This window comes from Lepisma saccharinum, chromosome 27, assembly GCF_977018435.1.
Source record: "Lepisma saccharinum chromosome 27, izLepSacc3.1, whole genome shotgun sequence".
Classification (NCBI taxonomy): Eukaryota; Metazoa; Arthropoda; class Insecta; order Zygentoma; family Lepismatidae; genus Lepisma; species Lepisma saccharinum.
The window spans coordinates 29,467,090-29,611,268 of NC_139255.1; the positions used below are offsets into that span (position 1 = coordinate 29,467,090).

The 144,179-nt window shown below is 39.1% G+C and overlaps 2 protein-coding genes across 2 annotated transcripts; one reads left to right on the forward strand and one right to left on the reverse strand.

Moving 5' to 3' along the window:
* The first annotated feature begins 23,809 nt into the window (after positions 1-23,809).
* On the forward strand, positions 23,810-64,970 carry LOC145980213 (uncharacterized). The gene is made up of 2 exons (XM_083113237.1): positions 23,810-25,165; positions 64,761-64,970. Exons 1-2 carry the CDS (start codon positions 23,810-23,812, stop codon positions 64,968-64,970), a joined length of 1,566 nt encoding a protein of 521 aa, XP_082969363.1.
* A 5,890-nt stretch (positions 64,971-70,860) lies between these two features.
* Positions 70,861-75,047, reverse strand: LOC145980059 (lucifensin-like). The gene is made up of 2 exons (XM_083113047.1): positions 74,933-75,047; positions 70,861-71,061 (listed from the first exon to the last, which is right to left on the reverse strand). Exons 1-2 carry the CDS (start codon positions 75,003-75,005, stop codon positions 70,913-70,915), a joined length of 222 nt encoding a protein of 73 aa, XP_082969173.1. The 5' UTR covers positions 75,006-75,047; the 3' UTR covers positions 70,861-70,912.
* Positions 75,048-144,179: the final 69,132 nt, after the last annotated feature.

The window sequence follows — 144,179 nt, forward strand, 5'->3', positions numbered from 1 at the left end:
AGCACACATGGTAACATCTACACTATAATCCAATACAATCTTCATAAGTAATGATATTAATTATCCATTTGTTTGTGATAAAGTCTGAAAGAAACTCCAGGAACAAGTATAGAAGCTATTGCAGCATAAAGCCTTGTAAATGCCAACGAAACAGATTTTATTTTCCTTATGACGCCTGTTAAGTGTCAGAAGTTTATGCATGATAAAACCCTTTGCAGAAATACTTTTTCTTTACCTAGGTGTTAACCCAGAAGCACCAGAGAAAATGAAACATCGGGAGATATTTCAATCTCAGGTGGAGGGTATTGTCACATCTAGAATTTCAGTCGCCCACCAGAATCGAACTCAGTAACTTTATTGCGACTACCATATTCCTTTAACCATACCTTTCCTTTATGTTATTCATTGCCCAGCAATGGTAAGTTTTTAAGAGGCTTAGAAGAGCTACTTCGACAAGGAAAATACTTGTTATTCAACTTGGCAAGAAGCCACAACAGGATACAGTTTATCTCATATGTCAGAGGTCTGCCCGCATTTGGTTGATAATCTGCATTGTTTGTCTTCCGGAGGGAAAACACGCTTTGTCAAGGGTTATCCCAGCCAAGCCGCAGAAAAGAATAATGAGCTTCCTGTTTGTTTGAAGAGTTGATAAGATCACGCTATTCACGCTCATGTGAATGATTAAATTACCATGATTTCCTTATCCAACTTTCCAAAGCCCAAAGCGCCAACAATACCAATCTTTCCATATATGGTAATTCTTTAGACACTTGTTATTTCTTGGTTTTAACATAGATCAAGAGTTCAAAGAATAAGACGTCAGTCAGAGGGCACCAGTAGGTGACCCCACCTAGTGACAAGCCTTTTTCAGTAGTATAAAAGCTTAGGTTTTGTCTCAAACAGTCAGTTCAGAGAGATTCCAGAGAAGAGAGTTCAGTCTAGTTCAGTTCTTCTCTTCAGTCCTTAGTTCGATTTCAGACGTAAAGTCTGAGCCATGAAGCCAACTTCACTAGAAGCATAGCTGGACTCACAAAGATATTTTTACAACTTTTTAACTCATTATTTTACAATTTTATACCTATTTTTAACCTAAATAACACTATTTATACTATTAAGGAAAGATTTTTAGTTATATTTTCGACACACAAACTGTGTGTTCTCAACATTTATCTGTTTATTTCACAAGTTTAGGCTTATTTTTACCAAAATAACACTATTTGTACTATTCAGGAAAGACTTTTAGTTACATTTTCGACACACTAAGTGTGTGTTCTCAACTTCTATCTGTTTATTAGGCTTATTATTACTCAAATAACACAATTTCAGCTGTTCAGGCAACATTTTTTATTAAATTTTGGACTCACAAAAAGACATTTTCTAAACTTTTAACTTATTATTTTACAACTTTATGTTAATTTTTACCAAAATAACACTATTTATACTATTCAGACAACATTTTTTATTAAATTTTGGACTCGCAAAGATATTTTTACAACTTTTTAACTTATTATTTTACAATTGTATCCCTATTTTTAACCTAAATAACACTATTTATACTATTAAGGAAAGATTTTTAGTTATATTTTCGACACACAAAGTGTGTGTTCTCAACTTTTATCTGTTTATTTCACAAGTTTAGGCTTATTTTTACCAAAATAACACAATTCAATCTGTTCAGGAAAGACTTTTAGTTACATTTTCGACACACTAAGTGTGTGTTCTCAACTTCTATCTGTTTATTAGGCTTATTATTACTCAAATAACACAATTTCAGCTGTTCAGGCAACATTTTTTATTAAATTTTGGACTCACAAAAAGACATTTTCTAAACTTTTAACTTATTATTTTACAACTTTATGTTAATTTTTTACCAAAATAACACTATTTATACTATTCAGGCAACATTTTTTATTAAATTTTGTACTCACAAAGTGTGTGTTCTCAACTTTTATCTGTTTATTTCACAAGTTTATTCTAATATTTACTCAAATAACACGATTTGAACGTGTTTTTTATTACATTTTGGACACACACACACACACACACACAGAGAGAGAGAGAGAGAGAGATTTTTTTTCCAAGTTTACAGGATTATTCTCCACGTTTACTCAAATAACACAATTTAGATGTGTTTTGAATTAAATTTTGTACACATGAAGTGTGTTTTGTCAAGTTTTACCCTTTTATTTGACAAGTTTAGGCTTAATATTACTCAAATAACACAATTTAATCCAGTCAGGAAGGATTTGTTATTATATTTTGGATGCACAAAGAGATGTTTTCAACTTTTTTACTGATTTTTTTGCAGGGTATGTATTAATTTTTATTTATTTTGTTTTGTATTATATATACATTTACAAATTTTTAACTTAGAGTTTAGTATTTATTTAAATATTTTCAAAAACACTAAAGAAAAAGTACTTTTAGCTAAAATGTAAGCCACAGAATATATATTATTATTATTATTATTATTATTATTATTATTATTATTAGGGTTTATGGATTTCCACTATGCTATTTTTGGTTCTGTATTTCTATATGTATTTCTTTAGGTCAGGTTACGCCTGCTACGTAACAAAGTTTGTTTATTTTAGAGTTTGCTGAGTATTTTGTTATTTTTATACTAGGTAAAGTTTACTAAATATATCAGGTAGGGCTCCATCCATATACTTTTGTTTTGCTGTTTGGAGATGATGCGATCAGCGTCACTCTCCATCTGCTTTTTATTTTATGTACCCAATATTATTTTGAGGCTTAGTGAATTCTAGAGCCTATTTATGCAGGAGAGAGGGCTTGAAATTTTTGATCTCAGATAACCCACAACTATTTGTCAGAGTATTTTAAAGGATATTTTATATTTATTATGTGCCACTAGAATATCAAAGCTTGCTTAATTTTTTATGTCTGTAACGCTGTTATTGTATTTCTAGCTAAGGCTTACTGGATAAAGTGCACGAAATGTTTATAATTTCGACTATTTACTTTTATACGAGGCCAAATTTTTAGTGTAACGAAAATTATTGTGTGTCTATAAAGACTGAAATTTTTTTACCGATGGGTCCATAACTGGACGCTTACCAACATTGTTCCATTTTTTTTTAAAAAAAATATAACCATTTATCAATATATTGACAATTCACAGGACAAGACGAAGTTCACAGACGACTGACTATATGGACCATAGGTCCACTTGCTAAACTTTTTTCTATGCTAGAAGAATAATTTAGCCTTATAGCCTTTTTCAAGGTATTTTTGAAGTATTACTGGTTTTTTGGGTGCATCAACACTTGGGTTATTTCCATTTGGTTTATTATACGAGGCTACAATCACTATCTGAACACTGAAATTCTCTGATTGAAACTAAAAGCTTAGGCTGTAACTAGGGACTTAGTATGTATATCGACAATTTATAGGACAACACGAATTTTACAAAGGATTGTAGGTGATGTAGGCCCACACGCCAGAGCCTTATTCGCCTGCAAGAAGCACTTGCAACTAATGCTACGAGGAAATGAGGTTGATTTTTTACTGTTTCACAAGAATGCTACTTTTTTATAAACCCAATATTTGCTTTTTCAAGTAACTACATGTACCAGAAGTACTTACAGGCCAACTCTAACTAGACTTCGATTTATGTAAATGTAGCAAGAACTATATTTCTGAGGAAATACGCAAAAGCAGATTACCCGATTAAAGTACCTGAAAAACAGATTTTTCTATGTAAGTATATTTTTATTGACTCGATTATTTAACAGATCAAACAGGAAGACTGCAAAATTCATTAAACGTAGTTCTATAGTATAGGTGGTTTCAGAGACATAAAAAGAACAAATATAAGATTTCGCTTTTTTGCTTCTGAGGCTAATTGCGACGCTAAGGGTAAATGGCGAGGAAATGTAACGGAGGAGAAATAGTCACAAAAGTTATGGGCTGCATGTAAGTTAATACCACAGAGATATTACAGTAGGTGTAGGTTCTACCACCAGAACATTTCTATTATAATAATACTGGTTATGCTGTACTGTTAGCTAAAGATGCTGATATTTGAGAAATTTAAACGCTTATTTGCAAAATTTTAGATAAATAATAATCATGTTAGACTGTAAACATATTTTATATCCATTCTGCAAAAGATCCGATGACAAAATTTAAAAATTGTTATCGCCCAGACAGGGACTCGAACCCTGGACAGATAGGTTAAAAGCCTAACGCTATACCAACTAAGCCATCTGGGCACAATTTTGAAAAGTTAGTTATGTTAAGAAATATATTGAAACACTTGAACACTTTTGGTCTGGTTCGACAGAGAAGGAGACAACATTTCCAAATTTTTACAAACTGGGTGTATTTTTCCACTATAGAGGCCTTCACTATATGTAATTCGAAACGCTAAAGTTCAGCTAGCTTCCAAAATTGAGGTAAAGATTGTGTTTGGCGAGATTAACAAGTTACATTTATATCCAGTTACGGACAAATAAAGCTAAAACTCTCAGATTTACTGTACTAGCCAAGTTTTAGTAACATTTTCTTCACTATAGTACAAATACCAAAGAAACAGGTATATTTTATTTATAATTTGACAAAATGTACTAGTATTTAATTCACAAAGTTAGGTAAAAAACAGTATTTTTAAAAAATATTGTTGCTGCCTTCAAATTTTATGTTATTTAGCCACTAACAACTGGTTTACACTGTTTAACATCGTTTAAATAGGAAAAGAAGGAATTATTTGTTTAGTATTTTTACTAGTTTATATTTATTTAAGAAAACAATTCTACAGTTTAACTTAATTTTTAACAAATTGTTACTAATTTATATATCAAAGTTATGTTATTTAGAGTGTATGAAGGCGTATAAAGTTAATATTTGTACTTATCAGTTCAACTAACAATTATATTTTACACACAAAAGATAATGTTTACAGTTAAATTACTTGAATCAGAGAATAATATTTTACAGTAATTGATTCATTCAGCACTAGTCAGTACTTTTATGCATCAGAAATTATTTTTTTTAATTTTCTATTACGCATGCTATTTTGGGCTATTCTTAAAATGTATTTCTAGGGCAAACTGGTTTAATTTTCTGCTTATAATGCAAAGTTGGCAGTTTTCGCACAATGCATTGTACATTTGTTATATTCTCTACTTACAATCCAAATATTATGCTTATTTAATGTATAACTAACTAACTCTCTAGCCTTCTTAAACCCGAAGGTTCATGGCTGCAGCAACACATGCCTTTCATCTGTTCCTGTCCTGAGCAAGATCTATATACTCCTTTCCATCCCTATCAATTTCCTTTAGATCCATCTCTACATTATCCCTCCATCTTTGTTTTGGTCTTCCTATTGGTCTTTTACCATCAGGTTTCCCAACAAGAATCCTGTATACTTTTTTTCCTCTCCCATTTGTACCACATGATCTACACATCTAAGTCTTCTTGATTTAATTATTCTAATAATATCTGGACATGAATACAAATTATGTACTTCTAAATTATGTAATCTTCTCCACTCATCTGCCTTGTAATCTGTTTTAGTCCCAAATATTTTCCTAAGGATTTTATTTTCAAATACTCTCAATTTATGTTTCTAGCTTATACTGTAGTTATTATATCTTTTTCTATCAGCTTATTTTGAAATTAATATTATTAGGTATAGTCTTTGATTTATAACTATATTGCTTTTTTATCAATTTATCTAAGAGTACATGCAGACAAACACATGTGTACACACTTTTATGTAAATAGATATGCTGTTTTTCAATATTTTAGTATGAAGATAGCACTTTAGCTATTTAAGCAAGGGTAGGAAAGGTGGGATTTCTGAGAATTTGTTGCAGGATTTTGTTGTCCAAGTATAGATGAGAACTGAGCTGGGAGACTGCTTTGAACCTTTTCATGAGAGTTTGCATGTGAACTGTATGCAAATTCAGCACTATTGACTGTGCATGCTTCTAAGTTTTGCTGTTATTTTACATCAAGTCTGTGAGACTGTAGACAGTTTTCCCTTTTCAAGTAGTTTTTATTGATTGTATTTGTATATGTTTTGGGGACTTAGCAGTTTTATGTTATGAGGCAGTTTGTTGTAGAATATTTTTACCGGATTGTTTTGAGATATTGAGTGTCTGCTGTTTTACTTGTAATTATTTTCCTTCTTGTGTTGTGTATTTGACTATATTTTGTCCAACTTCGTAGTATTTAGAATAATTGTTATTGACTTGTAGATGTAGGGAGTAATAAACCTTTGCAAGATGCCCTATACTTTAGTCTGAACATTATTCTTAGTGTTCACTTTTAAAGCCTTAGTATTCTGGTAAAAAAAAAAAAAAAAAAAGGTAAAGTATTCCCCTGTGCATAGCACCACGCCATGAAGGCGTATAGGGGGTGTGGGGGTAACGCCCCACACTTTCTTGATCCGGTCGTGAGTGGGGGTGATGTGATCAGCATCACGCCCCTGACCGCCTTTACCCCCCAGGGTTTCCCCCAGGTACCCATGTTATTCGACGCTGGGTAGGCGCCGGGGCCGCTTCCACCGTTAGAAAAGTTCCCGGATTTGAACCGTATTCTGGTAGTATTATTAATGTAGAGGTAAATTAGGCTAAAATGTAGGCATTTTTCTGATAAATTATACTCACTTAGTTGTTTCAGCAGGTAGAAGTTGCATGATGGTTTACTGCTGATGATGTTAATTTGCTCTTCTTATGTACTACGTATGATGTAGCTTACTTGAGTAATTGGAATTTTCTACTGAAAAAAGGATTGCTTGTCTATTTTATTCCTATGTTGTTGAGTTTGTCCATAAGCAAGCCATGTTTTTTACTCTATCCTATGTCTTGGAAGAATCTAGATATATTGTGTTTGCAGTTTTATGTTTCTCTAAGGTTTCAGCTATGTAGTTTTTTAAACTGTGCTATGGGTGTGACTATTGATTTCTCTTTCTGTATCCCATGTTGGTTTCTGTGTATTCCTCTTGTTGCTTGAATTTCACTTAGGTTGTTTGCTATTTTTCTTAGATCTTTATTTGTTTATTTGTTCAGTATTTTTTATTTTTTAATATTCTTTAACAACAAAAGAATTTACTCTAGTATAAAAACTTCTAACAAAAATGTACTATTATAACTTTTAATTTTAGAAAATTGTATTTTTAAAACTTTAACTTTGAAAACTTGATTTTTAATTACTTTAATTTTACATTAACTAACACATTTTTCTTTAACAACAACAGAATTTACTCTAGTTTAAGAACTTCTACTAACAAAAATGTACTATTATAACTTTTAATTTTAGAACATTGTATTTTTAAAACTTTAACTTTGAAAAATTGATTTTTAATTACTTTAATTTTACATTAACTAACAAATTTTACATTAACAAAGGAATTTACTCTAGTATAAAAACTTCTACTAACAAAAATATACTATTATAACTTTTAATTTTAGAAAATTGTATTTTTAACACTTTAACTTTCAAAAATTGATTTTTAACACATTTTGACTCTAACAATGTACTTTGAATTTTTTTATGTAAAAGAATATTAAAAAAAAAAATACTGAACAAATAAACAAATAAAGATCTAAGAAAAATAGCAAACAACCTAAGTGAAATTCAAGCAACAAGAGGAATACACAGAAACCAACATGGGATACAGAAAGAGAAATCAATAGTCACACCCATAGCACAGTTTAAAAAACTACATAGCTGAAACCTTAGAGAAACATAAAACTGCAAACACAATATATCTAGATTCTTCCAAGACATAGGATAGAGTAAAAAACATGGCTTGCTTATGGACAAACTCAACAACATAGGAATAAAATAGACAAGCAATCCTTTTTTCAGTAGAAAATTCCAATTACTCAAGTAAGCTACATCATACGTAGTACATAAGAAGAGCAAATTAACATCATCAGCAGTAAACCATCATGCAACTTCTACCTGCTGAAACAACTAAGTGAGTATAATTTATCAGAAAAATGCCTACATTTTAGCCTAATTTACCTCTACATTAATAATACTACCAGAATACTAAGGCTTTAAAAGTGAACACTAAGAATAATGTTCAGACTAAAGTATAGGGCATCTTGCAAAGGTTTATTACTCCCTACATCTACAAGTCAATAACAATTATTCTAAATACTACGAAGTTGGACAAAATATAGTCAAATACACAACACAAGAAGGAAAATAATTACAAGTAAAACAGCAGACACTCAATATCTCAAAACAATCCGGTAAAAATATTCTACAACAAACTGCCTCATAACATAAAACTGCTAAGTCCCCAAAACATATACAAATACAATCAATAAAAACTACTTGAAAAGGGAAAACTGTCTACAGTCTCACAGACTTGATGTAAAATAACAGCAAAACTTAGAAGCATGCACAGTCAATAGTGCTGAATTTGCATACAGTTCACATGCAAACTCTCATGAAAAGGTTCAAAGCAGTCTCCCAGCTCAGTTCTCATCTATACTTGGACAACAAAATCCTGCAACAAATTCTCAGAAATCCTACCTTTCCTACCCTTGCTTAAATAGCTAAAGTGCAATCTTCATACTAAAATATTGAAAAACAGCATATCTATTTACATAAAAGTGTGTACACATGTGTTTGTCTGCATGTACTCTTAGATAAATTGATAAAAAAAGCAATATAGTTATAAATCAAAGACTATACCTAATAATATTAATTTCAAAATAAGCTGATAGAAAAAGATATAATAACTACAGTATAAGCTAGAAACATAAATTGAGAGTATTTGAAAATAAAATCCTTAGGAAAATATTTGGGACTAAAACAGATTACAAGGCAGATGAGTGGAGAAGATTACATAATTTAGAAGTACATAATTTGTATTCATGTCCAGATATTATTAGAATAATTAAATCAAGAAGACTTAGATGTGTAGATCATGTGGTACAAATGGGAGAGGAAAAAAAGTATACAGGATTCTTGTTGGGAAACCTGATGGTAAAAGACCAATAGGAAGACCAAAACAAAGATGGAGGGATAATGTAGAGATGGATCTAAAGGAAATTGATAGGGATGGAAAGGAGTATATAGATCTTGCTCAGGACAGGAACAGATGAAAGGCATGTGTTGCTGCAGCCACGAACCTTCGGGTTTAAGAAGGCTAGAGAGTTAGTTAGTTATACATTAAATAAGCATAATATTTGGATTGTAAGTAGAGAATATAACAAATGTACAATGCATTGTGCGAAAACTGCCAACTTTGCATTATAAGCAGAAAATTAAACCAGTTTGCCCTAGAAATACATTTTAAGAATAGCCCAAAATAGCATGCGTAATAGAAAATTAAAAAAAATAATTTCTGATGCATAAAAGTACTGACTAGTGCTGAATGAATCAATTACTGTAAAATATTATTCTCTGATTCAAGTAATTTAACTGTAAACATTATCTTTTGTGTGTAAAATATAATTGTTAGTTGAACTGATAAGTACAAATATTAACTTTATACGCCTTCATACACTCTAAATAACATAACTTTGATATATAAATTAGTAACAATTTGTTAAAAATTAAGTTAAACTGTAGAATTGTTTTCTTAAATAAATATAAACTAGTAAAAATACTAAACAAATAATTCCTTCTTTTCCTATTTAAACGATGTTAAACAGTGTAAACCAGTTGTTAGTGGCTAAATAACATAAAATTTGAAGGCAGCAACAATATTTTTTAAAAATACTGTTTTTTACCTAACTTTGTGAATTAAATACTAGTACATTTTGTCAAATTATAAATAAAATATACCTGTTTCTTTGGTATTTGTACTATAGTGAAGAAAATGTTACTAAAACTTGGCTAGTACAGTAAATCTGAGAGTTTTAGCTTTATTTGTCCGTAACTGGATATAAATGTAACTTGTTAATCTCGCCAAACACAATCTTTACCTCAATTTTGGAAGCTAGCTGAACTTTAGCGTTTCGAATTACATATAGTGAAGGCCTCTATAGTGGAAAAATACACCCAGTCTGTAAAAATTTGGAAATGTTGTCTCCTTCTCTGTCGAACCAGACCAAAAGTGTTCAAGTGTTTCAATATATTTCTTAACATAACTAACTTTTCAAAATTGTGCCCAGATGGCTTAGTTGGTATAGCGTTAGGCTTTTAACCTATCTGTCCAGGGTTCGAGTCCCTGTCTGGGCGATAACAATTTTTAAATTTTGTCATCGGATCTTTTGCAGAATGGATATAAAATATGTTTACAGTCTAACATGATTATTATTTATCTAAAATTTTGCAAATAAGCGTTTAAATTTCTCAAATATCAGCATCTTTAGCTAACAGTACAGCATAACCAGTATTATTATAATAGAAATGTTCTGGTGGTAGAACCTACACCTACTGTAATATCTCTGTGGTATTAACTTACATGCAGCCCATAACTTTTGTGACTATTTCTCCTCCGTTACATTTCCTCGCCATTTACCCTTAGCGTCGCAATTAGCCTCAGAAGCAAAAAAGCGAAATCTTATATTTGTTCTTTTTATGTCTCTGAAACCACCTATACTATAGAACTACGTTTAATGAATTTTGCAGTCTTCCTGTTTGATCTGTTAAATAATCGAGTCAATAAAAATATACTTACATAGAAAAATCTGTTTTTCAGATACTTTAATCGGGTAATCTGCTTTTGCGTATTTCCTCAGAAATATAGTTCTTGCTACATTTACATAAATCGAAGTCTAGTTAGAGTTGGCCTGTAAGTACTTCTGGTACATGTAGTTACTTGAAAAAGCAAATATTGGGTTTATAAAAAAGTAGCATTCTTGAGAAACAGTAAAAAATCAACCTCATTTCCTCGTAGCATTAGTTGCAAGTGCTTCTTGCAGGCGAATAAGGCTCTGGCGTGTGGGCCTACATCACCTACAATCCTTTGTAAAATTCGTGTTGTCCTATAAATTGTCGATATACATACTAAGTCCCTAGTTACAGCCTAAGCTTTTAGTTTCAATCAGAGAATTTCAGTGTTCAGATAGTGATTGTAGCCTCGTATAATAAACCAAATGGAAATAACCCAAGTGTTGATGCACCCAAAAAACCAGTAATACTTCAAAAATACCTTGAAAAAGGCTATAAGGCTAAATTATTCTTCTAGCATAGAAAAAAGTTTAGCAAGTGGACCTATGGTCCATATAGTCAGTCGTCTGTGAACTTCGTCTTGTCCTGTGAATTGTCAATATATTGATAAATGGTTATATTTTTTTTAAAAAAAATGGAACAATGTTGGTAAGCGTCCAGTTATGGACCCATCGGTAAAAAAATTTCAGTCTTTATAGACACACAATAATTTTCGTTACACTAAAAATTTGGCCTCGTATAAAAGTAAATAGTCGAAATTATAAACATTTCGTGCACTTTATCCAGTAAGCCTTAGCTAGAAATACAATAACAGCGTTACAGACATAAAAAATTAAGCAAGCTTTGATATTCTAGTGGCACATAATAAATATAAAATATCCTTTAAAATACTCTGACAAATAGTTGTGGGTTATCTGAGATCAAAAATTTCAAGCCCTCTCTCCTGCATAAATAGGCTCTAGAATTCACTAAGCCTCAAAATAATATTGGGTACATAAAATAAAAAGCAGATGGAGAGTGACGCTGATCGCATCATCTCCAAACAGCAAAACAAAAGTATATGGATGGAGCCCTACCTGATATATTTAGTAAACTTTACCTAGTATAAAAATAACAAAATACTCAGCAAACTCTAAAATAAACAAACTTTGTTACGTAGCAGGCGTAACCTGACCTAAAGAAATACATATAGAAATACAGAACCAAAAATAGCATAGTGGAAATCCATAAACCCTAATAATAATAATAATAATAATAATAATAATAATAATAATATATTCTGTGGCTTACATTTTAGCTAAAAGTACTTTTTCTTTAGTGTTTTTGAAAATATTTAAATAAATACTAAACTCTAAGTTAAAAATTTGTAAATGTATATATAATACAAAACAAAATAAATAAAAATTAATACATACCCTGCAAAAAAATCAGTAAAAAAGTTGAAAACATCTCTTTGTGCATCCAAAATATAATAACAAATCCTTCCTGACTGGATTAAATTGTGTTATTTGAGTAATATTAAGCCTAAACTTGTCAAATAAAAGGGTAAAACTTGACAAAACACACTTCATGTGTACAAAATTTAATTCAAAACACATCTAAATTGTGTTATTTGAGTAAACGTGGAGAATAATCCTGTAAACTTGGAAAAAAAATCTCTCTCTCTCTCTCTCTGTGTGTGTGTGTGTGTGTGTGTGTCCAAAATGTAATAAAAAACACGTTCAAATCGTGTTATTTGAGTAAATATTAGAATAAACTTGTGAAATAAACAGATAAAAGTTGAGAACACACACTTTGTGAGTACAAAATTTAATAAAAAATGTTGCCTGAATAGTATAAATAGTGTTATTTTGGTAAAAAATTAACATAAAGTTGTAAAATAATAAGTTAAAAGTTTAGAAAATGTCTTTTTGTGAGTCCAAAATTTAATAAAAAATGTTGCCTGAACAGCTGAAATTGTGTTATTTGAGTAATAATAAGCCTAATAAACAGATAGAAGTTGAGAACACACACTTAGTGTGTCGAAAATGTAACTAAAAGTCTTTCCTGAACAGATTGAATTGTGTTATTTTGGTAAAAATAAGCCTAAACTTGTGAAATAAACAGATAAAAGTTGAGAACACACACTTTGTGTGTCGAAAATATAACTAAAAATCTTTCCTTAATAGTATAAATAGTGTTATTTAGGTTAAAAATAGGGATACAATTGTAAAATAATAAGTTAAAAAGTTGTAAAAATATCTTTGCGAGTCCAAAATTTAATAAAAAATGTTGTCTGAATAGTATAAATAGTGTTATTTTGGTAAAAATTAACATAAAGTTGTAAAATAATAAGTTAAAAGTTTAGAAAATGTCTTTTTGTGAGTCCAAAATTTAATAAAAAATGTTGCCTGAACAGCTGAAATTGTGTTATTTGAGTAATAATAAGCCTAATAAACAGATAGAAGTTGAGAACACACACTTAGTGTGTCGAAAATGTAACTAAAAGTCTTTCCTGAATAGTACAAATAGTGTTATTTTGGTAAAAATAAGCCTAAACTTGTGAAATAAACAGATAAATGTTGAGAACACACAGTTTGTGTGTCGAAAATATAACTAAAAATCTTTCCTTAATAGTATAAATAGTGTTATTTAGGTTAAAAATAGGTATAAAATTGTAAAATAATAAGTTAAAAAGTTGTAAAAATATCTTTGTGAGTCCAAAATTTAATAAAAAATGTTGCCTGAATAGTATAAATAGTGTTATTTTGGTAAAAAATAAGGATAAGCTGTGAAAATGTTTGACATAAAGTCAAAGTTTGGTAAAAAACAAACTCAAAATTAAGTTAAATAGCACACAGTAACATACATTTACTACCTAAATCAATAATCAAAGGGTCCTAGGTTCGATACCCCGTGATAAAAGCAAATAGTGAAAACTGTAGGCCCAGTCCCTGAAAGCTCTTCTTTCTTCATAGTACAGATAATAAACCCCTACGCTTCGTTCTCCTTGTTCAAATTAAAGTTCTCGCTCCAATATAATTGGGTATCCAAAAATCCTTTTTTCTTGTGTTCTCGATAACCTTGGCTTACTTAGACAGAAATCTGTTCTACCATGCAAGCTAGCTAGCCCAAAACCCGCGCTAAAGCGTCCTGTGCCTTAGGGCAACCCTGAGCGGAATATTAATTGGCGGCGGAAACCGGTTCTACAAGCGACGCATAGCTTCAGAGATTTGACCATTTGCTGCGCATTCTCAGACATCCTTTGTTGTCTGGTTGAATCCCTCCCCTGCCCTACGGCATTGCATACCTTTCTCCTGTTCTTGCGTACTGGTTAACCTTGGAAAAACCGGTTCTGATTGGTCAATCGGGTTCTGACGTTGTGACGTCATTTGACCTTGAACGCACACTCCCCAAATTCCTTTCTCTACCTGCGCAGAGTTCACCCTTGTCTGTCTAGCATCTCGTACCATCGTCTTTCATACCATAATAACATACATTATTACATAGTACTAATTAATAACATTACATATCGCGGGTTCGAGTACCGGGACCGTCCCCAATCGTAATTGGACCTGTACCTACACCCATTACCACCGTTCATAGCGGTTCATAAACCGTAAACTCGTATTTTCAATACTATAAACATTAATTATTATCGATTTATACATTACATACTTTGCAGTAATGAATATAAAAACATATGCATAGCGTTTAGTACCTATAATTACCTTCTATATACATATTTTTCATAAAATAAATAATTATATATTCATATAAAGTTATAAACATGCAAATACATAAATGTAAAATATTCTAAGTACATGCAAATGAATTCTAAGTACGTGCAAATTAATTAAAACCCGTGCAAATTAGTTATAAATACGTGCAAATAAACTGCGAATATTAAATAGCAACATCCACTATCGCGTTCCCCTTCTACTCTCTGCGACTAGAATGAGAAATAAGCATGGCGCCAATTACCACGTCATAGGCCTATAATGCAGCATATATATATATATATATATATATATATATATATATATATATATATATATATATATATATATATATATATATATATATATATATATATATATATATATATATACGCCGATACTAGTGCTATCTGTATCGGAAAGTATCGGTTGGAATTCATCTACCGATACCAGCCGATACTATTCCGGTATTTTGATCTTTCACGAGGTCCGCAAAAAAAATTTGAACATACTTTTTATTTTGCACCAATTTTGAACGAAAAACTATATTTTGTGATTACATAATATCTATTTTAATACTTTGTTGTAATTCTTAAATATTCTAAAGCAAATTTGTTGGTAAATTGGTGCATGTAAATGGAGAGGAAAATGTACACATCAATATTGATCAATATTTTCAACAAATTTTAATTATTATAATCAACTTCCGAATCTAAATTCGAATATGTAATCATCCATAGAGATAAAAAATAATTATAACTGACCAGGGCTTCCCAAACCTTTTCGTTTCACGGTGCCCTTAGATTTTCAACATTTTTCCGCGGTTCCCAAGTCAGGCTGTGGGCCTATCTAACAGTTGCGGCACTCAGTTACTGTGATTAGATTGCTTACCTTCACTTAGAAAATTACACATATTTCAAATTCAGGAACATTTTATGTAAAAAATACTAAATAAGCACATATTTCCAACAATCATATCATGGATTGAATTTATCTCGTGTACACTAACAAGGAAGTGTCATTTAAGTAAAAAAATTGTAACATTCCATGGAACCACAGCATGGATGGTTTTTGTAAGGGTAGGAATGATCGTTCAGGATTTTTCAAAACGTCTGTAACTAACTAAACACCAGTGGCGTCTCGTCCCTTGGGGCTTCCGGGGCTGAGCCCCTAAAGAAAAACGGACGTATTCACGTAATTATCAATCACCATAACGCATAACTATCACACAGTCTTTTAAAAGGCGATTTTTACCCACGTAAATTCATCGTCTGTCGCAATGGATACGACAGCGCTCCTAGCGGAATTGACGTGAATTATCGTTTTCCGGGGCACGTCGCAAAGGAAGGCGTGGCCTAAACCCACCTACGCTACAGTGAAGGTCACGTGCTAGCAGAGAGAGGAGGGGAGAGTGCAATGGATTTGAGTGCTGATTCGGGGCTACTTCCTTCGCGTCGCGTTCGATATCGCGTGTTGTTCTGTAGTGTTTTGGTGGCTTTCATTCTCAATGTTTGAGTGAGTTTGGCAGGGTTGATGTTCGAACACAAATTGATGAAGGTCATAGGCTGTCAATTACAAGACACAATGAATTTGTCCGTAAAAATAGGCATATATTAAATAGAATTATCGATTGCTTAAAATTCTGTGGTCGACATGAACTTGCTCTACGAGGACATAATGAAAGAGAACAATCTTTAAACAGAGGCATCTTCCCAGATTTATTATCCCTTCATAGAAGAGGTGACTTCGTGTTCTTTATTGTAGTGAAGAGTTGAAAAACATAAACTCTATCAGTAGATTGCATTCATTTTTTATTGAAAATTATTTAGAGGATACCTTTTCAGAAACAGTAAAAATGACAAACATAGTTTTAATAACTCCAGTGGCAACAGCTGAATCTAAACGATGTTTCAGCACATGGAAGCGTATTAAAACCTGCTTAAGAAATGCAATGGGACAAGACAGACCAAATGCCTTGGCACTTGCTTACAATAGAGATAGAATGCATTTCAAACATAGAGGGCTTCAACGAAAAAGTAATAACAAAATTTGCTGAGCAGAAGAACAGGAGTCAACGTTCGTAGAAAGGTATGTTTCACAACAATACCTGTTTCTTTTGTAATCATGTGAATTGTCATTATATTTTAAATTCTTTAAAAAAATAAGTCCAGTTTTGTAGTTTAGAAGAAGATAAATACCCTTTTTTTTGTAATTCATGTAATTTGTCATTACATGTTAAATTCTTTCAAAAAAGTAAGTCCAGTTTTGTAGTCTAGAAGAAAAAAGTACCTATTTTTTGTAATTCATGTGAATTGTCATTATATTTTAAATTCTTTAAAAAATAAGCCCCGGCCAAATTTGAGGCCACGAGAGCCACTGCTAAACACACCTCAGAAACTACACAAAGTTCAGTGTTCCAAGTGGACAGGTCATTCAATAATAAACAATATTACATTGCGAAAAAATGAGAGAGAAATGGCCCGTGTTGTGCAAAATTGAACTGATATTGGACCATGACAATGGATCGGCCCAGAAGGCATTGTTTATGTTTATGTTTATGTTACAGGATAAAACGATCCCCGTGTCTTAACGCCAACCTTACTGCAGAAGTCAGTCTGTGTTGCAGGCCTATGATAGACATCACTTTATCTTCTGGACAATGTCCTTGATGAACCCCCAAAGAACAGGGAATAGTATTCTTGTGCAAATTGTTAATTCACGAAATAGATGCTGAACATCTACTCTGCCAGATTAATTTTCGAATCCCGTCGTCGAAAACTAGACTAAAGAATGAAGTTTTTCTTATAAAGAAGGCTAGATCCGAAATTAAAAAGAAATCTCCATTGTGGAGAATGTGCACCAGTTACAATAATTTGCTAATCAAGAATAACACCATTGACATCTTTTCTATGAACCTAAGGGACTTCAGAAAAACCACTATTAACACAATGGCCTAAGCTTAAACACATAAGTTCGTATTGAAATTGTGTGATAAAGTGTATATATATCTGTATATATATATATAATAAATATTTTAATATATATATATATATAATTTCTATCTCTATATTACAGAAATATATGTAATTGTAATGACTATGTATCCTTCATATGGGCTCTGTAATTAGGTATGTACCTGTTGAGTTCAATAAATAAATAAATAAATAATATCAGGATACATTTTGATTATCTAAACCTGAAACAAGGCTTCACCATGGCTGTGGAAAAAAAAATCGGTTGAAGTGGTAAGAAAGGAGTTGTCAACCATAGTTAGCCATGGGATTTGTGACTATGGTGTTGGTAAGTTGAAAGCGTGTATTTAGTAACATATCTATGTAAGAATAAGTCTTTCTAATTAGCATAATACATGCATGAACGAACATCACTTACTTCCGACACTTTAATTTCACGATTACCTCACATTCGATGTTTCACAACCAAAGTCTATTCTACTCTTCCCCTGTGGTGTTGTTTCGACATTGTCTCACACTTATACAGCAATATATGTAATTAGGGTATTACTTTATGCACTTCCATTACATTATATTCTAAACGCATTACAATATACAATGGTGTTCTAGTTAACTAGATCTGCACAATCGTCTTTCATACTTGAGTGACTATATTTTTATTTTCCAACAGCGAGAGTGACGTAAAATATTGGATAATTCATTGCCCTTAAAAATGTTTCCCAGGTGTTAGTATGTTTATTTTTTTGTTCATGTTACTCAAAATCTTCGTTCATCTAGCATGCATTGAATGTCGTGGATCTAATATTTGTTTGCAAGTTGGCGCCAAAGATCTGTCCCGCACCGTGGCCGTACAGTCTAAGGCGTCAGGTTTTTGTACTGTAATGTTCCTATACTTATAATTATAAATATATTATTTTGAATAGTTAGGATTTTGTCTAATAAATTCCAATATGTAATTCCTTACACTAAGGATGTTAAGTCTTCAGTGATGGGCGAACGAGTGGCGAACGAGTTACCCAATAATTTGTCGTGTTATTATTATTATTAATATTTTATATTTTTGTTATTGTTACTTACTGTAACAATAACAAATATATAAATATTAATAATAATAGTAACACGAATCCTAAGGGACCGAAAAATCAAGAAAATTCGTGCTAAGCGGGGACTCAAATTTTATTGTTGCAATACAGTTTTTTCTACATATTAACCATTTGCAACACATATTATGTATGTCATCATAGAAAACACTACTACAGTAATTAACTTTTAAAGAAAGTACTCACATATCATTTTCTGGTGAAAAAAATCGTGTATATTGCGCTGTCGCAGACGGGAACGCAAATGCCTGGTAACTTCACGGCCAACTGTACTCATAGCTTCCGTAAAACTAGCGGTCAATTTGGATGTTGCAGCAAAACGTTCTAAAGTGTCCAAGGCGGTTAACACTTCCTGGCGGGTGGGCGGAATGATATTATCCTCCTCACTTTCTTCTGATGACATGATGGAGATCCACTATGACGCCAATGCATGGACTGCTGCTTGCTTTCTGGGGTGCTGTATGTAACCCACGTTTCATCCCCTGTGATGATCCGGTTGAGAAAATCGTCATCATCATGATAACGCTGCAGAAATGTCAGCGCAGTGCCCATGCGTTTTTATTTGTGTTCGGGCGCAAGTTGTTTCGGCACCCACCGGGCACACGGTTTCTGAAACAACAGACGTTTGGTAACAATGTCGTGCAACAACGACCGAGAAATCTGTGGGAAATGGCTGCTGAGTTCCGTGATCGTGACGCGACGATCCTCCAATATGCACTGCTGCACCTGCTCCACAAGCTCGTCCATAACGGCCGATGGCCGCCCACTGCGCTCGTCGTCATGTACATTTTGCCGGCCTTCAGTAAATGTCCTGCACCAACGACTCACCATCTGCTTGCTCATGACGTCTGGCCAGGTGCATGCAGTCTCGTATCACTCCTTGCTTTCGTTTTGAAGTCAGTGGGCGGAGCTTAAGTTTGTCTGCGTAAGATGGCCGCATCTATTTCAACCAATGACTTCACAGACAGAAGAACATCGCATCGGTTGCTGCAAGCGCACGCGGGCTGAAAGGAGCATGGAAGTAGGCTCCAACTACAAACGAAAACTCGAGGTCTACTTTACACTTAAATACCACAAAACAAACTATAATTAGCTTTATTTGCTTATGGAATATTATTCCTTCAGGTTTCCTGTCGCTTCTGTTAGTACAGCCGTGTGTTGAGCAGGCACCATTACTTCGTAAATGTTATTCAGAAGTACACAAAATTACATGCTTTCGTACGGCGTCTTCATACTCCATGGTCTGGTCCATACACCTGGCACAGCTGACGATGAATTTCGATCGGCTGTATGTTTTGTGCGTTCAAGAACTTGATCACCGAACGAACCTCGCACTCGGCGGGAGATTCAATAAGAGCCGCCAGGTTTCATCGCTGCCGCGACGCTACTAATTACTTTCGGGAGGCGTCTTCTAGGACATTCACTAGCCAGGTCATGTGCCTCTCACGCATGCGCAAAACCGGTTTCAACACGCATGTTCTACCACCTGTGAGCGAGTGGACACCTTACTTTCTGGATGCGCCTAATAATACATCCCTCCCGGGATCAACATTTTGTTCATGCTAACCGAGTGTTCGTCTTAAGCGAGTTTGTGTTAACGAAGGTTTACTGTATTTACTTATTGAATTAAGTACAGGGACGTCGTTGGGGAGGGGCACGGGGAGGCACTGGCCTTCCGAAACGTTCACGTGGCCCCGGCAAACTGTTCTACATTTGCTGAAAATTTTACATTCATGACAAGTATTGCGACTTTTTGTGATTTTTCTTCATTTAGCCTCCACCAGGGTTGTCAAAGGTTCAGGAACCCATAAATTGTAATGGGTTCTATTGGGTTCCGTTGCAGGACCGGAAGCTTTTTTCTCGCACAATTTAAATTCGGTCCAAGTAGTGCATTGTTCCATTAAAAAAGGTTCCTGGACTGTATTAAAATTCAACCGGAAAAAGGGTTCCTGCACCGTATTTAAATTCAGCCGCAAACAATCTTCCTGCACAGTATTTAAAATCAAACGGGAAAAGAATTCCTGCACAGGATTTAAATTCATACGGAAAAAAAAGTTCCTGGACCGAATTGAGGCCTAGAACCCATTTACACTAGTTGATTCTCTCTCCCTGATGGGAAATGAATTTATTTACAATTCCTGGACCATTAACAACCCTGGGATTGTTAAAGATCAGGGAACGCATATATTCTATAGGGTTGGTTGGTTGATTTGGGGTTTGAAGTCCACTATATGCACAGTAAGGCTAATCGGGACTGGACCTACAGTTTAAAGTGAAATCCGAATCACTATGTCCCTCCACCGGGTATCGAACCCGGGACCCCTTGATTACAAGACAACGACGCTACCACTGCGCCATCGGGGAGGCCCTGTTCTATAGGGTTCCGTAACAGGACCGGAACCTTTTTTCTCGCACAATTTAAATTCGTACCAAGTTGCGAATTGCTTCATTTCAATACGGAACTTCGACCCTATTTAAACTGATCCGGAAATAAATGTTCGTTGACTGTATTTAAATTCATCAGGAAATAAGGGTCCTGGACCGAATTTAAATTCATCTGGAAAAATATTCCTGAACCGAATTGAAAACTTTACAGATGAAAAGGTTCCTTACGGTCCAGAACCAATTTACGCTTGCTGATTTTCTCTCCTGGACCGGAATTGAATTTATTTAAAATTCCTGGATCTTTAACAACCCTGGCCCTGGCTGCTGCTTAGGTGGGAAAGTTGACTACACATACAAAGAGAATTAATCCGAAGTTACTAAGGTCGTTCAAGGTTGACCAAGACTTTTATTTATAGAGAGGAAATATACATACAAATGCATAGAAGCACCAAACTATGTCAGTTCTTCAACGTATTCCCCCTGAACATCCAGACGCCGTTGCCGTCGTTATGGAAGTTCCTTGATGCCTTGGCGTAGAAAGAAGTAGTAGGTTGGTGTCGTAACCACTGCAGGACAGCGTTCTTGAGTTCCTCATCTGTCTGGAAGCGCGTCCCGCCCAAATGCTCTTTAAGAGCCCCAAACAAGTTGAAATCACTGGGGGCTACATCTGGGCTGTAAGGACTGTGGGTTAAAACCTCCCAGTGCAACTTGGCCAGTGTTGTTTGAGTCAAATGGGCAGTGTGTGCCCTGGCATTGTCATGGAGAAGAATGACATGTTTCGACAACATTCCAGGTCTTTTCTTCCGAACAGCCCCACGTACAGCACCGTTAAGCAGTGTTGAGTAATACTGGGCATTAATTTTGGCACCCTTCTCCAAAACTTGCTCAACACCGATATTCACCGGAGTGACTGCAGTTGGGCGAACGTGTCTGTGCGGCTCATTTGGTACCAACTCCCGCCCTTCACTGAACTGTTGACACCATCCGTACACTCTTGCCCGTGACAGTGTTTGTTCAGCATATTGTGCTTGCAGTCTACGCCAAATTTCAGCAGGTTTCATCTTCTACTTCACGAGAAATTTCATTATACACCGCCGTTCCATAGCAACAGATACACTACATGCCGCCATCTTTGTTTACACTACTGCACATGCGTCAAATGCGTCCCAAGGGATTATGGTTACTCGTAAGGAATCATGGTCTGTCCTGCCGAGGTAATGCAGCGCTACATTTATTAATTAATATTTTACGTACGAAAGTCTTGGCCAACCTTGAACGACCCTTGTATATAACGAATAATAGTTACTTACATAATAATATCATGAAATATGGAGTGCCAAATTACTTAGCAAGCATTTTCTGTTATTTGCCTTTCCTAGTGGGAGCGAAAATCTATTGCCCTTGGAGGTGAACTCTGTACCTGCAAATTCAAGAGAGCATTTTTAAATTTTCATTTCAATTTGGGCTGACAACTCCGTGGTGGAGTGGTTAGCAGGTTACGCTACGAAGCAGAGTGTCGGTTCGAATCCCGGCCTGGGCATGTGTCTTCTTTGTAATGGTCCTTTCATCACTTTAATCTTAACTCATTCTCATTTTCACGATTAGCCAAAAAGTTTCAGAAAAGATGTAAAATGAACCAAGTCAATCAATCCTTTCTATTTCGTTATTTTACGCCGCTTTTCTACGTCTTGGGTTAAATGCGACGATGAGATTGAATGATGATCCGAAGGAATAGCGATGCGAGAGACATGATACAACCACACCTGTTAGAGGTAAGAAAATGGGACCTCTGGTTTCGTAGCGCGTTATGCTCATGCTTCGGGAGTGGAATCCTTTGAATGTATAACTATACAAGTAGGGTGAAACAAAGCAACATTGTACTGTGCAAAAAAGCAATGTTTAGTTCCTCTAAAGAAAACTACAATTATTCAGCAAAATTAATTTTGAAGGACAAAGCCTGCGAAGTGTTTTTCCATTCGGTGACGTGTGGTCATCACATCGAGTCCCATCTAGTTTTGAGAGTGGCATTCGCTTACATATTGATTTCAAGTAGCTTCCCAATTGTCCTCACGATGTTGGGCCATCACAGAAATTTTGGAGTTCCTTCCAGGGATCAAACCTTGAACATGTCGTACCAAAGACGAGAGCGCAATAGTTTTAGCGCGTGGGAATTTTGTTATTTCTATTGCCATCATATAATCAGTTTCGCACGCACAAAGAAGATTACTTTTAAGAAATTAGATGTGTGCATAAAATTTCATATATATCGTCATCATTCTCCAATGTGTACAGTACGACGCCACAAAAGACTCGGGCATGTCCCATGGGATAGTGATTAACGGTGTCGCCTTGCACTAAAGGGCGCCGGATTCGATTCTGGTATAAACAATATACATGGGATGCCTATCTTGAACTCATTACACAAACATTTAATTTTTGCACCGTTGTCATACTTGTACCCTGGGCTGGGTTATCTTCCCAGAGGCAGAGCTGCATGCCACCAGGCGCGTCCCCAGGTTGCGGATAGGGGAACGGCCAGCAGATATGTTGGCTAGCTGGAAACAGTCGCGGACAAGCAGCAGCAGGATTGGAGGAGGCAGCGAGATGTGGAGTGGCAACTGCATCTCGGTAAATACTGCAAGGCTCCGATGAAAATCCTGCGATGTGGCGAGGAGAGCCGCCACTAACTAAGCTCAGCCCCTGCTGCCTTGCAGGGAGGGGAGGGATCCCCAAAGGCTAAGGGAAGGATACCCTGACAGAAAACCAAGGGTGGGGCAGACTCGTAAGGCATAGTGGAGCCAGCTGCCCTACGGGAGTAAACCCTAAACAAATCCTGGTCCTCCAAGAATGGGGGTTGGGCGTGGGGCCGACAACCCCATCCCACAAAAGGAACCACGTTACGAGACCTCAAAGAAATGTAGCCGGACAGATCTACCGACGACGGACTGGCGTGAACAATGGACAAGCGAATTATGGAAAGGGAAGGGATCTATATGTAGGGAGCTGGAATGTGCTATCTTTGTATAGGGCAGGTGCATTGAGGATGGTGCTGGATCAACTAAATAATTATAAGCCTGCGATAGTGGCATTGCAAGAAGTACGTTGGATCGGAAAAGGAGTTTTGGAAAAGAGAGAAGCAACTGTATTCTATAGCTGTGATGAAAGGCTGCATATGCTAGGAACTGGGTTTATAATACATAAACAACTAAAACATCTAGTGATAGGATTTAAAGCTATAAGTTCAAGATTATCGACATTAAGAGTTAAAGGAGAGTTCTTTAATTACAGTATAATCAATGCACATGCACCCACGGAAGTATCCACAGATGATGTAAAAGAAGATTTCTATGATGCGTTAGAGAAAGCATTTGATGATTGCCCAAAAAATGACATAAAAATAGTAATTGGAGACTTCAATGCCCAGATAGGCATTGAAGACGTGTATCAACCAACAATTGGTAAACAAAGTATGCATAAAGTAACAAATAACAATGGTATGAGGCTAATAATGTTTGCAGCATCTCGGAATCAAGTAATAACAACAACTCTGTTCCAGCACAAGGATATTCATAAAATGACATGGAGAGCCCCGGATGGAAAAACTTACAATCAAATTGACCACATGCTAATAGATTGTAGACATAGATCAGATATCATTGATGTTAGATCTTTTAGAGGGGCTAATATTGATTCCGACCATTATTTGATTATGGGAAGGATTAGAGCAAGAATATCTAATAGCCGAAAAATGAAGGCGACTAGCCTGATTAAATTTAATGTCACGCAGTTAAGAAATCCAACGGTGGTTGAGAGGTACAGAAGTAAACTACAAGAGGGATTCGTCGGGATGAAACCGGCAGAAGTGGAAAATGTAGATGAGAGGTGGGATAGATATAAGCTGAGGATCAGTAATGTAACAAAGGAAATACTTGAAACACAAAAACCAGTAAAGAAAGAAACGTGGTTCGATGAGGAATGTCAAAATGTAACCAAAGAAAAGAATGATGTATATAAGAGGATGCAGCAAAGAAGTGCAACAAGGAGAGCTAGGGATGAATATCAAGAGAAAAGAAGGATTGAGAAGAGAGTCCATAGGAAAAGAAAAAGGGAATGGATGAAGCAAGAGATGAAGCAGTTGGAAAGCCTGCATGAGCAGAAGAATGTAAGACAGATGTATAAGCTGGTAAATAATACAAAAGATGTTTTTAAACCAAGGACGACAGTCTGTAGAAATGAAACAGGCGATATAATTAGTGACACTAATGAAATTTTAGAAAGGTGGAGAAGGCATTTTAATGATGTATTGAATGGCAGTGCAGATGTAGCAGGTATGCTGGAAGAAGGATTAAATGAAGAAGAGGAAGGAGAAGAGGGCATAGAAAGTCCAAAGTTAGATGAAGTATGGGAGGCAGTCAAGATATTGAAAAATAGTAAAGCACCTGGTATAGATAACTTGCAAGCAGAGCTGCTTAAGCATGGAGGCGAGAGTGTCATTAGAGGCTTGAAGGAAATAATAAACATAATCTGGAAAAAGGGACAGATGCCAAGTGAATGGAGGACGGGTATCATAGTACCTATCCACAAGAAAGGGGACATGATGGAGTGTGCAAACTATCGTGGAATTACATTGTTGAACGTTGCATATAAAGTATTTGCAAGAATTATATATAAAAGACTACTACCATATGTAGAAAAGTGCATTGGACCATATCAATGTGGGTTCAGGCCAGGGAAATCTACAATTAACCAGATATTCACCTTAAGGCAAATACTGGAGAAAACGCTGGAGTTTGGGATAGGAACGCACCATCTATTTCTTGATTTTAAATCTGCATACGATAGTATAAACAGGACCCAACTATATCTGGCAATGAAAGATCTCGGAATTCCAATAGGATTAATAAGAATGGTGAGGATAACTATGGAGGGTTCTAATAGTAAGATAAGAGTAGGAGGACAACTCTCAGAACCTGTTGAAATAGAAAATGGACTAAGACAAGGCGATGTGCTGTCCTGTTTGTTGTTTAACATTGCGTTAGAGAAGGTTATACGGGAAGCTCTGGTGCAAATTAGGGGTACCATATATTATAAGTCAATCCAGATACTTGCATATGCAGATGATGTGGACATAGTAGGAAGATCTCTACGTGCAGTGGAAGAAGCATTTCTGGCCATAGAAAGGGAAGGAAAAAAGATGGGATTGGTGGTGAATGAAGGGAAGACTAAGTACATGGCAGCAGGCAAAGCACACAGATATAATCAATCACCAACCATAACAATGGCTAATTATACCTTTGATAGAGTGGATGCCTTTATCTACCTGGGTTCTGTTGTGACATATGAAAATGATTCACAGGAGGAAGTAAAGGCACGACTTATAGCAGCGAATAGGGCCTATTATGGACTACAGAGACATTTTAAGAGCACCATATTGTCCAGAACAACTAAGTTAATACTTTACAAGACACTGATAAGACCTGTATTGACTTATGCTGCGGAAACTTGGACCAGTTCAAGGAAAGATGAAGAGTTGGTAGAGACCTTTGAAAGAAAGATATTACGAAGAATATTGGGACCAGTATGTGAGGATGGAAAATGGAGAAAGCGATTTAATAAGGAGCTCTATGACTTATATCAAGAACCAACAGTTATTGGTGTAATAAAGGCGGCTAGATTAAGATGGGCAGGTCATGTGATGCGCATGAGTGATAGTGACCCTGCAAAGAGAGTGATGTTGGATAGCCCAGGTGGACAAAGGAAACGAGGAAGGCCTAAATTAAGATGGGTGGATGGAGTGGATGAGGATGTTCGGAGGCTCCAGTATAGAAATTGGAAAGTTGTGGCGAAAGGTAGAGATAGATGGAGACAAATCACAGAGGAGGCCAAGGTTCATCAGTGGACTGTAGCGCCATAAGAAGAAGAAGAAGAAGAAGAAGAAGAAGTCATACTTGTACACCTGATTTCAACACCCTTTTATATCTAAATCCACGGAAGAAGGTTTTCTCTACTTCTCAATTTTCTTCGAGCAAATTTACAAATCTAAGGAGTAACGACTAATGACATTGTTTTTGGTATCTCAAATCTGACATTAGAGAAAATACATGGCTTCTTAAAGACTGTCTAGATGCCATTAAGTTAATGCGTTCATTGTGCATTTAGATTCCCGAATAATGGCCGTGGATTCGCGAGTCTATATTCGTAAATTTTAGGGGGCTACAGGAGAATATAATGTTATCTTCCACAAGATATATATATATATATATATATATATATATATAAAGCACACACACACGGTATATTAATAGTTTGTTAGTTTTTAATTGTTTGATAGAAAACAATCTTAAGTTTTGGGCCCCCCCTAACCTAGCTACGTCCCTGATTAAGTATATACCATATTTAAAATAGTATGGATGTTGGTGTGCATTAATATCATGACACATGGAAGGTAGGATTTGTGAAATTTTGTGAATTTATAACTTAAGTGTCCCAGCCCACCCCACGTTTTTCAAACGTTGGCGCCCCTGCAATCATTCTTAATCTTTTTAGTGTATTTAATATAATGAACCTACCTCTGTATAGTTGTGTATAATGTGAAATTGCTCGAAAACTGCAAATTTTGAGGATATATTAGAAGTTCGTGCAACAACAGGTATATGAAATTACTGTATGCACACTGTGCAATGTGATGTTAGAATGCAATTTCTCAAAGTAAGTTGCAAAAGAGCTTTCCTGTCGGATTTATAAAGATAACTTCATAGTGTGTATGCTTGTGTAGTTATAACACCATTAAGCCTTGTTTCCATGAAACAACATAGGGATGATGTACGACTTAAGAGAGAGAGAAATGCGATATTTAAACACACGAGAGAAACAGGACATGACATAGAGTGGGATGAGGCTAAGCAGATAGGAAGGGAGAAGAGAATGCTAGTGAGAAAATGGAAGGAAGCCAAGGAAATAGAGAAGAAAGGTGAAGAAGACACAATGAACTGGAATGGGAGACTTAAGATAAACAAAGAATGGAAGAAGGTGTTAGAAAGAGTGGAAAGGACAAGAGAGAAGGAGGAGAGGAGAAGGAAGAAAATGAAGGAAAAAGAGCGTAAGATATGAAACCCAACCACATTCTATATAGAAGTAAATATGTTTAGCCTTTTAGGTGAAAGTACAGTTCACAAGTGAAAGCCACCTACTAGAAAGTTCCAAAACAACTTTCTAATAGTCTGGAGGGAGTAATGTTTTGTGTATATATAATGCCCTGTTTTTGTATCTTGTTACTTTTGTATTTGATATAGTGTGAAGAAGACCTTGCTAGAAGGTTGAAACGTTACGTTTAGTTTATGTTTTTAATAAAATAAATTACTGCCTTGGTCAGCATATTTATTGTTTCATGCTTGTGTAGGTGTATACGAATAGAATAAAATTCAAATTTACTTCTGTATATATCTAGGTTAAAGACTCTACATATATTCTTTATGGTTACTGCTATTACCAGTAATACTTCTTCAAAAGCAATTTATACGAGCCTTCCCCAGATTTTTGCAATTATTAGGGGAAAAGCGACACAAAATTATGTAAATATACATGGCAATACAACTTCGATCCAAAATATTTATGGTGTGTACATTTTTAGTGACCTCATTTGTTTTTGTAATACTAATTTATAACAAATTATCATTAAGCAGAAGTTTAAATAAATAAAATGTCGCGTGGCACTAACGCTTGTTTTTTCTCTCAGCAGCGCTCCGCCAAGATGACGGACGGCGGAGGGGGGGGGGGAGGCAGTGGAGGCGCTTCGGATGCCGAAAGAGAGCGTCACGTGTCCGTCATGCAAGGTGACGGTGCAGCAGCAGCAGGGGCCCCGCATTCGCCACATGTGCCCCTACTGCGGCCATACCTACGGGGGGCAGGCGCCCCCCTCGCGTGACACCAGGGTCACGTTCCAACAGCAGGGGCCTTGCGATGGAAGGGGTCAGGTTCCCAGTCATAGTGAGTATTATCTTTTCTTCTCCATAAAGGCACGCACTTCTTGGCACACACATACGCACACGACATACAATACACATGCAAAAGCTGTGTGGGTTTATTACTAAAACGCCAAACCTGCAGTTCAGAAAAGGTGAGTGCCGTAGAAGCAGCAATGATGAAGTCAGAAAACATGTCAGAATTGTCCGAGAACGTCATCGGCTCTATTGTCAATTTAGTCCTCGGATTGCTGATGTGTCAACAAATACACATGTCCTCGTTTACATGGGTATATCATGTAAAGTAAAAGTTATTCACAAACAGAAGGAAACACATGATTGAAAATTCCAACTACAGTACTAACCAGACAAGCAATCCTCACTTTGAGATACATCTCCACCTCTGCTTTGGCCAGTCAACATACATACGAGGATCAGTGTAGCACACGCACTGGGATAACTGTATGCCCACAGCCATTCAGGGTCTGACAGTTGAACATAAGCGGCACTGAAGGAGAATAATTTCAATTTTTCAATTACATTTATGAACTAGGAAATTAATTCATTTAACAACTGGTTCAGAATGTCGTAGTGTACCTCACATTCCTGCGCTACCCTGGCTTTCGTAGAAGGCAGGATATACAAAGAATGCGTTTACGACAGCAGTATACGTTTCCAATATCATGAGTTGTAAAAAGGAAGTAGGGGAAAGAAAGGAGGGGGAGAAACGGAGGAAAGGAGATGGGAGGGGAGAGGTAGAAGAGGAATCGGTGTTTGGCTTTGGGAGCGAGAGGATAAGGGAGAAGTTGAAGAGTTAGAGGAGGGGACTGGGTGTGTGACTGAACATAGGAAGATTAGCGATCAACTCTTCAAGTACGAGACAGGTAATACCTTTCTCTAATTATATCCATGCCGGTTCAGTCTTAAAGATCATGAAACCCTAATTTGTGTGTCGCCATTGATTTAAGAGTTGTATAGTTTAACACTTATATAGGTACCTCTACTGATGAAGGTTAAGCCAAAATCTAAGCGAGTAGCTATGAGCTACCGTCACCCAGATGCGATCCCAGCACCGCTAGAGGTGGTGTTATACGATGTCCAGAAACTAGAAGATAGTTGAAATGTATTAATAATGGTAATTAAATTTTCCAACTTTTATTGTATTATGTTTCTATAATGGTGTAAATCTATTAATGGTTTCTCGAAAGTATTTCCTTATCAGTGTTGTAGCTAGAGATTTCAGCGCCCAAGACGAGAATAGATTTTCGCACCCCCTGCACCGAATTTACACCCCCCTACCTAGATGTATCTAGCATACTTAGACATTGTACAAATTTTATGCACCTACTTTTTTCCATAGAATCCGACGAGAAGAAAACTTAGCATTCAAGAAATGTTGCTAATAAAAGGGCAATCCATTCAGTTGTGCATCCCACATCGTCTTCATTGAAGCAGTGTGTGTTATTGTTAAAATCTGCAAACTCGATTGCAAATTAAAGATAACTAGGTGGAGGGACAAAAATGAGAAACTTTAAGAAGACATTAGTTTCCTGTTAAATTATCATGTAAGTGTTATGTTTTATACCCGACGAAAGGGGGTGAGAAGTGGAGGAGAAATAACAGGTCGGTCTAATTTCCATATCCCAAGTGCATAGGGTGACAATGACAACCCCCTTCGCAGCTACGGCTCCATTCCTTACTAGTCCAATTTGATATGATTTTAAAATCTTATATATGACTGCAGAAGTATGTTTTAACCCCATGCTGTTACCAGCCATAAAGTGAGAGAGAGAACAAGATAAGTATGCAACATTCACACACATTCTTCGTTCTTTGTATGTGTTTATATTATTCTTAGTAAAATATGTTTGAAGTCGAAACTAATTGCTTATCTTTGTTGTTATAAGACAAACTCTTACCCTCGGAAAATGTTGATGGAGGGAAAATTTCAATACAACAAGATCGTTGGTGGGAAGGTGGGAGATCTCCATCCGCCATGGGAATTCGTATCCTGAATGTAACCACCAACGCTATGGAACGATGCTTATAATAAAGAACATGTCTGAATGTGAATTAACAAAAACAAATGAAATTTTCTCATCAAGACTGCAGAACAGGGAGTAAAAATGGTGAACTGTCCCGACCAAATTGTAACATTTAGTAGCTTCGCATAAATGGTTATAAAACTAAAATTACTAAATATAGTAGACTGCATACTTTTGGAATCTGCCTCTCTCCAGAGCAAACCCATTCGTTTATACAAGAAAATTGAAATTCTTGCAAAATCTTAAAAATCGTCCATGTTATTTTTGTAGGTTTTTATAGGTTTGCATTAAAATATTTCATTGCTCGGGGGGGGGGGGGGCATGGCGCCCTTGCTCCCCCTTTGGTATGGGCCTACCTTGGGCCACCGCAATATAATCCTTTTTTATGGCACTTCAAACATAAAAACAGGTCTTGACGTGATCAGCAGACGAGGTGGAGCCTTGGCCACTGAAAATAATCCTCCATGGCAGCAGATTTTATACTCCATAATATAGACACCGTCTCCAAACATATGTATTCAGGGACTAAACAAATGATTTATTATTTTTATGGCCTTCCCGATGGCGTAGTGGTAGCGTCGTCACCTTGTAATCAAGAGGTTTCAGGTGCGATACCCTGTGGAAGTACATAGTTGTTGGGATCCCACTTTAAACTGTACGTCCAGTCCCGATTAGCCTTATTGTGGATAAAATGGACTTAAAACACCAACTTAATCAATGAATCAAAATGATTTATCAGATATAACACGCTACCCTGAGGAAGGTGACAGAATTAGCCTCCAAAACGTAGGTAGATAAAGATTTAATACAGTGGTTAAAATCAAAATGAATGAATCACCACTGATGAGATACAAAGAAGAAGTAATCACAATGTACTAAACCTTTCGGTCGGTAGGACTGTCGGAAAAAGGAGGGACAAGAATCATCATAAGATTATCTTTTTCAAATTTGCTTATTAGTTTTTTAACAGAAAATATCAGCCATGTGCCAAACCCAGGCCAAATATATAGGTAATATTCAATGCAGCTAAATTTACTGCAGAATTCTCTTTCTGGTTTCAATCTCCAATTGACAAATCCTACTTTCTAATTACATCTGATTTTTACCATACCTATTCATGCATATTTAATTTTGTCCATGTATTAAAAATTAAATTACTATTATGTTGCGGTTGAACAGTTGTGCTAGTTTATTACCCCAAAGAATATATTGCTTCACAAACTTGCCACACATGAGCTTCATTTAATCTATGTACTGACATTTTCTTACCACCAGACGCTTGGATCGTTTGAAGACCATGAAGAATAAAGAGTAAACATGTCTTCTACCTCAAATCGTCCAAATGGGTAGTACTGAACAATGTACACAGTAAATGACCATGATATGATGGTTCCAATGCACAATTACCGTGTAAATGAAACGACAGGCAATTTATCTCAATCGGATTGGTTTTGGTTTGGCTTGATTTGATGTTTTAAGTCCACTTTGTGCACAGTAAGGCTAAATGAGACTGGACCTACAGTTTAAAGTGGGATCCGAACCATTATGTGCCAAAGGGTATCGAACCCTTGACCCTTTGATTACAAGACAACGACGCTACCACTGCGCCATCTGGGAGGCCCTTATCTCAATCGGGAAATACTAAAATATCTTGGTCATTACCTCACTCAAGATAGTTCAATTTTAAAATTATTTGCTCACGCATGATACAGTACGTGACATGTAACTGTTTCCTGTTCCCTCCTAAGGCCCGCCTCTCTTGCAAGTTCAACAGGAGAAGAACCTATTAGAAAGCGCTTCAGCAGAAGATAACCAGAGTCGATTAACACTTGTTGCACATTATGCCGTCAAAACTTGTGCCGGTACTTGCACACAACTATAGACCCAGTAAATGAAGAGGGAAAATCGGACAATGCCAGAAATCCCAAACGTTTTTGTTCACTAATCAACTCAAGGAGGCAAAATTCCCAAATACCTTTGAAAGTAAAACATGACTCAGTATGCGCAGAGGGCCCTGACAAAGCTAATCTTTTTAACTCTTTTTTCTCTCCATAAATACAACCTCGAATACACCGGCTTCATGCCTTCCCAACCTCCGTCCAGTTTGCTGTCACTCTCTAACGTCTCTCTCCACGTCTCCAGAAGAAGTGCAACACATCCTATCTTCAATGCCTCAAAATCGCGCAAATGGTCCTGATGAAATCCCTTCTATTTTCTTAATAAACGCTGCTTCTTCTCTCGATATTTCCTTCTCTATTTTATTAAACAGATGCTTCAATGAGGGTACATTTCCAGATTCATGGAAAAATGCTAACGTGGTACTATTATATAAATCTGGAGACAAGTGTGCTGTTTCTTCTTATAGGCCTATTTTCCTTCTTTCACCACTTTCTATCGCCTGTGAAAAGATAATAAAGGACCGACTCTACAAGTTTACCTCTCCATATATAAATACAGCACAGCACGGCTTCTTACCAGGCAGCTCCTGCTTAACCAACTTAAGTATTTTATTATCTGACGCTATCAACTCTATAGCTGAAAACTCTCAACTGGATGTAATATATCTAGATTTTTCGAAAGCTTTTGACTCTATAAACCACAATTTCCTGCTTCATAAATTATCCCACCGTTTCAATATTCATGGAAACTTTCTCTCTCTGCTCAAGCACTACCTCCAAAACAGACAACAAAAAGTTGTTCTTTCCGGAATTTCTTCTTCTTATCAAGCTGTATCTTCTGGTGTACCTCAAGGCAGTGTTCTTGGACCTCTTCTCTTCATCCTGTACCTTGATGATCTTCCAGAATATCTTTCCGAGTCATGCAAGAACCTTCTCTTGTTCGCTGACGATTGCAAAATATATAGTAAAATCTCCAATTTCAGTGACATGACACTTCTGCAAAAGAATTTAGATTCTCTAATAAAGTGGTGTGAATTATGGAACTTATCTCTCAACCCTCAAAAATGTACCATGATGACCTTCTCCTTAAAGAAAAACACATTTAATACTAAATATTTCATAAAAAAATAATTGTGTTCAAAGAGCTGTCGCAGAAAAGGACCTGGGCGTCATATTTGACGAGATACTTTCCTTTTCTGAGTACATCTCTACAGTCACAAGGGGTTCAATGCGTATGCTGGGTCTTCTCTATCGTTTCACGGAAATAAACAACTTGACTGCCCTCAGCACCTTTTACAAATCTTTTGTGTCACCTAAAATTGAATACTGTTCTCCGATCTGGTCTATGGCATGCCCCTCAAATTCAGATAGACTAAATTCCGTCCTAAATTTCTTCCTGGCCATTGTTCGACACCGAATTCTGTCCACAAAACACTTGCAAAAGTCCATCCTCCTGCAAATGTTAAATATCCAAACTCCTCAAGAGAGACATAGACTGACTGACCATATATTGCTACATAAAATAGTGAATGGCAACATCAGAAGTGACCGCCTTCTTCAGGAAATTCACTTTCGTGTGCCTGCCCGCTCAACAAGAAGCACTCAACTTTTTGCTTATCAGTAGCCGAGATTGTGCCTCATCCAGCGCTCTCTGTTCCATAGACTGCCCAGTGAATATAATAATCTAGGAAGCCAAATAGACATTTTTGAAAATCTGGACAGTTTTAGAAGAAAGTTAACTAAAAGTATGTAAGTCTCTTAACCACGTGTAATTTTTCTATGTTATTATTATTTTTGTTGTATTATGTTCTATAAAATCGTTCCAATGTAAAATGGCTAACGCTGTATTTGGAATCTTCTATTAAATAAATAAATAAATAAATAGAAATTAGGTGAAAGCTGAATATTCGCAGGTTGTTATACTGGTCGCATTCCAGCTGGCGGTTGGGAAAGAACGAATCAGCGATCAGTTGAATTATCTTCGACTGACATAACGTACGTTCCTAAGGAAAACTTTGAAAAATGTTTCAAATAAAAGTTGTAGACAAATTCATAAGTTTAATTTTAAAACCCTCTTCCGTAAAGATTAGACGCCTATTAGTCAGGGTGTGTTGAAGTTCGGAAGGATAATAAACAGCTCTGACAAACAGTCAATTGCTCAGCTAATAAACGTGTGTGTCAGAAAGTAAGATGATTTGTGGCAGGACGAAAAACCATGCAAAAAAGTCCTCACTTTTTACCTTCTTGCTTCCCCCTCTACACACCATAAAGGAAACAATTCCACCCAATAACTTTCGCCTCTATATGTTTACAAGAAAGTGATGAGGGATCGTGAAATTCTGTTTATCCGATTATCTTCAAACACTTGTTACGTGACATTTTTTGGTTTATTATATATTTTCTATTGAATAGGAGAGGGCTTAAGGGTTCATTTCCTACCTTCTGCTGACGAAGACTCTAAAATTTAGGGGGCCTCCCTGATGACGCAGTGGTAGCGTCGTCGCCTTGTAATCAAGGAGTCCCGGATTCGATACCCGGTGGAGGCACATGGCACAGTGGTTCGGATGCCACTTTAAACTGTAGGTTCAGTCCCGATTAGCCTTACTTTGCATAAAGTGAACTTGAAACACCAAATCAATGAATCTAACATTTAGGACCATGTGACTAAAGTTCAAATCACAAACCTTGAGACCGTCTGTAAACAAAACCACCTGCATGCAGAAAGCATTGCAAACTCATAGAAGTAAAATAATCCACTCGAAAATCCAGCGTTGTTACAGGATTCATTACGTAAGGTAAAACAATGGCCAATTTGTAGTATGGGATATGCTGCCGCAAATGACGTCTTACTTGAAACCCAATGCTCTTTCTTTCTTTACTTATTGCTTCACCTTTATGGTTAACTCTTTGCACCAGTAATCATTTCCCATAAATTTGGCTTCTTTCTTGCATGTGAATCGAATATATTTTACTTGCATTTTTTTAGGCAAAATGATATAACATGGTAATGTATATTTCTAAGGATGATATAGATAGGAGTGTATTTGAAATTTGTTTGTAGATTTTATGTAAATTATATCTTATGTAAATAAAATATATAATGGGCATAAACAGCCATATGCATTGCTGTAAGTCCAATAAATACATATATTGATGATGATGATCAAAACAAGACAAAAAGTTCGTAAATTTATTGCGGTTGGAAACTTTGACAAGCATACTAATAACGATTTTTGTTCCGCCAAATATAGTGCACTTCGTAAAATAACTTGGTGACATGGTAAGGCTGTTAAAGTGTGAACATTTTGTAGTAATATGCATTGTAACTTTCAATAAGCTTAGAGATTTGTGTACATAATGATATTTTATAACATTGGTTATTTTCTAAAAATAATCATGTGAACAGCAAGGAAGTAGCGCAACTTAGTAATATTGCCTGACTTATCCTTAGAAAAATAACATGCAGAGTTCTATGCGTGCGGGAAAGTCTCCGTGTTCTCCGAGCTTGTTTTCAAAACACCAGCAAGGACAGCCTTTGAAAAGGGGTGAGAAACAGATTCTACTCAATATTTATGTAACGTTCTGTCAGTGGTATCCTGAGAAACCAGTAAATGAAGTGGTTCAGTTCGTATCCCAGTGCAGTGGTGTGTCAGTGTCTGCAGTTTTAAGGGTTATGAGAGAGAAAATGACAGGGAGAGTAACAATGTATGCGGCTGCATATTCGTCTGATGTTTTGAGAGCGGGTTCTCACATTCAGAGGCTCTTATATAAAATGAATAGGTGCGGCGAACTATGAGTGTAACAGCAGATGATTGCGGTCATGAATCAGCTGACGCGGAGTGATACATCGAATCGGTGAGACCGTTTGTTTACAGAAGGTCTCAGGGTTGGTGATTTACACTTTAGGAGCAAATATATACGTTTCCTCATTTAGCGTCGCTTTCCTGCTTCCTTTGGCTAGTTGGCACGAAGAGGATGAAAGAGTAATTTAATGAAGGAGCGCTCATTCATGCACAATACAAGATTTAAACCCAGGACCTTCGGTGGCGAAACCGTGCGTTAACAAAATGCTCTCGGCCCTCCACGTGTAAATTTATATTTTATCTGCTGTATCAGTGCTCGAAGTGAGGGGGAATGTGGGGCGATGGTATACCCTCAACTAGCAAACTTTTCGCAAAGCAATTTTCCCCGACACTTGTCTCATAGTCAGCATGTTAAACCATAGGAACATCCCCCCCCCAGCTAACCCCACTACTCGACCAAACATAACCCCAGCTAATATTTTCCACTTAAGTCGCTGTGCTGTATATCCTGTCAAAAAATAGGGTTTGCCATGATGCAGATTTGAGTCACTTAGCACATGTCGTGTATTCTATGTTAAAATTTCAAGATGTTCATGTACATTGAGAATTGTTCAATTACTAATAATACTTATTATTATCTATCCTTTATACTCTTCTACTTTTCAACCAGGTGAGTTACCATGGAGCATAACTGTTTTCTTCATATACATATGTGTGAGTGTGTGTCTGTGTGTTGTTGTGTGTGAGTGTGTGTGTTAGTGTGTGTGTGTCTGCCGTGTGTTTACTACATATACATAAACACTTTCTGTAAAAAGAACCATAACATTCACTTATAAATTAACATTCTTTCATCAGTTTCTAAAGGTAAAACAATTCAACACAAAAGTATTTTATATATAATAGTTAAGAAATGTACTTTTACAAGTTACCAAATTAAGTATCGTAATAGTAACTGTTGATAACTTTACTTCTATGACCAAAAACTGTTATAGTTACAGCCACGTACTTTTGAAAGTAGCTAGTTACAAATAGAATTTCTAAAATTAAAAGTATTACTTGATTGATTGATTTGCTTTATTTTACTTCGCTTTTTGTGCCACTTTTGGCTAATTTGCGAAGATGAGAATAAGTGATGACATGATGAAATTGATGAATGGACACTCGCAAACATCTACGCCCAGTCCGGGATTCGAACCCGGGACCCCTGGCGTCATAAGGCAAAAGTGTTACTTGTAAGTGTAGTGACTTCCATATCAATGAAACATTTGAAGCAGAGTGCTGCAATGAGCGTTTCTCGCTCGAGCGGCAAATAGTTCGCACGGGCAACGCTAGATGGCACACAGAATTGATAGCTCTTCCGCTCGAGCGAAAAACGACCGAACTCTCGAACCCTATTAGTACACGTATTTCCGTAATTTGTCTATGGTAGGGGGCCCTCAAATATGGATCATGAAGTAAAAGACGAAGTGAAATTTAAAAAATAAGAACATAACCATTATTACTAGGATTTTTATAACCTAAAAATCACCAAAATATGAAAATAAAATATGCTGTCATGACCTAAAATTTTACAAGATATGCACTATAATTTGGAAAATATGCCCTTATAACTGAGATATTTTCACATACGTACTATTTTTAGTTCACTGTATGGACCCTGAGTTGCAATACACAACGAATACATTCTCTAAATGTTCAAATAAAAATGAAGAAGATTTTGGTGCAGTCCCCCCCAAAAAAAACCTCGAGTAAACAGTAAGAACGAATCCACTTCGAAAATAACTGTATATTTCTTGAAAATGCAAAAATATGCTGAATATGACCGAAAATCCATCAAAATATGCTCTATCACGCAGAAATGGCCAAATATGCCAAAATATGCCCTTAAAAAGCACCTTAATTTAATTAGTTTCTTCATAATATGAATTTCTATATGTTTAGGGAACACATCACGCTTACCCAAAAAAATATGCTAAGTCATGAAAATCCTAGACCTAGTAATCATCATCTCCATGTTAGAATGCAGTTTTGTGTATCTTACCGATATATTTGAAAATGAAATAGATGATTATGGGCTGAAGCTACCTAGACTGACATTTTATGTTTCTACGATTATTTTCACAATGAAATGATGTTCGATTGATTATGTCATCACAAACCATTGACGGATAGCCCCAAAAACCATTCATGATAGCCCCCAAAACCATCCACGATAACCCCACGAACCATTGACGGATAGCCCCAAAAAACATTCACGATAGCCCCACGGACCATTTCCGGCAAGGTTAGGTTAGGTAAGCATAGTTAAAAAAAAAATCTCGTAAAAAAAGGAAACATTGGCGAGACCGCGTGACTTTCGACGCTCGCGCCATCTGCACGTACATAATGGAAACAACGGCCTAATTATAGAAGATGCAAGTTCATTACGTAACCAGTGATTATTTCTTGTTCTGCAGCATTCTATGGTGAAGTTTTCAGTTTCCGTGAAAGAAAATACCTCCAAGAACTTCGACAATGTTACAGAAATTGATTTCAGTAAGTAGTTTGAAGAAATCTGTTCGGGCGATATCGGATAGTTACCGAATTCAATAACATTTGTTGAGTTTCGGTCTGAAACTGAAGAGATAGATGATTATTTGCTTCGTTTTGAACAATTATGTGTTGTTCAGAAGTTACCTGAGGAGCACAAAGTGCCGTTATTGATTTCGGTGATTGGAGCTACCACCTTTAAAGTATTGAAAAATTTGCTGGCTCCTGAGCAAGCACAGTTACAGCCTTATTCAGTACTGAAAGATAAGCTGTTGTCTCATTTTAAGCCTAAGACCAATAAGTATGTCGAAAGATTTAAATTTAGGCAATGTGTGCAAGATATTGGTGAATCAGTAGCCGATTTCATGGTTAGACTTAAGAAAGAAGCTCTAAAATGTATGTACGAGCAATATTTAGAAGAAGCCTTAGTTGAACAGTTGATAGTGGGAACTCGTTCCAAGGCTACTACGTAGAAAGAAGTTATTATCTGACACTTCATTGACGTTTAGCAAAAATCATGATATTGCTTTGCAAATGGAAGCATTAGAAAAAGAAGCTAGAATGTTCGTACACAATGAAATTACGAACGATGTTTCTTATGTTAGCAGGACAATCGGAAACATAAATACAATAGGTCAGGCAAGAGACCGACTTCAATTACATTTCGGAACCAATCTAAAATACACTCCTCACCGGATTATAGTAAACAGTTTCACCCTTGTACTAAATGTACACGGAGTCACGGAATAGGTTTACGTCCAGCAAAGAATTATGTGTGTACATATTGTGGGATAAAAGGTCACTGGCATCAACGTTGTAGGAACAAACAGCGATTCAAAGATTCTACGGTGAATAAGTCTCAACCATTACAAAAGGATAATACTTGCAATGATAACTCGTTATTAGACAAAACGAGAAGCAACCTAGATGTCTTATCGTTATATCATTTACGTCCGGTTAGGCCTAGTCCTAACAATCGTAACTCATCTTCCAACACTGTACATGTAGTTACAGCAAAGCCTTATTTGGTAAATTTGAACATTAATGGCTGTATTATACATTGTGAACTGGATACAGGATCGGCTGTTACGCTTTTTAGTGCAGATTGGTATAACAAATGTTTTCCAAATATACCTATTCAGTCTACCAATATCGTGATTAAAGGTGTAGGCAATAATATGTTATCTGTTTGCGGTCAAGCATTCCTAGATGTCGAGTATGGTGGCAGCACTTACCACCTACCGATTGTCATTTGTTCAGAAAAAACTACAAAATCCTTTAATCGGGCGGGTAACATTATCGTATGGGTAAAACGGATTCCTTCAAATTTCCTTCAAATTTACAGGAGAAAGTAAAGGGTGTTCCATTAAGACGGATCAAAGTTAGAAGTAAATAAAACGGTGTTATTGGTGAAACTTTATTGATTTCACTTTTGGATCATGTTATTAGAGGCATGGCAATTATGTGTGAAAAACAATATCGGCCAAATGTCCGCCAAGGCTATCTCATCCTTCAGCTGTTGAATTGTTGTTGGCTTGTTGGCATAGACCTTACTTTTGAGATAACCCCAAAGGAAGAAAACCAATTGGGGTTACGTCGCACGATCGTGGTGGCCAATTGACATCGCTGTTTCGAGAGATGATGCGAGCTGGGAACTTCTCATTCAATAAAGTCATTGTTGCATTGGCTGTGTGGCTTGTGGCGCCGTCCTGTTGGAACCACAAATCTTCGACATCCATAGCATTCAATTCAGGCCATAAAAAGTTGGTTATCATGTCACGGTATCGCTCGCCTGTGACCGTTACAGAATTCCCGGCATCATCTTCGAAGAAATACGGGCCAATGATTCCGCTAGCAAAAAATGCACACCAAACAGTGATCTTTTGTGGATGCAGTGGCTTTTCAACAATATTCCTTGAATTTTTATCAGCCCAAATGCGACAATTCTGCTTACTAACGAACCCACCAAGATGAAAATGGGCTTCATCACTAAAGATGATTTTTTGCGAAAAATCATCATCAGCTTGTTTTTGCTCGTGCATCCAATTGACGAATGTACGGCGCTTCAAATGGTCAGCAGGCTTCAATTCTTGTGTCAATTGAATTTTGTAAGTGCGTAGAGACAGATCCTTTGTCAAAATTCGATGTAACCTTGTTGTGAAGAGGTTCAATTTCTGCGCGCGATGACGAATAGAGGTGTCTGGATTCGTGGCCACATTCTCGCGCACTGCAGCAATGTTTTCAGCTGAACGGCGTAAACGAGCACGCATTGGCGTTTTCACATCTGCCACCGACCCAGTTTGTTTGAATTTACGAACAATTTTGCCAATTGCACTATCGGTTGGTCGATTATGTTCACCAAAAAAATCGCGAAGTGCCCGAAATGCATTTCTGTTTGAACGTCCATTTTCGTAATACGCTTCGATAACTTTACCACGTTGCTCGATTGTTAATCTTTCCATGGTTGAAATTGGCAAAGGCTGAAGTTGTTAAAATCTGAAAGAAAAAGAAAAAAAACATTAAACACTTAACCTTATTTCACATTTCAAATCGTTCCAAATTAATGGAACACCCTTTACTTACGGAAATCATTTTCTTGAGCGTTTTGGAAGTTCCTGAATGTAGATTTGATCCATTTTAATGTGAATGCGTTTTGTTTTCTGCGAAAATCTCTGTCCGACACGTATATTTAGACAGCCCCCCCACCTTCTCCGATTTGCACCAAAATGGTGCAAAACGTTAGTGCATCGTTTGTGCACGAATATGCACGCAAAAATTTCGTTTGTGCACAAACAGAAAACACCAAAATTAGCAAGTCAATTTGGGGGGGCTGTCTAAATGCCAGCCCCCCCACCGTCTCTGATTTTCACTAAAATGGTGCCAAACGTTAGTGCATCGTTTGTGCACGAATGTGCACGCAAAAATTTCGTTTGTGCACAAAGGGAAATCCGAGATATTAACACCTTAACTTCTGGGATCAGCCCCCACACCTTCTCCGATTTTCACCAAAATGGTGCCAAACGTCAGTGCATCGTTTGTGCAGGAATGTGCACGCAAAAATTTCGTTTGTGCACAACGGGAAATCCGAGATATTAACACCTTAACTTTTGGGGTCAGCCCCCCCCCACCTTCTCCGATTTTCACTAAAATGGTGCCAAACGTTAGTGCATCGTTTGTGCACGAATGTGCACGCAAAAATTTCGTTTGTGCACAACGGGAAATCCGAGATATTATAACACCTTAACTTTTGGGGTCAGACCCCACACCTTCTCCGATTTGCACCACAATGGTGCCAAAGGTCAGTGCATCGTTTGTGCAGGAATGTGCACGCAAAAATTTCGTTTGTGCACAAGGGGAAATCCGAGATATTAACACCTTAACTTTTGGGGTCAGCCCCCCACCTCCTCCGATTTGCACCAAAATGGTGCCAAACGTTAGTGCATCGTTTGTGCACGAATGTGCACGCAAAAATTTCGTTTGTGCACAACGGGAAATCCGAGATATTATAACACCTTAACTTTTGGGGTCAGACCCCACACCTTCTCCGATTTGCACCACAATGGTGCCAAAGGTCAGTGCATCGTTTGTGCAGGAATGTGCACGCAAAAATTTCGTTTGTGCACAAGGGGAAATCCGAGATATTAACACCTTAACTTTTGGGGTCAGCCCCCCACCTCCTCCGATTTGCACCAAAATGGTGCCAAACGTTAGTGCATCGTTTGTGCACGAATGTGCACGCAAAAATTTCGTTTGTGCACAAACGGAGAACACCAAAATTAGCAAGTCAATTTGGGGGGGCTGTCTAAATGCAAGCCCCCCCACCGTCTCTGATTTTCACTAAAATGGTGCCAAACGTTAGTGCATCGTTTGTGCACGAATGTGCACGCAAAAATTTCGTTTGTGCACAAGGGGAAATCCGAGATATTAACACCTTAACTTTTGGGGTCAGCCCCCCCACCTTCTCCGATTTTCACCAAAATGGTGCCAAACGTCAGTGCATCGTTTGTGCAGGAATGTGCACGCAAAAATTTCGTTTGTGCACAACGGGAAATCCGAGATATTAACACCTTAACTTTTGGCGTCAGACCGCCCACCTTCTCCGATTTTCACCAAAATGGTGCCAAACGTCAGTGCATCGTTTGTGCACGAATGTGCACGCAAAAATTTCGTTTGTGCACAAGGGGAAACCCGAGATATTAACTCCTTAACTTTTGGGGTCAGCCCCCCCCCACCTTCTCCGATTTTCACCAAAATGGTGCCAAAAGTTAGTGCATCGTTTGTGACTTTGCGTACATCTATTCTATCTCATGTGTGCGATATGGAATACATGTGCAATGGGATTCATATGTATTACCGTGAAAATTGTCCATCACCATTTTGGTGCAATTTATTCGAGGCAATAAGAGCGTCAAGAAGTTTAAAAAAAAGTCCAAACAAACTGTTGACAACTTCTGCACGAGCACACACAATAATTCATTGCTTAAAATCACATAAGATATAAGATAAAAATTAATGAAGATGGTTATGGACAATTTGCACGGTTATATTCTTGGTACACTGTACCACGATATCTTTCTCTTACGCCGGGCCCTTTTCTACCTGTTCAAGGGGCTCCGGTGCCCACCCAGCGTCGTGTAAAGTGGAGGGAACTCTGTAGGGTAAAGGCAGCTAGGGGCGTGGTGCTGATGACATCACCCCCACGTTCGACCGTGATGACCGTGATCCACACCCCCTATACGTCTTCACGGCGTCGTGAAAAACACAGGAGGGGGCACTTTACTTTTATTTCACTTTTTTGACACGTGCTTTGTCCAGAATATCATATTTATTGCAATATACTGTACTGGCTAAATTAATAATTATTGACAATAAGCACAGGCACTGTAAAAAGTGAGAAATAAACATGTGACACGTGCATCCCCCTCCACTTCCCTCGTACACTAGAAAAGACTAAACACGCACAAGTGATAATATGGGTACACCCGTGATAAATGGCTGACTCCATAAGTGTCTGCTTAATCGCAGAGAAAGACAGACGACGTCATGCAAAACTAAAAGTTGACGCCACAGGCATTCGTAAAATTACAACATGAAACACACTCCACCTTTTCTAATAGCGGTGGTGCAGGGAGGAGGGGTGGAGGATCTGCGCGTGTAACAGTTCAAGTAATCACGTTGTTTAATTTTTAACTTTGCTCATAATAATCGTCACCAATTCTTAATTTATCCAGTACGCTACTGCGACGATGCACGGTATTTCGAACGAAGCATGTGGCAACATGGCATTTTCTGCTTCCATTAAAACTCGTACAAATATACAACCTCCACGGTGAACCAAAGTTGAAAATTCAATCACTTTAGACGAGTGGTGGAGACTGGGTTCCAAAACCGGGGTACAAGATGACAAAACTGGGGGGCAAAGACAGTATATTTCCCTTTTTAGATAATGTTTAGCATAGTGCGGGGGCAAAGGTGGCAAAATGTGGCGGAAGTCAATTGCATCCCTCAACCCCCTAATCGCCGCCACTGCTTTAGACTGAAAACAATATATTTCCGAACGACACGTTATCCGTCCTTACATTTTTCGCTTTCTGCACCGGACTTTTGAATCACCGTGTGTATCAAGAACTGATACCGTGGTGTGGAGATATTAGGCATACAGGTGTCTTACGACACAGCTGCTTCAGGAGCAAAAGGAACAAGATTTTCCTTTCATCTACTTTGTAAATTATTAAAATAATGCGCAAAAGAAAATCAAGTGGCTCTAAGACAAAGTGATCGACACTATCTTATATAAATTATCTTTTTACTCGGTCTGAGCTCACCTTACATCGACAACCGTTCCATTCGTCCCCTGCAGCTGCAAAACAGGTCGCATAGAACAAATAAACAATATAGGTTAACTTACAAATCACAGTTATAAAGAATATTAAAAAGAAGAAAAAAAGGTAAAGTGCCGCCTTGTGCTTAGCACCACGCCATGAAGGCGTAGCTATAGGGGGTGTAGGGGTAACACCTCACTTTCTTGACCGGTAGTGACTAGGGATGATGTGATCAGCATCACGCCCCTGACCGCTATACCCCCAGGGTTTCCCCCTGGTACCTAAGTCATTCGATGCTGGGTGGTCGCCGGGGCCGCTTCCAACGTTAGAAACGTCTCGAGATTTGAACCGACCCGGGATCGAACCCGGGACCTTTAGCTTGGTAGAATAAAGAATATTAACCAGGAGGAATTCAAATAAGTCATTCATACCTCGCCCCCACAATCACAAAGGTGAAGGGGCTGACCCCAAAAGTTAAGGTGTTAATATCTCGGATTTCCCGTTGTGCACAAAGGAAATTTTTGCGTGCACATTCGTGCACAAACGATGCACTAACGTTTGGCACCATTTTAGTGAAAATCGGAGAAGGTGGGGGGCTGACCCCAAAAGTTGAGGTGTTAATATCTCGGATTTCCCCTTGTGCACAAACGAAATTTTTGCGTGCACATTCGTGCACAAACGATGCACTAACGTTTGGCACCATTTTAGTGAAAATCGGAGAAGGTGGGGGGCTGACCCCAAAAGTTAAGGTGTTAATATCTCGGATTTCCCGTTGTGCACAAACGAAATTTTTGTGATTTGTAAGTTAACCTATATTGTTTATTTGTTCTATGCGACCTGTTTTGCAGCTGCAGGGGACGAATGGAACGGTTGTCGATGTAAGGTGAGCTCAGACCGAGTAAAAAGATAATTTATATAAGATAGTGTCGATCACTTTGTCTTAGAGCCACTTGATTTTCTTTTGCGCATTATTTTAATAATTTACAAAGTAGATGAAAGGAAAATCTTGTTCCTTTTGCTCCTGAAGCAGCTGTGTCGTAAGACACCTGTATGCCTAATATCTCCACACCACGGTATCAGTTCTTGATACACACGGTGATTCAAAAGTCCGGTGCAGAAAGCGAAAAATGTAAGGACGGATAACGTGTCGTTCGGAAATATATTGTTTTCAGTCTAAAGCAGTGGCGGCGATTAGGGGGTTGAGGGATGCAATTGACTTCCGCCACATTTTGCCACCTTTGCCCCCGCACTATGCTAAACATTATCTAAAAAGGGAAATATACTGTCTTTGCCCCCCAGTTTTGTCATCTTGTACCCCGGTTTTGGAACCCAGTCTCCACCACTCGTCTAAAGTGATTGAATTTTCAACTTTGGTTCACCGTGGAGGTTGTATATTTGTACGAGTTTTAATGGAAGCAGAAAATGCCATGTTGCCACATGCTTCGTTCGAAATACCGTGCATCGTCGCAGTAGCGTACTGGATAAATTAAGAATTGGTGACGATTATTATGAGCAAAGTTAAAAATTAAACAACGTGATTACTTGAACTGTTACACGCGCAGATCCTCCACCCCTCCTCCCTGCACCACCGCTATTAGAAAAGGTGGAGTGTGTTTCATGTTGTAATTTTACGAATGCCTGTGGCGTCAACTTTTAGTTTTGCATGACGTCGTCTGTCTTTCTCTGCGATTAAGCAGACACTTATGGAGTCAGCCATTTATCACGGGTGTACCCATATTATCACTTGTGCGTGTTTAGTCTTTTCTAGTGTACGAGGGAAGTGGAGGGGGATGCACGTGTCACATGTTTATTTCTCACTTTTTACAGTGCCTGTGCTTATTGTCAATAATTATTAATTTAGCCAGTACAGTATATTGCAATAAATATGATATTCTGGACAAAGCACGTGTCAAAAAAGTGAAATAAAAGTAAAGTGCCCCCTCCTGTGTTTTTCACGACGCCGTGAAGACGTATAGGGGGTGTGGATCACGGTCATCACGGTCGAACGTGGGGGTGATGTCATCAGCACCACGCCCCTAGCTGCCTTTACCCTACAGAGTTCCCTCCACTTTACACGACGCTGGGTGGGCACCGGAGCCCCTTGAACAGGTAGAAAAGGGCCCGGCGTAAGAGAAAGATATCGTGGTACAGTGTACCAAGAATATAACCGTGCAAATTGTCCATAACCATCTTCATTAATTTTTATCTTATATCTTATGTGATTTTAAGCAATGAATTATTGTGTGTGCTCGTGCAGAAGTTGTCAACAGTTTGTTTGGACTTTTTTTTAAACTTCTTGACGCTCTTATTGCCTCGAATAAATTGCACCAAAATGGTGATGGACAATTTTCACGGTAATACATATGAATCCCATTGCACATGTATTCCATATCGCACACATGAGATAGAATAGATGTACGCAAAGTCACAAACGATGCACTAACTTTTGGCACCATTTTGGTGAAAATCGGAGAAGGTGGGGGGGCTGTCTAAATATACGTCTGTCCGACACGCTGTTTCTGCTCCCGCCATTTGCTTTTTGCATGAGAGTGCAATGTTCCGTGTGTTAAGACGATGCAACCCCGTAGCCAGTGTTTCAGCCTCGCCGTGTTTTCACTGGAACCACCTGTCGAGTTCGGAACAAGCCATTTTTCCCGAAAACTTGTCGCACAACATTGTAGCAACATTGTGTTCGGACGTCACAGGAGAGAGCTGTTTTTACAATTTTTCTTTGTATTTATGCTAATGGAACCTAACGTAACAGGCCTAACCTAACCACGTAGGCATTCCTCGTCTGACGTCAACATGGGCGTCCGCAGGATTTTTTCCAGGGAGGGGCAAGGAAGGCATTTTTTTCCAGGGGGGCCAACATGGCATATTTTCCCCAATAATAGTTTTCATCCTTCAAAAAACATTGCTTAAATTTGAATTTATCATGTTCGTGCAATAAGTAACACACATTATTGTGGCTGAAATTAAATTATATGTGTGAAATATGTAATTTTTGGTTGACTTTCGTTTTCCAGGGGGGGCCACGGCCCCCCCTTGCACCCCCCTTCCGGACGCCCATGGACGTCAATATTCTAGGTTGCAAGATTGTTGTGCGTAAAGGAAGAGAATTAACGAATTACGAAAGAAAGATGGTTCCGACCCGAATGGGTGTCACTTATCGCACAACACTGTAGCAACATTGTGTTCTGACGTCACAGAAAAGATATTTTTCTAACTAACTAACTAACTCTCTAGCCTTCTTAAACCCGAAGGTTCATGGCTGCAGCAACACAGGCCTTCCATCTGTCCCTATCTTGAGCAAGATCTATATACTCTTTTCCATCCCTACCGATTTCCTTTAGGTCCATCTCAACGTTGTCCCTCCATCTTCGTCTTGGCCTTCCTACAGGTCTCTTACCATCTGGTTTCCCAACAAGAATCCTGTAAACTCCTCTTTCCTCTCCCATTCGTGCCACATGGCCTGCCCACCTAAGTCTTCTTGATTTAATTATTCTAATAATATCTGGACATGAATACAAATTATGTAGTTCTAAATTATGTAACCTTCTCCACTCACCTGTCTCCTCATCCCTTTTAGGTCCAAATATTTTCCTAAGAATCTTATTTTCAAATACTCTCAATTTATGTTCCTCTTTTAATGTAAGGGACCAAGTTTCACACCCGTATAATACTACAGGCAAAATTACTGTTTTGTATATTTTAACTTTTAGTTTCTTAGATATTAAACGAGAAGACAAAAGTTTATGAAGAGAGGAGTAACATGCATTTCCTGAATTAAGCCTACTTTTTATTTCCTCTTTAATATAATTTTCATTTGTTAATATTACTCCTAAGTATTTGAATTTGGAAACTGGTTCAAACGAGTTGTTATCAATAATTAGATTTTGATTATTACCTAACACTTGGTTTCGGCCTGTAAGCATATATTTAGTTTTCTCTTTGTTAACTTCCAAACCTATCTCTTTAGCAGTTTTGAAAAATATTTTAGCATTATTCTTAATCGTATTTATATCATCCCCCAGTAAGTCTACATCATCTGCATATGCTAACAACTGAGTCACACCATTTAATTTTAGTCCTTCTTTAGTTTCTTTTACCTTCCTTACAGCATATTCTAAGGCAAAATTAAAGAGCAATGGAGATAATGCATCTCCTTGTTTTAACCCATCATGAATTATAAATTTGTCAGACATATTATTACCCACACGAATTTTACTTTCTGTTTCACTGGTGCATATTTTTATCATACTAACAAGCTTCTTAGGTATTCCAAACTCTACTAATATATTATATAATTTATCTCTTTTGACCGAATCATATGCTTTTTTGAAATCAATGAATAGCTGATGGACATTTTGATTATATTCCCACTTTTTTCAAGTGTCTGTCTGATGTGAAAAATTTGATCTGTAGTTGATCTGTTACGTTTAAATCCACATTGATAATCACCTATAATTTCATTAGCATATGGGGTTAGTCTTGTTAAAAGAATGTTAGACAATATTTTGTATGTTGTTGAGAGTAGAGAAATTCCACGGTAATTATTGCAGTTCATTTTATCACCTTTTTTAAACACAGGAACAATTATGGATTCTTTCCACTGTTGAGGGATTTCTTCTTTATTCCATATTAAACAAATTAATTTATGAATTTGACATATTAATGAATTTCCACCATATTTAATTAACTCAGCTGGTATTAAATCAATGCCAGGTGCTTTGTTATTCTTGAAATAATGTGTTACAGATTCGAAACAACAAGTAACAGTAAGTACTCGTAAATAGAGAAAATAAACATTATCTTAGTTAGAAATGCATTATTTCGCCTTAAGATATTTTTCATGTTAGGCAATACAAGCTAACGCGTCTCTTAGCGAAAATAATAATTTTTCTTTGTATCTATGCTAATGGAACCTAACCCAACAGGCCTAACCTAACCACGTAGGCATTCCTCGTCTAACGTCAATATTCAAGGTTGCAAGAGTGTTGTGCGTAAAGGAAGAGCATTAACGAATTGCGAAAAAAAGATGGTTCCGAATTGCGAAAGAAAGATGGTTCCGAATTGCTGTGTATGGACAATGAACGTGGTAAATCGCAAGGTTATTTTACAAGTTCTACACGTAAATGCGACGTATTAGCATAATTTCAAATAGGGGCACGAAAGTAGATATTTTCCGGTGAACGAGGTTGCACCACTGCATAAATCGACAAAACACTCTCAGAACGCCCCCTAAACCTGTATGCTATGACGGCCATAATGTGTTACAGATTCGAAACAACAAGTAACAGTAAGTACTCGTAAATAGAGAAAATAAACATTATCTTAGTTAGAAATGCATTATTTCGCCTTAAGAAATGTTCCGCAACACGTTAGCAATGTAAAGAAGTCCGAAATATATGATTCGTAGGTGTTTCACCCATACGATAATAGTACCATCGGGCGATCGTGGTTGAATGTAATTAATCCTTTGTGGAGGAATCAATTAATCAGTAGTTATGAGAGTTATAAAGCGGCTCTTACACGATCAATAATATTGACAATATCAGTATTGACAATACAGCCATCAATCCACGTGCCAACCAGTCTCAATACTGCCCTACCTTACACGATCAATATTATTGACAATACTTTTGTCAATAAATTTGCACACTACCTCTCTTTCTGCCTAACGAGTAGGGTGAATTTGTGTGTTTCTATTCGGTTATTTCTGGGTTTTGTCCTTCCAAAACATGGATAATCGTAAAAAGGGTGAATAGCCATTATTTTAGCGCTTGGAACTACTCGTCGAGTGCAACGCAAACGCTGGATGAAGGAATGGTTGACTTTAACTCAACAACTTTAAAAGTTTGAGTCGTAATATGTTTCTTTCTTTTATCTTGCTTCACAAAGAATATAATTTATAATTTACAAGTTACAGTAATCCGTTGATCCAAACGGTTATGTACAGGTTAAACGCTCTCTTCATCTGAGCACTGATTGGCGGAACATTAAATGCGTAATACAGCCGCGTTACATTTTTCAATATTTGGCATAAGAATAAAGCCGTAACAAATAAAATCGTAACTCACTTCTTACCTTCACTGGAGTTCGACGTGACCTGAACTGAGTATTGATGGAAATATTGACGCTCGCCCCTACACGGTCAATAATATTGACAATATCCCCTCCACTTTCCAGTATTGATGCCTGAAAAACAGAAAATCCGGATTTTCTTCAATACTCCATCAATATCGACCGTCAATCCAATTTTTCACCTTACACGGTCAATATTATTGTCAATGTGATAAGGTATTGTCAATATTATTGATCGTGTAAGGTCCGTATAAGACGAACTCTACACAGTTAGATAAGTTAGATGAATTATGCAGACAAATCAAACAAGATTTTAGTTCAGTATTTGACGGAGATATGTCCAAGCCTATAACACCATTCAAAGTGGACATACCATTGAAACCAGAAGCTGTTCCTGTCTTCAGAAAAGCTTACGAGCTTCCATATGGTTTACGTTCCAATGTCGAAACTGAGATTGGTGAATTAGTTATATCAGGATTGTGGGAACCAATTGCTAACTCGGATTGGGCTTCACCACTAGTTACAGTAGTGAAGAAAGACGGTTCGCTGAGATTATGTGTTGACTTTTCCTCTACGATTAATAAAATGACAGAGATTGTAAAGTTTAATTGCAGCACGCCTGATATTTTCATTAAACTTGTCGGATGTACATATTTTTCAGTTATTGATTTGAAGATGGCTTATCTTCAGTTACTGTTATCGGACGCAGCACAGAAACTTACGATTGTCAACACACATATTGGTTTATTTAGAATTAAAAGGTTATGCTTTGGAATCTCTATAACTGGAGATATTTTTCAAATAACATTTTCAAAGATCCTTGGAGAAACACCAGGAGTTGCTTTCTATTTGGACGATGTCATAATTGGTGGAAGAGCGAAGAATGAATGTTACGAGAGAACTTGTTTAGTGCTCTCTAGACTACAAGGACACAATGTGAAAGCTAATTTGGATAAATGTATCTTTGTTTCTCAACAAGTTGATTATTTGGGATATTTAAGTAGTGATAAAGGAATCAGTCTCTCTCCTAAGAACATAGAAGCTTTAGTATGCTGTCCAGAACCAAAGGATGTGACCCAAGTTAGATCATTTATGGGTATGGTAAATTTTTATCGAAGATTTATTCCAAACCTAGCCTCTAAATTATTTAACATTACTAATTTGTTGAAGAAGAATGTCACGTTTAACTGATCAAAGGATTGTTCTGATGAATTCCACAATAATATTTCGGAAATAAAGAAGATTAAACCAATCATCCCATTTGATCCGAATAAAGAGATTGTTCTTATATGCGATAGATCACCATATGGATGTGGAGCTCATCTATGCGATCGAGTTAATGGTAAACTGCATACTATTGCATGCGCATCTTCTATCTTAAATGAAACAGAGAAGAAATACGCTCAAGTTGAACGCGAGGCAATGAGTGTGGTATTTGGTATCAAAAAGTTTATACATTTCTACTGGGTCAGAAGTTTGACATAATATCTGATGCCACTGCAATAAAATACATATTTTCTCCAGACAAAGCTGTATCAAAACATACGTCCAATACACTTGTTCGTTGGTCTTTATTGTTGTCAGCATTCAAGTACAACATCATATCTTCATCTAAAGTACCGGTAACGGACATGTTAAGTAGACTACCATTACCGGGAGACTCTCCAATTGATATTGATGCTGTTCAATGTTGCCAAGTAGAGGAGAGAAGAGGGCCAATCTCAATAGAGGAAATAGCAAAACACACGAGTGAAGATTATCTCGTCAACCAAGCCATTACATTTATTCGGAATGGATGGCCTCAACGCTTAACGTTAGGACTGACACAGGATGGTTTGGCACCCTTTTTTGAAAGAAGACAGTTTCTTCACTATGGATCCAATTGTGTGATGTGGATGGGCAAACCAGTAATTCCGTGTTCTCTTAGAAGTACTATATTACAGCTATTCCACAAACATCATCATGGAATAAATGCAAGAAAGAGATGCTCACCTCACAGTTTTGGTGGCCAAAAATGTCCAAAGATTTATTTATTTTCATGCAGAAATGTGATATATGCCAGGCTTGCAAACATAAGATTCGGAAGGGACCGAACAATGAATGAAAAAGCGCATCTTCCTTAGGAGAAGGACTCCACGTGGATCATTTCTTCTTAGCTGGTCGTAAATTCTTAATTATTGTGGACGCTTTCAGTCGTTGATTGGATGTTTGGCCCGTGCATTATCTCGATTCTTCTGAAACTATTAGGTGGATACTACAGTCTCTTGTTCGGTAATTGGCTTACCTAAAACATTGACGTCTGACAATGGACTTGCATTTAATAGTCTTAAGTTCCAGACTTTCTGTCAACAGTACGGAATACAACATTTGACTAGTCCCCCATACCACAGTCCAAGTAATAGGATGGCAGAGAGATACGTCAGAACAGTCAAGGATGATCTTTACAAGATACTTCAGCAACATGGTCACTTAACGCCCTTGCAGCTTGATATAAAAATTTCGGAACTGTTGCTGCTGTTGCGTAATTCAAGACTAGGTGAAGAAAGAACTCTTTCTTCAGCTTCTGTATTAGCTTAGAACTTGGTGGACAATGGAGGATAGTGACAGTGACATTATAGGAAGTGATAAAGCTCCAATTCTGAAGGCTCGGAAATCGGGAAGGCGACCAGAAGAAGAGTATAGACGAGATGATTTAGTCTGGGTACAATCCTCTAAATTTGTGAGACCTGCCTTTTCACCGGGAGTGGTACACCGCAGAATAGGTTGTTGTTCTTGTCTACTAGATACCTAGTAGGTCTCAGTGCGTTCATTCAATCAACTGCACGCCCCTCCCTCTGCCTGACGTAGTTGCTTCGAGCAGAAACTGTACTGGTCGCGCACCTGTCTACAGTGTTACCAACTGAAATGGATTTCCACTATTTAGAAAGGGAACTCGACTTTGCTAACACCCCCCCCCCCCACACACACACACATTGAAATAGGTTTTCCGTGATGCACACTCCATAAGAATATGTCGTAAACAATCATATTATGGTGATGGTGTCCTAGTCACAATTCAACATCAAGTCGCAATTAATAATACAAACATCTCTAACGCATTACATGTTTTCTGAAATATCCTTTTCATTGTGCCTTCCTTGAATTGGTAGAATCCCATTAACACTTTCTCTCACCAGGGGGAAATGAATATGAAGCATGAAACTGCTATTGCTGACTCTAGGGAATACACAAAGTTGCTTCAAAGAAAATGTAGAACGGGGAAAATGGAGAATGGACAAACGTGTGTTTAACGCAAGAACCAAATGTACTGAAATGATACACGTTCAGTGGCCAGCAGTTTAAATCCCTGACAGCGGGGAAGTTTCTTTCATTCCGGATAACACAGGCAAACAGCCTCGACTCCTGTGCATCGTACTCCCGCGGAGAGGGGAGGGGCAGAGTGGAGCATGCTTACTCATGGCCCTAGTTGAACCGATGGGAAAGGTGCACGGAGGCTTTTGACCGAATGTTCGTTTCCTTGCGGTCGCTCTTGTAGGACGTTGTTGCTGGGTACGAGCCAAGTGGAGTCTGCGATGAAGTTTCCCACCTGGCGCGCTTGAAATCGCAGGCGGGATGCAAAGTCGGTTTCGCTTAGCGAATTATTCTAACTGATTTCAATAAAGGGAATGTATTTAATAGTATTGAATACTAGTAATACACGTCGTGTGTCGAGATGATGAAATACTGATTACTTTTAAATAAATGAATGAACTATGGAATCGAGTCGAAATTTTTCGTAGCAACATATCCTCACCAGTGTATGATCACACGAAATATGATTTGTTTGTTAGTTTCGGGCTTTGCAAAGTTACTTTACCACAAAAAGTGACTAAGATACAGTAGACTATTTCTTATGGGATGTACAACTCATTTACATACAAGTTGTAGTTACAGCTATGATAGTTTAAGGAACAACGACGCTCCTTCTACAGTTACTTTTGGTATAAGCTAAATATGCCTCAACTACAAATATGGTTACCAGATTGCTACAAGGGAAAAGTAGGAGATAATGTCCCAAAATGGAGGACTTTAGGTCAAAATCTAGGACACAAAAGTTTCGCAATAAATAATGCACATTTCTATAACACGTTAGAATTTAATTTAAAATTGATACTTTTTAAGTAATTTTAAATCGACACTTTTCAGTTTTAAAATAATAAATTTCTTGTTCAACTATGACGAACTGTCATAAGGTATTCTGGAAACTTGAGTTTCGTGTGTGTTTGCTGGGGTAAAGTAGCCCAACTTATGTCCTAAGACGATGAACTCGTCTAGTGCAGAGAATTCACGATAGGTGGAATGCCTATGCAATATAAAAACTTTGTTGCCTTAGTACTTACGCGAAGAATCGCTAGATGGCTCTGACCGTTGTGCGCGTTTAAATTGTAAATTCCTTTGTTTGATATCCGATTTTCTCGCGGTTTCCTTATGCACAAGGACATTTTGATGTGTCGGTCACTGCACGCATGGGCAATTCGCAGTTATGGCGCAAAATAATAAAATATACAGCGTTTTGGTCTAGATGCCATTGGTTAATTAACAGCAAAAAGTTTATCTTAATAAGCATTATAATAGGATCTTTAACGCATACACATATTTGTTAACGTGTGAGTTCTAAATCATGTAAATTGTTGCTTGGTAAAGACAATTGTGCTCTGCGAAAAAGAATGGTAGTTATCGATAGGGGTGTGTGGTGATGGAAAGAGGACTTCCGGTACAGAAAAATGGAGTGAAGAAAGTTATGTCACGACGATTGAGGAAATTGTAATTGTTTTCAGTGGTTTCTGGACGATTATGACATCGGCTGTTAGGATAAAACGGCGGATAAAAGCATGGAGTAAAAGTACAACGGAGATAAAACGTTGGAAGTGAGTTGAACTCTCGGTTCCCAGGGAGGTAAGGAGTGAACTCGTGCATGCTGGATTCTTCGTTCCGGAGACACAAGGTAAGGGAACTAAATTTCCTTAAGTGACTTTGAGAAGAAGAAAATTCTCGCAAATCGTGGAATCTACAGATACACAAAGTTCGTTTAAGAGATAGCTATCTCGCGTGTGTTGGAACTTATTTGACACGGTACTAGTACTCGTTACGAACCATGTGTTAATTACAAAATGGCCATCGACGCCATGTCTGAATAAGGTTGTGTGCACACACAAAACGAACTATTCTCGTTCGAGAAACGTACAAAACATGCTAAAATAAATGAGTAGTATGTTCCCAGATTGGTTTTACGTCAATTTGAGGAAATAATTTGGACTTTTGTAACCCATTTTATATAACATAAAAATGTGTATGCCCAATGACCATAAATGGTAATTTTTTCAGTCACGTATAGACAGTTGTTTCACGTCTCATAGTACAATAAGGACTGATTCATAATGCTCTCATAAACAAGAAACATTTGTTATTTTCAACTCAATAAATAAGTTCATTGTTTCTTATGTTTCTATTTGCGTTCTTCAACATTTCTTTCATTCGTATTTCGTTGATGTGTATGTGCTTAAATGATTAATTCTTCTTTTCAGAAGGGGGGAATTTCGCATGTGTAAATTGGGTTAGTGTTGTTACCATGGAAAGTGGTTATTGTTAGTTGTAAATCAATTATTTTGAAATCCAAAGGTATAAAAATTTCTTTCGCAGTGCGCTGCGCGCGTCACCGGCGTTACCAGGCAAATTTTCGCAAAACAAATAATTTGAACGAATGTCATGTAGCTCGTCGCAAGATTGATGTGATTCAATTATTGAGTCGTTGCTGCTGGGTTCAGACTATTAAATTTAATCTAATCTTATTTAGTCCGTCGCAAGATTACGAGGACTCAAGTGCAGAGGGGCTGCGTTAGTGAATTTTTTGTTGGGTTTCAAGTAGGTTAATCTCCAGTTGGTTGATTGCTGTTGTTTAAGCTAATATTAATAATGGCAACGGAGCAGGAACCAGTCTCGTTAGAGTCCTTGTTCGCCTTTATTAAACAAAGTGACGAGAGGAACAGGGAGTGCTCTGAGTCGCTCAAATCAGAACTCAGAGACAGCAATCAGTTGCTCAAAACAGAAAGAACTTAATGAAAGCAATCAGTTGCTCAAATCAGAACTCAGAGACAGCAATCAGTTGCTCAAATCAGAACTCAGAAACAGCAATCAGTTGCTCAAATCAGAACTCAATGAAAGCAATCAGTTGCTCAAAACAGAACTCGCAGCTCATACAAGTAAGGTAGTGGGTAAACTGCAGTCTGATCTAGAGGGCACAAGTAAATGCATATTAGAGCTGCGGCAAGAAGTAGTTAAAACAAGTGAGGGTCTGCACGATCTCACGCTTTCAGTATCACAGTACAGGGCTGAGTTGGTAGAAAAAAGGCATGAGTCTTTGACGAAGGAGTTTGATTTGTCAGGGAGTAAAGTTGAACTGATGAATGGTGTTGTAACTTCTTCTGCGGTCACCAATTGCATGTGTACTTCACATTCGGTCGAACATGACCACTGCACAGGCACTCTGACTTCCTGGTCAGAAAGTGATGCACAGAGTACCAGCGAAATGAACCGAAACAGAACGTTAGAGCAAAAACACCACAAGGGTAATAAGGGAAAATATTTGATAAGCGAGGAGTGGTCTTTTGGGGTGTCGGGTAACAGAGACGAGTCTTTCCCTGTCGGCTTTTGCACAAAAGATGCATCTTTCCCAAAACCGAGCTTGCAAATTCCTTTACTGGGTGTTGGTTCTAAACAAAGTGGTTCTTCGGGTTCATCTTCGCTGTGTAAGCGTGTCTACACGGTGCAAGCTGATACAGGGTGTCCGGAAAGTAAGGTGGATTCTCAGTGTCTACACTCAAATTCAGTCTCATCTCAGAACAAATCTATCCTGTCTGTTGTGTCTGTTGGGGAAAATAGTATTGACTTACCTTTAGTGTCCATAGTTCAAGATCATTCGGTACACAACGTAGTCATACCAGTAGTTGGTTATCCATTGCAGACTGTTGTGAGGAATTCAGTAATCGAACCCAGAAGTTGCATTAGGTGTGGTCCTATGCGTGTTCTTATGCCCAAAAGAATTGCCAGTATGGCATGTGTCGTTTCTTTCATGAAATTAGGCACTGGTTATTCAGTCAGATATGGGAGGCGCATCAGAGTTAAAATGAAGTCACCTACTGACTCACTTCCTAAGAAAACTTCGGTAATTAGTCGAACTGTTGCTGGTGGAAGAGTATCTCTCCATCCAAGCCATATTAGGAAGAGAAGAACAAAAATGTCTCCTCGGAAAAGTACCAGTACAAAAGTTTTGGGGGAAATTTTGAGTATTTGTCTTCTCTTGGCTTTGTCTCTTTGGTACAGGGTTAGAATGATCTGGCATCGCACTCATGTCAGAAGAAAATGGCATGGGATGCATATGGTTGAGTATGATTGCTCAAAGATGAAGCCTGTTGAGATCATCGGAGCGATCATCACTCTTTAATCAGTGAAAGTAACTTCGCTTTGTACAAAATGTAAATATTAAAGATAATATATTTAATTTGAAGGATTTAATAACGTATGTATCTTTGGGTAGTTTAAAATAAATTTTTGAATATAATTATCATTTGAATACTAATTTTTTTTATTTTGAAACGTCAGTTCAGTTGGGATCTAGTGTCAAATTTATAGCTCAGGAAAGATATCTGATGGACAGTCTGGTGCGGGAAATTTAAAATGGGAGCATTTAACAAGTCAAGCAGCCTCACTATCATTTTGGAGCCAACAGCTTTTAAGTGGGCAGTATCATTTTGAATTTGTTGTTACATGTGCATGCAAGTTTCATTGTAAAATTTTGTGCGAATTTCTCGGGTAGAATCGTGTTGATTGGCGTTCTAAAGAAACACAAGGGAACATCAGGGACACTGGATGTTGTATTTGTTCGTCCTTGGGAAAATACGTCTCCACACATAGAAAATGTGAGAACGATAGGGTGTCGAGGGGACATTTGCCGTTAGTGTCGGCTTAGTCCTGACAGAAGTTCGTTTGGAGTCTGTATTTTGGAGAGTTAAAGTAACGACATTCAATAGATTTGCTTTCTCTGTATACATGGCATGGTGTTGGTTGGGGGTATCTGAGATATGCCACCCGATGGTAACCAGTATTCAAGAGGAAACAAATAAATTTCAATTAATCTTGCATAGCAGCGTGAAATTATAAGACATATAAAACGTATCTTTGGTTTACTTAAGGCGAGTATCCTGGTTCGGTTCCAGTATTAATAACAAAATGTTAGTGGTACATTTGGTGGCAGTGATTGCGCGCCATGTATTTACGGAGCTGTTGTCGCCATCTGTTTGATTTGGCTTCTGGTTTTAGTGAATTCTCCTTGCACAGTCGCAATTAGGTTGCTGAGTTTGTCCAAACATCGAATTGTGTTTGTAAAGAAAAACATATTTCTGGCTATCTGACACACCAAATTTTGAGTTTTATGGGATCTATTTTGAATATAGATATTGTGTATTAGTAAATTTAACATGTTAAAGGGTTCTGGGATGTTTCAACTGATTAGTGAAGTATATTCCCAATTATGCCATGGTGGCATACCCGGTGATTAATAGCAATGCTAATGCCATTGTGAATAAATTGTCAAAAGTGTACTTTGTTCATTTGGGGATTCCTCAGAGGATAGTTTCTGATAATGGGCCACAATTTAAGTCGAAAATTTTTCAGAATGCAATGAAAACATGGGGGGTACAACTTGTTTACACTCCGGTGTACCATCCGAGCTCAAATTGGGTAGAGCGCTATCATTCGGAGTTGAACCGTTTGATGAGAATACTCTGTAATTCCAATCATAACAAATGGCCGGAAAGTGTACCTGAAGCTCTGCGCCTTCTGAATGGTTCCATTTCGTCACAAACAGGATATTCTCCAATGGAGTTGAGATTAAACATGACAAGGAGTTTGACCGATATACCGACGCTGGGGGCCGATGCTAACAATGTCACGTGGAATGACAAGCTAGTCATGGCGAATCTGTCTAGCCTCAGTAAAAGGCAAAATAAATTGAAGCAACAAAATGCTAAGATGGATGTGAAACCTGTAGTGGGAGAGGGTATGCTAGTCTTCGTTAAGAATCAGATCTTAAGTGGCACAGGAGATAAGGTGATAAGGAAATATTGTGACCTCTTTGTCGGCCCTTATCTTTGTGTTGAGAACAGTAAAGATTCCACGCTTTCATTGATAGATTGTGTGACAGGAGAAAAATTGGATCACCAGTCGATAGAAAATTGTAAAGTTTGGAATTGTTCAGAGGACAAGGTAAAAATGTGGGTGAAGAGATTACTAGATTTGAATTTGGAAGGTGTGGATGAAATGTTACAGACGATGGGGTTTAGCTGTAAATCAGACGTGGTAGTTAAGGACAGTGTAGATAAAGGCGGGGTAGGGGAAGTTCAAGGTTAAAATTTCTCGTATGGGTAAAGTGAGATTGAGCCTGCGGCGGGCGAGTTGACCAAGTAGGTGAAATTTCTGCGGCGTACTAGCATGCGAGATGAGCCTGAAATCTTCCTGATTGCTCCAAAATAAGGTGAAACATTTACAATAGTTATTAGCTCAGATAGAATGAATCCAGAAGCAAAATAAAAAGTTGTTTAGGTAGTTCCATGGGGGCTATGTTGAGTTTGCGGGTGAGAGGAGGTATGATGTGGTAAAGGTCAAGTTAGGTTATGCTTGCGGCGGGCTATTAGTCAAGTAAGTATAGTGTTGCGGTGGGCCTAGGCATTCATTTGTTTCCTGCTCCAACCAAGAATATACAAGCCACTATGTTTTGCAAGACACCAAGACACATGCGGGGTTCCTTCTTTCGGGAGAATGATGAAGTCACCAGAGTTGGTGATCCGGGATGTTTCATATTGTAAACAATAAAGTAATATGTCTGTATATATTAAATATGTATATTAGTGAATATGTAGAATATGAATGTTCATATGATGTAAGTCTAAATATAGTATTGTATCAAAAGTATTGTGTGAGGGTTCAGCCCTATGTTGGGCGCCATTTATGACGAACTGTCATAAGGTATTCTGGAAACTTGAGTTTCGTGTGTGTTTGCTGGGGTAAAGTAGCCCAACTTATGTCCTAAGACGATGAACTCGTCTAGTGCAGAGAATTCACGATAGGTGGAATGCCTATGCAATATAAAAACTTTGTTGCCTTAGTACTTACGCGAAGAATCGCTAGATGGCTCTGACCGTTGTGCGCGTTTAAATTGTAAATTCCTTTGTTTGATATCCGATTTTCTCGCGGTTTCCTTATGCACAAGGACATTTTGATGTGTCGGTCACTGCACGCATGGGCAATTCGCAGTTATGGCGCAAAATAATAAAATATACAGCGTTTTGGTCTAGATGCCATTGGTTAATTAACAGCAAAAAGTTTATCTTAATAAGCATTATAATAGGATCTTTAACGCATACACATATTTGTTAACGTGTGAGTTCTAAATCATGTAAATTGTTGCTTGGTAAAGACAATTGTGCTCTGCGAAAAAGAATGGTAGTTATCGATAGGGGTGTGTGGTGATGGAAAGAGGACTTCCGGTACAGAAAAATGGAGTGAAGAAAGTTATGTCACGACGATTGAGGAAATTGTAATTGTTTTCAGTGGTTTCTGGACGATTATGACATCGGCTGTTAGGATAAAACGGCGGATAAAAGCATGGAGTAAAAGTACAACGGAGATAAAACGTTGGAAGTGAGTTGAACTCTCGGTTCCCAGGGAGGTAAGGAGTGAACTCGTGCATGCTGGATTCTTCGTTCCGGAGACACAAGGTAAGGGAACTAAATTTCCTTAAGTGACTTTGAGAAGAAGAAAATTCTCGCAAATCGTGGAATCTACAGATACACAAAGTTCGTTTAAGAGATAGCTATCTCGCGTGTGTTGGAACTTATTTGACACGGTACTAGTACTCGTTACGAACCATGTGTTAATTACAAAATGGCCATCGACGCCATGTCTGAATAAGGTTGTGTGCACACACAAAACGAACTATTCTCGTTCGAGAAACGTACAAAACATGCTAAAATAAATGAGTAGTATGTTCCCAGATTGGTTTTACGTCAATTTGAGGAAATAATTTGGACTTTTGTAACCCATTTTATATAACATAAAAATGTGTATGCCCAATGACCATAAATGGTAATTTTTTCAGTCACGTATAGACAGTTGTTTCACGTCTCATAGTACAATAAGGACTGATTCATAATGCTCTCATAAACAAGAAACATTTGTTATTTTCAACTCAATAAATAAGTTCATTGTTTCTTATGTTTCTATTTGCGTTCTTCAACATTTCTTTCATTCGTATTTCGTTGATGTGTATGTGCTTAAATGATTAATTCTTCTTTTCAGAAGGGGGGAATTTCGCATGTGTAAATTGGGTTAGTGTTGTTACCATGGAAAGTGGTTATTGTTAGTTGTAAATCAATTATTTTGAAATCCAAAGGTATAAAAATTTCTTTCGCAGTGCGCTGCGCGCGTCACCGGCGTTACCAGGCAAATTTTCGCAAAACAAATAATTTGAACGAATGTCATGTAGCTCGTCGCAAGATTGATGTGATTCAATTATTGAGTCGTTGCTGCTGGGTTCAGACTATTAAATTTAATCTAATCTTATTTAGTCCGTCGCACAACTGACACACGTATTTTCCTAATTAATATTATGTGACGCTAAAAATGTAGGACATTTATGATATTTGTGAAATTCCTCCCGGACGCCGGACATAAGACTAAAATGTAGGACATGTCCGGGATAAACCGGACGTCTGGTAACCCTACGCAAGCAGGTTCTCCTTGGTTTAACTGATGTCACCATCCAAAGTTAACAAAATTTTCGTTAAATTATAATAAATCCCTATATTTTCATTTGGTTGATTGATTTGTTGTTTCTTGTTTTTCTCACTATCGGTTATCGCAACGATGAGGATGGACTGATATGATGATACTGGTGAAGGGACACTCACACAGAACACCCATGCCCAAGTCGGGATACGAACAATAAAAATACAACTACACCTTTCCCGTGCTTTCTTACACCCATTTCTTATGTTTAATTATTATATTTTTTAAAACTTAAAGCATCTGATGAATGTTTCGAATTCATTATTATTCGAGAAGACTGACACACACTAATTCGCTGTCGCTTCATAAGTCTCAATCAGAAATGCACTCTAAAATGTCTTAAATGCAGATTGTACCCATCTACACAATGGTACGGTCTTAAAATTATAGTTACTATGGAAATGTGTATACATAAAGTGCAATGTATGTGAAACATATTTTAGCTTCTTCCCTGCAACATCTACAGGTGGGGCTTCTTGAGCTCTGCGTTGTGACGTAACAGGCAGATAGAACCACCATCCCAGATTACGTATCACATAAGTCTGTCGCCTGGTAATCAAGGAAACCCGGGTTCGATTCTCAATGGATGCACATTGCAGGATGTCTCAGGATTCCCCGTCCAGTGTCCAGTACCTATCGAGCATATCGGTAACTTTGGAAAATAAAACAAAAAACACCACTGGGGGGCCATGAGTGATTAATTCAGTGATAGTGGATAAATGTGTGGCTTTGTAAGCAGGATGTCCCGGATTCGATTCTCGATGGAAGCCCGTAGTACAAAACTGAGGCAAATGAAAACTTAAAAGTCCACCAAAACTTATGGGACAGACATTTACGTCTAAGCTGTTATAGAAAGGCCTCAAAGTGATTCAAAATGTCATTTCGTCATTTAAGGCTGGAGGTCCTACCACAAACTGGCACCAGTGATGTGAGGAGCAGTGGTGTCTTGCAATCTGGAAGCTTAAAACCTATGTAAAGACCTTTGGTAAATGAAAATTCAATATCCCTATGAATTCTTAACACATCAGAAAGTTTACGAATGAAGAAGAAAATTCGGTAATAAATTAATTTTGCCAACACACGGATGAAAAGACTATCATAAGTAACAGCACGTGCATTTCGAAGATATTTTTATGAGGTAATCAGTTACTTAGCATGTAGGTAAATAAGTAGTCTACATTTGATATGATTTAAACTTGTGATATCTTACATGCAAAACATCTACAAGAAGAAAAGAAACAACATAAATTGTTTTCAGTTTACTCACCCTTGAAGTTGGAATCGCACTTGACACCGTAGGCCCAGTCTATCTGCGAATGATGGAGCCCTAAAACAAACAACATTATTGTGTTAAGAAAAATATATTAATTTCCCCAAAATTTTAAACATGAGTATTGCTATATTTTGTGGCCGCGGTAGCTCAGTCGGTAACGCGTCTGACTGCCATGCTCAAGGTCCCGGGTTCGATCCCCGGCCGGTTCAAATCCGGGAACTTTTCTAACGATGGAAGCGGCTCCGGCGCCCACCCAGCGTCGAATAACATGGGTACCTGGGGGAAACCCTGGGGGGTAAAGGCGGTCTGGGGCGTGATGCTGATCACATCACCCCCACTCATGACCGGATCAAGAAAGTGTGGGGCGTTACCCCCACACCCCCTATACGCCTTCATGGCGTGGTGCTATGCACAGGGGAACACTTTACCTTTACCTTTTGTATTGCTATATTTTACACATCTGCTTCTATTGAAATCAAATTGTTGTAACGCCCACTACAGGGAAACGCACAGAACAGAAGCGTGGAATTTCCTTGCCAGAAGTCTGCAGGTTATCTTAAAAGTTATCGCCCACTGAGAGGTCGGAAACGAGTCTGTTGCATTATCTTGCCACATTTCTCGGTGGGCGTCAAACTTAAGTTGGAATTGCTATTTGCCCTATATTTTAATAATCTGTCAGCTTGCTTTATTTCTTTCCAGCCACCAATAAGGTTGAGACACGCCCCTTCTGCCATCTTCCGGGTGCTTGCGAAGTTCGCTGTCTTCTTGGATACAGCGCTGGGTTCTGCAACAGCGACAATGTCTGTCAATGCGAATGACGGACATCTTCTACAATCCATGCAATTGGACACCTCATCCGGAATTCAGCACACTGGATTAAGCAGTTTATTAGATTCTACAGTACTTTAGGAATTAGTTGTAACTTAATTATGTATTAAGAGCTTTAAATATTCATTCTTGTCTTAAAATTTTGCAACTCTTTACCGCAAATAAGTTCACTAATTTTCCAGGTTTTTTCAGGCAATTTTGAATAAATTTTCGTTCCTCTTCATTGATATTATTAATGACTGCAGAGGACAGCAGTTTTGCGTTTGAATGTAATCAACATGTAAGACATTTTATAATAAACCGGGCATGTACAGTCACGGACACTTCTGGATTGTAACGATTCTATGAAAGTTAATGATACCATTACAATCCAAAAGTTTTTGTGACTGTACACAATTGAGGCTAAATCAATGGAAACATTCTTTCACAATATAAGAATCTGGACATTGCATTTATAAATTATATGAAGAACGTTTCCAAACTATTTCACCGTAATATCTTCTTACGTGTAACCGTATGTATGATGATACAGTTCCCAGACGTCACGTAAAATGCTGGACCTTCCCTTCCTGTAAGCTATCCCTTGTCTCGATAAAAGGCCTCAGAACAAGTAGTTCTTCTGCATTTCAATCTTTGAAATTTTCGAGTCAATCTGGACTCGTTGTAAGAAACTGTCTTGCACAAATTCTCATCTCCTAGTACAGATTCAAGAACAACCAATAACTCACATACAGCTTGTCATGTACGATGTCCAATGAACTCGTATGGGCGTTGCACAGTTCAGAGTGACGTAACTGTGACAGCCAATACCAGTGGCGGCCGGCGGCAACTATGACGGGTAGTGCCAACGTTATCAAGAAATCGAAAAGAAACAACTCTCCGCAATGCCCACCCCCGCCCCCTCCTTTAGGTTGCGCCACTGACCAAGATGTTTATTCTCGTTTGGTAACGTGAAAAACAGTTTGTGTTTAAATAATAACGCACTAATCCCATTCATCTTCACGCACTAACCTATCTTTATACACTAAAGGACATTTCACTAAAAACACAATAATTACAAGAGGAAGAGAAAAAACAAATCCTCTTACCTTCTCCTCCCCATGCACACGTATTCCAACTGGATGTCGAAAATATCCTAGACATTTGTTGTAAAAAGAAATTGTCGAAATTCCAAAGGAAACTCGCATCAGCATAGGATTTTTTACTTTTATATTTTAAAAAAGTCTGGATGGCCCTCTAGGCGCATCTATCTATTACCAAAATGTTAATTTAATACTAGGCTCGTTTCTCCAAAAGTAGGCAGAAAAGTTGATAGAATCCTTTGTTTGTAGATTCCTTCCAGGTAATACCATGAAAGAAATTAGCATCTCTGGGGATGACGCCATATTGAATACCTTACCATAGGGCTGGAACAACGGGTACAGCAACAAATTTGCATATCATACAAGTCCTTTAATTCACTTGGCATTATACAGTAATTAAATATGTTTGCACACTGAATAAGATACACAAAAGCCCACATCCGATAGGCTAGCTGAAAAATGTTCTTCCCGCTGCCGAGAGCCGACATGCACCATGCCGCTGTGTTAGAATATCACACTCTCAGAATTCCGCCATCTTTCAAGAAGCCTCCAGCGGGAGTAAAATAAAATACAAATGGAGCGGAAAGCAATACTATATACAATCCTCAACATCCTTTTTCACGAATTACTTCCCCAACGGGTCTTACAAATCCGCTGTATTAGCGACTTATCTCTGAAGGTGGGAACTTTGTCAACACTGCGAAAGTTTCCTCGCCGTGCCAGGCGAAAACGGGCACGGCTGGTGTCTTATGGGCTAACTCCACCTCCTGCCAACTTGTTCTCGGCTCATGGTGGAAATGTTCCTCGCTGAGACTTCTTAAACCCTCTGCACGTGTGTCAACTTGGTTAGGCCAGCTCTTGGGCGGCACGGACCGCTGCGGGTACGAAACAGCTGGAGATGTAGTGACGAGGTTGGAGCGATCGTCACGTCAGCTTGACCGATTGTAAGATTCGAATCTCCTTGTCTGTAAACTATCAATGTATTCATTTAACAATACTTGGGCAAGGTATGCATTTCTTCTGAAGGTAGGGCCATGGCACGGCGGCTCTCCCCCTTGAGTCACCGCTGACCAATACACATCCATTGTATTGCAGGTCCTACTGGCGAAGGCGTGGCCATAAAATTCCTATGTGGAACACTGTATAGAAACGTTGCAGAGGGTTTTGACTATACTCCTCTGATTACGCGATATGCTGCACACGTCTCCTACGATAATTCGTTAGAGAAAACATCCGGGTACCGTTGTAAAGTTCTTGAAACGCTCTACAACTCTAAAGTCAAAACGTTCAATAGTAGTTTATAATTTTTAATTAATTTACGCTGAAAAGTTGAAACAGGTAATGGAAAATCTAATTTTATCAAATTTTTGTTAATATACAGAGTGAATCAAAAGTAAGTGGACAGTAGGTGGAATAGGGTTTGTGTTAGGGTTATACTATAACAATGGTATTCAATATAACTATGGTGTTTGTGTTATAATATATTAAACTAAAGTTATTTAAATTGAATATTTTTTTTGTATTCGTAAATATAATTGAATATGTAATCTCAAATAAATGTTATGATATAATGTCCGCCTACTTTTGGTTCACTTTGTATTTCAGAAAACGTGTCAAGCAGAGATAACATTCTTTATTCTATAAATTGTCCAATTGATTTCTTTTAACTTGTTGCAAAAACAAAGGTTCTATCTCTATTCTGTGAAAAGTTATACGTGTTTAAAAATTACACTGCAAATTCTGACAGCGGCCATATTGATGATGTAATTTCTCCGAAACCCGCAAAGGGATTCTTTGGGACTTTTTGTGAAAAATACATCACAATTAGTACTACATGTTCCAGCAAGTTTCGTTTATTTTTTTTGAATGATCAGGTAAAACTCTAATTTGACTGGACTATTTGGAGATTTAATGTGACACCGAATCCAAAATCTTCGCAGACATTTTCAGCTTCCTGAAACACTCTCGAAAAATGTTGTGCCTCTGATCTTGCTCCACTTATGCTACCATTTCTATTTTCTGCTTAAATTCTATACTTCTACACTGAGGTGACTTACAGCCGGGAAAGAAAAACCTGGCAGTGACGTCACTCCCTGCTAAGTCAGCGTTGCAAGCTACTATTAAAGAAATCATGGCACGAGTAAGAGTACGAGCAGTAAAGATCGCGGTGCAAACTACCAATCTTCAATTTAAAGTTAGCACTGCTAGATGTTTATTTTATGTTTGTTTATTTTAATTACGTATTTCATGTAATTCGGCTTTCAGCAAACCTTCTGCATGCGGAATATTGTGAGATGACAGCCACGATTTCATTTCATCCTTCCTGCTGTTTGATGTTGGGATTTTTCCCACTAACTTGTTGTGGCACGGAGTATTGTCACACACAATAACAGAGTTTGGGGGCAGATTGGGAAGAAGCTGTTCTTCGAATCACAACATAAAATTGATAGTGTTCATCTCCCCATGATAGTCCCCAGAAGTTGTTTCTGAAAGAAACCCTAACTTCGCCCCTCCACAAATCCACTTTCACCACCGGCATGCACAATAATAAACCTGGGACCCTTTCCTGTTGGCACTTTTAACCCCCCCCCCCGAATCTTTGGAATCCAGCCAAACTTTGGGAACAGTGTGGTGTGTGTTCACGAAACTTTCATCCATGTAAATGAAAGACCGGCAGGATTGCTCTCTGCGCAGTTCTTTAACTTCACGCAAAAATGATCGCCGCAACGCAACGATGCTGTTTCGTTCAAGGAGTAGCTTCCTGCTGCATACGCTGTGCTTTCTTAAAGCTGAACCCTAATTTTCTTATGATCATACGCAACGACCAATGCAAACCCTTATAATTAACATTTTCTTGCAGTTCCTTCATCAGTTTGTATGGTGACAACAATGCCTTTCGTGTATAAATCATGGATTGTTTGACGCACGACTTCTTCATCAAAAGATTCCAGATTTGTGACACGTTGCTGCGCGTTCGGTCGGTTGTTGCCCGGCGTAGAAAATAGTTTCCCGCTCGCACTCGCAACACTTTCGTGTTTCTCCTTCAAAATTCTCCACACAGATCTTTCACTGACACCTGTCGCCACAGACGTTCTGTGAACAGCTGTGGTTTTGTTTTCATCGCAATCAAAGTACTTATACACATTGGAAACTATTTCTCTTGCATTACCACTGCTCATTGTACAACAATGACAAAACCAGCAAAAAGAAAGAAGAAAAAGAAAAGAACCTCACTAACAAAAAAAGAAGATAGCCTGCAATCACTCGTTCGTAGCTGCGGTTTGTTTCGAAAGACTAATGTAACACTGTTGGGGTTTGCACGCCTGCATCACCCCTCTCGGAATGATTTCGATTGGTTTGCACGTCACCTTGTCGTCCGCTCTAGCGAATGAGCCTTCGCTTCTGGAAGGAGAGGTGAAGGTGGGAGATGACGTCACTGCCTAGTTATTCCTTCTGCGCTGTAGGGGTTTGGGCCATTGTTTTGAAGATTACTTCTTCGATTTTCCTCGTTGTATAGTACTGTTCTGAATTCTATGTAATTCATTCCATGCCTGTTCGGCTATTTTCAACCTATCTACTTCACCTTTGAGTATGTGCTGCTTGTGATCGTATAGCGTCTTCTGTATAGTGCATTCACATGCATTCGCATAGTTTGTTTTACAGGTTCGCGCATTTTGTATCTTCCAATATCAGTTGGCAACCCTGTCGGAACACAGGTGCGCATGCGCAAAAGTCTCCCATGCTTAGGCAGCTGCCAGTCTCGCAATCAGTCTGCCATAGAACGTTCGCCTGATCAGACATGAATCGTGACAGTGAAGGCGTTCATCCAGCGGCTTCAATTCAGGAGATGCAGCGGGCACTGCACTGAGAAACATCAAGATGCCAGAGAATACACCTCCTCTGAGCTGGAGACTTCTTGTTTCTACACGCTGCCATTGTATTTATATTGTCTGACTCATTATATCACGTTGTGACGCTCTCTGGCACGGGTTGATGGCAACCCTCATTGAATCATCGTCGCACTGCATCTCCTGAATGGAACTGGAGCAGACCGAATTTTCCATGGGTGAACGGACATCGCTGTTCCGCGTACGGCTTTACTCCGCTGAATAAAAAATCTGTATAAAATCGGTTTCGCAATGTGAACTGACAATGTTAATGGATTTTAACAACAGATGTAAAGAGCTTCAAAGCAAGATTAATATTATATTTGTACGATTAACCAATACCAAGAAAAAGTTGTTCCGCAAAATTAAAAATAACAGTTTTTTTGACAAATTTTAAAAATCTTAAAATTAAGAATTGTATTTAAAAATCTTAAAATTAAGAATTTTATTTAAAACCTTTCTGTCTGAACCGTATTAAAATTTCATCACGATCGGATTACCCGTTTTTTTATTTAGAGAATTTTAAAGAGAGTGACCGTTTGCAAAACCCGGAAAAAGCGGCACTTTCTTGTTCTCTCGATGATAAAAAATAGAAGACACACTAAAAAAAAAAAATTGGTTAGCATAGATTAACACAGAATTGAAAAAGCTAAATTTTGATGTAACTTCTTTTATGTAGGTCTACTGGCTAATTTTTAATTGTAGTCCAAACTCGAGTATGTATAATTTGTAATCCAACAGTAAGCAGGAACCCGGTTGAGAACTAACTGCTAGTTAAAGGCTCGTGGCAAGAAAGATATGCTTATAAAGACAGAGACAGGTTAACATGATGGATTATCCCTCTAATTCATATTATACACACATAGATTCAAAAATACATTGAAAACCAGGGAAATACTTTCAAAAATTACCCTTCATTGCATTTCCTTACACAAATATGCATATTGGGTCCACGAGTCGAGTTATTATGGATCGAAATTGCAGAAACTATAACGACAATACTATTTTTACACAAGAGATTTTATTCCGGTGTCTGAAGAAGTTACACAGAATCTTAATTGCGACAAATGCAGACGTTCTGGTCATCGCAGTAGCCTCCGCTGTAGCCATGGCCAATGCAGTGGAGAGAGCAGGCAGCGTCACCTACCAGCCATCCTAGGAGGTCGCAGGTGATACGAGGCTGAGGCTTCCCCTCAGCGCCTTCTGTCAAAGAAACAAACATCGGAAGAGGAAAATTATTTCACCACCTTCAAGAGCAACGTGGAGACAAACAACAGAGTGATAAAATATTTCAAAAATAATAATTTCAAACAATTTTTATTTAGACTCCTCTTGCATCAGTGGCGTACTTTGAAGGGTTGCTTAGAGAAATATCATTCCACGACCCGATTTTGTCATTACTTATGTGCCACATAATGAAAATGGCTCTATAGCTGAAAAAGTGCAATAGGGTACAGAAAAGAACAGGACATTCACAATGGATAGTGGTAACAGGCCCGTACCCAGGATATTTTAGGGGAGGCCAAGCCCGAAACTTTATTTTATATATATATATATATATAAATGAAATACATGTCAATTATTAATTAATTAATTAATATCATCAATTAATTTATTTATATATATTTATATTTATAAACATATATAAACAAATTAATTTCTACATTTCTAAAAACGACTGTTTCAAAAATGTCAAGAAATTAGAAGATAGGTGACATGTTCTTAATAGGTGTTAGATATTATTTAATAGATATTATTTAATTATTGCTTTCTATTAAAAATGATAATTACATTTTCATACTTTTATTGTGTTATGTTTTTATAATTGTCTAAATCTATTAATGGTTTCTCGAAAGGAATTATTTCCTTATCAGAGTTGTAGCTAGCGATTTCAGCGCCCAGGACGCACCCCTACACCTACCTAGAAGTAGCTGGCATACTTAGGCATTGTAGAAATTTTATGTACCTACTCTTTTCCGTTGAATCCGATGAAAAGAAAACTTAGCATTCAAGAAATGTGGCTAATAAAAGGACAGTCGGTTGTGCATCCCACACCATCTTCATTGAAGCAGTGTGTGTTATTGTTCACATCTGCAAAATTGATTACAAATTAAAGATAACTAGGTGGAAGGACAAAAAATGAGAAGCTTTAAAGAAGACATTAGTTTCCTATTAAATTAACATGTAAGTGCTATGTTTTATTCCCGACGAAAGGAGGTGAGAAATGGAGGAGAAATGACAGGTCGGTCTAATTTCTGTTCCAGGGGCCAAGGGTGATAATGACAACCAACTTCGCAGCTAAGCTCATTTTTTACTAGTCCAATTTGATATAATTTTAAAATCTTATCTATGACTGTAGAAGTACGTTTTTACCCCATGCTGTTAATAGCGTAAAGATAGAGAGAGAGAGAGAGAGAGAGAGAGAGAGAGAGAGAGAGAGAGAGAGATCAAAAGATGTATGCAACATTCACACACAGGCAGACATCATTCTTTGTTATTCTATTCCTTCTTTGCATGTTTTTATGATGTTATTCTTAGTAAAGTATGTTTGAAGTCCAAATTAATTGCTTATCTTTGTTGTTATAACACAAACTCTTACCCTGGGAAAATTTTAATAGAACAAGATCGTTGGTGGGAAGGTGGGATAACCCCCTTCCGCCATGGGAATTCGTACCCTGAATGTGACCACCAACGCTGTGGAATTATCCTTATAATAAAGAACATGTCTGAATGTGAATTAACTACAAAAGGAGGACATTTTCTCATCAAGATTGCAGTTCGACAAAAGTCAAAACAGGGAGTAAATATGGTGAACTGTCCGGACCAAATTGGAACATTTAGTAGCTTCTCATAAATGGTTATAAAACTAAAATTACTAAATATAGTAGACTGCCTCTCTCCAGAGACAACCCATTCATTTATGCAAGAAGAAAATCTAAATTCTTGCAAAATCTTAAAAAAATATCCATGCTATTTTTGTAGGTTTGCATCAAAATATTTCATGGCTAGATGAGGGCATGGCCCCCTTGCCCCCCTGGGTACGGGCCTGAGTGGTAAATATCTCGCCTTTAAATGAAGAGGTCAGGGGTTCGATCCCCGGTGAAAAAAACATTGTACATGGTTCAGATCTCTCTTGAAACTGTAAGACCAGTCCCGATTATATTTCCTGAGAATTGAATGAACTTAAAACAAATTCTGATACAACGAAGAACAACGCCTATTTCAGAGTGGAAGTATTAAGTTTTGTAATGTTATTGCTAACCACTAACAATATTACGTTTGAGAGGCAGAAGGGAAACTGAGCTACCACAGATTATTCATAACAAGCAATACAAGCACTAAGTACAACTTGAACAGCGAATAAAGAACACCACGTGCATCCGGTGGAGGCACATAATGGTTCGGATCCCACTTGAAACTATAGGTCTAGTCCAGATTAGCCTTAGTGTGCATAAAGTGGACTTAAAACTCCAACTCAATCAATCAATCAAAACCATGTGCAAATAACTTCTTTCGGATTTCAGGCCTTCTTCCGTCGCTAGGTGGAATAAAAATATACATTTAATCCAATGTGTATGCAACCACGTAGGATAGATTCATGTTTGACAATTTTTATTTCTGTCGGACAGAAAGCTAAAGGTTATAGTGAAGTGTGAATAATTCTAGACAAAAGTTACGAATTCTTCCTGAAATGGAATAGAATAGAATATGCAACTTTTGTATTGATGGTGACATACCTACAAAATTGTGGAGAAGTAGCTAAACCCTATGGCATACCCTTCACAGCCTTCCTCCTACATATGAATATGTTCCGCGTGGTTGCATACATAAATAATAAAAATTCAATCTTTAGTGTTACAATAATACACTGTAGCCTGAAAATGAGGCTTCGATGGACATCGTATGAAAGTTGTTGCTGTTATACGACGTCATTCTAGCTTTGTAATATATTCAATCTGTTGTAAGAAACTGCCTTAGATGTCATCTGAGGCAGAAAATTCATTATGAACGGTCGGCGTGGCATCTTTCGAATCAGCAGAGAGCGCCATCGGCAAATTGCTTTAGAGGAAATGTAATGGATAGTAACCAATCAGCGCCCAGTTCGGCTCTGTACACATCGTTTCAGCTCGCCGATTAAGGGAACGGCCTGAATGCCTCCCCTAAAATTAAAACCGATTGTGGGTATTCGTCGCTAGCGTTAAGCTATTTGACTTGAACGGCCAGTAAAACTTCGATCATACTCTGCAACAACCAGCATGAAATCCTCTTCTAATGAGCTCTTTCCACTGAAGCTGCTGACTGGTCCGGTGCCGTACCGTACCCTGCCGACCGTTCATGGTGTGTTTCCTGCCTTAGTTGCACTTTTGTAAAGAGTTATGGACTTACGATCTCGACAGCAACGGTCCTAGATTCGAGTCCTGGTGACATGCAATTTGTGAATTCATCATTTCATCTAATCATCATGCATCATCGCGATTAGCAGAGGCGGAAAAGCAACGTAAAGATACCGGAAAATTACAACTGAGGTAAAGTCGATACATGATACAGAGTGCTGCGGACCGTGGTTCAAGCTCTAATAGATTTTGCAAAAATCATTCGGGTATGAATGAAGAATATAGAGAATGTCTCAAATTACGTTAACATTTGGAATACTAACTAAATTTGGCCTTCTAATTCACGGGTAGCCCCACAAATCATTGACGGATAGCCACAAAAACTATTCACGGATAGCCCCACGAACCATTTCCGGCAAGGTTAGGTTAGGTTAGGTTAGGCTAGGCAAGCGAAGTTAAAATTTTGTTCGTAAAACAACGCGAAATAGCTTATTATTTTTTTTTAATCAACTTACATCAACTTTTTTCACGATGTCCAGACGTGTCCCCGGCATTAACAACAGATTCGTGATTACAAGGCCAAATTTAGTTAGTATACCAAATATTAACGAAATTAGAGACATTCTCTGTATTCTACATTAGCTCCATTATTCGAATGGTAATCCTAAAGCAAACATTGGTGACATTTTTTTCAACTTTTACAAAGTCTAAGTTACATTTGAGAAGAAAGTTAGAAATACCTGTTTCATCAGCAGGAGCTGCAGCTGCGAAGACAGCAATCATAAGAAGGCATAGGAAAAATCGCAGAGCCATTTCGTGAAATTATCAGTGTGTATGTTCTTAATCTCTTCTAGCTGAAGTATCTCTGAATGCATGTATGTCGGCAAACGGTTGCTTATATACAGAAACCGGTCATACGTACTCTGTACGTACCACGTACTCTGTTCTTAGTGTCTCAATAGACAGAAGTGTATACTTTGTTCGGCATTTCTAAAAAAATCTCAAGCTTCTATTTCTTTACTGGTTGAAACACCTGGCTACCTCCACAATAAATGGTAGCAGGTGATGCAACAATATGTAATGTAATTTTCCTACAGCTGCAGCTGTGTCGAGCCCTGATTGAGGAAAAACGCCATGAAAATTCGTACACAGTCGGTACGACGAAACGTATTTCTTTGGCGAAGTGGAAAAAATCGTTAAATATCTGTCACTACTACAAACATGTTGCACCTGTGTAACTTCAATGTAGTGTCATGTTTTCAGAGTCATGTTAATTTCATATGGGGACAAAATATTCACACACCTTTACACGTTCTCAAAAGACAATTAAGTGGCATTGTAGACGTGTATGATTTTCAAGAAAGATTTCTCTTCCGAATTAAGATTTACTAGATTTATATACATCACACGGTGTAATATGATTGTGTCTCAAGACAATCGGATGACAATTTGCAGGAAGTTCAATATGTATTTGTTTTTCATTATATTTTACATGTACTTTTTGTATAATGGTCAGTGGCGAAGCGTGACATTGTTACGTAGTCATCGAAAGATTTTCCAAACGTCAGGGTCGATGTTTCAATGGAGGGGGGGGGGGGTGGTACAATATATCTCTGCGAAATACGCCAAAGTCATTGCCAATTCAATGTAAAAACTCATACCACAGAACTTGCAGCTACAACCTTGGTGACAAAGAAGTTCGACCAGAAAGGAATACGTGATGAAATGCACAGAGGCATAGGCGGTGGAATGGGTGACCCGCAGAAGTGACGCATGTGTGTAAGAGGAGGCGTGTGAGCAGGCAAGAATCGTGATCTAAGCATGTTGCACCCAAGGTCACGTAAAGAACGAAAACGGGGAACAATACGCGTGACATTGAACTTCGACCAGGCACCAGACCCATACGGAAAAATTCCAGATAGTGGCGCATTCGACGGAAGCATGACGTCACGGACACGATAAGGGAGTCCGCCGTATATAAGCGCATGCTGTGCACCGAGGAACCGCAGTGCATCATCACCATGGCCAGGGGCAAACCTATTGACAACACCGTGAGGAGAAGAGTGGTGGAGTTGCAACGGGATGGACTCAGTGAACGGGAAATAGGGCGCCAACTGAAGTCAACCGTCAACCGTGCTAAGTCAACCTTCCACTGCATCATCAAACACCACCAAAATACGGGTACTACAGAGCCAGGTAGGGCCCCCGGTCGAAAATGCCTGCTGAGCGTGCGTGACCTACGGATATTTATGCGCTATATCCAGACCAACAATCATGTTTCTGTGGCCGAATTACGACTGTGGACTCGAGAACGCTTTCACATTGAAGTGTCAACCAGAACATTTCGCCGTTACCTACAGCGATGCGGTTACCGAGTGTACAAGGCGAAACGTAAACCCTTCCTTTCCATGTTGAACAAAGGCAATCGACTACGGTGGGCACGAATGTACCGGGGATGGACATTTCGGCAGTGGACGAGGGTTTTGTGGACGGACGAATCCATTTTCAATGTTGTGTACGGGAAAATACGGGAAACAATAATTTTCGGAAGGAGGAACAGAATGAAGCAAAATGTTATGCACGTCGGGTAACCTGCGTCAGTGATGGTATGGGGATGCATGACGGCATCTGGGGTTGGCCCACTACACGTCCGTGAGGGCATTGTGAATGCACACGCCTATACACGCATACTGGAGCGGCATCTTCCCACAGTGCGAAGGCACCTGTTCCACAGGCGGCGTCTCATCTTTCAACACGACAATGCCAGGCCTCATACAGCGCGGCTGACAAGAGAATGGTTGACTCGCCATCACGTGCGAACTCTGCCATGGCCACCATCGAGTCCCGACCTCTCGCCCATTGAGAATGTGTGGCGTGTTCTTAAGCGACGTGTGCAACAGAGGGGACCCACGACAGTGGCTGCTCTTATCGCCTGCCTGCAGGAGGAATGGCACCGCATCGATGTGGAATACCTTGAACGACTCGTCCGCAGCATGCCCCGACGCATTGCCACAGTTATTCGCCGACGGGGCGGCGTCACACCATGGTAAACAGGATCCCCTCTAACAGTGGTCGAACTTCAATGTCACGTGTAGATGGACGAAAATGTTTTATTTTGTGTGGACACCATACATTGCTGCGTTGCAGCGGAAATTTATGTTTTCCTTTGTTCCATATAGCCTGCTGAATAAAATATGTTCAGCATATGCATGTGTTCTCCTTCTTTCACAACGCACTCCTATATTTGTGACTGGTCGAACTTCATTGTCACTAAGGTTGTACAAAAGACACTTAATTCTATCCCATACGATAAATGAACGAAACTGTAATGCGAACACCTCAATTGTCGCGTTTAAACCTTTATGGTTCGCCGTCAATTGTTGTTTTGATAATGAAAAGCAGATTACATATCGTTCAATGTGTGCTTTTCCTCTTAACAAGTGTGCCAGGAATTTCGAAGGGGGGAGGGGTTACGTGTCGTTTTTTTTAGTATGCATTCCTGAATTCCTCATTTTGACATATTTTCCTGCCTTGGCGTTCTTTCTTTTTTTGTAAGATTATTGAGCCTAAGCAGGGATTATGACCCTCACCAACCCCTCCTTGAGCACGCCACTGGACACTCGGAAGAATCTTGATGACTCCAGAGAAACCCTGCCGTGGCTGTAAGCATGGGGATGGGGGCTGAAAAAAGGACCTGTTATGACCCAGACCTTCAAGAGTGGGGGAAAGTAGTGCCTGTTCGAAGCGTTCGGCTGTTCTCGGCACCGGCAAAGACGGGGAATTCGCACCACTTTCGCGATGAGCTGAGGCTTCTAACACCATCGCCTTCAATAGGAAACTTGACGGGAGGGTTCGGCGCGAGGGTTAGTACAGGGGGCCTCATTTCTATACACTAAGGTTAGCGAATCTCTTGCGTATTTCCAGCTGTTTCATGCTGTCGCTTGGTTTATTTCTCACAAATATGTGAGTATGCTGACTTCTTTTTTACTTCTCCTCTAAAATATTTTAAATGCAATATTTTTATTAAAAAAACATTACTTTTCTTGGTCATCGCAGCATGGTGGTTCTATTTCTTGTCCAATATACAAATACCAACATGTCGGAATGAGGAATCAAAAATAACAAGACTTTCATTAATAAAAAATACAGCAATATAATAATATCTAAACAGAATGTTCTGGTAGGTCCTTGTTTGTAAGTTTTGGTTTCCCCGAAGACGACGTCACCTTGTAATCAAGGAGTTTCTGGTTCAATACCGGAGGAGGCCTATTGCACAGTAATTAGGATCTCACTTTAAACTGTAAGTCGAATCCCGATTAGCCTATTTGTGCATAAAGCGTGCTTAAATCAGAAACTCGTAAAAGTTTGGGATGGAGTTATTTTCCCTGATCTTCGTACCCCCAAGCATTGTCTGTGCTGTACAAATTCAGGGATACAAAAGTATGATAGTTAACATTTTCGGAACTTATTCCTAAGTATGTAGAAGGTGATAGGATTTAGACCAGCGTAATGCGGACCATAAAAATGGTGTAGACAATAAATTCATAACTATTCAAGAACGTGTAAAAAGCAATAAGTCTAAAATTGACATTTGAATCAAAACTGTCGGACATTTTTTAAAAATGTGTCGCCTACATTGATGCATAAATTCAATGTGACTGCCTGGTGACAATCTCACCTACCACCTATCCTTGAATATTCTCGTACCCCCTTCATTTTATCTATGTTCACATTCCTTTATCTGAATTGAGAGTTATCTCGGACATGAAACAAGAACTAAGTAACAGCAAAGATCGACAAAAGAATTATCCTAAAATGGCAATGGAAGACACATTTCTCTCGCTCCTTAGGAGAGAGCTTGACAAAATCCACATGGTTCTTGCTAGGGAATATTTTTAATTTGGTTTATTTTACTTCGCTTTTCTACCACTTTTGGCTCATAGCAAAGATGAGGATGAGTGATGATTAGGGGGCGGATTTATACCCACTAAAAAAAGCCAAAATATGAATGCAAATATACACTAATAAGGCCAAAATATACAGTTAAAATATGCACTAAAAATTTTCAAAACAATCTAATTTAAGGTTCTGTACGCCTTACATGCAAAGTAAATGTATCAGTAACTCACTGAATGCAATTACGGAAATGAAAGTGTGATAAATTGTGCTATTTAGGATCACCAAAAAATACTAATTTACAAATGTTTTTAGTCTTAAGTAACAAAATCATTATATTACACGCATTTCTTTCTCTGGAGGCTCGCTCTAAAAATATTGCAATTATAATAATATAGTACAGGGTGATCGAAAAGTACCCGAACCCAAACTTCAAAAAAAAATTTCGCCGGTCGTTATTATGATAATGTCAAAATTTCTGTGGAAGCTGGTTTGCGAGGGTCTTGGCTGTACATGACACAAGATATGGTGCTGGGGAGTGGCGCTAGCAGTCGTGGCGAGGAAATGAACTACGAGCAGTGATGGTAACAAAATAATCAGGTAAACCAAACCAACAGTTAACCTAAACTGTGACCCCACAAGAAAAAAATCGGGTGTGGTTAAATCAGGTGATCTTGCCGGCCAAAGCCCTGATGAAATCAGGCGGTCATCAAAAAATTCACGCAGAACTGCCATGGTGGCATTGGACGTATGGCATGTTGCCCCGTCTTGTTGTAACCACACATCTCGTTCATCGGCGTACAAAAGCGCTATTTTGTTGGAAACACTATGGCCTCTTCGTTGCATTAGTCAATATCTTATTCTCTTACATTAGCATTCAAATACACTAGACGTTATTTATCGTTGTTTTCATGTAGACAGCATTAGATATACAATAAGTATATCAATAAGTACACAAATCCCACGGATGCTATCTCAGTTTCTATAGGACTGACATCTTTCTCCTTCCAATTACTTTAATAGTGAAATTAGGACTTGAAATCACTACTACTTTCGTGAAAAAATCACCTGAAAATCATGTTTAATCCTCACAGATATGTTGTTTGAATATTTAGCTACAATCCATCGACAGACATAATCGCAAAACGTTATTGTATTTTTATTATGTCAACTTTAAGAATAAAATACGCTCATAGTGCATATCTTCATCACCTGATCATCATTCTCTAGGTTTCTACCTCCCTCTTATTTTGTTCTGAAATAATAGCATGATCTTTCACTAGGTTATACTGCAGCACTGTCCGCAAAAATTAACACAAGTTTATAAAAATCAGTGTCCAGGCCTACGTACTATGCAGGAACTAAGGTTTTATGTTACCAAAATTGGAAGCTCTGTTTGAGCGTGGTAAATTTGCATTTCGGCAAATTTCTATATAAGCTGCCAAAAAATACTCTAAGTACATGAAATTTAGTAGTTTAGAGCATACTTGACAATAAATAACTCTGCCTGCAGTGGTTTAACGCATCGTTACCTTCTACCCACTGTTGGAGCAATGTGCAGTAATTTCTTCTACATTTGTCACTTCTGCAGCACACACACACAGTGCCGGATCCACAACCCGCAAAACCCCGGAGTGCGGGAGGGGGGAGGGGGAAAGGAACGGAGACAAGTAAGCCTTTAGGGGGCTCTCAGCCATTGATATAGTAGAGGGTTGGTGTATGTAAAAAGTAAACGTAGTTACTCAGGGGTACAGAAGCGAATACAATATATACAGGTAAAGGCAAAGTGAAAGTTCACTGTGCACATAGCACCGTGCCATGAAGGCGCATTTAGGGTATGTGGGAGTAGGGCCTCACAAATTTCCGATGTCGGACATCTTGGAGGTGATGTGATCAGCGGCACGCTCCGCCCGCCTTTACTCCCCACCGGGTACCATTTGATTCGAGGCTGGGCGGGCCCTGGAGCTGTTTTATGCCGGGAAAATTCTGAACTTAGATCACCCACCTAGGATCTCCCGCGTGGCAGTTAGGCTAGAATTTCACGATTTATTGATTGATTGAATTGGTGTTTTAAGTCCACTTTATGCACAGAAAGGCTAATTGAGACTGGACCTACAGTTTAAAGTGGGAACCGAACCACTGTGCCTCCACCGGGTATCAAACCCGGGATCCCTTGATTACAAGGCGACGACGCTACCACTGCGCCATCGGGGAAGCCCTAGAATTTCACGAGAATTGAAGTGGTGAAGGTTTCTTCAACCTATCTTTAATCAGGAGAAAGTTATGACTGTATGATTGTAACACATGTATCATTTTCCAGGTGTGAGAAAACAGTTATATATAGTATATATATCACATCACCACGGGCGCCGAAAACGTAGGGGCCATCCAGTTCTCCTCTTCCCCCTTCCGCGCCTATAAGGGGCCCAATGTATAACTTTCAACATAATACATAACTTTTGCACAAAGGAACATCGCACACAACAAGTGGGAAATTACCCAGGATTGTGCTCTGAAATGGACAGAATCGGTAATGTGGGACTATCACTCAGTTTGAGTGTCGTTCTTGTGCTTGTGTGTTTACTATTTCACTATTTCTTTTTTCAAACCGACAACGAATTAACGAAAACGTATGGCATATTATGAATGAATATGTGCGAGAATTGAGGAAGAAGCATGAGAATATTGTATACATGCTCTTGAATGAGTCAGTCCATTGCAAAATAGGCACCATTGTTTTCCTTCGATAAAGTCAAGTAGAAGTTGAGAGTATTCTGTTTTCAATATGCCACTGTTTTATATAATAAGCATTAGTATGTTTTTACATGTACCGGTAAACTTGTGTGTGCTACTTCATACTGTATTGATGTAGCTGAAAGTTGCATTGTTACATATTTATACCAATGCTTAACCAACGTGCAAAACAATACGTGTATAGTATGTGTGTGTAAGGGGGTGGCTTAAGCGATTACCCGGGACACAGGCCCCTCGACGGCGCCAGACCAGCGTCTCCAATTTAGGAGAGCCAAACCCTTATTTCTGATTATAAATGTGGATATTTGTTTTATAATGAGTTCGATTTGTGTAGAGAAATAATATTTGAAGTTACTTCTAAATGACCAATGTATATTGAAACATGTAGCAATTTAAGAGAATAGTGATATTTTGATATCAGCCTACAATATACGCGTTTTTTTACATTAAGATACTGAAAATGCAAGGCTATTATTTATCGTCTTTAAAACCATAAATATACAGCAAGGCCATGTTTTTTTATTGATCGAAGGTGGAAAGTTGTGGGATCAGGGTAGAAAGTTGAGGCGGGGTGTGACAGGGTAGACGGTTGTTGTGCCAAAAATCGACCTCGGCTGGATGAAAATTTTATCTTTGGCTTTCTTTTTTTATGTAAATATGTGTGAATACTCCCATAAAGGATTGTAGGAATAAGTATAAACCGAATATCATAATCAAATTCTCAGTCAAAAGTTACATGTAAAGTATTATATTGTATAATTACATAATCACAGTAGTACAGTGAATTTTTTGTCCGGCTAATAAAGTTCGATGTACCATGATATATATGTTTTGTTGTCAAAGCTATTGTAATTACAATTTTTCAAAGGTTAACTCAAGTGCATTAGGTCCCAACTTGAATGAAAAGACCTCTCCCCCCCCCCCCCCCGCAAACAGAAATAAATCATTATTTATGTTTTGACGACCCCACCGCATCTCTGAAGAAATCGGGGCCTATGCACATCAGCCCCTTCCCGTCTAATATATATATATAAACAGTGCTCGAAAAATCTTCTTCAGAGCTAGGCGCCCGCTCTGAAAATCAGGTGCCAGGAAACCACCTACTAGCAATTGTGCATACTATAAGAAGGTGAGCCGGTCCTAGTGGCAGAGTGGTTAGCACATCGCGCTACGATGCCAGGGGTCCCAGGTTTGAATCCCGGCCTGAGCATGGATGTTTGTGAGTGTTCATTCATCATATCATCACTCATCCCCATCTTCACAAATAAATCAAAAGTGGCAAAGAAGAAAGCAAAGTAAAATAAAACAAATTAATCAAAAATCAATAAATCTATAAGAAGCTGAGCATCACCGTATTCAAAACATCGCTAAATCATGTGAGAAAGCGGGAAATGGAGGGGGGGCAAAGAGTAAGAAATTGTTATTTATTCTATGAAATGTTCACAACGTTGATAAAAAAAAAATCATTTGCTAACTTACGCTGTACTGCAATTTTAACTTGGAGTTTTCAGAATTTCGTACATGCAAACTTGAAAAATGGCAATATTACAGCAAAAAATCAGTCGCCAGGCTGAAATATTTAGTCGCCATGGCGACCTGGCGACTGAGATTTTTCGAGACCTGTATATATATATATATATATATAATGTATGTGTGTGTGTGTGTAATTCTTAATCTCTTGTTGACAAAGTCACATATAAGGGCCTAGAGGGTGATTACCTATATGTATATCTGTGTGTGTGTGTGTGTGTATGTTCACACACACACATCCATGCAATAAAACTTAAACAGTGAGATAAAATTAGGTTTTTCTTTCCCGACTGAACTTTCATCGAGGCTTTTACCCCCCTAATCAGAGGGTCTGCGCACGCCTATGGCCGACATTGGTCTTAAGTAAGAACAAGCGAAGTCGGTTTGTTTCTCCAATATTAACATTCCTAGGCAATACTGAAAACGGAGATAGAACAAGTCTCTGAAATGTTGGTGAGGTAAAAAAGAAAAAAAGCCAAATTTATCATGGTCTGCAATTTCCAAGCTTAAAAAAATGGTAAGTAAAGTCATTTTTTTTTCATGACTCAATTTCTGATTTTTGTTTGTTTTCGTTAGTTCATTTTGGGCTATTCAAGTTGACTTCTCAGTAAAAAATAAACATTAGAAAAGAGGCTCAGGGAAATAACATTATGTTTTTAAAAAACAATACGCAGCATGTAAAACAGCAAGAAGCTTTATGAGAGTTAACATGGCATAAGTCATGTTATAGAGAGAGTGGAGATAACAGAGGAAGAAGAGAATAAGAAATCCGAATGCAGAAAAATATCGAGAAATGTAGCTTCTATCTTTGCAACAAGTGCCTATTAAAATACACAAATATTGGACGTTAGTTCTGATGTTTCTGCACATTAATCTTTATTCATTTAAAAATGTACGAATGTTGGATACGAGGATGTGAAGGCCAGGTATATAGTATTAAAAAGCAATTCTATGCTAATTTCCCCGCACTGAAACTTAATTAGACTAAGGTAAAGGGCTCCCCTGTGCTTAGCATCACGCCATAAAGGCATATAGGGGGTGTGGGGGTAACGCCCCACACTTTCTTGATCCGGTCGTGAGTGGGGGTAATGTGATCAGCATCACGCCCCTGACCGCCTTTACCCCCAAGGGTTTCCCCCAGGTACCCATATCATTCGACGCTGGGTGGGCGGCCGGGGATCGAACCCGGGACCTTGAGCATGGTAGTCAGACGCGTTACCGACTTTTTTAAAATTTTTTTTAAAGGAAAGCCCCCTAAGCGGAAGCTTCCCCCCCCCCCATCACATTCACTCATATCATTTCATTCACATTTCTATTTCAGGACTTTTTCAGGACAGACAATCACAAATACCCATGCCTTACCCAGGACTCGAACCCGGAACCCCTGGCGTTGTAGCGCGCTCTGCTAACAACTTCACCACGGAGGTCGACGACTGAGCCACCGCGGCCACTTTAATTAGACTATGTATTTTATATATATTTATAACATGCCTGTTTGTTACTCTGCTTAAAATGATTTCTACTAAACATTACGTTATTAAGATGCATTACATATACAGCGACATCTATTGAGCTGTTTTGTTTACACACAAATTTTCATGTTTTTGGTTCCAAGGGTAAACATATAAAGAAATAACACCTATTCCTCCCCCCTCACTTAGGTGATGAAATACATAAAGACGTGGCTCAAGTGAACTGTCAAATGCAGTCGCTGATTTATCAACCAAACGTTTTGAATCTACTCGACTATAGTGGAGACTGAAAATTATTCACAGGAGCAAAACCGAATACTCCAGCAGCATTATGAACCATTAATTTCGAACATGTCACATTAGTTCCCTTATTTTCAGTCGAAATAAGTCATCTCTCTGTACGAAATGTAAACTACAAACTTGAAATAACATTCGGTTAAAGTTGACCTTCGAAATTGCTTGTCGTGTTTGCGTTATCCGTGTCCTAGGTTCGATCCCCAGGTGGAGGCATATTGCATAGTGGTTCGTATTACACTTTAAACTGTAGGTCAAGTTCTGAATAACCTATCTGAATATAAAGAGGACAGGTCAAACCTTTGACTGCATGAACAGCAGACCCATGAATGAAATTAACTTCACTTCACAGTGTTTACTTCTCCAGAAAGGCACAAAGCAGTGTGCCATAATGTAGCACTAACTAAGTTTAACAAAATACACTATAACTAAACTCTCAAGACGTGAATTTGGTCTGCTATTTTCCTTACGAACTCTACGGAACCATGTGAAACTGTTTAAACGGAGTTTCGTGGAATGAGACGCCATAGGTGCCACGGCGGCCAAAAAGTGTACTACATCCTTTTGGCGAGAATGGGAAGTTGTAGCTATAGAAGAAGACGTTGGCTAGGTCATAGTTTTTCGTGGGTCGGTATTGCTGCTAGAACCAGTTTTCGTCGTCATCCCAACTAGCGTAACCTACCACCATGGGTGTTTAAGTTGTGTGCGCTAAGTGAGACCTCCAGAAAGCTTCCAGCCAATCAGGGGTGCAGCCAGACTCATGGGGCTCCCTGGGCAGACTACCCAAGTTGAGGCTCCATTTACTGATAATATAATGACTGGATATACTAATGCAAAAATGCGTAATTAAGAATAGTAGTAAAGAAAGGTATGGTATATTTCTTTTGATTATGATTATTAAACATGTGTTTGCTTTTGACAAATTCTAGAAACGAATAATAAGAATGTGTATTATACCTAATACTATAATTAACACTGTTAAATACATTCTTTATTCTTTAGCAAATTAAGATTAATTACCATGCTTACATTATTGATTATGATCTACAATAGATTTAAGACACATATAATTTCTTACTTGATCTTTTGTCTGCAAATTCATCGATTACTTTGTTAAATTTGATTCCTTAGGTACTCTGAGTGTAAAGCCACATCACTAAAGCGTTTCTGACTCATTACTGCGTAAATAGGTTTTTATAAGGTTCGATTTAGAAAACAATCTCTCTGATATTGCTGCTGTGAGAGCGACGGTAAAAGACATGAAAAAAACCGTGCATACATCAGAATAACTTAAAGTCAATGAACTGTTTTGTTTCACAGTGAGAGCAGCAAGCTCTATCACATAATTCATGTCCTTTCATGATGTGTTTGAACCAGTGGACTCGATTGGCTTCCAAGACTGGGGGAGCAAGGCGCCAAAACTTGGGGGCTAGAAGAATTTGCTTTCCGTTGATACATAAAGTTTAGCATAGTGCGGGGAGCAAAACTGGCAAAATGCGGAAAGGCAACTGCCCCCTCGACCACCCTAATCGCCGCCAATGCTTCTGACTGATAATATTTGTGACCAGTGAGAGCGAGGAGGCGCAGATGCCCCACTACTTTTTGCCACTTTTGCCCCTACACTATGCTAAATTTTTTCTACAAAGGGAAATATACTGTCTTTGTCCCGGTTTTGGAACCCAATCGCCGTCACTGTTTGTGACTAATATAATCATTTGGAAATGTTGCATTTTTTTAGATTCGTTGCGGAGCCCAGTGTCCGTAGAACTTGACAAAAAAGACGGTTATATAAGTTTCCATGTGTCTACAACTGCTTTCATGTATTTAAAACGATTGTCCAGCTGTGAGGAAACTGTTTCTATCATCGTGTAAAATATTGATACTTTGAACTCTCTTGATTGGTATGCCTTTGGTCCTGAGAAGTTCTAAAGTGCTTTCTTTATCTTTTGATTGTTTTGGCAAAAATACACTTTGAAATCTACTTGGCACAGATTTTCATCACTTCGACAAGTGATTGAGATGATCCCCAAAGCTCAGTCAATTCTGAGAGAGCTTTCCCCACGAGATCATGTGCACCCATTAATATCAAGAGATTCTGCTTGTTATGACTTAAAACTGATATTTATCTGCTTCGAGATTACATTGAACAGTCAAGAATAAAATGAAAATATTGAATGTTTTTCTTAAGGCCAATAGCCTTTCATTTGACTTCCCGCGTGTTAATATTAAATAACAAAAGCTTTCAAAACATCACAAAACATATATTTAAGAGCATAGGCCTACACGTATTATCTTCCTGTCCATTGGATTGAGCGTTTTGAGAGTTTGTCTCGGCTCATTTCCAAGGCTGAGCCGATACCACTTTGAGCCGTGGATGTGTAAATATTTTTCTCTAATTATATGCATCAGTTTACCAAGATATTTGCATTAGGATGTTCAAGAATTACATCAGAATATGTGGTTATGTAATAAAAAATACAGTTTTCGTCCAAAATTTGTGGAAAATAAAAATGGAAGTTTGAGTTTTGCATAATTTTCAGGATAATTAGACCCGTGAAAGACCAAAATGCAGGAAAAGTATCGGCTGGTATCGGTAGATGATTTCCAACCGATACTTTCCGATACCGATACATCGACATCCACATCGGCTCACCCCTACTCATTTCATATTCATGGATTTTAAGTCTTGCCATCGCAGAACATAGTGTTGCCAAAAAATTATAGTCATTGCAAGCAGGATTACTTCCTTACCTTCCACATCATATTTAAGAACAAAGCTTAAATTATGAGCAGTGCAATGTACGTAATACGATTTAGGCACTGACATACGCAGAGGTGACCTAATGGAGCTTCAGCTCCTTCTGAAATTTTAAAATTTTAAAATGAAGCCGTTAAGAACTTGGAAAAACCAGGAGTGCTAAATGAAACCCTCCTTAGATAGAACCCTGTTTACCATTTTTGTCCTGGTAAAAGTTTTAAAACGAAGGTTACAAGTCGTAATTATGAAATATGTTCTCTGCAACCTGCATCCATACAAAACCACCAACTTTGGGCCTCACACGTTACTATAATCTTCTTGCAGCGGAGCCAGTCTAACAGAAAGATAAGTCAGGAAAATCAATTACAGCCTTCCGGTGTTTCGGGCATAGTCCCGGCTACCCCAGCCTAGTTACGCCCCTGCAGCCAATGGCAATTCTTAGAACAATTGTAGCAGTAATCACTACCTTGTCTTGCATCACTAGGAAATCAGAAAAGGAAGAAATCTCGCCATGCAACTGTGTAGTGCGATATAGTGGCTCCGTCTAGTTCGCGGCACATTTTGGTACTAGGTGTAGTGCAGGTGAATTCCGGTGTCAGGCTGGTGCAAGGAAATTTGGGTATTTATGTGAACCATAAATATATATTTTAAAAAAAACTGCATCACTAAACTTACATGGTTTACTGTTACCGTTAACACTTTAAAAACGGTCATGGTAATGTTGTCTTGTGGTGCTTGGAGAGTAGCGGAAATTAACGGTCTTTCACTCTTTCACCATTATTTCTCAGCCAACTTTTAACTGCTCCACCTAATGTTAGTCCATCTGATGTTTCCACTATGCTCTTAAGAAACAGCATCCTTATTGCCTACATCTTTAACAAACGTTTTCTTAATCTCGGATCTTACGCTCTGGTTACGCAATAAACTGGTACGCGTAACTAATATCCTCAGACTGGTCTGTGCATAATTATTCTTCAGGAACTAATGTTTTTACAGCTACTGTTATATAACATGGTCGACACAGAAACGAAGCAATATTGTCATCAAGGATTCTGCTGCTTCCTGGCATACTTGCAAGTAAAATGTTCGACAATTAAAGCTTTCCGCTTGATACGCACCCACTTATTGTATCATTTTAAGTGTTTGATATGTTTAAAATGTTAATTGTCTATTATGACGTAATTTGTTTTGTTCAATTGGGTAGTCTTTTATGGTTATGGACTAACCTTAGAACATTTGATTGTGGGTTGTGAGGTAAGAGATATGATTATGAATGTTGGGGGATAATGGAAGTGATTTAAAAAATGTGAATGTGTTAAATTGTGTAGTGAAGAACAATTATGAACTTAATACAATCTTGTTTCTAATAAGGAGTTTAATTGCGAGTGCAAGTTGGTAAGGTTTACGTAAGCATATCCTTATCTGATTTCCCACAACCTGAGGGCTTCAAAGTAGGCTGATAAGTCTCATGCTCGCCGTCGAGGAATAAAAGTAAGTAGATCCATTGAGACTAAACCGGGGAACGTAGCACGCTTCAAATTTCAGCATTGTCATGCTGCATCATAAATTAGCAGTGTTGCCATCTGTTATGAATTAATGAATTAGAGCTGTAGGTGCGTCGGCACACTTCGTACACCCTTGATAGTGTACGAGGGAAAATTATCTTATCGAAAACTCTTACCTTAACATTAAAAAAAGGAGTGGAACTAGAACGCTATGACGCCAGAGACCCCGGGTTCGAATCTCAAATGCCATGAGTGCTTTTTTGTGAGTATCTCTTCATCTATTTCATCATATCATCACTAGACCTCGGATATTTAGGTTCTAAAAAGTGTGCTTGTAGGTTCGTAAAATAGGCTCTAAAAATCCTAAAATAGGTTCGAAAACCCTAAAATGGGTTCTAAAAATTCTAAAATAGGTCCTAAAAATCTTCAGTTAGGCTCGAAAAATCTTGAAGTAGGTTCAGAAGAACTTGAAATAGTTCAAAATTCCTGAAGAATGTTGATTAGGTATAGTCACAGGCAATGATAATGGAACGCCCATATCCTGAAATACGTACTATCTTGCATAACATTATGTGTGTTGCCTAACTGTACGGCGATGGCAGAACTTACCATTGGAAATTTTCTATTAAAATCCACTCTTCGCCGTATAGTTAGGTAACAATATTTTTTTATGTTATCCACAGTCAAACTCCGCAATTTTGTCTGTGAGAATCATCTTGTATGCTGAAAATAATATTTCAACAAAAACATAGTCAGTGGTGCAAACTTCAAAGCTGAAATGTTAGTTTGCAAGGCGTGAATGCCACAAAGCACCAAAGTGACGTGAAAGTGAGCAAGACCACACAGATCAGACCACTTTTGATTGTACAGGTAACAGTGGCACCAGACATTTTGCTTTGTTTAGAGTTTTGAAAAATCACTATGGACTTGGAGGAAGGGAAATCGACAGAAAGTATGTTTCAAACACTTCCGTCATTGAATTTTTTCGTGACCAAACAAAGCAAATGCCTCTGTGTGACATAAAAATCCTGTAAAACCTTTAAAAATATATAAAAACCTAAAGAAGGGCTTGATTTAGGTGAATAAATCTAAAATAGATTCTAACAAGCAGAATAAGTTCTTTTAAGCACTATAAAAGTTCATCAGTCGTTGCGTTTTCTTTAACGAAACGCTGACATAACTTAGTATTTCTTACCTTCCTGCAAAGGAAAAATAGGTAAAAAACTTAAAATCCGAGGTCCAATCATCACTCGACCAATCTTCGCGATTAGAATGAATCCAGTTCGAAGGTTAAGATAATCAATCTTCTCGTAGTGTTTTCTTATATTTGAACTTTTCATGTTACAGTTAATAGCACAATAAAGATCAGTACGATTGCTAGCAGTTTCTCTGTACAGATTACGAGATTTGAGAAAATACGTTTCTAGGTTTACTAATAACAATTCTATATTATGCCCCTAACTGAGCTACAAAAGGGGCCTTCATGTTAACGTCGTCGCCTTATTGAAGGGGTCCCTGGTACGAAACAGACAAGACACTACTTCGGATCCCTCTTTAAACTGTAGGTCCAGACCCGATTAGCCTATTTGTGCATAAGGTGGAAAACAAACTCTCGAGTAGTACAAAGGCATGGCAGATGAATTTCCTAACAGCCTCATATAATTTGAAGCTGGGAATCGAATCCGGACCCTTGATAACAATATAGTCTACATGAGAGAACGAATTTCAGTTCAGTAAAACGCAATAGAACAGTTATCACTGTTGATTTTTATTTTCTTATATTTGAACTTATTATGTTACAGTTAATAAGCTCAATTATAATGAAAACACTACGACACGTTCGCAGAAATAGCATACAAAAAGATTGATTACTTTAACCTTCGTATTGGACCTATTCTCTGCGAACCCTTCAGCACTAGGCAAACCCAGGCACCTGGAGACCCTATGGGTGAGAATGAGGAAGGGAGATTACTTTATCCTCTTGCACCCTTCCCCTAAAGTGGTATAAGCTAAGCTAAATAGTCAAGTGTCTCCATGTAATCCATTATATGCCAAAGATCCTTAACACAAAATAGGTAATATACGTGGGTAGTTAGCGTTACGCGCCCCGAAACCAAAGTCTTGGGTTTCATGGTATTTTTTCCTTTCATAATCATTCATCCTCATAGTCGATATTAAGACCGTCCTGGATCTTTGTACTGTGTCAGTAAAGTATTTTTTACGAAAATTACCCTCCTTTAGAAAAACATTCAAATTTCAAATTTAAAAAAAAAATAGGTTCAGAATTCCTTTTGACACATCCACATGAATGTTTGTGTTATTTGGTTTCGTTTTTGCCAAAATACCCGTAATAGTTTTCTGGCACTGTAAACCTAGCTTCTATCTATAACGGTGCTATCGTCAGTGATTTGTGTCACACACCATCCACCAGAGTTCTTTATACCCATATATGCACGCGGTACACCATAACAATGTTAACATAATTATCAGTAACCATGCTAGGGATTTCTGTGAAAAGTAAAATACATTTGCAAGAAATCTATTGTTATTCTGGCGAATGAAATGGCAAGGCAGGGATGCCCATTCCCCAAGCCCTATGACACACTCGCCCCCCAAAAAAGGTAGAACATTCCCCTCGCCCCCTCTTTTTGCCGAACTATTTACTCAAATTATTTTGGTCCGATAAAATTTGGGGAACAATATAATATAGACATATTTAAGCAATGTAGGTTTCATTTAGATATTGTTTGCAATATAAACATCTACATGTTTATTGTATATTACTAATGTAGGTTTACATATTGTAAATTGTTAGAGATAAATGCGTAAGTAATGTTAAAAGATTAGTATCTAGGTTTACATATGGAAAAGTTGGAGATAAAGGTTGAGTAGTTGATTGATTGATTTGTTGTTTTAAGTCCACTTTATGCACAGGAAGGCTAATCGGGACTGGACCTACAGTTTAAAGTTGGATCCGAACCACTGTGCCATGTGTCTCCAAGGGGTATCGAACCCGGAAACCCTTGACTACAAGGCGAGGACGTTACAACTACGCCATCGGGGAGGCTCAGGGTGAGTAGTGATAGTAGGAATATATAGTAAGATATTATATGTTGACCAATTATTAATTTGGTTGAACAGATCAAAGCTTGGTTTACAGATTATTAAGATTGGTTATAGCATTGGTTATATAAAGAAGATATGTATGGAATAAGGATATGTAGGGATAGCAGTGGCTGGGAGGAGAATCGTCAGCCCTTGAAGAGAGTGTCTCCGAAGAAAAGATATGAACTTGATGATCGCTACAAATAAAAAAAAAAATATATGGTTAAGTAACCGTCTATGAAGCTTTTTTTCGGCGTACATTACACACTTCAATTTTCATTGCAGTCATTTAGCGTCGCTTTTCTGCCACCTTTAGCTAATCGTGATGATTTCTGATTAGGATTAGTGATGATTTGAATAAATCGATGAAGGCATTCTCACAAAGAGGATCCACACTTATGTTAGACAGCCGCGGCTGGTGACTCTTCAAAGATGCTGCTACAGATGCGTTTACAATGGACCCCCCCTGGGGCGTGGCGTACGCATGACTTTTTCGGAGGTGACTGGAAATGTAAAAGTGGGTATCCCATAGCTGCTTTCTAGGTAGCGGTGGGATAAACTATAAAATAAGTTGCAATCTCCTCTTATAATTTTGGTATTAAAATCTAAGCTGTTCGAGGACAAAAATAATAATCGGAAGTCATTTTAAACGGAGTGTGATTTTACCACCTTTCCTCCAATTTGCTTTCATTTTAAAGTTTTGATTTTGTAAAAATTTCAAGCTTGGATGTTGCCCCATCAGCTCCCCCTCCCCAACAGTGCTTGAAATAACAAAACGTTCCTGATGCTTCACAATGACTGCTTCACATGCCACGCGGCTGACGCAATGAACCACGCGAAAACATTTCGGGTCTGAGCCTGAAACCAGTTGGAACAATGCACGTTCGTGAAGCTATCCGCGCTTACGTCAGAACACGAAGGGAGGGGCATGACTATAAAAGGTGTTTGAGGATTGTGAGATAAGTGAGACCTCACGTTTTTCTTCGTCCTGTGCACTGAAGTGCTTGAAAATCATTAGAGAATAGACTTTTAGCATTTAAAAAGGGTGATTTAGGTCAAATATCAAATTTAAATATTCGAACATACGTTTTTCATAGCAGAAAGCATTTTCAGAAACTAGAAATGCATGGATTATACTTCAATAGTTGCAATCTATACAACTTAACACCAAAATGGATTAAAGGCTAGGCAATAATGTCAATTCGTGTTCCAGACTTTCACACCTGGTCAGTGCCGGATTTTATCTTTCACTCTTTTCCGTGTGTGTGTATCGATATGCACAATATAAATATGTAAAATATGAATCAAAACCTTATATATGTACAAATATGGAAAACAAAAACTGAATATTGCGTGTCTACATACCATGATGCTCAAAGATAATACATAATATAATTGATTTCAGCTTATAAATATGTATTTACATATAAATCCGTTTCCTGCTAATGACTCTTGACTGTTGCCCATTCTAAGATTACGGCGCGAACAGAAGCCCTGTCTGCATGTCTCTCTAACTGATGACGTCAGGCCAATTAAAAGACGTTTTCATTTCAGTGACGTAGCACGTGAATTTCAGCAGTGTTTGAAGGCGTGTTTCTCGAGGACCAAAACAAATATCACCGAGATTTTTGCACATCTCTTTTTCGTGTCATTAGCCGTAAAACGAATGGATTTAAAACGTATTCCATGTCATATTGGAAATGTCCATTCAAATTTAAACAACAAACGGTTGCGTCCGTTTTAGAAATTTATCAGGCAGTCTGTTAAATTTTAACAATAGAATATTGTACATGTTGCTTTACTTATAACAATGTGTACGGTGTCATATAATTTTGTAATATAATTAAAATTTATTATTTTACAATACTATTAAATCGAGGCTATTCAGTGAGCATATTAACACCACATTTCTTCTATATCTGCCTTTGTCAGTTTCATCTGATCATGACCATCCTCTTGATAAACTTGATTATCTACAAGAAATACACAAATCAAAAGTTATGTGTCTCACCATAACATTAACTGAAAATAGCTACATTTTGAGATCTGCCACTTTTCTATACAATGTTCTTTGTATAGAACTTTTATTATACAGGGTTATTCAAAAAGAAAGAGCAGATTATAAAACTTTGAACCTTCCTTCATCCATTATCCATTGATGTATGGCACGTGTTTCTATCTTTTATAGTTCGTGAGAAATAAACATTTGAAATCTGCTCTTTCTTTCTGAATAACCCTGTATTTTATCAATTGTTCCAAGTAGCAGGTTACTTTTATTCTTGATTATTGCCTCTTATTCGAAGTAAAAGTGTTCATATAACTGAAATAGTGTAAGGCATTACATTTCTTAATTCATATTATATTTTATACATACTCCTTATAAGTAGTATAAGTTAACAATTGGGGATAAATGATAGACGCTTTAAGTTTTTAGATTTAGAATGTTTAATGTGACTTCATACATCAGCATCCAACGATTGTTCCATTAGACTGTAGCATTCACAGCTGTTTTCTGCACCTACAGAGGTTCTATCTTGACCCTGAACAAAATAAAAATCGTAATTAATTATTTTCAAGACATGCTTTAGTAAGAAATGCAAGCAGAAAGAACTACATTCACTAAGGTCCGAATAATTATAACCTAAAATCTTCATGATATCTAAAACGTATACACACACATACATACATACATATATATATATATATATATATATATATTATTACAAGAATTTCATCTCCATTTTTATTTAATTATACTATTTGTAATGTGGGTCTTCAGAGAGTCAATATAATTAAAGATTTAGAAATAATTCTGGATTCTAAACTCACTTACAAGAACCATGTTGATAAACTAGTAATTAATGGTTTCAAAACTCTGGGATTTATATTTAGAAACACAAAGGAAATGCAGTGTAGTAAAGCCTTAACAGTTGTGTATGATGCTCTGGTGAGGAGTAAATTGGAATACGCTAATGTAATCTGGAGTCCTTACTTCCAATTATATATTGATAAACTCGAACGAATCCAGAATAAATTTTTAAGATATCTGTTCTTTAAAAAATATAAAAAATCGTCTTATGTTTTAAGAATACTTTATTATATGCTACTAACTGAGTTTGAATTTTCCTCTTTGAAAACTAGATCTGATATTGCAAAGCATATTTTATTATATAAAGTTGTTAATGGTCTAACCGAAACAGAAGAAGTTTTGCAAAGATTAAACTTCTGTACTAAACCTCAATCATTAAGATTGTGCCAACCGTTTATATACACTTTTTCCAAAAATTTGGTCCATCAGAATTATGTGGTCATTAGTATGTGTAGACTACATAATAGATATGTGGTCTAACATATCCTTTATGTTAAGGATAAAATTGATGTAGATTTTGCATTCCCTTACGCAAAGTACATATCAGTAATAAAGGACTACTATTCAAGACAAAGTTATTGAATTGCACTTAACTTTATGGACTTGTATATTATCTCTTATGTTTATATGTTCGATAATCTGAAAAATATCAAAATGAGAATTGGGTGTTTATCTCTTTTGTTTAGTGCGGGTTTTAATATGGAGTTTCGTTATACTGTTTGAAGTCTGAAGCTTTAGCTTCATGTATATTTGTACTATAGTATTATTCTAGTTTTATAATTTTTCTTATGTTGTATTATGTTTGTCGGTGGGTATATTGTATTGCATTTTGTATTGTATTTTTTAACTTTTTTTTGTGTTGCATAATGTGAGTATTGGGTTTGTGATATCCCATTGTAATTGGAGCATTGCTCTGTTATGGGATTGCTTATAAATAAATAAATAAATATAAACATAAACTAAAAATACTGCGAAAATATACAAAATAGCTATTGATTTTATTAAGCATTTCACAAAATTGTTTTTTCTTTTGCAGTGGAATGTTCCACAAAACGTTATCAGAATTATACAATTTTTGGGGTGAAACAAAATTGCAGATATGTTTTTAATAAAATAAAATAAATCATTGTCTGTTGAATTTTTAAAATATATACAAGTTTTTGGGCAAAATATGATCTGAAGGTAAAATATGGTTTTGAAAAGTTATGCACTTACTACACAGGACCAAACAATTCACTTAGGCATGGGGTAACAGGACAAACTATAAATGTGAGGTTATAAAATTCCGAACATTATTAAATCTGTTCTAGTGTACGATGGCTAAAGTTGGCTAAAGGTCTAACCTTGTACAGTCAGTAACAATTGTATTCCTAGCATGTGCATGTGTGTGTGCGTGCCTGTAGATTATGGTACGCGGTAGTCTCCTCCAGATTTAAAAATAATCTTATTCTTTCATTAACACTTAGTATTTTTTAAGGTGATATCAAAAGTTTCTGGAGCACGGAAACGTGTATTTAGAATGTATTCCGAAACGTTTTCTCAATATGGTATATAAAGTTATTTTTTTAAAAATGCAACTCTCGCACTACTCATTCATCGTTACTGATCCATAATTGTTACTTGTTGACAAGCATTAAACTTATTTGCCCAATCATAGAAGCATTACGGGTTATTATTTGGGGAGGCTGTGAGTGATGGATCACTTGTAACTTCAATGAGATTTACTTATGTTTCTACCTTCTAAATGTTGAACCCTTTTTCAAGTTATACCCACTTTATACTCTGCTACACAAAATATCAACACTTACTTGTACATGCTGCATCCTTGAACTGGACTTCAAAATAATTTGTTGCAGATCCTTGCCTTTCCCTTTATTTCCTTTACCATGCTGGCTCGAACTGGAGTTCCACTCTGTGATACGTTCCTCAAGTTTAGATACTTTGTTGAGTTTTCACTCACCAGTGGCCCACCTCCCTCCCTGGACCCTGAGAGCCTCATGAACCCTTTAAGGCCCAACGTGGCTCTTTCGGCCCTCTTTAGCCATTTCAGGGTTCCTTAGGGCCCCTTTGAGTACCCCTTGGAACTCTCTTCAGCCCCAGTTTCCCTCTAGGGGGAAAACTAACACTGCAGAGGAGATCCTGGCCAATGGGGGAGCCCAGGTCAGATGGAACGTGGGGTACCTCCATGCCTTCCGCCCTCCTTCCCACCGAAACCCCCCTCCCCGTGGGAATGAGCCCCCCAGCGTTCCCGGACGCCGTAGTGATGGTGCAGCAGAAGAAGATCTAGGGATCAACCCTCCGTAGTGAGTGCCGAAAGGGACGAGAGAGGCCCATGCACACACACACACTCACAAACATACAAACACAGACATACACAAAAAATAAATCCAAAAGCTATGAACTAAACTAAAGAAGGAATCGGGGGTCAACTACAATGGCTCTAGTCTACCAGATACGGTGACACCGGCCGCCATACAGCAGCCGCATGTCACCCTTAATATCTATTGTGGTCTCTAGCCGCTCGAACAGCCGGAGACCACCACTTAACCACTACGGTGACACCAGCCGCCATACAGCAGCCGGATGTCACCTTACTAACTATTGGGTCTTCAGCCGCTCGAACGGCCGGAGACCACCCTTAATCACTAAATAAGCATAAACACCCATATACTATCTTAGAAATAGCGGTAGCACAGAAACTCTATGGTATGTGGAGATGTATATGTTTTAGTGTAAGATAATGTTTAGGCCCAGCCTCTTTGCCATTCCCACTTGCCTCTTGTTGTCGGTGCTTATCTTGAACCAAGATGAGGTTCTGAAGAGGATCAAAGCTGAGGCCATGGACGCCTGCAGGAGGGGAATCCCTAAGCAGACTTTGGATTGACATTAGCGTGATTTCGACTAAGTTAATGGCACAGCACGGTAGTCAAGCATATCAGCTTGTTTAACACATTTCTGGTTGTTTTACGAGTGAGAAGCTAGGATTTAATAGTCCGGAATATACGCAATGTTTTAAATCATGATTAGCATTTGTACATAAAGTTAATATTTGCACAGAATGTAAATCTACTGTGTACTCTGTTTTCCTCTTTTACGTGGACATGTCCTACACATTAGCTTTATTCCCAGCGTGCGAGAGGATTTTTTTAAAAAAAATAACATAAATGTCCTACATTTTTAGCGTCACATAATTCGAATTAAGAAAAATACATGTTCCACTCAAACAAGGAGATATCACAAGAAACATCATGCAAGTTGCAAGTCTATGTACTGCACTCCCATACTCCATACTGAAATTGATTTTGATCCAAATATTTTCTGCTGGATCGAAGACTGAATATTTAATCAATGGAGCCACATTCTGTTGATGTCGCTTTTCGATGTTTTGGGATGGAATCAATCATGGATCTTTGAAGGTGTTTAACATTCCTATTCAATATTTTCATTGTAAAGCGGGGGATATACAGAAGAAAGTTATTGAACAAAGAATCACACCAAATGAAACTTCTTGAAACATTTACATTTCTGTGAAGGACATTATTTTTTATGTTATTTCAAGTTATGATAAATACCGAATATTTGTTTGACAATTCAGGTCATAATGCAAATGTTGATAGATTATTTTAATTAATATCAGCACAATGGACTAATGAGAGAAATACATTTATTGTAAAAAAAAAGGTAAAAGAAGAAGAAAAGTGCTCCCCTGTGCATAGCACCACGCCATGAAGGCGTATAGGGGGTGTGGGGGTAACGACTCATACTTTCTTGATCCGGTCGTGAGTGGGGGTGATGTGATCAGCATCACGCCCCTGACCGCCTTTACCCCCAGGGTTTCCCCCAGGTACCCATGTTATTCGACGCTGGTTGGGCGCCGGAGAAAAGTTAGAAAAGTTCCCGGATTTGAACCGGCCGGGGATCGAACCCGGGACCTTTAGCATGGTAGTCAGACGCGTTACCGACTTTTTTTTATTATTATTTCTTTTTAAAGGAAATACCCCCTACACGGAGGTATCCCCCACCATTCACTCTTTTTCTCACTTTTACACTTTTCCAATTCTTACATTTTCTTTGTTTCTTATCAACTGGACGAACACAAATACCCATGCCTTACCCGGGACTGAACCCAGAACCCCTGGCATTGTAGCGCGCTCTGCTAACCACTTCGCCACGGAGGTCGACATCTGAGCCACCGAGGCCACTTAATACATTTATTGTAGAGTTTGTAAATGGTTTGATATTGGGTCAATATAACTACAAAGAGTTTGACTGTTCGGAGTTGCATAAGTACGAATATATATTTTGACAAAAACGGAAAGTTGGACAACCGGGGTCTCCTCTAAGAAGTGCGACCGAAAGAATGTGTACTGAGAAGTGTAATGTTTGGTATTGATTACAAATTTGGAAATTTTATATTTAAGAAATCACTACAAAATCACATATATTTTTTAAAGCTAAAACTGTGTCAATTTTACATTACTTGTTAATGTGTTGTGTTAAAGTATATTATTTAATGCGAACGATTTGTACATTTTGACTTACAGTCCTAAATTTTGGGACAGCATGTCCTACTTTTTCGTTATAGCGATCTGGTAATCTTACTTATTCGGGTAAGTACGTGTATTCTAATGCTTTGTGCTGTAACACTGTATTTTCACAACATTTTATAGATATCTTTTCCTTCCACTTTTGTTTCACTTGTCGCACTTGACCAAAAATCGGAGACCCTGCAGGCGCCCATGCCAGAGCCTCACGATGACATCGAAAAATGACAAATTGAAACAAGTGAAATTGGTAACCTGGTATTGATGATCGTGAGGTAAGTGCTATGTACCGATAGCAGAGCTGACACGTCACATCCTTCTTGATTGATTAACATAATCCTAACGTAATCTATAACTTATGTACATTAATCTGAACTTAATCTAAATATTCTTACTGTTGTATGATAGGAAAACTATCTTTCTACTCCGATCTGGAATTCTCTTCTTTCGTAGTTGTAAAAGTGTATTCTAAACATAACACTGGCCATGTATTTTTTCTGCTAAATCTCATATCTATAAGTATCCATTGGGTATTCTACATCTATCCTCCCTATTGCAGGTTTCTTACAAAGCTGTCCTGCCCTGCCAAATCTTGCTATTTCTTTTGTTGCATAGACTAATGTAGTATGACTTATATATATCGAAGTTTCTCTATGAAACTGTCCTGCTTAATTTTTATATCTCTTTTTTTGCAAAGTCTAACATAGTATATCTTATCTACCGCAGTTTCTCTAAGAAACTGTTATGCTTAACTGTGATTTCTCTTTTGTTGCATAGACTAGCATAGTATTACTTGTCTATCACAGTTTCTCTATGAGACTGTCCTGCTTAATTTTGATTTCTCCTGTTTGCATAGACTAACTAGTGTTACTTATCTGTCACCCCAGTTTCTCTATGAAACTGTGCTGTTAAATTGTGATATCTCATTTGTTGCATAGACTAATGTAGTATTAGTTATCTATCGCAGTTTCTCTATGAAACTGTGCTCCTAAATTTTGATATATCTTTTGTTGCATAGACTAACATAGTATTACTTATCTATCGCAGTTTCTCTATGAAACTGTCCTACTAAATTTCGATATCTCATTTGTCGCATAGACTAATATAGTATTACTTATCTATCGTAGTTTCTCTATGAAACTGTTCTGCTTAACTTTGATTTCTCTTTTGTTGCATAGGCTAACATAGTATTACTTATCTACCTATCGCACTTTCTTTATGAAACTATTCTGCTAATTTTTGATATCTCATTTGTTGAATAGACTAATGTAGTATTACTTATCTATCGTAGTTTCTCTATGAAACTGTTTTGCTTAAGTTTGGTAACTCATTTGTTGCATAAACTAAAGTAGCATTACTTATCTATCGAAGTTTCTCTATGGAATTGTCCTGCTTAACTTTGATTTCTCTTTTGTTGCATAGACTAACATAGTATTACTTATCTATTCCAGTTTCTCTATGAAACTGTCCTGGTGAATTCTGATATTTCTTTTCTTGCATAAACTAACATAGCATTACTTATCTATCGAAGTTTCTCTATGAAACTGTACTGCTGAATTTTGATTTCTCTTTTGTTGCATAGACTAACATAGTATTGCTTATCTATCGTAGTTTCTCTATGAAACTTTCCTGCTTAACTTTGATTTCTCTTTTGTTGCATAGACTAACATAGTATTACTTATCTATCGTATTTTCTCTATGAAACTTTCCTGCTTAACTTTGATTTCTCTTTTGTTGCATAGACTAACATAGTATTGCTTATCTATCGTAGTTTCTCTATGAAACTTTCCTGCTTAACTTTGATTTCTCTTTTGTTGCATAGACTAACATAGTATTGCTTATCTATCGTAGTTTCTCTATGAAACTTTCCTGCTTAACTTTGATTTCTCTTTTGTTGCATAGACTAACATAGTATTACTTATCTATCGCAGTTTCTCTATGAAATTATACTGCTAAATTTTGATATCTCTTTTGTTGCATAGACCAATGTAGTAATATTTATCTATCCACTGTTACCTATCTTCCAATACATTGGTATGGCATGCACAACATTGTTTTTCTCCTGTATTGCTAAACCTACTTGAGGCTTACATTCTAGGTTGTATTTTTTTTCAGTGTCGTGTTGTTCCATCAAAATTATCTCTAACTCCACGACGCTTATACATTTTACGGTGTGACTTGAATACCATTGTTTTCCCACATATTCCTTGCTAGGTTATATAATTCATGTTTTTATTTCCAAATTAGCTATAATGAAAGAAATAGTAGGTGATTCTTGTGAGGTCCCCTATTAGGTCCCTAAACCCTATATACTAATTCCTAATATTTCTTAGGGCTAAGTACTAATAGTATTTGACTAGAACCTTATGGTATTTTAGAAGAAGAAACTTAAGGTATTTGACAAATATATAACAAAGAGTCCAAATATTGCAAAATAATTTGAACTGATGATGGAGAAGATCACGTCAGAATTAAACATGACTTCAGTAGAACAATAAAGGTAGGATATGGTGTGACAGATTTACCGTCATTATTATTATTATCATTATTATTCATGTATGTAGCGGTAAAAAGACGTGTCGATTCAAAGTGTTGAGTGTTTTCATTTGTAAGATTACATATTTGATTTTTGCCAAGCCGACGGGAGGAACGAGACGTTCGCTTGTGTTAAGGGTGAGCACCTGAAGGGTCACGCTATGCGCCTAAAGCTTAGGAAATTCGACCGTAATGACAAACATTTAAATATCTCGGTTTCCAACGGTCAGATTCGTGTGAAACTTATACCAGCGCAGCGGCATATGTGCAAGGACAGATGTGTGGAGTTTCGTCACGATCAAGCGACAATTACGGACGCCAGATCAAATCGGTTCTAATTGATCAGTTTGTGGACAGCGATTGCAATTGAGCTATGGGCGACAGCCAGGCGGAAGCTTAATCCGTCTGAGTAAACTTCGGACACGGTCCGTCCTAGTTTGGAGACAATAGAGCAAAGTGAAATGACCTCTTCGGAAGCGTCGCTTCAACGAACGCCTAGCGTCTCTTTTCAAAATCTAAATAAAACGAAGGACATGGTTTTTCGACACACAGTCTTACCGCGATCCTTGTAGTGAGAGCAGCTCCGTGCTAACTCTCCATATAAAGTTTTTGCCGCGATTCTTGGAACGAGAGCACCTTCGCGCTAACTTTCGTGTACAGTGGACTTTGTTGTGTTGTGCGAACACCAGTGTGTGTGATAGGCAGTAAGTCTACACGAGTGCGCCTACCTCAACCGCTGGGGGAAGTTGAAGCGAAACCGTGTTTCCGTGATTACCTTACGCCATTTATAATTTTTGAGAAACAAGGAACACCGGAAACAATGGCGGGCTAGAAGAAGAAAGGAGATGAGGGCGTTACGTCGATTCGCCCGACGTCAGAAGAAACTACGCCGATGATGCCTATCCGCCGCCATGGAGAGAGGGGAGAGAGAAAACGTCGAACGCCGCCCTATTGATACGCCGACGACGCCTACCATCCGCCACGTTGACGCCCCGACGACACCTACCATCCGCCCTATTGATATGCCGACGACGCCTACCATCCGCCACGTTGACGCCCCGACGACGCCTACCAGCCGCGACAGAGAGACGTAGAGAGAGATGTTGACGCCCCGACGACCCCGACGACGCCTACCAGCCGCGTCAGAGAGATGTAGAGAGAGAAGTTGACGCCCCGACGACGCCTACAACGACCGCTCAGATGCGACGTCCGAACCGCGTCATACCACGGAGATCCACCGATCCCGAGAGGAAGAGGAGCCGGAGAACTAGGTGTTTGAATCCTTTTCGCATCTTCATCGTCGCGACCAAAGAAACCTTTCGCGTGGATACTATGTGTTTTCAATCGCCCATAAAGACGCCAGGATGCACCTCGGAAGCTGAGAGTTGGTAAAGTATTCGCCTGTGTGATTGTCAGCACGTGACGGCCCGATTGATTTAGAGAACGCCCTTGAAATTCGTCGACATTTTGAAAACGCCCACTCAACTCGAAATTTTATATCAAACTCCCGTCGCGCTTGTCATTTGTAATCTATTCGTCTCAGGTCAATTTTTCTTATTCCTTGTGATATTTTTTTATGATCTTAAATTCATTGTTGTTTGTGCTCCTTTGTATTTGTTTAAAGTGCGTACTATTAGAGTAAAGCGCCGCCCGCTTAATTGCATAATCTACTTGAGGTTTGTTCATTTTTTATGTGTCAATGCTAGCTATGTCAGGCCGCATGTGTGATTATTTAGTAAAAGTATTTGCCTGGTAATGTGAATTGCTCGTCGCGGCGAAGTGTTTAAGTCCCGCCTGCTAGAGAGTATATGTTTGCGTCGCTCAACGGAGGTTATTTGTTATGCATGGAACCACGTGAGGTCTTGTAAAAGGAAAGCGTCCGCCCACGTGAATGTAATTGCCGTTGAGACGCCTTTGTTTATACTGGTCAAGTAATGTATTGTCACCGCGCCGACTAGTTTCTTTTCTAAAAACAAAAGGTGAACTTAAGTAAGGGCTGGCTAGGATTTAAGTAGCACTGGAGCAAAAAAATCACAAATGACCTGATTAGACAAAAAGTAAGATAAAATTAATTGAGAATGCAATAATTAGGGCTTGTCGCCATAAAACCTGTACATGTCATGTATAATTTCTTGTGTCGATGACCCCATGAGGATTGAATCTGAGAGAGAATGTGAGAGTGCAAGTGTGGGGACCTGTAATGATTCCATTTTTGTTGGTTATGAATAGAATATACTTTTTATTTTCATGTTAATTTTGGGCTATATCATTTTCGTATGCATGTCGCTACCCGTGATTTTCAGGTAGGCAGCTAGCCGCTTCCCGGCTACAGGTAAAGAGGTGGTAATCTGAAACTGCATATGTCTTTGTGTTTATTCGATATGGCTTATCACTATGCACTGTCGGTCACCGGTTCCTACACACGAACTTAACCTGGACCGTAACGCTATTTCGCTTGTCCGAGGGAGATTATGCCGCCTCTATCTAGGTAGTGGTAGCATTTGTTTTCCCGGGCAAGGGAGGGCGTAGCATACATTTTTGGCGCCGTGAACACAGGGACCGGTATATTTTAAATCGAAAGCACCCTCAGTGCAGGTGCATATGTCGTTTTTGTAAGGGCTACGTCAGGCGTATTTTGGTGTCATGTAACTATGTTTCATTGTGAGATTTTATTGTTTTATTTTGACGTGAGGTGGTAATTGAGGCATTAGGCGTTTATTTTTGTCAAGGTAGTAGGGCAGCTACTTAAGGCGTTAGGCATTTTAAAATTTTTGTTTGGCATATGGCATTAGGCGTTAAGTTGAGTTCTGGCAAAAGGGGAATCGACCGCCCTTATCTTTTTTCGTTTGTGAATTGTTTAAATACATATATTGGTATATATTGTGAGCGCTCACGTTTACGCTTGTCAGCGAGCATTGAGAATCGACCGAGGGTTGAATATTTGATTTCATGAAATTGCGCAACCGCCGCATCGAGAACTTAAACATGAGTGACGTAAGGGTGATTTGCGATGTCTGCAGCGAAGAGTTCCCAGAAAGTGAAAACGTCGGCACGGCTAGCCTCGTTTGTTCCCGGTGCGATGTTCCGTTAAGTCCACGTGAAGAAACCAGTCTACCGAACAGCGGGGGGCAAGCCAAGGAGACCAGAGCGCAACAGGTTTCTCCGGGAGGTGCAGAACGGGTCGACAAAGCAGCTAGCCTCAGTGGTACCAGCTCCCAACAGATCATCGAGATGCTACTGCGGATGGAAGCCAAGATGGAGGCCACGCGAAGCGGAATCGAAGCCAAGATGGAGGCCACGCGAAGCGGAATCCAAGCCTCGCTAGAATCAAAGATGGAAGCCACCCAAAGCAAGATAGAGGCCATCAGCACCCAGATGCGAGTGACGGAAGACCGCCTCCAGGAGACCATCCGTACTTCCGGTGAGGTGATAACGCAAGAACTCGTCACTCGGGTACAGGAATGCGAATCCCGTGTCGAAGCCAAAATCGCCGACATCAACGTGCGGATCGACCGGCAAGAGAACCAGATGGCAACACTGTCTCAGAGCGTGCGCGACCAAGAGGAAGGTATGCAGCAGATGGCCCGACAATGCGTGCAGCTGGAAGCGACATGTGACCGTGGCATAGACACCCTGGGGCGACAAGTGAGAGAAATTTCAGGTCGAGCTGAAGGAAACTCCGAACGAATTGAGGACCTCGAGATGAAAGTGCGTCAACTGAGCGTGACTAGCAGCGGCACTTCACAATCGTCACGGGAGCCCAGATTGACGTCACTACCGGCAGCCGACGTCGCCACTTGTTCGAACTTGGGAAGCGACCAGCGAGCTCCAGAAACGCCCCGCCCCCTTCGAAGAGAAGACGCTGCGTCACCACGGTTGAGTCCACGCCGCGAGCAGGGGGAGGAAAATTTACACTTTGACCCATCGTCCACCAGGAGGGCTCTGTTTCCGCCCGAATACCGGAAGCACTTCAAAAAATTTTCGGGTGCTGACAGAATTCTTCCTTCCACGTACCTCGAGGAATTTAGTTCTACCGCCCGTGAGTTAGGTCTGACAGACGAGGATAGGCTTCTGATTCTGAAAGGTTTAATGCAGGACCGGGCCAAGAACTGGATGGACAGGAACGAGGGGAACTTCAATTCATATGAGGAGTTCAAGGAAGCGTTTCTCACTTATTTTCAACGTCCCCTGCAGGTCGAGAGGATGCTGATGCAGGTGCGAAACGAACGATACGACAGGGGCGGAGGACTCACGTATGCCCAGTACTTTTGGAAACGTTACAATGAGTTCAAGTCTCTGCAACCCCAAATGACCACGGCGGAGATAATAGCCGCTCTGGTGTACCATTTCCCACACGAGATTCGTCGTCATCTCTATGGAGCATGCGTGTTTGACGCCGACGCGATGTCCCTCACACTGGAAAACCTGTTTCAGTGCGAGGAGGAGAGGCAGAAAACCAGGGGTGAGAAGTTTAGCAAGCGGCGCCGACAGGAAGATGATTCGTCGAACCGGAATAAACACGCGCGCGTTCATCTAGTCCAGCAGGGATGGAGAGGACAGCACCACGCTCCAGGGGCTGAAAGGAACCGCCAGCTGCAAGATCCACCTTCACCGCGACGAAGACGCCCGTTCAGAGGCAGGAGACGGCGTGGAGGTCCGACTCGTGCGTCGCCAAGGAGAAACGACGGCTTTTTTCAGAACGGCCAAGTCCGGGATGGCTTTTATCAGCGCCACGCGGATAGCAGGTCGGTCAGCCCGGAGTCAGATCGGGGAGATGCAGGACGCCGTGGAGCGAGGACGCAACGGAGCCCAACGAGAGAAGAGACCAGGCCGAATTCCAGACGCGGTTCGCCCAGGCCAGGACCGTCGGGATACCAGCATCCGGGAAACTAATAAAAGTCTCGCGTCAGGGCTCGGATGCGGGGCAGACTACACCTGATCCACCTTCGCTTGAGCCGAACCACCCGGATGAAACAAAGACCACGCCGATCAGGATTCGTGCCGCTTGGCTGGACGAGGAGATCCACGCCGACGAAGAAGCCGAGGAAAGTCACGAGGACCGCTGGCCTTCGAAATCGCCACATGTACAACTGCGAGTGGGCGATGAAATTGTGATGGGGCTCCTAGACACGGGAAGTGAGGCAAGCTTGTGCTCGGAGGCAACTTGGCGGCGCGTGACAAAGGGAGTGCGCAGGCCACAACTTCGGCACGTACGAGACTTTAGACTCATCGATTTCTCGGGCAAAGCGAGAGAGAGGCCTCTCGGTCACACCATTCTGCAGGCAGCGCTGGATGAACATCATGTTGAGGTTGAGGTTCTGGTGGTCCAGTCATTGTCCGTGGACCTCCTGCTAGGAATGGATTTCCTGAGCCGGTATGCGTCTGTGCTTAACATCGGTCGACACTTTGTAACCTTGAATAATCGCGACGAAGAGTTCAACGTCGAGTTCTGGAGGTCATGCGCAGGAGAAGAGGGCGAGTTCCAGCCCGTCGTCGCTTTATGTTCAGAGGTCGACCGCGACAAAGGAGTACAGGAAAGATTGCACGCCACAGTTGCTTCATGTGAGAATCTCTCGGCGAGTCAAAAGCAAGTTTTCGCCAATCTTTTGAGGGATAATGCCGTCGTTCTTGATGAAAGGCCAGGAAAGTGCCGGAAGTATACGCATGAAATCCGTGTCGAGGGAGAAAGTCCAGTTGTCAGTAAGCCTTACCCGATAGCGTTTACACATCGACCGGAAGTGCGTCGGCAACTGCAGCAGATGCTGGAGTGGGGCGTAATTAGGAAATCACGCTCCGTACATTTGAATCCTCTACTCGTGGTGAAGAAATTTGACAATAGCCTCAGAATTTGCGGAGATTTTCGCGCGCTAAATACGAGGTGTAAGCTGGAACGCGTCAGAACATTAAAACTACAGGACACCCTACAACTGTTCCATGGAAAACACGTGTTCTCAAAAATCGATATGTTATCTGGATTCTGGCAAGTTCCCTTGTGCGAACAGAGCATGCCTTATACAGCCTTCGGATTCGAGGATAACTTATATGAGTTTACCGTCGTTCCGTTCGGAATCTCCAACGGCGTGCAAGCTTTCACGAACGCCATGGCGGAAGTGCTCGGAGACGAAGTGAAAGATTTCTGTCTGTGGTATGTTGATGACATCTTGTGCTTCTCAAGAAACGTGGAAGAACATTTTGAACATCTAAACCTGATCCTCACTAAATTACGAGATGCGGGAATGACAATTAAACTCGAGAAATCGGCTTTCTTTCAACCGGAAGTGCAATTTTTGGGCCACATCATAGACGCGCAAGGCGTGAGGCAGGACCCAGTGAAGTTTCAAACCATAAGGAAGCTTGAGCCCCCGACATCAAGGAAAGGAGTCCAGCGCCTTCTAGGGATATTTACGTGGCTCCGGCGCTTCATACAGAACTTCAGCGAACTTGCGTCACCCCTATTTGAACTGCTGAAACAAGGAAAGGCATGGAAGTGGACGGATCAACACCAAGGAGCCCTAGATAAACTAAAGGACGCCGTCTGTGAACAGCTTCGCCTCTACCACGCTGATTTTTCGGACGTCTTTTATGTCCAGTGCGACGCTTCAATCACGGCCGTGGGCGCAGTACTCTATCAAGAAAAGGAGGGGGAGAAACGTGTGATTCAGTACGCCAGTCGTTCCCTGCGGGGGGCAGAGAGAAATTACACCGTCGGAGAACTCGAGTGCCTGGCCGTGGTGTGGGCCATCGAAACCTTTCATGTTTATCTGGCCGGAGGACACTTTATTGTGAGAACAGACCACCGGAATCTCCAATGGCTGCACCGCGCAAAAAACTGGAGTGGGAGACTAACGAGGTGGAGCAATCGCCTTCAGCGCTACTCGTTCGAGGTGGAGTATGTGAAAGGGCGAGAGAATGTTGTGCCTGATGCCCTGTCAAGATACGTTGGAGGGAAAGGATTAACAAAAGTGCACGTAAATTTGATGCAGTTCGATTCCCCGTACCTGACCACCTTCAGCCGCGGGCGGTTTATAGAAATGCAACACGAAGATGCCGAGCTCGCACAGTACTTCAGTATCCTGGAAGACCAGCAACCCGCAGATCCGCGTCGCCAGCGACGCGTGAAAGAGCATTTTGTCGTCGCGAACGGGATCCTGTGCAAGACGGATGTCCACAACCCGGAGCGCCTGAGGGTATATGTGCCAGCTGAAGCGAGAAAGAAAATCTTGGAGGAAGCGCATGACAAATCAGGTCACTTTGGGGGGAGGAAAATGTGGAGATACCTCGAGAGTACCTATTATTGGAAAGGGATGCGGAAAGACGCTAAGAAATGGGTGCGCGATTGCGTCATCTGTATGCAAACTAAGCCTAACCGCGTCAGAGCAGCAAAAAACCCAACATCGTTTGTGGCAGAGAAACCGCGGGAAGTGTTGTTCGCAGACTGCGTGGGACCACTCCCGAAGAGCAAGGACGGCACGAAGTACCTATTCACAGTCATGGATGGATGCAGTCGTTTCCTAGTTGCGTATCCAGTCAGGTCAACCGCGACGAGAGTGTTGCTCCGTAAGCTTACTGAAAATTACTTTGTACACCTCGGAACTCCGCGCTACATACTCACGGACCGCGGAGCTCAGTTCACAAGTAGCCTCTGGAGGGACACTTTGGAAGCATACGCAGTGAAGCCCATATGGACCCCGAGCTACAGGCCGCAGGCAAACAAGGTCGAACGCATGCACTGTGAAATGAACCGCCTCTTGAGATTATTTTGCCATAAACAGCATCAGGAATGGAGCAAGCACGTCACCTCGATTGTACTCCTCCTAAACAACACAGAATCCGACACCCTTGGGTTCACACCAGCAGAGCTACAATTCGGCAGCACACCTCGGAGAGACGTAATTCGTCACTTTGGATTGAGGGAGGACAACCGCGACCCAACTGTCAAGCAAAAGATCCTGATGGCCGTCGAACGGACGAGAGAAACCAGGAGGAAGGCCAATGAAAGACAGGCAAGAGACGGCGCCGAGATTCGAACTGGAGACCTCGCATTCGTAAAAAATCACGGACTTAGCTCTCAAATTGAAGGGAAAATCAAGAAGCTCTTTTTCATGTACGATGGTCCGTACTTCTGCAAGAGCAAGCTCGCCGCCAATATTCTGGAGTTAGTGGACTGCACGTCTGGGAAGACCATAGCACCCCAGCATATAGAGAACTGCAAGAGGTGGAACTGTTCCGATGAGAAGCGCAGAGAGTGGACAGCACTGTACGAGAGTAAGAGCGACGTAAGAGTGCAAGCTGACGCGTAAATGCTCACTTCTTGTTCTTGTTTTGTGTACATACTCTTCATGTTATGTTTATATTCAGGGTGTTATTATATATGTTATGTATCTGGAAGGTCACAGGGTCCGTGCCGTTCAGAGAGTAAATTTCTATATACAGGGTGTACATGTATTTGCTTGTCAATTTTTATATACAGGGTGTTCATGTATTTGCTTGTCAATTTTTATATACAGGGTGTTCATGTATTTGTTGGTCAATATTATATACAGAGTGTTCAAGGATTTGTAACAAAAAAAAAAATTCTGTCCCTGTGTAGAGCGAATTTTTCACGCTTACGAAATCCTTGGAAGAAGGAGAAGGGCGAGGTTGTGACAGTCAGATTTACCGTCATTATTATTATTATCATTATTATTCATGTATGTAGCGGTAAAAAGACGTGTCGATTCAAAGTGTTGAGTGTTTTCATTTGTAAGATTACATATTTGATTTTTGCCAAGCCGACGGGAGGAACGAGACGTTCGCTTGTGTTAAGGGTGAGCACCTGAAGGGTCACGCTATGCGCCTAAAGCTTAGGAAATTCGACCGTAATGACAAACATTTAAATATCTCGGTTTCCAACGGTCAGATTCGTGTGAAACTTATACCAGCGCAGCGGCATATGTGCAAGGACAGATGTGTGGAGTTTCGTCACGATCAAGCGACAATTACGGACGCCAGATCAAATCGGTTCTAATTGATCAGTTTGTGGACAGCGATTGCAATTGAGCTATGGGCGACAGCCAGGCGGAAGCTTAATCCGTCTGAGTAAACTTCGGACACGGTCCGTCCTAGTTTGGAGACAATAGAGCAAAGTGAAATGACCTCTTCGGAAGCGTCGCTTCAACGAACGCCTAGCGTCTCTTTTCAAAATCTAAATAAAACGAAGGACATGGTTTTTCGACACACAGTCTTACCGCGATCCTTGTAGTGAGAGCAGCTCCGTGCTAACTCTCCATATAAAGTTTTTGCCGCGATTCTTGGAACGAGAGCACCTTCGCGCTAACTTTCGTGTACAGTGGACTTTGTTGTGTTGTGCGAACACCAGTGTGTGTGATAGGCAGTAAGTCTACACGAGTGCGCCTACCTCAACCGCTGGGGGAAGTTGAAGCGAAACCGTGTTTCCGTGATTACCTTACGCCATTTATAATTTTTGAGAAACAAGGAACACCGGAAACAATGGCGGGCTAGAAGAAGAAAGGAGATGAGGGCGTTACGTCGATTCGCCCGACGTCAGAAGAAACTACGCCGATGATGCCTATCCGCCGCCATGGAGAGAGGGGAGAGAGAAAACGTCGAACGCCGCCCTATTGATACGCCGACGACGCCTACCATCCGCCACGTTGACGCCCCGACGACACCTACCATCCGCCCTATTGATATGCCGACGACGCCTACCATCCGCCACGTTGACGCCCCGACGACGCCTACCAGCCGCGACAGAGAGACGTAGAGAGAGATGTTGACGCCCCGACGACCCCGACGACGCCTACCAGCCGCGTCAGAGAGATGTAGAGAGAGAAGTTGACGCCCCGACGACGCCTACAACGACCGCTCAGATGCGACGTCCGAACCGCGTCATACCACGGAGATCCACCGATCCCGAGAGGAAGAGGAGCCGGAGAACTAGGTGTTTGAATCCTTTTCGCATCTTCATCGTCGCGACCAAAGAAACCTTTCGCGTGGATACTATGTGTTTTCAATCGCCCATAAAGACGCCAGGATGCACCTCGGAAGCTGAGAGTTGGTAAAGTATTCGCCTGTGTGATTGTCAGCACGTGACGGCCCGATTGATTTAGAGAACGCCCTTGAAATTCGTCGACATTTTGAAAACGCCCACTCAACTCGAAATTTTATATCAAACTCCCGTCGCGCTTGTCATTTGTAATCTATTCGTCTCAGGTCAATTTTTCTTATTCCTTGTGATATTTTTTTATGATCTTAAATTCATTGTTGTTTGTGCTCCTTTGTATTTGTTTAAAGTGCGTACTATTAGAGTAAAGCGCCGCCCGCTTAATTGCATAATCTACTTGAGGTTTGTTCATTTTTTATGTGTCAATGCTAGCTATGTCAGGCCGCATGTGTGATTATTTAGTAAAAGTATTTGCCTGGTAATGTGAATTGCTCGTCGCGGCGAAGTGTTTAAGTCCCGCCTGCTAGAGAGTATATGTTTGCGTCGCTCAACGGAGGTTATTTGTTATGCATGGAACCACGTGAGGTCTTGTAAAAGGAAAGCGTCCGCCCACGTGAATGTAATTGCCGTTGAGACGCCTTTGTTTATACTGGTCAAGTAATGTATTGTCACCGCGCCGACTAGTTTCTTTTCTAAAAACAAAAGGTGAACTTAAGTAAGGGCTGGCTAGGATTTAAGTAGCACTGGAGCAAAAAAATCACAAATGACCTGATTAGACAAAAAGTAAGATAAAATTAATTGAGAATGCAATAATTAGGGCTTGTCGCCATAAAACCTGTACATGTCATGTATAATTTCTTGTGTCGATGACCCCATGAGGATTGAATCTGAGAGAGAATGTGAGAGTGCAAGTGTGGGGACCTGTAATGATTCCATTTTTGTTGGTTATGAATAGAATATACTTTTTATTTTCACGTTAATTTTGGGCTATATCATTTTCGTATGCATGTCGCTACCCGTGATTTTCAGGTAGGCAGCTAGCCGCTTCCCGGCTACAGGTAAAGAGGTGGTAATCTGAAACTGCATATGTCTTTGTGTTTATTCGATATGGCTTATCACTATGCACTGTCGGTCACCGGTTCCTACACACGAACTTAACCTGGACCGTAACGCTATTTCGCTTGTCCGAGGGAGATTATGCCGCCTCTATCTAGGTAGTGGTAGCATTTGTTTTCCCGGGCAAGGGAGGGCGTAGCATACAATGGAACAATGCAGAGAGAGTGTCATTTAGATGAAGACCCTAAGTACATGGAAAGAGGCAAGGAAGGAAAATAGAGGCTGTCCGATCTCCTTTTCAGGGGTTTGTAAATAGAAGGTGACCCTTCCCTCCGCGACAGAGTAGTTAGCGTAGCATGCCACCTAGCCTGTGGTCCTAGGTTCCAATTCTGGATAAAGTACTGGCATTTCATCAATTCACCATTCATTATCGTCTTCGCGATTATTCTAGAGAGGTATAAAGGGTGAGGCATGGACGTTTCTTCTACCGTAAACTCGGGTGACTTTGTGACACACGTTACGTTTTGCGGTTTCTGGTGTCCCACGCTTATAGTGTTCATTCTGTTGAACGAGTGAGTCATTTGCGTGCCTGACTTGTGCAGCAATCTGTTCTTCCAGCTGCTTGGCCGAAAAAAGCAGACAGCTGCTTTTCGTTGTCTGCACTGTGACCGTGCGAACATTGTCTGCAAATCTTTGTTCGTGTACGCTCTCTGAAGCAAGAAGGGGAAGACAGGGTAAGTTTTGTAGATACCGAAACAGTAGTGAATCATACGCTGCTGATGTGAAGTTTGTGGGACGTGGTGTGTGTGGATTGTATGGGTGATGTTGACAAATTTATGGGGTGACTTTGTGGCACGTTCTGTCCAACACGAAGGGCGCTCCGATGAATCTACTTCAGTTTCTGTTCTTACAGACGCGCAAGAATGTAACGCACCTACAAAAAGCGCATAGGATACCGTTCATTTAGAAATGATTGTGAAGAAGCGTTAAATGATGCTCCAACTGAAATGAGACCTAAACGAAAAGCTATTCGCGCTGCGGAGGAAAAGTACAATGAGGACCAAGTTTGCCCTAGCGTATCACGGAAGTGCAAGAGATCGGCTCTATTCTAAGTGGAAGAAAAGAACTGGCAAAAATTTTAAGTGGCCACAAAAAGCTAACTTCTTTACTCAAGAGGTGAAATATTGTCTAATCTGGACAAGCCTAGGTAAATTGGACGTCGAAAGATATTCATAGTTTCTGAAATCTCAAACTGATGATAGGACATGTCAACCTCCGTGGCGGAGTGATCAGCACAGCGTGCTGCGACGGCAGGGATTCCGAGTTCGAATCCCGACCTGTGCTTTGGTGTTTATGAGCGTCTGTTCAATTTCTTCAACACACACTGAGTAGGAGGAGCGACCCGGTTTTCTTCTTCCTTGTCAAAATATTCTAATATGTTTCAGTTTGTGAATGACAACAGTATATTATGAGTAGCTGATCACAGCAAAATATCGTATATGTGGTCTTTCTGTACTTTCACTCATATTTAGCTATATATTGCAAACTGCACCCGAATGCATGGGATGATATTCTGACAACGGTTTGATTCATTATTTCAATTCTAACTAAATTTCTTGCAAAATAATTACCAGCATTCAAAACTTCATGTTTGAAATTCCTATTGTAGTTTCTTACCGAGATGCTGCAGTTTGATACTTTCTTGTGGTAAACAAAATCATGAAAAATGTCACAACGTCACCATAGTTTACGGTATTGCAACAATTCTCATCTATCCTCAACGTCGCGACTAACTAATGAGGTAAAAACCGACGGAAATTGGCAGTAGGGAACTGACAGGTAAGCACGAGAATGGAAGAGGACAGAAACAGAAATAAGAACCCAAATAAGATGAAGAATGAGCAAAAGAGCATAGAATGTAAGATGTCCATTTAGACGAGCTGCGTAAAACAGCCAAATACAAAACGTTCGAGAATTCCTAGACAACAAATAAAATGAACGTACTGTATATGCGGTGTAGTAATGAATACACACACGTATGCATGAACACTGAAATCTGACCAAATAGGAACCGAGTTACAATGAAATAACCGGAGCAAATAACGAAACAAGAAACGGAATTGAAAAAAAGTGTGTTTGGTGTCCAGTGACTCATGGTGGGGCACATTCATTAGTCAATAACTGCTATATGCCTACGTTCTAGGTTCGAATCCTGGTTAAGGCACAGGTGCTGAGTTTGTTTCATCGTTTAATCATCATTTATTCACCATTCATCTGCATCGTAGCGATTAACGTAGACAGATTAAAAAAGCAACGTCAAAACAAGCAAGTGGTGGCTCAGTCGGTAACGCGTCTGACTACCATGCTAAAGGTCCCGGGTTCGATCCCCGGCCGGTTCAAATCCGGGAACTTTCCTAACGGTGGAAGCGGCCCCGGCGCCTACCCAGCGTCGAATAACATGGGTACCTGGGGGAAACCCTGGGGGGTAAAGGCGGTCAGGGGCGTGATGCTGATCACATCACCCCACTCACGACCGGATCAAGAAAGTGTGGGGCGTTACCCCCACACCCCCTATACGCCTTCATGGCGTGGTGCTAAGCACAGGGGAACACTTTTACCTTTTTTTACGTCATTTACCACAGCATAGGTATTTAGTACAGAACCCTTAACTATATATCTATATCTGTGTGTAAATCAGGTAAGTCAGAGGCCCAGGGACTAGAATTCATATGCGAAGATTACAAAATCTGCATCAAATTCTTCAGATGACTTTGATGACTTCGGGAGTTGGCAACCTGACTTTCTACGAGTTGGCAAAGAGTTGACAAGGAATATTTTTTTTCAATACGTGACCTAAAATTTGCCTAAAACAAGAGAAGAAATAAGTTCCTGTTCAAATGAAGTATTCAAGATTAGAAGTTAACAAAAATATGTTCCATTTTATGTGCGTATGTAGGAATACAAATATTTCACAATATAGTTCGCCAGTAGTTATGTACGAGCATGAAATATTTGTACTTGAACACTGTTAGTCTTTCAATGATACACTTCCGTGATTATTTTTAAGTAATGGCACACCACAGCAGGAGAAGGAACCCTCCATTAACAAATTATTGTTCATTTTAACATTATTGTATGGCGAGATAGAACAGGTTTTCAACCCAGTATTCGCCACTGGTGTATGACCTAACGTAACAGTGTAATGTGGCCAAAAATATGTGTGTTTTTGAAAAAGTTATTGCGAGGTGCACTTGCACATTTGAGAATTTATCTAGATGAAACTTAGAGGCAACCTCAGATGGATTCAGAATATTTTAAACACATTTTATGTTAAAAGAAGCGTTCAGAATGTTAAAAACAGCTTATTGGAAAGTTTTGCATAATGAAAACTCAGAGATAGATTTTGAAAGTATTAAAATATCGATGTGTTCAAGAAATGTATACATTTTTGGTGTGTAAGATTAGTAGCTGCAAGTATACAATGTGTTTTAAAGGATCAAACTGTTAGTAGTTCTGCTTTACATGAATATTTGTTTATAGACTTCATGTTTCACTGTGACATTCACAATATACTTTTTGAACATTAGAAATGCAAGGTTGCATGTGTTGCTGTTCCGAAATAATCATAACTGCATAGTATAATGTGTTACATGTACTGTGAGTCATTATAGCAATATCCACCAAATAGTGTTATAACTACGGTTGAACGTTAACGATACTGCTGCTTGAAAACTGTAACAATTAAATCTTGTTCGAAATTTTGACTAATACTAGTGGGTAAGTATTCTACTCCAAATAAAACCACTAATTTACCAGTGTTTTGCTTTAAAATAGTTTTAAAATTTGTTCCAGAGTATAACTGTTATGGACAGTCTTATCACATAATATTGGTAAAAAATCAATGCAGATTTCGAATCTTGCATACTTTCGAGGATAATTAGACTCTGTGAAAATGTTGCGGGGTATTCTTGAGCACCCCGCGACCGATCAAAGCACCGGGAAAGTAACGACCAGTATCGGTGAATAAAGTTCAACCGATACTTTCCGTTACTGATACCGATACCCTAGTTAAAAAGCCCTAAACTGTGCTTACAGTTCACAGTTTGAATTGCTTAGTGGAACGCACTGTGAAGCCTGGGATACGTTTTATTATTCATCCCCATTGTCGCAATGCACCTAGAGACGTACAAAAAACGACGTAAAATAGTCTAAAGATAATGTAATCTGAGAATGCTCCATACTTTTCGATAGCTGTTCTGATTGTGGCACCATGAGTCACTGGAGGAATACTGGAAAACAATCTGGAAAAAAATGGAAAGGAGATCGAACTGCTTCCAGGCGACAGAGGACCGAGCGGTGTGGAGTGTAGAGGAGCGAGTCGTGCGAGTTTCCATGCAACCACTACATCCCCTGCAACCCTTCCCCTACACAACTAAGGAGGGAAAAGGGACGGCCTCCCCCGCCTCTCACAAACACCGACAGAGGAGAAGCTTTCACCCACGCCTCCTGTACGCCATCGCACCACCCCGATACCGAGACCAGGAGCCCCAAGGAGCCCATTCAGACAGGGCTCGTGAAAGGGTGGAAGTATGGAGTTTTCACCAACGACTGCTTTTTCAGCAACCCGCTGGTGCCTACGTCCCTCCTGGCCTGGGTTACATCCCCCACGGACCATTCACCCCTCCGCAGCGCTGGTTCTTCCCCCTCTGTACCCTCCCTTGCCCCACCCCTTTTCCCCTGAAGTTGAAGGAACCTTTAAAAATGGACCCACAGTTTTTCCACTGGCCCAAGATAGGCCTTCTTTCTCGAGGGTTAAGGCAAAGATCTGCTTTTTTTATCAAATTATTAATTTACTGGAACCTGTAAAAGAAAGTATTTGTTTTAGTGTTACTTACCGGTGATCTAGAAAATAATGACAAACAATAACACTTAACTAACAATTTATTCACAAGAACAACATGTCAGTATAGGAGAGACATTTTCCTCACAAAAACGACCATTGGAATATTTGATGGTTTCTATCGTTACGGTTATGAAGAAAATAAAATTTATAGTTGGAGATCTGGCTCCCTACTTGAAAGCGGAGGGAAATAAAACTTGTAACGGAAATTTCGTTAACAAAACCATATCGATACTACTTTTACGAAAAAGAATGTGATGCAAACTTCAGACACTACAATGTCATTGTGTTTCTGACGTCACAGAACTTTGGTGGAAAAGGCTGTGTGAAATTTCCCCTCCTTTTTTTTTAACTAGTTTACTTGAGAAACTTATTGGTATAAACTAAATGTAAAAGTGGTACATTCCAATACTAACAATGAGCAATTCAATGATCAGTGGAGCACATTGTGATTCAGAGGCCCCGTCTGATTTGCTGAACTTTTTGACACCAGGTGCAGTTAAGTTGTATCCTTGTCTCAGGATGCTGCAAGGAAATTGTGTTCAACCAATTGAAGCTCAGAAAATTTATCAAATGCCTCCTGCATGTTGTTTCATGCGTTCATTTGATTGGTTAGCACGCATTACGTAACCATACTGTACACCGCACCACAACGGCGAAGTGCAAACGGCGTAGGACACCAAATCGAGGACGTAGATGGCTCGGTGTTGCACCTTGTAACCAACTGGAGGCGTGAGTGCGAAGAGAGTCAAAAGGGACAGCGAGTTAGAAGAAAAGGTGAAAGCAATGGCGTGGATTTTCGAAAGGAAGAGGGAGGGTATTCGTATACTTTTCTTTAGTAGTCTCCTTTCATTTTCCTTTCACGTTCTTTACTTAGAAATACTGGGCCAAAGGAAAGGGTGTTATGTCCCCCACCAAACCCCTTGTGCACGCCACTAGGCGTAAGCTATATCGCGCTTGTTCCAACTCGTCACCTTTTAGATTATAGAAGCAAAGGGAACACAGAGACAAAACAACAATAAATGACGCTATAACCAGCCGATCGCAAAGCCTGAAGGACCACTCTAAGGTGTTCCATATGAGACGATTCGTCCGGTGAATATATCAATAAATCATCTGCATAGGTCAAAAGGAACTTGTATTTAAACTTCCCCAACACCTCATCAAGAACTCTTGACAAGATCTGAGTTCCAAGATTGATGCCAAACGGAACGCGAGTATACCGATACTGGCCAAAGGAAGTGACAAATGCTGTCAAGTCTTTACTTCTATCATCTAACCGTATCTGATGGAACGACTGGCAGAGATCCAAACAAGAGAATACCGCCGCTGATTGGAGATGTTGAAACAATAAGTCTATGCGCGGTTGTGGAAATTGATCATACGCTATCAGACGATTAAGGTTCTTATATGAGCATACTAGACGGTAAGTACCGTTCTTTTTTGGAACCAGAAAGGCCGGGCTGGAGTAAGATGACCGGCAGGGTTCTATGATGTGCTGAGCCTGCAACTCTGCTATCTGGGTCCGCATAATGTCAGTTTGAACAGGATTTAGCTGGAAGGGTTTCGATCGAAAGGGGATATCTGAAATAACAGGTATCGAAACCGGATCCAAAGTGCAAGTACCAACCTTTTCCGTAACCACATCCTGAAATTGAAGTAACAATGATTGTAAGGATTGGTTATCTAAGTGAACAGGAAGAGGATCGGTAATGGCAGACATCTGAGAAGTGTCCGGTGAACTCGAAGAGGAACCCAAAGGGGCCTCAGAGATAGAGATCTGAGCAAGGTCAGGGAAAGTTATAGGTACACCCTCCTGATGAAAAGGAAAGGATAAAAGTTGCGTCTCAAAAGAAATGGTCGCCTTGGTATGGACCAAAAAATCCGTGCCCAAAATCACTGAAAAGGGGAGAGCGTCCGACACCCAAAAGCGCCATTGCCAAGTAAGTCGATCGAGTCGCAAAGGTAGGTAACAAAAAGAAGATAAAGAAAATGAATGGTTAGTAACATCTCTCAATTCGATGGAATGATCAGAAAAAATAGGAAAAGAACCGTTAAGTGTATTGAGTAAGGAAGAAGAAATTATAGATACCGACGCAGCTGTGTCTAGTAACGCCAAAACAGGCTGTTGATTAAGAAGCACCCGCATGGTGGGTGTTGAGTGACCTTCAAACAAAAATGGATATTCAGCATGTAACGAAACAGGAGGTGTGGCCACCTGCATTGTGCTAGACGGCAAATGTGAATCGTAACCAGAATCTGGCTGCGTTGAAGACGCTACCGCGGGCATACATGATTGAACTGAAGGGGGATCGTGGGGCGAAAGATTGCAATCCGCGGAATCGTCCGCCAAAGGCGAATGAGCCGGAATGGCCGCAGTGTCAGGCTGTTGCTGGAGATTCCATTTCAATTCCGACTGCCAGATGTTTTGTGCCAAAAGGAGTAGATCCCCAACAGTTTGAGGACAAGAATGACCCAAAAGTAACGCACGAGATGGGAAATTAATACCCTCAATTATCGTGCGTAACAACTGAGCTTCAGACCATTCCACCGGGAGGGTTTGACAAGCATCAAAAATGTCGCGAACGAAAGAATATAAGCTTTCTCCGGGTTGCTGCACCCGATGTAAAACCTCGTTCTGAAAGGGCAACAATAAGGAGTATGGAACCAAACGATTCCAAACCATCAACTTAAATAAATGCCAGGGCAACTTTGTAAGAGACCCTCCATCCAAATCTCTGTAAGTGGGGGTAAGGTATACTGTAGGGCCCATAACAAAACAGACTCCACATCGAGCAATTCCAAATTAACAATCTTATGGAGTCTAAACATGAAATTGAACAAAAGGTGGATATCCCGTCCATGTAACAACGGCAAATCCGTAAAAAGGAATTTAAAAGTATTAAAGCGGACAAAGTCACGCATGGGAGTATGGTGCTGGGGTAACAATAAACTACTAACAAAATCCAAAGTTGAAGGTGAGGGTGGAGGTAAAGGGGACGGTGCATAGGGAGGCGGAATATCAAATGTCATTTCGCTATCTCAGAAAAAGGCAGGGAAATATGTAAACACCCAGAGGAAAAATCCCCAAAAATATATGTAAAAAGGCAAAATGGAGAAAAAAAAGACGATATAAGATCCAAGGAAAAAAAGGGGGGGACAACTGAAGTAGGTAAAAAGGTACGTTACAATTGTAACGAAAAGGAACAATGTTGGTTGCTTAGATCAAAAAAGTGCTGCTAAGTCTGAACTGAAACCAGTTACAATTGCACAAAAGATAATGTAGTAAAACAATATATATGTACCTGGAAAAGGGAAAAAAAATCAATTACCCAAAAAAGGGGGGGGCCAAAAACAATCGGGGGGGGAAAAAAATTGTCAGGTTAAGTAATAACAACAATTATGATGCCGCAATGAATCAGAAAACGATGCTCTGGTACCAAGCTTTGTAACGTGACGTGTGTGGTCTAACGCAATCGCACAAATTGATTAATTGGAAACGACTGGGCTGCGATCGCGTGCAAGGTAAAAATGAATGTTAACGTCCACACTTCACGCTACAATCCTTTATCTTCTTGTGTCGTACTTCCTGCACCGTACTGCGAGAGTTTACGGGCAGCAAGTGCAAGAAGCACGAGACAAAAGGGGCCCTGGAATGAAGAAACTTATAAATTATGCACACTTATGCAATAGTTTCGAAGGGACTCGCCAGTGGATAGCAAGACTTGCCTTCTCCACCGTAATCTAGATTTTATGGTTACGTTCTCCCGACGTAATGTCCTTTCTCCTTTTCCAACGTTGCCAAACGTGTAATCCAATAGTTGTTCTTTAAGGTTAACTTCAAATCGGGCTTTCAACCAGTCCCACCTTTTTGTAAATCTTACTATTTAGTACACGAAACCAAGATAAATTAAATGATCTCCACAATTCAATTTAACAAAAATATGTATATTCAAAGTTCCAAAACAATACACCTTGCGAGTATACACAATCTCCAAAAAGACTAGAGTTGGGAGCAATTTTAACAATCAATGTGACATTAACAATAACCTGCGCGTCCTGCGCGCTATTTTAATCTTCTCGCGTAACTTTCATTTTTTTTTTTGTTAACAAACCACGAGCATGCACCTAAAATGCAGTTTAAATCACAATCTTATTCTTTGATGGGGGAGACACCTTGAACAGTCGGCGTGTACCAATTCGTGTGTCTAAGCCACCTTGAACATACAATTTGTAAAAATAGCATACCGCTAATTCTTTTGTTTAAACCCAAAAATGCCTCTCTTTTAAGCTTAATCAAATGCCTCTCTTTTATGCTTAATCAAATGCCTCTCTTTTAAGCTTAATCAAATGCCTCTCTTTTGTGCTTAATCAAATGCCTCTCTTTTATGCTTAATCAATTAGTGCTACCGAAAGGCGGACAGGTAGGTTATTAACTACGAGATAGTGAATTGGGATAAGACAGTAAGAGTCGCTGTTTTCTAATCAAAAGCGCACTTGCGTGCATTCGACTCCGCCGACGGCAACTTGGGGCAATCAAAAAGGGAAACACTTCACTGTCAATCTTCAAACGCTGGCCATGCGCGAACAGACCTTGTTAATTAGTTCAATTATGCAGCTAGTCACGTTTAGTGTAAGGTTTATTTTTTTTGAAAAATATCAGATTATTAAACGCGTCGCAATATAGGACAAGTTCATGCGTGCATACGCTCGCCTTCTTTCCTTTATTCCCCCTTTTTTTTTTTTTTGTTTAACGCCCACTCACCAATACATGCGTTGGTTTTAATCACTTATCAAAAGTTCACCGAGAGTAACGCGCAAAGGAAACAAAAGGGGGGGGGGGACGACTGAAGTAGAAGCACTGTTTGTTTTCTAGAACTCGTTACTCCGAGTTCCGTACAAAGTCAAAAGTAAATTATCCAAAATGTTGGCAGCGAACGGCAAGATCGCAAGATGTAATCACCATTTCCATATCACGGTCAAAAGATAGTTTTGTACATACCTCCACTAACGTTCAATACACACAAAGGTCCACGCCTTCCTTCCGCTATACTCATTCAACAGGCTTCTGCTCGTTAACGGTTGGAATGGCAGGTTTCACTTCAGGAAGCTCTGGTGGAGTTGTATATTTTGCCGACGAAGGATTAGACGTCGTGCCCAAGGACAGGCACCTGCCGTTCGGAGCGGGAGTAGGAAGTAGCTGCGAGAGGCGAAACGCGCACGCCGACTGACTGAAGCAGCGTATTTTACGAGCTGACCAGTGGTTTCAGAAATCGCCGCTAGAGGCAGCACAAGAAGTCATCGTGAGGTAAAACGAGCTCCGATGGCTAAAAAAAAAGGGAACGTCGCTTTTTTCTTCACTTTTTTTTGAATGTGTAATGTTTGTAAGCAAAAATAATGCAAACGTTACAAACTATTGGATATAACCTTACAAGCTGAATGAAAACCAAAATTCAATGAACAAAACAAAACAAAACATACAGAAATTCAGCAAAAAGATCTAATGTTACAATTACATTTAAATAGGTCTACGCTTGGATTATTCTTAGAAACTAAATTAAATAACTTGCACATTCTCCTCATGGGTTCAGCTTCGGTCATTTTGGTTCTTCCAAGGGGGATTTGAAAGAGATCAGTTCTGGGCCTTAACATACAGTTTGGCACATAAAAATTTTAAATTCGACAACAGATTAAAAGAATCTATTTTACCATTGATAAGCTTGGAGAGAAAAGTTATTTGACTTGTTTGCCTCCTTTCGTCGAGTGACGGAATATTAAAGATTTCGCGTAATATGTTGCTAGGAGTGAGTTTTGGATATGTACCATCAAGTTTAAATAGTAGATATCTGAGAAATTTATTTTGAAGCATTTCTAATTTTCGATATCTTTCTTGAGTTGCGGATTCCAAACAAGAGAAGCATATTCGAGTTTAGATCTGACGAGCGTATAATACAGCAAGAGAAATGTTTCCTTTTTTCTAAATTGATTACCCATTTTCATTACAAATCCCAAATTTCTGTGAGCTTCGCTTAAAATGCGGGCAATATGTGATTGGAATGTTAACTTTTGGTCAAAAGTAACCCCTAGGTCGGTAACGATATTCTCACTTTGTACTAACACATTCGATTGTCAGTTCGGTATCTTTGACAGCTCGAGAGGAAGCCGATCGGACTCGTATCTGGATTCGGGCAGCACCTATTTTTCTGAGAAGCGCTGTTGCCACGTTTACCTGCAGTGTTTAGACATCCAACACGACGTTAAACTCCCAAGGTGTCTACATCGTGTATATAAAAGAGAATAGCACAACTCTACAACACAATCTAGCAAAGATAACCGCAATTTCACGTTGTGAAATCTCTACAGAAACTGAATTTGCAACATCTCATTTGCTCCACGTGGACTTTACAATTACTGCCAGCTTCTAAAATGAACGCTATTGGTGGGAAAGATTTTAGGGGAGGATATACTGGGTTCCACGTGGACTTGAACATGTGGGAAAGGTTTTAGGGGAGGATATACTGGGTTCCACGTGGACTTGACATATGGTTGTCAGAGAGAAACAGAACTTTCTAAAGTAAAGTGGCATTCGAATCAGGACTTGAACTATGCATTTTCGTGTAGCTTATATGCGGCGTGGCTTCTCCAAACAGAGGGCACTTCACAGTAGAGAATGACAACACCGCGCAGTTTCTGCCAGAAAGTTCAATGTTCGGCGAGCGCAGAAATGGTGACAGCTTATTCAATGCGGTGTAGGAGACATCCAGCCACCCCTTAATTTTCTATATGTATAACAACTTTCATAAAACATTTGATACTATTTGCGGGAATAAATACCTCGTTTGTAAGTACGACCACGTACCGCCCCCTTTCATACTGGGTTAGTGGTTTTGGGTTAAATTTCATAAGCGTTATGAATTTCTAGTGTGATCTGCTTCATTGTTGCTTATTTCACCCTTAAGCTGAAACCAATTATGAGATGTAACCATTTCACGCAATTTTTAAGCAAAAAGAAGTTCCCCAACTATATTCTTGCATTCCGATTAAAACATCTGCACTCCTGCCTGCCTCCGTGATGGAGTAGTTAGCATAGCGCGCTACGACTCCAGGCGCCTCGGTTTTGAATCCCGACCTGGGATTAATTTGTTTTCGTTATTAACAAAACTATCCAAATTACACCCCATTTGAAATTATCATAAAATTATACTATTTCCTCGATGAATAAAATAACGTTAAATACAACTTTAAAAAAACAAGTAAAAGAGAAATAATTTTTCCGCTGACTTTCACCACACGACATTAGATATTTTGTTTTTCTTCAAGCTATCGAAAGCTTGGTATTCGAGAGTTGAACCTTTATCTGCTTTAGCACAAAAACAGCAATAAATTAACCTTGAAACTGACGATAGGGTTTTATGACTGAAAACTACTGCGAAAATGTACGAGATATAATCCTCGAATTAAAGAATGGATGTTCTTTGAAGAATAACATTGTGAGAAATGTGTTAAGATATTTATGTCAACAGCAAGTACAGAGTATGGAGTCAACGGTACTTACCAATTTGTTGTGATTGTTCCGCTCCTACTTTGCAGCAGTTTGATTTTGTCGTCCCTGGATATCCGAGTTGCCTCTGAAAGGTACAAGGTAAAAACAAATAAACCCAATGCTGAGATATTATTAATTAATAATTAAAAGCAATGCAACTGGAATCTTGAACAGTGTGATAGAAGTAAAAACATCAGACTGTCAAGAAAGAAGCAAGCATTGTGAACTTTTCTGGCATGGGTCAATCTACACGATGCATAAAAAAATATATAGAACCGGTTAAAAGTGCTCTCCGAAAGTCTTTTCATATCCAGAATATATCTATCTTCGTATAAGAACAAACGGGTCGTTATTAACAACATGTAAAGATTATAAAAACAATCATTTTCTAAATTCTATAATCAGTTTCACCGATCCTAAAGATCAATTGTATTTTTATGTTTTCGTCAGGTACATTTTAATGTATATTTTAATGTAATTTTAAATGTGTTTAGTATATCTCTTTTATATTTACATTCTTGTCATCAAATCTTGTATAATAAATTTGTCTCTTATACATTTTTAAATGTATATATGTACTGTTGCACTAAGGCTTGTCAGTTGTTTTTCAGTAGGATAATATCAGCATAAATAAATAAATATGCCTTTCAATACACTTGTGAGATTTTACTGGCTTTGAACGAGAGCAAAATAGAACAATCTTGTCTAAACATTTCTTCAAGTTTGAAATGGTTTTATTCCTTGCTTTCAATTTGTATCGTTACAAAACTGAAAATCATGCAGTAATTAAAGCCTACAACTAGAGGCCCGCTAAGTAATTCGATATTTAAAAGATCATCTTGATACAATCTGTAGATTTATCAGAACCTATATTGAAATGAACTTTTAAATTCTTTATTTGTTTTGTCAACAGTGTTTCTTTGCACTCACAGCTATTGACCAGAGGCATACAGAGACATTTTTCGTTGGTGTCACATTTGGAATAATAAGCGAAATTATGTACAGATATGTAAAAGAATGAAAAGGAATTCTCACCTACTGCTTGTACAGTCTTCCTCTTGGCAGATGCTGTTGCCTGAATCGTCGTCCTCTGTCCCATTAGCTCTTCGGAAGACGTGAAGGCCTTGGTGTTCAGTCTGTCGGTTTAACTTGTCTATCATCAGGCAATCTTGGTTTGGTGGCGTCTTTCCACTTCCCAAAGTTGTATAATCTGTGGTTGTATGTTGAGACACTTTTCTGAGAAAGAAAAATTTATTCTTTGTACTATTCAATTCTAACTGCAACTTTCCGTACAATAACTAACGGTGAACCAAATGTGCAAAATGTAGGTCCCTTGGGGGTAATAACGCCAAGTTCTCGTAAAGAGCGTATTTTGGAAGAAATCAGAGAGATGACATATGCAGTACCTTGATTCTGAAGGCAAGAAAGCAAGAAACCGTTCTGGAATATTCTCTGTGGCACCAGTATTTCTCTATGTTGTGCAAAAGGCGCAGGGGGTGCTCGTTGCTATGTGAAGTACGTATGCATTACGTCATCTGGGAGGATCGGGTTTGACGGTGCTCGTTGCTATGTGCAGTAAGTTTGGTGCGGGGTACATTTAGCTACTAACACGTCGCAAAAATCGGAACAAGCAGGTTGTTGATTTTGTAGCGTTCGATTTATTTTTATTGTATTTTTGTACTTCTAGACTGCAATCATGTCTAATTGTGCTGTAGCAAGCTATGAAAAATATAACCAGAAAACTAAAGGAACTGACATAAAATATCATAGATTTCCAGTCGATAGTTGCGTAAGTAAACAGTGGATTCGTGCTTGTAGACGAAATGTAAAAAATGCAAGTGTGCAGTGCCAATTATTGTGAAGAAGACTATGTGCAAGATCTAAAAGCAGAATTTCTGTATTTTCCACCAAAGAACGTGCTGAAGCCAACTGCAGTGCCATCGCTAAAATTACATCCAATTACTTTAGTACCAAATAATCGAGGAAATGGTGTAGTTCTCCTAAACACTTATCTTTACAATATGCTTCGCTTGTAGGACGTGCTGATAAGGTTTGCAGAGCTGTACGCTACGAAAGACACGCAATAAGGAAACGTGCCCTAAACAGGCTAAAGACTATGCTGCCAAAAAAGTGAAAAATATATAGACGTTGGTATATACACAAACTGCAAGCAATGTTTCGTTGTTGGAAAACATATTCAATCTATTACAAAGGAGAAATACACATCTGCATAATGAAGCAAATAAATTAAAGATTACAAACAACCTCTTTCAACCGCTTTAACCAAATAAAAAAGTTCAAAATCTAGAACGTAACCTAACCATCAGTACTACAAGAGAAGTCATCAATATCTTGAAAATGTGTTCAACTAGTGCGAAGTACGTAGTGAGCCTAACTGATTTGTTAAGTACATTTTATGTAAGTCAGATTTATAATTATTAACAATTTCATTTAACACAGACCGATGTTGATTGTGATTTGTATGTTCACATTATTGTGAAAAACGTTGTCGGAAATGGGCATTTCGAAGATCGTGTACTAACTTTCACGCTATTCGAAATGAAATTCACTTAGTACTTCTTCAATTCGAGTTACATAGTGTTGTATGCACGATGGTAAATATTGCATAAGTGAATAATACACCCACCATTAAAATGTTTGCAACTTTGTTCAAATTTGGTATTTCACAAATATATTGTGAATAATTTTGTACCCTTGTACTCAATATAAACCAATGGATGTTACATTATTTCTTTGTAGTACATTTCTGTCAAAAAGAGCAAGATCTAAGATTAGTGTAATGCAAGTTACTTCGTTTATGTACAAATGTGTGTCGCATATCAGCCTTGGAGTATATTTTCCGGTTATACAACTCAGACACACATGGGAATGGAAATGGAAAATCTGCGGACAAAGTCCTTTAACGAATAATGATTCGTACAGGTGCACGGTCAATCATTGTGAGTTCATGTAACTTTTCTCCTTTATTGTTTAATTAAACTAAGATATTTTCATCGATATTCTCAAAGCGTTTCATTTACCGTGTGATCAAAAATCTATTTCTATAGACTTGAATTAGTAGGTTAAGACATTTAAGTTTGATGCTCCTAGTACTCATCAAGTATTTCGAGTAGGTTAACTTAGTTAAATTAGTACTTGTACACTTTGATTCATCTTCTGCACGCGTTTGTATGTAAAGTTCTTAATACGAAAAAATACTTTTTAGAACTATGATAACGATAACTTGCAGCCAAATTTGAACCAGAGAAATTAAAAATATCTGCAAATTACAAACTGGAATTGCGTTTTCAAAGTCTGAAACTACTATCTTACAAACTATTTCATCATTCTTCCTCCACATAAAACTTTACAAAAAAATTTTGCATTTGGAACTTTGATCCGTACGTAAATTATTGTACAGTAAATAAATATATGAAGAAGGTTGGGAATTCTTTCGAATTTAGAGTAAGTATCAAATGCAGAGTAAAATGTTATCTAGATTGTATGTTGCTTCTTTCACTTGATAACTTCAAAAATAAAGTTACATTATGGTGAATGGTAAAGATTGGATTTTAAGTATATCAGTATAATTTTAATACTTTCTGATGTTATGTAAAATTTGAAATGTTCCTGGAAATGATTGCAACGTTCTGAATGAATAAGAAGGAACTATTTAGTCAGAAAACTAAATATTAGGCATTTGTACTGCGTTGTGTTAAATTATGTAAATAGATTATACCGGACTACTATCGGATTAGAAATTACGGATATTCAAGTTTGGACTCCAATTAAAAGTTAATCAGTAGAACCACATAAAAACAAGTTACATCAAAATTCAGCTTATTCAATTCTGTGTCAATCTATAGTTACCAATTTATTTTTTATTATGCCTTCTATTTTTATTATCGTGAGAACAAGATAGGATTATTTTTTAGTTTGGCAAACTATCGCTCTCTTTGAGATTCTATAAATAAAGAACGGGTGTTTTTTTTATTTATAGATTATAGATTATATAATTTATTTATTTATTATCCAAACTCTAATATCCATAATTTATAATCCGATAGTACTCCTGTGACGTTCTGTGAGCCCGTAGTACCTCGGAGGCATCTGTCGATCTCCTTGGCGTAGTGCTTAGCACATCGCGCTTCGGCGCCAGGGGTTCCGGATTCGAATCCAATCGGGCAAGATATTGATTTGTCCTTGAGAATTTAGTAAATGTGATAGTATATGTGAAAACAAATATTGATTGATTGGTTTGCTTCATTTTACTTCGCTTCTTGTGCCACTTTTGGCTAATTTGCGAAGATTACTCTCTCGAACTCTCAAACTCGCATAGAAATGATAGCGGCCGTTTGCTTCTGCCAAGCCCTGAACGAACATGACCGAAGGGGCACCGAGCATAACCGATCCTCCCAAATGACGTCACGCGTTCGTTCATGATCGGCAATTTTCGGATGGCGCTACCTTATAGTATATTAAGTTACCTTGCAAAAGGCGGTTGATTTCCCGCCTGTTGTAAAACAGCCAAGGTAAGTCTGTTGCATGCGCGACTGTATTTTAAATTTCTGTCAATTACACTGCGCATATATTTCTAGTATATTTAATGTATTATCGTTATGTACTAAGTGATCGTGAATGTGTTCAAGAACGAGCTCGTAATGGACATAGAACGTGTAATAAGTGAGCCGGGGTAATAGCATCACGCTCTGTTTCTTTCAGTTTATGAAATCAGGAGCCTGTGATCAGCGTTGTTTTGTTATTTTAGATATCAGTGATATACAAAAATAAAATTTACATACTGCATGTCCGAAAAGGTGATGGAAGCTATCGATAGTTTTGGCACAGTTCTAACGACTGATATCTTCCCAAAAAGGAAGAAGGGATTGGAAGTGCATCTTCATCAACTTCTACTGGAAGCTACTCAAAATCAACAGAACCCAAAAGAAGAAAAACAGTTCATAATAAAAACTAAGAAATATCGTCGAAGGAAACTGGTGGCGGCACCATCATCGTTGTGTCCCTGGAGAATTCTGTTCATTTTCTTGACCTAAACTTTACATTGGAGCACGATGGAGTGGCAATGCAAATGTTACTTTGTAAAAGTTTCTCGCATAAATCGATAATAAAAATGTGTTTACGAAACCTTCCTGATCATGTAGCAAGTCACAAGCTTCTGAAAATTACATTATCGTGAACCTAAGAAATAATATATTAAAGTGCAACGACAGGGTGGCCCGAACAGACCAAATATGGTATGTTTGTGCACAAAGAGCACTAAACTTGGCATTACTTGGGTCGTTCCTAGCTGCCATGGGTTCGACATTACACAAATTTATATTTTACACTTGGCTTTATGTTTTCTCTGGTCGCGAGTATGTGTAATTCAACGGCGGTGTAGGAATCGGAGAAACTCACCAAAAAATCCAGAAAAGAAATTATGTGAGTATGCGCATGATATTTATTATTATATAATTACACCATCCGATATTTTAATGTTAACGTATGCTTTCCTTTCATACAGTAGACATTTTCCCCTTGCACTTCCTTTCTCTATTTTTTGTTGTTACAATACTTTCAAAATTATAATTCCTGTAAATATAGACGCCCTAGGGGCTGGTAGACGTCAAACAGAAAATAATATTGTTTTGTAATAACTACTCTTTTCGATAAATGTGCTACATATAAAGTAGAGCATCATATTTACTTGTAGAAGTGTCAATTATAACAACAAATAAGAAAATTAAAGTGCAGTCGTACGGAATTATTATGTATTATTCTTTAGCCAAAAAAAAAAAAATTGTGAAAGCTACAAGTAACATAACCAAATACTGTGCACATTTGAATATTCTTTTTAGTTCAGATATCTTTTTCTATTGTTAACGACCATCCATAGTATTACAGTACTGAAAAATCATCTATCGTCTTTCGGCATAATTTCTGAGGTTAAGATCAAATTAAACTTCCAATTTATCCCCGTGTACTTAAATGGGAGAACAGTTGTCGGTCTGAAGTGAAAGGACAAAACTATCGTGTTGCCACCTAGAATTAGCTTTCGTTGAGCAGCACAATTAACCACACATAAACACGATCATTTGGAATTTCCCGAATGATCGGGATCCCGAAAAGTGGGGAAGTGATTTCTCTAAGTCGGGCTCGAAACTCAATTATTTCCGTATTTCAGTACTTATTTGTCCGGATTCAGAACACACCTACTGGATGAGATTCATTTTGTATTCCTGTACACAAATTTATGATGAATACTACGAGTTCTTAAGATTTAAATAGCCGAAAAATGTATATTTATATTATTAAAAAAAATATCTTCCTTACCTTTTTGTTCTTTTCATTGAATTTTGGTCTCTTATTAGTTTCTTATGTCACATTTACATTGGCTTTCATTCTAAAATAAATCTATGGGAACATATAAGTATTATTGAGCTAAAATATTGTTGCAGCCAGCAATGCAATTTGCTCTATTTCAGGGGGTGCTCGTTGCTATGTGCAGTACGTATGCGTAGTCGTCCGTGGATTCATTACGTCATGTGGGAGGATCCGGTTCGTGCGGGGCACATTCAGCTGCTAACGCGTCGCGAAAATCGAAACAAGCAAGTTGTTGATTTTGTAGCGTTCGATTTATTTTTATTGTATTTTTGTACTTGTAGTTTGCAATCATGTCTAATTGTGCTGTAGCAAGCTATGAAAACTATAACCAGAAAACTAAAGGAACTGACATAAAATTTCATAGATTTCCAGCCGATAAACGGTAACATTATCGTATGGGTAAAACGGATTCCTTCAAATTTACAGGAGAAAGTACTTACGGAAATCATTTTCTTGAGCGTTTTGGAAGTTCCTGAATGTAGATTTGATCCATTTTAATGTGAATGCGTTTTGTTTTCTGCGAAAATCTCTGTCCGACACGCTGTTTCTGCTCACGCCATTTGCTTTTTGCATGAGAGTGCAATGTTCCGTGTGTTAAGACGATGCAACCCCGTAGCCAGTGTTTCAGCCTCGCCGTGTATTCACTAGAACCACCTGTCGAGTTCGGAACAAGCCATTTTTCCCGAATGGGTGTCACTTATCGCACAACATTGTAGCAACATTGTGTTCGGACGTCACAGGAGAGAGCTGTTTTTACAATTTTTCTTTGTATTTATGCTAATGGAACCTAACCTAACAGGCCTAACCTAACCACGTAGGCATTCCTCGTCTGACGTCAATATTCAAGGTTGCAAGATTGTTGTGCGTAAAGGAAGAGAATTAACGAATTACGAAAGAAAGATGGTTCCGACCCGAAAGGGTGTCACTTATCTCACAACACTGTAGCAACATTGTGTTCTGACGTCACAGAAAAGATCTTTTTCATGTTAGGCAATACAAGCTAACGCGTCTCTTAGCGAAAATAATAATTTTTCTTTGTATCTATGCTAATGGAACCTAACCCAACAGGCCTAACCTAACCACGTAGGCATTCCTCGTCTGACGTCAATATTCAAAGTTGCAAGATGGTTGTGCGTAAAGGAAGAGCATGAACAAATTTCGAAAGAAAGATGGTCCCGACTTGAATGGGTGTCACTTATCGCACAACACTCTAGCAACATTGTGTTCTGACGTCACAGGAGAGACCTTTTTCATGTTAGGCAATACAAAGGTAACGCGTCTCTTAGCGAAAATATTATTTTATCTTTGTATTTATGCTAATGGAACCTAACCTAACAGGCCTAACCTAATCACGTAGGCATTCCTCGTCTGACGTCAATATTCAAGGTTGCAAGAGTGTTGTGCGTAAAGGAAGAGCATTAACGAATTGCGAAAAAAAGATGGTTCCGAATTGCGAAAGAAAGATGGTTCCGAATTGCTGTGTATGGACAATGAACGTTGTAAATCGCAAGGTTATTTTACAAGTTCTACACGTAAATGCGACGTATTAGCATAATTTCAAATAGGGGCACGAAAGTAGATATTTTCCGGTGAACGAGGTTGCACCACTGCATAAATCGACAAAACACTCTCAGAACGCCCCCTAAACCTGTATGCTATGACGGCCATAATGTGTTACAGATTCGAAACAACAAGTAACAGTAAGTACTCGTAAATAGAGAAAATAAACATTATCTTAGTTAGAAATGCATTATTTCGCCTTAAGAAATGTTCCGCAACACGTTAGCAATGTAAAGAAGTCCGAAATATATGATTCGTAGGTGTTTCACCCATACGATAATAGTACCTTGCGTAAGTAAACAGTGGAATCATGCTTATAGACGAAATGTAAAAGATGCAAGTGTGCAGTGCCAATTAATGTGAAGAAGACTATGTGTGAGATTCAAAAGCAGAACTTCTGTATTTCCCACCAAAGAACGTGCTGAAGTTAACTGCAGTGACCTTGCTAAAATTACACCCAATTACTATAGTCTTTAGTACCAAATAATCGAGGAAATGGTGTAGTTCTCCTAAACACTTATCTTCACAATATGATTTGCTTGTAGGACGTGGTGATAAGGTTTGCAGAGATGTACGCTACGAAAGACGTGCAATAAGGAGACGCGCCCTAAACAGGCTAAAGACTATGCTGCCAAAAAAGATAAAAATATATAGACGAAGGTGTATATACACAAACTGCAAGCAATGTTTTGTTGTTGGAAAACATATTCGATCGTTTACAAAGGAGAAACACACGTCTGCATAATGAAGCAAATAAATTTAAAATTACAAACAACCTCTTTCAACCTGTTTTAACCAAATAAGAAAGTTTAAAATCTAGAACGTAACCTTACCGACAGTACTACAAGTCAAATATCTTGGAAATGTGTTCAACTAGGGTGAAGTACGTAGTGAACCTAACTGATTTGTTATGTGGATTTCATGTATGTCGGATTTGTAATTATTAACAAATTCATTTATTTAACACAAACTGATGTTAATTGTGATTTGCATGTTCACATTATTGTGAAAAACTTTGTCGGAAATGTGCATTTCGAAGTTTAAAGATTGCGTATTGACTTTCACGCTATTGGAAATGAAACTCCCTTACATCTTCAATTCCAGTTACATAGCGTTGTATGCACGAAGTTAAACATTGCATGAGTGAATATTACAGATCAATGAAATTTTTGCAACTGTTCAATTTTGGTATTTCACAAATACATTATGGATAATTTTGTACCCTTGTACTCAATATAAACCAATGGATGCTACATTATTTCTTTGTAGTATGTTTCTGTCAAAAAGAGCAAGATCTATGATTAGTGCAATGCAAGTTACTTCGTTAATGAACTACAAGTATAAATGTGTGTCGCATATCAGCCTTGATTTTCCGGTTATACAACTCAAACGCACATGGAAAACTGCGGACCAAGTCCTTTAACGAATAATGAGTGATTCGTACACTTGCACGGTCAATCATTGTGTGTTCATGTAACTTTTCTCCTTTATTGTTTAATTAAACTAAAAACTATTTTTATCGATATTCTCAAAGCGTTTCATTTTCCGTGTGATTGTAAATCTATTTCTATAGGCTTGAATTAGTAGGTTAAGACATTTAAGTTTGATAGCACCCATCAAGTATTTCGAGTAGGTTAAGTTAGTTAAATTAGTACTTGTTCACTTTGGCTCGTCTTCTGCACGCGTGTATATGCAAAGTTCTTAATACGAAAAAAATACTTTTTAGAACTATGACAACGATAACTTGCAGCTAAATTTGAACCAGCAAAATTTAAAATATGTACCTGCAAATTACAAACTGGAATTGCTTTTTCAAAGTCTGAAATTACTATCTTACAATTTTTTTCCTCATTCTTCCTCCACATAAAACTTTCCAAAATGTGTTTGCATGTGGAACTATGATCCGTAAATTATTGTACAGTAAATAAATATATGAAGGTTGGGGATTATTTGCGAAATTAGAGTAAGTTTCAAATGCAGATTAAAAATTTATCTAGCTTGTATACAGGGTGATTCTAAAGGTATAGTACAAACGAAAACCACATATACCTCCCATGAAATAGAGACGAAAGTTCCCCTTCCACTTTGCCGAGAGATGCCTCCGTGAGGAGCTAGACAACGCCGAAAACGTGTGAAAATGATCTTCACACCTCTGTACAGCCAGTACCAGTGAAGATAGAAAGGAGGAACAAACGAAGTCAAAAGGAACACCAAAGTCGTTCATCCGAAAAACACTAGGCGGCAGCTGCGCAACGCATGCTTATGGGGTTCCACAAAGGAAATAGGAGTGTCCCGCAAGACAAGTGAAGGGAAAGGGTAGCGATCGACAACGTTAGGAAGAAAAGAAGCTATGAAGCATGAAGTAACAATTGCACAGCGAAGCAGTGCAGTCGAGAAAAGTAGTGCGGGGTTGCAGAACCACGGGAGGACGACGTAGGATGTAAAAACACACCGAGAATGCAAGCAAAGTGGTCCGTGACACTCGACAGGCAACAGACGCGTACATGGTTCGGGGCAGAAATGGCGGCGCTGGCGGTGCAGCGCAAGGGGAGTCCCCAAAACACAGTGGGGAGACACCGCAGAAAGAACAAAGCACGGTGCAACCAAAGAGAAAGAAGACCGGACGGGAAATGGTACCTGCCAAGGAGACAACAAATGCAGGACGAGGGATTCCCTGTAGCAGCACCGAGGGGATGTCACACAGAGGTCGTGCGCCAGCAGGACACACACAGCAACTACGGACACAGGAGGTTATTGCTAATGAAAGGTGCACGTACAGATAGGACCACGTACCCCGTACTGACGTTGTAACAAACATCGTGATGGGGCCCAATCAGCCTCTTAGAAATGAAGCCGGAGGCACATCGCTGGGTGGGAGCGGGCGAAAGGCTGCTGGAGTGTCGTACGGACCCCACCACTCCGTACGGTGGACGACACTAATGGACGAGGTCGGAATGTTTCCATCCCGATCACCAGGTCCACCGTTCCCAGACCTGACGCGGCTGCTTGCTTCCGAGCGCAACCCCAGCCGAACAACTCGAGTCCCTCCTCGGCCGCAGCCTTCCGCTCCGAAACCAAGCGTGGCCTCACACCACCGCAGCCGCACACTGCCGCGTGGGTGCGAGACCGGGCCGAGCAAGGCTGGGCAGATAAACTGCGTGGGACAATCGTGTAATGAAGCTACGTGGGGGTATGCACGTCTGTTCAACTGCTGGGTTACCCCACATTGGTGTACACAAACACCACACGATCGTACGTAGTGCTCCCCGTCGGCTCGAGCAAGACGGCCGAAGTACGTGTTGTGGGTGAATGGGGCAAGAATGAAGGACGCTACATGTGTTTCACGATGACAAGGCCCCAGAGTACATGGCCCCACCTGACGGCAGTGGTCAGGTAGTGAAGAGCACAGGCACGGGTGGCTCAGGAACGTCAGCTGATTGTACCACAGCGCCGTGCGGATGTGTGGGCTGATTGGAAGTGCAGCGTCAGGGAGCGTGTCAGTCAGGGTGGTGGTGTGCTTGAGTACGACAATTGAGTACGTTGTTTCGAAGCCGTTGTGACCAGTGTGTGTGTGTGTGTGTGTGCCACCTGTGCACTGCAGTACAGTATTCCATAATTGGCACTATCCTCACCGTACCATGGAACGCTACACATTTGTAGAACTGAGGGACATGCATTTTGTCTACGGCCTTGCAGATGGCAATGGCCGAGCAGCTGCACGCCTTTATCGCGGACGGTATCCGGAGAGGCGACAACCCGACAGCAGGTTGTTTTCGAACGTGCGCCGTACCCTTGGTGAATCTGGTGTGTTACGTGCAGGCCATCATGTCGGTCACCCAAGACATGTGCGCACCGCGGCGGTCGAGGAGGACGTACTTGCTTGCGTGGACGACACACCGTCCACTAGCACCCGTAGCATTGCACGTGCAGTGGGAGTATCACAGTCGACAGTGTGGCGTGTCCTTCATGATGATCTGCTGTATCCCTATCATCCACAGCGAGTCCACGCGTTGCAGGCTGGGGATTACCCACGACGTGTGAAATTCTGTCAACGACTGTTGCAGTTTTGTACAGACGATCCCCGTTTTTTGCGCCATGTGCTTTTCACGGACGAGGCAACATTCACCCGTGAGAGCATCTTCAATTGCCGAAACAGCCATGTGTGGGATTATGAAAATCCACATGCAGCAGTCGAGGTGCACCATCAGACCCAGTTTGCAGTGAATATCTGGGCAGGTATCATCGATGAACAGATTATCGGTCCATACCTGCTGCCACCACGTTTAAATGGCCGCCTCTATCGCACCTTTCTTGCATCAGTCCTTCCAGAGCTGCCAGAAGATGTACCCCTCAACGTGCGACATCGTATGTGGTTTCAATTGGATGGAGCGCTTGCACATTTTGATGGCACAGTGCGAACCCTTTTGCACCGTACCTACCCACAGCGCTGGGTCGGCAGAGAGGGCCCCGTCCCCTGGCCCGCCCGTTCGCCTGACCTCACACCAATGGATTTCTTCTTGTGGGGCCATGTGAAAACACTCGTCTACGAGACCCCGGTGCCTGACAAGGAAACATTGGTAGCGCGGATACTTGCAGCATCGGCCGAGGTGTGTACCATGCCAGGGATTTTTGATAGGGTTCGCCAGAATTTCCTGCGACGCTGCAATGCCTGCATTGAATGTGGTGGTCGTCAATTTGAGCAACTTTTGTAACAACGTCAGTCCGGGGTACGACTACGTACTACTTACTATTCCTATCTGTAAGTGCACCTTTGCGTGGCAATAAACCTCCTGTGCCCGTAGTTGCTGTGTTTGTCCTGCTGGCGCACGACCTCTGTGTGACATCCCCTCGGTGCTGCTACGGGGAATCCCTCGTCCCGCATTTGTTGTCTCCTTGACAGGTACCATTCCCCGTCCGGTCCTCTTTCTCTTTTGTTGCACCGTGCTTTGTTCTTGCTGCGGTGTCTCCCCACTGTGTTTGGGGACTCCCCACGCGCTGCATGTGTTTGTTTCCTACGTCGTCCTCCCGTGGTTCTGCAACCCCGCACTACTTTTCTCGACTGCACTGCTTCAGTCATGGTGTTTGTTTCCCGCTGTGCAATTGTTACTTCCTGCTTCATAGCTTCTTTTGTCCCTACCGTTGTCGATCGCTACCCTTTCCCTTCACTTGTCTTGCGGGACACTCCTATTTCCTTTGTGGAACCCCATGGGCATGCGTTGCGCAGCTGCCGCCTAGTGTTTTTCGGATGGGCGACTTTGGTGTTCCTTTTGACTTCGTTTGTTCCTCCTTTCTATCTTCACTGGTACTGGCTGTACAGAGGTGTGAAGATCATTTTCACACGTTTTCGGCGTTGTCTAGCTCCTCACGGAGGCATCTCTCGGCAAAGTGGAAGGGGAACTTTCGTCTCTATTTCATGGGAGGTATCTGTGGTTTTCGTTTGTACAATACCTTTAGAATCACCCTGTATTGATTCTTTCCTTTGATAATTTGTAAAATAAAGTTAGATTATGGAGAACGGTAAAGTTTGGATTTTAAGTTTATCAGTATTATTTAACTACTTTCTGATGTTATGTAAAATTTGAAATGTTCGTGGAATAATGGCAACGTTCTGAATGAATAAGAAGGAACGATTCAGTCAGAAAACTAAATATTAGGCTTTTGTAATGCGTTGTGTTAAATGTTGTAAACAGATTATACCGGACTACTGTCGGATTAAAAATTACGGACACTTAAGTTTGGACTCCAATTAAAAGTTAACCAGTAGAACCACATAAGAATTTTGGCTCTAAGTTTATCCTTACATCCCAAAATACAAACTTATATTTGTCCAGGTGGAAATATGTGGATAAGCCGCTGCTTTGCTTTTATCAGTTTCGTCTCCAGTTGCATGCCAGTCATTCTCGATTATGCTTGAAATATAAACAACTGTCTCGTTTTCATCTTCAGCCTTGATCTGTTTGACCCTTCATTTTGACAATACGAACCCTCGAAAAACGAAACTTTATGCTGAATATTAGGATCCACGTATTACAGCCTGACAATTGCCACGAATGGATTGACTTTGAAAGGCTATAAACAAATGCGCATTCCGATAGAAAAGCATAAAATATTATTAAGGAAAAAACTAGAGAAAATTTTTCAGAATAGCTAGCTACCTCTGAGACAATGTTAGGGTCACCTTAGTTTCTATTTAATATTACATTTACAGACTGTAAAATAGGATATTGTATCTTGTATCACGGTTAGAAGTTATGAATCTAATGAATTACCTCTAATGTTACGCTGGCGATTATTTTGCATACAGATGATCCTTCAATACCTTCAGGACATAATAACGTATTGACTCACTTCAATAATTCTACACAGGAAATAAATTATTAGGATGCATAGTGACATATGGTGTACAAGGAAAATAAAATGCTCGTTCGCACATAAAAATGAAGGGGATGATAGCAGTAGGAAAGATGCTTAAAAATACTATATAAAGGGGCGAACTGATACATTGAACTGACATAGTTCTCTCCAGTAACGATTCAAACTGCACAGATATATGTCACTTTTCCACATGATTGAATCAAAAGTTGTAGCCGATTCAGTGGCCAGGTGCGTTGAAGTGAACAACTATCGATCTCACCACTGAAGTTCCTGGGTTCGAGTCCTGCCTGGGAATGGATGTCCCTTTATTGATTTCATCTGATCATGATTATCCTCTTGATCTTAATTATACAAAAGCGGACTAAACGAAGAACAAACACACCAAAAGGTGTGTATCTCACCATAGCATTAAGAGAAAATAGCTACAGTTTGAGTTGTGCCACCTTTCTAAGTGATGTTCTATTATAGAACTTTTATGATATTTTATCAATTCTGCAAGTAGCAAGTTTCTGTTATTCTATATTATTGTATCTTATTCGAAGTAATAATGATCATAAGACATTAAATTGCTTATTTTATATGATAAAATACGACATACTTGTGTCAGAATCAACACACCTCAACCGAAACAAATGCTCTCTATATATGTACATAATCCTTATCCTAGAAGTTAAACATTGAGGATTAATGATACACGCTGTAAGTTTTAGATTTAGAATGTTTATTGTGACTGCATACATCAGCATCTATCGAGGCTTCAATTGTTCCTTTAGACTGTAGTACACTGTTTTCTACACCTTCAGAGGTTCTATCTTGACCCTGAAATAAATAAATAAAGAAATAAAAAACTTAGTAAGGAATGCAAGCAGAAAGAAGTACGTTCATTACGGTTCGACTTCGAATAATTATGACCTAAAACCTTTATGATGTTTTATATCCCTTAAACATACCAAATATGATCCAATATCTCAAAATATAAACTAACAATACTGCTAAGAAATAATAACAAGGTAGCTATTAATTTTATTAAGCATTTCCGAAAGTCGTTATTTTCTTTTGCAGTAGAATGTCCAACAAATACTTTGTTGACCTTACATAAATATTATCAGAATTGTAATATTTTTGAGGTGAAAAAGAGAAACTACAAATATGTTATTAATAAAAAAATAATTACATGTCAAAAAGTCATACCTTAACTTTTGACTCCATTTTATAGGTTGTGCTCGAAGATTACATTTATTTTCAATTTGAAGCCTGTACAAGCATTATGTCATATCTGTTGAATGGTTTAAAATGATTTTTATGCTTATGCTTCTTATGCCACATTTTGGACAAAATATAACCTGAAGCTAAAATATGTTTTTGAAAACTAATTCATTTAATACAAAGGACCAAAAAAAAAAACACAGACAAGGGGAAGCAGGACAAGCTAGAAATGTGATGTCATAAAAATCTGAACATTAGTAACGCTGTTCTAGTGGTCGATGGCGAAAATTATTTCCAGTCGCAACCTTGTGTAAGCAGTAACTATTGTATTCCGAACATTTCTGGCTAAGGACAACACAAGTGGCATCACGTTATGCTCTCTTTACACAGAACCATATACCACTTGCCTTGTACCCAGTTTAAAACTTGAGAATATATATGCATCTCACTGTACCAAAGAGACAGCATTCGATGAGTCGATTTTTCAGGGATTCATCTCTTGTGCACATGTTAAACTGAACAACCATGCAACGTTTCTCTCCAATGTGACTGACACATGTGTGTGCGTGCTTGTCTGTAGAGTTTGGTATAGGGTGGTCTCCTCCAGATTCTTTTTGCTTTTTAGAAATTCTTATTTCCTCGTTAACACTTAGTGTTTTAAGGTGATATCAAAAGTTTGTAGACCACGGAAACGTGTATTTAGTATTTTAAAAAGTTTTCTCAATGATAATGTTATTTTTTTTCTAAATGCAACTTTCGCGCTACTCATTCATTGTTACTGATTCTTAATTGTTACATGTAGACAACCATTAAACTTATTTGCCCAACCTACATATAAATCATAATATTATTTGACAGTTTATTTTTTCGGTTCTTATCCTAACTACCTGGGATGGGGTACCTAGAACCATTGCGCAAAGAAATGTTTTCCACTAACTAAACTTCGTCAAGAGAGAAAATATCACCACATTTTGAGAAATCGGTGTAGGACCTATGATCCACAAGGCGCAAAAGTTATAAGAAACTACGTGAGGCTTAACATTTTTTAAAGGAAAATTTAGAAAATTAACATGTAAGCACTTATTGTTTTATGCTATACATATGGTAGCATTTCTCTGTCTCTCTCTCTCTCTCTTTATTTACGCACGCGCGTGTGTGTGGGTCTTTGTTTCTGTGTGTGCTGGTACGTTTGTAATTTTAATGAAATGTCTTATCTTTCTACCTTCTAAATGTTGTACCCTTTTCAAGTTATGCTTACTTTATACTTTGCTACACAAAATATCAACACTTACTTGTACATGCTGCATCCTTGACCTCGACTTCAAAATAATTTGTTGCAGATCCTTGAATTTCCCTTTATTTCCTTTACCATGCTGGCTCGAACTGGAGTTCCACTATCTAATACGTTCCTCAGCTTTGGATGCTTTGGTGAGTTTTCACTCACCAGTGGCCCACCTCCCTCCCTGGGCCCTGAGAGCCTCATGAACCCTTTAAGGCCCAACTTGGCTCTTTAGGCCATCTTTAGCCCTTTCAGGGTTCCTTAGGGCCCCTTTGAGGACCCCTTGGAACTCCCTTCAGCCCCAGTTTCCCTCTAGGGGGAAAACCAACACTGCAGAGGAGATCCTGGCCAATGGGGGGGCCCAGGTCAGATGGGACGTGGGGTACCTCCATGCCTTCCGCCCTCCTTCCCACCGAATCCCCCCTCCCCGTGGGAATGAGCCCCCCAGCATTCCCGGACGCCGTAGTGATGGTGCAGCAGAAGAAGATCTAGGGATCAACCCTCCGTAGTGAGTGCCGAAAGGGACGAGAGAGGCCCACGCACACACACATGCACACACCTCTTCGCACACATACAAACACACACACACACACACACACACACACACACACATAAAGAAAAAAGAAAGCTATAAAGTAGTAACTAAGAACTAAGAGGGAATTGGAGGGTGAACTACCTTATGGTGAGTCCAGCCGCCATAGAGCAGCCGGATGTCACCGTTACTAACTATTGGGTCTCCAGCCGCTCAAACGGCCGGAGACCACCACTTAGTAACTATGGTGACACCAGCCGCCATACAGCAGCCGGATGTCACCCTTAATATCTATTGTGGTCTCCAGCCGCTCGAACGGCCGGAAACCACCCTTAACCACTACGGTGACACCAGCCGCCATACAGCAGCCGGATGTCACCCTTACTAACTATTGGGTCTCCAGCCGCTCGAACGGCCGGAGACCACCCCTACTCACTAAACATGAATAAATACCCACATGCTACCTCAGAAATAGCGGTAGCACAGAAACTCTCTGGTGTGTGGCGATTGTTTTATTGTAAGATACTGTTTAGGTTCAGCCTCTTTGCCATTCCCACTTGCCTCTTGTTGCGGGTGCTTATATTTAACCAAGGTGAGGTTCTGAAGAGGATCAAAGCTGAGGCCATGGACGCCTTCAGGATTGGGAATCCCTAAGCAGACTTTGGATTGACGTTAGCATTATGTTGACTAAGTTAATGGCAGAGCACGGTATCAAGCATATCAGCTTATTTAACACATTTCTGGTTCTTTTACTAGTGAGAAACTATAATTTAATAGTTCTGATTATACTCAATGTTTTAAATCATGATTGCCCTTTTTACATAAAGTTAATATTTGCACAGAATATAGAATTGTTTTGTACCTTGTTGTAACATGAAATGGAAGATATATAAGACATTCCAATTTAGTTAAATAACACAATTATTATACTTTACATATTCTTAGAG

Coding starts and splice junctions, on each gene's coding strand:
- LOC145980213 (XM_083113237.1), top strand. CDS start 23,810: ATGGTGCTGGATCAACTAAATAATTATAAGCCTGCGATAGTGGCATTG. Junction 25,166..64,760: donor AAAGTCCAAAGTTAGATGAA/GTATGGGAGGCA, acceptor ATTTCTTTCCAG/CCACCAATAAGGTTGAGACA.
- LOC145980059 (XM_083113047.1), bottom strand. CDS start 75,005: ATGGCTCTGCGATTTTTCCTATGCCTTCTTATGATTGCTGTCTTCGCA. Junction 71,062..74,932: donor AGCTCCTGCTGATGAAACAG/GTATTTCTAACT, acceptor TTTCTTTGACAG/AAGGCGCTGAGGGGAAGCCT.